The sequence below is a fragment of the Excalfactoria chinensis genome, chromosome 5 (genome assembly GCF_039878825.1).
Source record: "Excalfactoria chinensis isolate bCotChi1 chromosome 5, bCotChi1.hap2, whole genome shotgun sequence".
Taxonomy (NCBI): Eukaryota; Metazoa; Chordata; class Aves; order Galliformes; family Phasianidae; genus Excalfactoria; species Excalfactoria chinensis.
In genome coordinates, this window is record NC_092829.1 from 37,268,968 (window position 1) to 37,413,146 (window position 144,179).

Consider the following 144,179-nt stretch of genomic DNA (forward strand, 5'->3'; position numbering starts at 1 on the left):
CTGATACTACTTTTTTCTTTTTCTGGTTTTGGAATACTGATACCCTGGGGTTGCTTCATAGTGGCCAAATATTTTTGGTAAGCTAATGGCCTGAAGCTTAGAATTTCAGGCCTGGAAACTTAGGTCTGACTTTGGATGGGATCTGTTATACCCATTTTGTTTTTGTAAATGTGAAGTAACTTACCAGAGAATAACTGAATGTGAATGGTACATTTACATTTATACCTTTCTATGTGTTATTTCTCATGATTTTATATATATTTTTTAAGAGGAGGAGCTAGTTGTTGGTTGTTTTCTTTTGTTAGTTTTCTCCTGGAGTGAATCTTAGAAACTGAATTTTTGTCCTACATACCAATTCCATGTGGAAACATAAGTGGAATGGCATGGCCTTAGCCTCCTTTCTATTTTTGCAAGGATGAGGAAAAGAAGCTGTGTATGTATATATTAGGAATATTGTATGACTAATAATCCCTTTCTTCCTTTTTCATCGTTGGGCTCATCCCTGCTGCTCATCCAGACTGCATGCCTGGCCTCAGCATTAGTGTAAGACCTTCAGCTTTCAGATGTTCCTTCTCTCACTGTATTTGATTTATTAGCTGCAATTCTAATTATATTGTATTATGTTGTATTATAGTGTTGTCTTGCATTCTGGTATCTTATTTTGTAAATTAGTTTGTTTCTCCTCAGATCATTGACACTGTTTTGTTTTGGGGCCCATCTCTGCCCTTTTTGTCCCCTTTGTCTCCTCTTCTGGAGGTGCAGACCCACAGGCCCCTCTGCCCCACTAGTCACAGAACTGGGCCCAATCAGCCTGTAAACTGTTGTCAATTATGAACACTTAATTCTTCACCAAATAAGTTGTTTGATTTCCGTTTTTGTTGTTTGCTAATTTGAATAATTTCATTTCTGTTCTAAAAGTTCTGTTAATTTATCTGTTGCTGTCAATATCAGACTTGCTGAGAAATACAAGTACCTAAGGAGGTGATGAATTTGTGACCGACTTTTGTAAAGACTCAGTCCTTCTGATTTTCTGTCAGGCATGATTTTGGCAGTGCTCACTACTGAATAGCACACTGAAAAAGCAGACTAACATGTCTGTTTCAATTTGTATGTGTTACAGGGTTATCTAGATCAATCTATGTCCTGGACAGGAGGACAGCAGGCCTGTGGTTCCCTCAGCCCCCAGAAATGAGAAGGGAAAAGGGGCAGGGGGATGGGAGCTGGGTTCAAGGAAACAGAGCAGTGGCAATGATCTAAGGAGGAAAATTTATTTTACTATGACATCAGAATGCAAGATAACACAATATAATACTATTTAATTGAAATCAAGGCTAATAAATCAAGTAAAATAAGAGTTTTCTGATTGCAGTGGCAATAGCTGCTCAATGGTGGTTGCAGCTATGTAAGTCACATCGCAGTGATGAGAGTTCAGTTGAATATTGTGGGAGTGGAAGACTTCTATCCCTTGTGAGATACCGCTAGTAGTTTATGAATGTGTGTATTCCTTCTCTTCAGACTCTCTCCCTATCCCCTCCTTGAAATAAAAAATAATTGTATTTTGCTTTTTGCTAATCAAATCTATTATTGAAAGCAAACTCAGCTCTAATAATAGTAAGAAACTGGTCTTCTCCTTAACAGAATAGATACTACTTGCAGTTGCAACTGCATCACTCTTGTGATGCCTGCTTTTTTTATATTATCTCCCTTCTGATAATGATACGGATGATGGCATCAAGTGCACTCTCAGCAAGTTTGCATGTGACACCAAGTTGAGTGGTGCAGTCAATATATTGGAAGGAAGGGAAGCCATCCAGAAGGGTCCTGGACAGGCTGGAGAAGTGGGCCCATGAAAACCTAATGAGGTTAGATAAGGCCAAGTGCAGGGTGCTGTGTTTGGGTCTGGGCAATCCCAGCTATTTATACAAACTGGGATTTTGGGAGCAGCCCTGTGGAGAAGGACTTTGGACGTCCTGGTAGACGAGAAGCTGAACATGAGCCAGCAGTGTGCGCTTGCAGCCCAGAAGACCAACTCTGTTCTGGGTGGCACTAAAAAAGGGGTGGCCTTTCCTATAATCAAATTTTTGCATCCTGATAACAAAATGCAGGGATCATTTTTTACTTTGTGCATTAATGTCACTTTGAGGTCTGTTTAAGAGTGCTGTAAACTGTGACCACAATCATTAGATTCTTGTTGCAGAGTCACTTCTCATTTCTGTTTCAGAGGAACTGACTGCTGAAGTCTCCAAATGTCAACAAAAGGCCTTAACTGTTCCTTTTATACCATCTAAATGTAGTGAACTGAGAAGTTCTGTGCTATTGAACTCACATTTCATAGTTTGATTTAGTAGAGATTTGGCTTCCAAAATGGCATTAGATGTGCAGTTGCAGAATTGTGGAAGCCAAGGCTTTTATTAATAGTAGGATGTTAATGCTTCAAGTAGTTTTCCTGTCACAGTGAACTTAAGCCATTTTTCCTTTATACGTCAAAATGCTAAACTCACTAATAAGTGTAGTGAAATCCACTGAACTGTGCACATGTTTAACATGTATGATGACCAAACAGTAAAGCGCTTTTTTTTTTTTTTTTTTAAAATCTCAGAAACATAGTGCTGTGAGAGACAGTTAAAAGGACAACTGAAATTAAAAACCCAGTTACAGCTCAGAGACATGACAACTTAGCTGTGTGTAGCGTGTAGCAGATTTTGGAGCATCACTTCCCAAATGAGTAAGTCTGGCCTATCAAGTGGGATGGTAAAGAGGTGGATGCTAGATGTAGTCATTTTAATTACCTGGATTTGTTCCACTGAAATGTGGTTGCCAGGATATTGTTGCCTGAGTTGTATATAAGGCAAATGCAGATGCATGTTCTCACTGGTACAGAGAATAAGGACGACAACATTTTTGAAAAGTTTTGCTGTTTGAGTGCTTCTCATGTTGTTCTGGATAAATATATATATATATTATTTTTTTTTTTTTTGATGGTCATATCTTCTATATTTGATTTGTTGCATTATCTCTATGTGTGAGGAATCCATCTTAGATGAAAGAAAGAGACTTCAGCAAGGTAAGAGGGAAAAACTTGGGATGGATGTTTTCCTTTAGGCTCAAATCTGATTTTATACTTACATTAGTCAGTTTATTTAGATTATTAATTGAACATACTGCTCCATCAAATCTGACACATATATAGACTAATGCAGGATTGCACAGGGGTTGAATTAGGATAATTACTTCTGCTTCAGACTACTTGTCTTGCAAAAATTTATGAAAGATGTAGTCTCTGTGCACTTCACACTAACACAAATAATGGGTACCTAGGTAGCAGAAATAAGCTACCCCACATACTAGTTGAGAAATGGTAGCACAAATGTAATTGTTTTTGTAATCCACAGGCTGTGCTCATTATCTTGAAGTTAACTATATTTGTCTTAGGATGCTTAGAACTGAACAGAAGAGTTGTTTCAATTCAATAATATTGAATTTGGTGATGGCCGGTAGAAGTGGAATAAAATTATTCCCACAGGACAAACACCAGCATTCTGCTGTTGATAAGAAGTCTAGTAGCTATAAAGAAGATCTCTATACATAATGTATTTAAATTTGGGGTGTAGGAATTTCCTTAATAATCCCTGAATTGTTTGGAAATGGCTAAAAACAAAATGTCTTTGGGTTTGAAAAGTTGAACCATCTTTCTGGGTTTTTTTTTGTTTTTTTTGTTTGTTTGTTTGTTTTTTAAGGGTTGCAAGTTAGCATCTGACTTCAGTGATTCTAATTTTTCTCTTTCCACTTCTGGTTAATACTGAAGATCTTCTTGTTGTTTTTTGTTTGTTTGTTTTCAAATGCTTAATCAGTAAAACATTCCATGATCCTGTTTTATTAAGTATGTAACTTGTTGTCTGTCTTTAGATTTATGTTTACCTTCATTCTCCTGTGCATATGTGAACACCCTTTGGTCTCTACACCTTGTTCTTGTTCTTTGCAAGAGCTGAAGTCTTTTAACAGTAAAAAGCATTGTCATGACTTGTCTAAGAGATTACATATTAGTGTGAGGCTTTATCATGGTCAAGTTAAAGCTGAAGAAAATTTTATGCAATGCTTTCCTCTTCAGCTACACCATTTCTTTGTTTTAAGTTACTTTTATACTTGCATAGATATTTTTAGATTTTTTACTTACTTTTTTACTTACTTTACTTAACTAGATCCTTTACTTACTTTTCTTTTTAAGCATGTCTGTCTGTATAATGTAATCATGCAAACTGATGTCTGTAGCTACTTAAAGATTTTAATGACAAGAATTTAAAGAAAGACAAACAAAAAAACCAAGCAGATAAATCAAGAAAGTGTCATTGTATTGGAAAAGGAATTTTAAAAGTACTGCAATGCAGAAGCTTTCAGTTTGCAGCAGACCAACAATCTGGCATAGCTGTTTCTGGAATGAAAGAGCATCATGCACATTCTGAGGATGCGGGCAGGAATTGGGCTTATTTTGGGTATTTATATTGAGGAATTAATGAAGACAAAGTATTTTTCTTGAACAGTTTGGGCAAATTCCCTGAAAGCTGCTCTGTGCAAGTAAAACTGTTTAAAAGTAGTGCATGCTTCAGTGGAGGAACAGGGATGAAAACTGGCAAGTATGTTATTTTCCTTGAGGAAATAACTTCTGTTGGTTTTTTGTTTTCTTAAAATTGCTATTGCTTCAGTAGACAAATATAATCTCATGTTTTTTTCCCCCTCAATTGTTAAGTCAAGTGAGATAACTTCTAACATTTGCATTAGCTTGAAGCAACAGCTTGCAGACAGGTGAATTATATTCAAATCTCAGGCTGCCTGGAGTGCTGTAAATCTATAGCTACATAATTTGGCTTTCTCAGTGTCATACAACTCAGCACTTGTGCTGCGGATTTGGACACTTCACTGCTGATACCTATCCCTGTTTTATTTCTCTGCCTGCAGCTGCCTTTTATTCTCCAGCTCTTCCCACAAAGAACATCTAATTGGATTACCTTGTACGGTAGCCAGACTTCAGAGGGAAGAGAAGCCAGAACTGCTTAGCAGCTCCCAGTCAGGGATGGGGGGGGAAAGTCATAAACTTAGATCAACAAGCTGCTTTTGAGAATGATGCAGGCACCTAAGGAAAGTGTATCTCTTTTCACATGGCAGACAGCACCTCAAACACTTTGCAAAGCCATGTGATTAACACAAGTGAAACAGCAGGTTTCTGGGAAAGAGAAATACTGATAATAAGTTTTTCTAACTGAAGCAATCTGCTGCAAGCACAATTAAGCTGTCAGTAAAGAGAGAATAATGATGAAGCAATGCTGAATAGATTTCTTCTGCCCCCTGGTAAAAACTGTGCAATTTTTGTCCTTGGAAAGATATTCATCTGTTGAAGCCAGTGCTATCTTCATCACTGTGGGATGGATTGGAGGATGTTTTTATTTTTGCTGCTTTTGCCTTCCCTTGAATATAGTGCTTTGTTAAGGGGATTTGAGCTCATGTTTGTGTTAGAACACCCTTCAGAGTGGAATAAAGGGGATTTCATCTGCCAAGTTGCTGTCAGTTATCATCTTTCTGGCAAAAGCCCACATCTTCTTGAGAACATCTGTGGGGTATCTGGTTGAAAGTAGAATGCTTTTCAACATGTCCCGTTTCACTGCTTCTGTATCATAAAAACACGGAGTCTGTGTCTAATCTGTTTCAGCACCACTGGAGGAATAAGATAGGAAGAGATCAAAAAGTCGTGTACTTGAAAGAGTGATGTTTCACCCCTAAGTGTTAATACCTTCTACTTCAAAATGAATTGTTGTAGTGTAGTACTAACACAATCCCAGATACACTATACCTGTCTTTTAATTCATTTCCATAAGTACACTCATCAATGCAGTTAAAATATTTATTTCATTGTAAACGTCATGTTTTTGTGTCAGATATTTGTGCTTGTTTTCTTATTAAAGTGACAGCATCAGAATATAAGACAGGAGCATAGTTTTACTGTCAAACTCTCTATTCCAGTGTTATCATTGCTTGTCAAAGTTACTTCATTCCTAAATATCCACTATTATTTCCATGTCCTCTTTCTACGAGTCGGTAGCTCTAAGTTGTTGTCATCGTTTTGGTTTTGACTTGGTTTGGGGTGTTTTGGTTTGGTTTGTTTTTTGTTGTTTTGTTGTTGTTTTTTTTTTTTGTTATGTATTAGTAGTTGGAAGATCTGAGACAGCTGTGTGTTGAGACTGTAGGTTATTTAAAAAGTGGTATCAAACAAAATGCCAAAAATCATTTCTTAAAATACAACACTGAAGATTTCTTTAACCTACTAAAGTATAGCATGAAATAACTCAGCATATACATTTATTAGTGAAAGTATGTCAGTATTTCAAAGTCCAGCATATTGTGACAGTTTTAAATAAGGTTTATGAAATTTTTGTGTTGATTTCTTTTACACAAGACTCCTGTTAAAGACTTAGAATTTATTGTGAATTAACAAAAATGTGGAGGTTTTAGGTGATATGAGGAGATAAAGGTGCCATCTAGATCAGAGGAAGGAAGGGTAAATAGGGGCTAGAAAGAAGCAGACAAAAGAAATATTAGTTTCGTACCAGTCTGTCTTTGCAGCCAATATTTTAATTTCCTTTTCCTTGGATTAAATTATCACATCAAGTCCAAGCTTCTTCCTTAATCCAGTATTTATACTGTAGTGTGACTATAATATTTTTGATCTAGATTAGAATTCAGTGTATTAGTAATCTTCATGTGCATCTTGGAATACAACAGTATACATATATATATATATATATATAGATAGATAGATAGATAGATATGCATGTTTATGTGGAAAGAGAAGCCTGTCATCCTGTGCATTCTTTTCTTCTCCCTCATAGTACTTCATTTCTGCTGAACTTTTCACAGACAAGGTGAGATGGATCTTACAGTGAATATTAACCTCTTAAGATTTTTCTCTAATTACTTCCAGGTCTTTTCTTGGTTGATAATTATTCAGAGGCCATGATTGTGTCAGTATTCTAGAATGTTTCCTGTGACTGGAAAAGTTCACTGTTTGAAATATATACATATCAAAAATATGAGTGGAACTGTTTTCTTCATTTGGATCATCTTCCAAAATCTTTTCCATAGGATATAAGATGATTGCTGAAGAATGTAAGAAATACAACATATGTGTACATGCTAAGGTTTCAGTTATTTTAAGTGGGAAAAGAAGTTTAACCACAGAACAATTCATGTTAAGGCTATGGAAACATAACTAACTTGACTGCAAAGACTTAAAATTCTGATACTCCTTTGTCTTTTATTTTTCCTGTAAACTATTAAAAACATTGTAATATGGGACTTACTAGGAATCTCACTTCTAAACAGGTGCCTTTTAAGAGGAAGGGGGAGGAAGACTGAACTGTGTGAAATGGAAATATAGAGGCTTCTATGACTGCTCTGTTTTTGTCCAGGAAAACCTGGCCAATTAAATTGTTTGACACTTTGGATCATGTTTTATTATCTGGCAATGAATGGTAGCAACCAAATAGATATGTTGTTTTTTGGACTCTCTCATATATAGATAGCTGACTATTTGAAGGCTGAGAAAAATGTTAGCTTTTTATTTAAAAAGACTATCTGGTTTAATTGGTAGGACTTTTGCAAGTACTTGAGTATTTCTCTCCATTTCAAATATTCCCACATATCTGAGTCTAGTTTATGTGATTATCTATATGACCTCAAAGAAAACTTTACTTGCTTTCATGTATAAAAATGTCAGTATAAAATTTTCTTGTAAAATGGATGGGCTATAACATGTCTCCTTATTGTGTTCTGAAGGCCACAAATCTGTGGGTGAAAAATCTGCAAAAGCTTATGTTAGATACAAGAATATACAGTTTCAGGAGCTGAATATTGATGAAAGCTGTGTTTTCCTCATCACTACCTCCAAGACCTTCTGTGTGTATCTTCTGCACATATACAATAGTCTGAACAGCAGGAGTTATGCTTGTGTGGTGCAAATAGATGGGCAAAAAAATGAGAACTATGACTCAGTCGCTCTAGGTTTATCCCATAGTAAGCTGTTGGCTTCATGAGGTTTCTGGGAGTTTGAATGTATTTTGAGATTTGTTACTCAGCAGATTTTGGCTAAATTTGGTTAGTGGTAGTATAGGATGCCAAATGATCAATAAAAGTAATCAGCTTCCTTTCCAAGCAATAAATAACTTGATCTTGCTACTATGTATGCAGAATTAAATATACAACTTTTGTTGCAGCCAAATGAAGCATTTTACATTTGCAGCTTAGAAACTCTGAACAAATTAAGCTGAAAAATGATAAATTACAGATCCTAGCAAGAGACTTCTGGATTTTCAAAGAAATAAGTGAGAGACTGTAAGCATGCTGGGCAAGATCTTACATTTGTGAGTATTAAAATAGTAATCCAAGAATATGAGAGATGAGTTAAAATGTGTGTGGAGGGGGCAGTGAGTAATGCAAATGGCATCAAGACCTGAAATGTTTTTTTTTGAAATGCCTACTTGCTCTCACCACCTTGGAAGTGTTTAAAACTGTTGAAATGAATGAAACTGTCGAAAGTTTCTCAAAACGTTTTTTCCTATGTTGTTGTTTAGGAGCAAAGAATGACTTGAGTGTAGAATGCTGTACTTCCTGATACAAGTTCAAGACTCATATGACATAAAATTGGTTGCCTAGTCTTTTTATTTCTCTTTATTTCCCAGATAGAATGGTAGTGATATGTTGGAATCAGCTCATTTTTGAACATATCTACTACAAGCATCCTCATGTTTCCATCCATCACTCCTACATGGAACATGTTTTGCAGGACAACTGAATCTTTTTTTTTTTTCCTGATCTCTTTTCTACTTTGCTTTTATTCATTTCTATTTCATAATGGCTGATAACTAAGTATCATAATTTACTCTATTGTCCTAGAGCAGCCAAGTGTGTTCCTTCTGAAACCCACTATGTAGTCACTTCATACACATTCATGTTCTGGTTTGTGACATTTCCCCTTCATAGCTCTAATGTCCCCACTTGAACTGCAGAAGTTTTTTTGGAGAGGATTTAGTTTTCTTATAATTAATGACTTAACACTCAGTAACTGGAAAATAAAAAAAGGAAAAGGAGAAAAAAAAAAAAAAAAAAAGAAAAAGGAAAAGAAAAAAAAAACATCTTAATTAACTAAAGGGCTGGAATAAGATCTGTATCTGTTTCTGAGCTGGGAGCTGTCAACATTCATGTCATTTTCCTGCAGATATCCAAATATATTTTAGTAAATGCTTTGCCTTCTTGTCCTTGTCTTCCTGCCCCATTTGTAGCTAGAATCTCTCATGGGATGTAAGCAACTTCAATGAATTTCAATAGGAATTATACTTTGCAACTGGAGAGCAGAGCCCATGGCTGGACTGAAGCCAATGTTCTTTAAAGTTCACATGCCTTGTATTGACTCACTAATTCAGGCTCCTTCTGAACAAGGAGAGAAAACTGGAGAGGAAAAAAAAAAAAAAGCAACTGAATAGTAATAGTGGTTTCATTTGGTTTCATTTAAAGATGGGGGGGGGGAAGAAATTGCTACCAACAACAACAAAAAAGAACTCATGAGAAATGAGTAAGCAGAGCCATATATGCTGCAAATTTTAAGAATGTTAATGGGATGCCTGCATTGCATTGTACTTAAGAGTACTTACACCAGGATAGGAAAGCCTTTTATTCTGTAATTCCTTGAGGAAAGGAAAAGGCTTTCTAAAGAGTTACTTTAATTTTAAACTCTCATTCTAATGTTAGACAGCCTGTTGGATCTCTGAGTTAAAAATTGCTTCAGCTTTACTTACTAGAGCCAGATGTAACATTGACCTTAAATGGTAAAAGCTCCCGAGAGTGAAAGAGAGGCTGGCCTGAGGGGAAAAAGGGGAATAACTGAAGTTTTAGGTAAGTAATCTCTGTAACCAAGAATAAGCTCTTTTTCAGCTGTGGAATAGAATACAACTGTATTTCCTCCTTAAAGGTACAGTACCTTGCTGTTATGATACTGAGTGGTTTGTTTATTCTTTCTTTCTGCTTCTTCCCCTCCCAAGTTTCCCTCACCCCCCTGTCAAATTCTGTCCCTTCTAGAGGTCTTAATTGCTTAAGAAGTGGATGATATTCATCCACTTCTTCTTCTTGCGTACTTTTTGGGAATATAAAAGAATGAAAAAGGAAAAGCTGTAATCAGTAAGTAATTCAAGGCAACTTGTTTACAGATAACGTTATCTATATTGCGCTAATCATTAGAGTGTATTAGCAGCAGTACATGTTACAAGGAAACAGATATTTAACAGATTATTTTTTGTTTTACTTTATTTTATTATATGATTTTTCTTCTTACATGCTTGGTTTAAACAGTGCCAAAGTTGTTCTTTTTGATGGATTACCTACTTGTGTCTGGAACCTGTCTTTTAAAAGGACATTTCCGGAGCCATTCCTTTATACTTGGTGTTTGGTTTTAATCCCATTAGAGGTAAATTAACACTATAGAGTTGTCTAATTGCTGTGCTGCGCGGGGATGACAAGGAAATCAAACAAGAACAAGCGTACTTTAATATGAAAAGTCACAATATTTACTATTCCTGGTGTTTCAGTCTTCTGCTTTATCTGTGTTGTTTAGTTGCCACTCTGCAGTGAAGTGTTATTTTTCTCAGTTAATTAAAATGTGTGTTGTTTTTTTTTTTTTGTCTTACTGATATGTTTATAAGGCTTCTTTTCAGTAGAGAAATACCATGTAGGAATTATGTTAGTACAAGGAAGTGCTTGTTGAGCCTCCAGACAGGTTTCTGTTACTAACATACTAGCAACAACTCATGTAAGTGTGTAGATTTTCAAATTGCATGTAGCATGGTTCCATCTGGTGAACGAATTCTTTGCAATCATCAGAATTGCCTTTTGTGGAGTGATTATGCAATGAAATTGGTTCGTGTAATGCAGAAACTGGGAAATTTAAAGTTTTGAAAATAGAGTTTCCTCTGCAAGTAGTAAGTTTCTACACTTAAACTCAGTATGATAGTTGGTTAGAACTAGCCGTGGAAATTTAGAATGTCTGATATGTTAAATGCTTAATAACTAGGAAGTTTTCATTCTTTAAATATTCCTGTATTTTCAAGGCCCCAAAAATGCCTGTTCTGTTTTGTTAGTCTCACGTGAGTTAATTAACTGGTGATGATTTAGGCACTTCTCAAACTCAATTTAAATAGAATAAGGAAGGCGCATCGATTTTTAGTAAATTGTTGTTTTTAACTCTGTATACAGACTAGAATAACTAATGTGTCTAAGACCTAAGTATGAACTGTGTATTTCTTATACAATACTTTGTAGTATTTCAGCAACTTATGTTTATGTGTAATTTGATACAAATAGCATGGTTTGTTCATTTGTGCATAGTGAAAACTGAGTTTACATAAGCACTGTGCTAAAGGTCCTAGGATTATCCTTGTATTTAACTTTCATGAAGCCATGTGCTTTGTATCCATCTGGATTATGTTTACAAGTTGGCTATAGACATAAAACCTGTATGTCTCCTTTCCTTCCATCTTTTTATACATCTGAATTAGTTTTAATAGTGGTGTCATCCTCAACTATATTTCTAGCTGTGACAAAAGCAGCCAAAATTAAGAATTCATCAACTGAAAGATGAATATCTTTACTTTGAGAGCACTTTAAGAAGGTGTCCAGTGGGAGTCTCCTTCTCCAGGGATATTCAAAACATGCCTGGACACATCTTTATGTAACCTACTGTAGGGAACCTGCTTTAGCAGGGCATTGATCTGGATATTCTCCAGAATTCCTTTCCAAGCCGTACACTTCTGTGATTCTGTGAGAGGAGGATGGGAAAACTGATGGTAAAGACTGGAACTATCTGCTCTCTGTCAGCCTTTAATTCTAGTTTGGTAACAAATCACTTTTTGAAAAGTTGGGAAGAGTGATTGTGGCAACTGAGATTTAAGGAGTTGGTACTGTGAAGGGACATCTGTAAGCTTCTTACTTCGAGGATCATGCATGTATGTTTGTCACACATTATGGAGTTGTCTTGCCTTATCTAGTTGATCTTGGAGAACTGTAGAATTCTTGCTTGTGAACACATGTAGTGGTAGGTTAAGGAGAATGAAAACTGTGACCGTTGTGAAGAAGAAAATTGAATTAATAAATGAGTTTCTCTCACTGGAAAGTAAGTCCTAAAAGCTCTAAAAAAACAGATGATTTGATATTTAGAGCAAATGGGCTAGTATAGTCAGGTTTTGTTGGAGTTTTTGAGCTGTGTCAGCATCCTCTGTAATTTCTTTTTCATTATGTGGATGACAGGCTTTTTCTTTGCTTTTCTTTCTTTCAGTGGGCTTATTCTTTAACTTCACAATCTGGAAAATCATTTGAGATATTTAATTTCAAATAAAAATAACTAACTATGTGAAGCATCTGAAAGATTTGATAACAAACTGAAAAAACACCCATGACTAATAGCTGAAATAAAAACTACCCTGCTAGAAGTGTTGCCTACCTTTGAATATAAAACACCTCAAGTCTTTACATATTCTAAGTCAACAGGGGCAATCAGTCATTTATGGGTTTGGATGAGTAAGGCTTGTAGAAAATGTTTTTTTATGGTCATGCAGGCTGCTTGGAGAAAGGGTGAAAAAAGAAGAGGGGGAGAAAAACACAGACATGACAGGCAATATCTGTCAAGTATGTGTGTAACCCTGAAAGTTTCTTTCCTTGACTGCTTGTAAAGCATCTTCTGTTGTGTCCTGTCATTACACAAAACAACGTTTCATAAACATGTCCTTTCCCCTGATATGTATGCAAATATATTTGTTGTGGTAACTGTCCAAACAGAGCCACTGAAAAGAACAGAGCTGTTGAAAAGTTAATAAACATAATTAATATAATTCAATTTAAGTAAGAATTGTACTGTGTCCCTATCTTCTGTGCTGCTGGGTCAAGCACAGCAATTTATCTGGGCTGGGGGCTTCACTTCAGAGTAAAAATATTAGTGTTTATTTAATTTTGCAGAATGTTTTATTATGCTGAAGCTGTATGTGGGGAATTTGGCTCTGAGCCACTGCTTTTGGAATCTTCTGCAAAGTTTCCAGTGACTTCAGTGGTGTAGAGATCATGTTTCTAATGAAGACCACAAAGGTAAACCATATAGTAGTAGGAAATGAGTCTGGAATCTAGAGGAATTTGAATAGGTGTAGTGAGTCTATTTTCACCTGTCTTGCTTTGAACTCAGAGGGATGCACCAGCAAATGGTAGGATCTGTCAAACAACATATAGTTCTGAAATTTTGGAGGAAAAAAAAAATAAAAATCCAGGATCTGATTTTTATATGTTTTTCTGGTTCCTCTGAAACATCTCTGAAGTGACCTTTCTAGAAAGGTCTGTGCACACATGCATGTAGTAAAACATAATTAAGCAAATATATAGATTAAAATTTGCTGTTGAATCTCGCTTTGTTGTGCTGAACTGTGCCCTAGCTGCTGAACAGTGAAATTATAAATGAAGTGTCTGACCGTAAGCCAAAGGAGAACTTGTGGAGAGGAAAGGAAATCAACCCCACTGCTATGAAACTAGATGGTCATTATGGTTTTTCTCAACCCAAGCCATTCTATGATTCTATGATTTAACAGTGTATATAAGTACACGTGCTTTATGATTTCAATACCTGAATTTCCTGTGTTTTTCTTTTACATAGTGAATGAATGTGGCTGGCCTCTCTGGGGTTGTGAAAATAGCTCAGTGTTATTAATGGCTTAGCTGCAGTGGAGGACGGTGTTTGCCTTAGGAGGAAGTGCTGGGTCAAGTTGATGTTCTGTATATATGACATCTCAGGCTGGAAAATTTTGAGAGCAGTTCTAAATATTTCTAGTTCTCAATGCAAGCGTAGTTGTGCTTATCATAATATCCCCAAGGTTTGCGGCAGTTAAACTTATCATTCTTCTTTGATATGTATATTATCATTAGGATTGCTCTAAAAGCTGGTTTTGTAAAGTGCAGTAGTCATTGGAGCAGGCTGTAGAAAAACAAGGGGATGTGTCGAAATTCCCATGTATTTTACTTATTTTAAAGCAAGGAGGGGAGTCTTTAAAACTGCTTTACTAACTGAAACAAGTGAAATTATCTGAAGCTGGGAGAAGGAGGTTATGGATATATTCTAAAGTCTCCATATGCAAGACTGAGTTTTCTGTACATGCTGACCATTTGGGGCTTGTTACAAGTGTCTCCTGCATAAAACACAGGATGCAAATGTCCTTTCCAAAATACATATATTGTACGCTAAAGGAGGAGTCTCCCTGGACTATTAACAACTTTGTACCCTTATAAGAAACTCTTCAGCTCTTCACATTTCCTTCTGGTTTTTTTGTGTTTTTTTGTTTGTTTGTTTTTTGTTTGTTTGTTTTGTTGTTGTTGTTGTTTTTTGTTTTTTTGTTTTTTCCCTACATTTCCTGTTTAACAGATTTCAAATGTTTTTGTTGGTGAGATAGCAAATATCAACCATCCCACTCTATACAAAGCTGACCTATAACCATAACAGAAAGGTGAATAATAATACCTAAAAGTTCCTTAGGAGATCTGTACTGTTGCTGCCTGGTATTTCTGTCTAGGAAAGTGTTAAGAAATGAGAGTAAATTAAAACGAGCAGCCTTTTTCACTGATCACTTGTCAAAGTGATACAGAAATGAACTACCGCCCCCACAAACACTATACCAGAGAAAAGTAGCTGTTTGGTTTTTTTAACTATGACAACTGTGAGTTGTACTTAAATTGCATGGCAGGTTCTCATAAATCACTGTTTCTGCATTTGGAATGTGCAGAGCTTTGTCTGTGTACGTGTTGTGTGCTAGTGGTATGTCTCAGCAGATTTCGATACCTCCCAAGAAGATTTTTCCACTTAATATTAAGAGAGTTCTGCTTTTTCTGTTGCTTAACAGGTAAAGATCAGATTTTATGTAACATTATTCCCATCAGAATAGGGCCTTGTGAATTTCTTGCATGTCTTTTTATTTAAAAGGCACAAATCGACATAAAATTTTTAATCTAACCTTATTTTCAGATGATACAGTGACATGACTCTTTGGAATACTATTACATTCACAACATGCTTTAAGCTTATCTGTCAAATCCAAGGGTTAATACAGTGCTTGATGTTGGAAGGTTTTTTTTTTCCTCCTCCTGATGGTTGATACTGTATAATCATTTTGTGAGAATCTGCTTAGAAAATAAAACAACATGCCACTTTGACATCCAAGAAAGTGCTATAAAAAGTCTGTTGCTATGTTTAAAAGCCTGCATTCAGTTGCTATAGTAATAAAATTCTCAAAAATGATGTACAAATTGCCACAGTTCATCACCAGCCCTTTCTGGGACAGGGAGATTATTGGACTGAGAGTATGACAAAGCTCCCTGGTGTATAAGAGGAGAGAGTTTCCTTAAAGTTCCAGGTGGGATGTGCTGCCACCTGTAAGCAAAATGTGGCCTAAATATAAAACCAAATATCTGTGCCAAAACAGATAATTCGATTCCTACGTGATTCGGTTTCCTCTCTGTGACTTTTGTGATAGAGCTCAGTATTTTGAGCAACTTCACAATTCTCTGCAAGACAAGTTGCTGAAAGTGTTTTATTTTTCTCTCTAAATTCTTCCAGTCCCTTTATTAATGAGTGTGAAAATCAGCATACACAGTGCAGCGGACTGTATAGGCTTTGTGTTTGTAACATTAAAGTTGTCAGTCTGAAATGCCCTTGATACTGAAGCTGCTCTGGCAACTCTGTTCTCAAAAAGAAAATAGATGAAATAATAGCTGATGGAATTCTTAGCATCTTGCAGGAGCTTGAAGCCTTGAACATTCAGTTGCTCTTTGAAGAGATCAGGAAATTCAGTTTCCTATATTAACATAGGCATTGGCATCTCTAAGCTCAGTGTGGGACTGCATTCTTACTTCAGATACTTCCTACATGTTGTTCTCTTCTATGAGCAGTGTGCTGTATGGGAGGAGGGGAAAGATTTTGGGAGGGGGAAAAAATGGGTTTATGGTTGAAAGCAATGCAGCAGTTCTGTTCTCTTTATTTCTAGTTGTTTAAAGAATCTTCAAGGTTCACTTGAGGTTAACTCAAACTATGCAGCATTTTTTTTCTGCACTTTAGTTTGTGTGTTGCCAGTAATGCACAACATTCACATTCATTTCAAGAGTTTTCCTTAGCACATGCTTTGAAGTTGAGAGCTCTAATTTTGAGCATGTATCAGTGGCAGAAATGCCTATTTCTATTTCTGTGCTTCACTTACAGTAATGTAAATTTTACAGTTTTTATATTATTATATGAAGAACCTATTTTAGTAGGGTCTGTGCAGGGGGAGAAGAGGAGGAGGAAATGTGTGAAATTTTAGCTTTTATATTGTTCAAAACTGGTAAGCACCTGACATACAGAAAACTGATTTTCAACAGAGCTGCAACCAATGCCTATAGTATCCTCACTCTAGTTGGGATAGCAGGTTCCTAGGCAAACTGTTCTAGCTGTGGATGTCTCTGTTCATTGCAGGGGAGTTGGACTAAATGGCCATCAGAGGGCCCTTCTGACTCTAAGGATTCTATGATCCTAAGAACATCAGTTTGTTGTATACTTTAAAGCCATTCTGTATAGTCACAGAGCATTTAAAGTGATCTACCTCCAATTTGCATCTGCTCTGAAAACACAAACTTCACCATGCCTGCTATGCCAGGGTCAGCTGTATTGGAAACTGCTCGCCAGCTTCAAAAATTACTGCAGGAAGATGCAGACTACAACATGCAATGTGGCTATATAAGCTTTTTTCTATGGAAAAAAGAATTGAAGTGAAAAGCCTGATGGCTATGTGCTAAAAACACATTTCTCTTTTTACGTATTGACCACTAACCTTTTATAAGCGTTAGCTATGCATTTATTCTTTCCATAATCTATTTTAGGCTTTGTTTTCCCTGGAATAAAGATTGTGCTTGCTGTTATTCTGATTGTCAACCAGCTATTCTTCCCCTTCTTCCCTACCCTCTCTTCATTCCTTTCCAGTAGCCTTTGATCTCATCCAAATTGTTGAGTTTGGCCAGAGAGGATCTTGAAAGTATTAAGTTCCTACAGATTTAGTGGAAATAGGTACTGTGGTAAGAGGAGAGGCCTGGAGTAGTGCTGTTGAAGGGGAAGGGCTGAAATTGTCGCTGATTCCATTTGATTTGATAGCTGGCTTTGTGGCATATATGAAGCTCAAAAGTCGGCACAGCAAGTACAGTCTCTCATTCTCCCAGAATGGCAGGAGACCAGACAAACAAGTGGGATTATTTTTGGTGTGAGAAGATACAAAATCACTGAAATAACAAAACCTGTTTTTTGGCTGTTTGAGTTCAGCTACTTGAAAAACTTGTTTCCAGATTTGGAGAGGTGTAGGTTACTGTCCACTTGTGCATTGATATCTAAACTATTTTAGAAAACTGTTACAAATATAAATGAAAGCCTGTGCTGTTGATTCTCCTATGATTTTTGCACCCACTTCTAATAGTTGGTGGAAGCTCGTATTTCAGTCTTCTTCCTAAAGCAGTGCAGAGCACTGTTAGGTTGTAGAACAGACACCTGTTTTGCATATTATTCCATCAAGGTTGCAAGGTACAAAGGGAAAAGTGCTTAGGTTTCTGTAGTCTTTGGGAACAGCATATAGGCTACTTGTTCTGTTCTTCAGTCAGGCTCATGGGAATGTTGTTAGTGGAAAGGTTCTTCCCATGGCAAATAAATGTCAGTTTTCTGGGTAGAGGCAGCCGTTTCCTTATGTAACAGATGTTTTGAAGCATAGCCAAGAAGAAAGTATTATCCAGAGAGAGCAGCCCTCATCTGCTTTCTGGTCATTTGGAAAAGGCATTTGGGTAAAAATCAGATGCATGGAAATTTTCAGGGAACACAAATAATTTCTCCACTGATGATGACCCTTTACTTTGTTTATATTTACAGTCAGCGTGCAAGCTCTGAGATTGAAGAAACTCATTGAATTCTATGCCACAGATACTGCTCCTTTGTACCTGTTCCCTTATGTGCCCTTCTAAACACCCTGTCTTAGGTTTAGCATTTCCTTTATAACACGCTCAAAGTACTAGTCTCTTTCCCTGAAGACTACTCAGTGTGTAAATATTGTTTCTGTTGGTTAGATAATGTGTATGTCATTTTCTTTTTTCCTTCTGCTTTCATGGGTTAAGTAACATCAGGTAAACCAGCAGCAGTAAACAGATGCTCAAAAAATAAAGGGGAGATAGTGATCCTGTTTAAAAACAAAACAAAAAAACCACCACACAACAACAAAACCCCAAAAAGACAAACACAGCAAAAAGCCCTTCCACTCTGGCTTTATTCATCTTACTGTAGAAATGTCTATGGCCCATTATATTGAAGTAAACTCAAAAAATGACCAAGATCTTATTCCTTCTTAAGTGAAGAGTCTACATACTTTACACTTGTTAGGGACTGATAAATTGTTCTGTGATTAGTTGAAAGAAATTAACCTGTGGTAACATCCTGTTTTCTTTCTTGGCTTTATCATTTGTTTGGGCGTAGTTTATTTTGCTTAGAAATAAGCAAACAAAGCCCTTAGTCTATATAATACTAAATTTGTTTCTGTTTTAAACAGGAAGCTCTGTGTTACAACTTTCTAACCAGCATCTTGTTGAATGTTTGGTATCATTCTTCAGCGGTGCTACTGGGCACTATGTTGATCATGACAATTCCTGAACTTAAAATCAACTTATAAGAAATATCTATTTTTCCTCCTGCATTATTTATTTGAAGCTGTTGCTGTAATTTCTCATATGTGGTTGCTTTCAGATAAGTCAATAGGACTCTTGTACATATAAGAGATGCATGACAGCTCATTGATATTCTGATACTTTAAAAAAAAAAGTATTCTACAGCAATTTTTTTGTTAAATAGTATGTTGTGCATTCAGTAGTTCTTGAAGTGAGTGCTGCTCCATAAAGCAATTTTAAATAAGTTGTTAATTAAAGAAGAAAAAGGTATCAGTTACAGATTGCCATACATGGAACAAAAAGAAAACAGGTAACACCAGGTTCCTGTCTTTGTTCACTCTTTTATGGAGGCAGATGTTAGCTTAGTGTCTGTGAAAGTGTTCATAATTTTCTGTCAAGATCTGAAACTTAACGAACTGGAAAACAAAAAAACATTTCTGCATTTGCCTAATGAGCAATTGAAACTGTGTTTTAGTTTATAGCCACGAAACATAATTCCCCTCGAGTTCAGTGCTCCTTGCAGATGAATGTTCAGGGATGAAAGCTACTTTGTAAAATTCAATATTGGACTATGCATTCAGTACAACTAAAAAGTATGCTAACTTTTGAGTGTCTTAAATCAGATTTACTTCAGATGTGCGGAAGACTGAATGTTTGCTAACAATGAATTTAACATCTTAATGATTAGAACCTGTACTGAAGTTGCATTATGGGTTACCCATGTTTGATAAACTGTATTGGTGAATTTCACTTAACTGCTTTGTGGAGTCATCATTTCTCCTTTGCAGTCATGAATCAATTCTTAACCTTCTTCAAATAAACTTTTACTAACGTAGATATGTTGCTAGTATTTTGAATGCTTTAACATTGCTAAAATATTTGAAAAATACAGTGAAGGATATACAAGAACATGTACAGTGAATAATCAGATCTTTCAAATAGTTTAGAGTTGATCTACTGCATCCCAAGCCTTCTTAAACACACAGTTCTAATATTCTGTTACATTTCTGATATGAAATAATTATTTAAATTGGTGAAATTTCTAATATAAAGATTGATAATATACCACACCCATTTAAAGCATCCTTAGTGTGTCTTCAATATATAAGCCTCCTTAAGGAATATTAACATATCAGCTGTGCAGCTTTATGGAAGACAATGCAACAAATCAGTTCTACATGTCTTTAATTACCTCGATAAGGTACGTAGCTTACTTATGCTTGATTTTGGCTTGCTGTTGTTACAGATGATGACCAAGTATGAACCTGGTGAGTGAGATAACTGAAATGCCATTGCTGTACCTTGCTGCAAAAATGAAGAAAATGTAACTTGATGCTAAAAGCACATTTCTGTGGCTCTGCAGTATATTGTTCGATTAAGGTACTATTTGCAACTAAAAGTGTGTTTTTACATAAAAATTGCTTTTTCCTTCAACTTAGCTCAAAAGCATGCTTACATGCATTTAGAATTTAAGTGTCTTGTTGTTTGTTTCATGTGTCAGAAAAATAAAACATGGTACCATTTCCCTAAGGGTGGGAAATGAATTGGAAAGTATTGTAGTTCTCCTGTTTGTTTATTCTCTAGATCCTGCTGTTGTTTCCTCTGGAAATCATTCCTGAGTTAAGTGACTAATGAGAAGTTTGGAGGGGGAAAAAAGAAAGGGGAAAATAAATAAATAAATAAATCCTAATTTCCTTTAAGTGAAACACAAAAAATGGCATGCTTAGTTTTTAAATTTATCCTCTTCTTAATAAAATGAAAAATAAAAATTTTCTCTGCAAGAGGCTTAAAAACAGAAAACACTTGGAGAGATTGTTTAGAGAATGAATTTACTGGTTTGCCATTAAGCACCATGGAAATTAAAATAAACGTTGTTCTAACGAAGAAACATTAACAACAAAAAAAGTTTGTGTTGGAAAAAAGATTTTTACATGGTTTAGAAATGCATTCAACACAATTTAACATAATTTTATTTTTACTGATCTAAGAGTGCAAAATTATTTATTTCACTTTATTGCTTATTTAAAAGCTAGTCATTTTAGTTCCATCTTTCTCGTTTCTTAAAATACGTGAGCCGAAACTGTTGGGAAGATGGTTTCCTTATGATCTGAGCCTGGGATGTAGACAATAGAGAAGACTAGCAAAGAGCACTAAGGTTTTAGAAGTTAGTCGTCCGTCCTTGAAGAAATTGCCATCATAATGATAGAATGAACAGGTTATATATTCTTCCTAATTTGTGGCAGATAGTTGTGGATATCATTTAAATAAGGTTATTGGACGCAGTAATTTTAAACAAAAGAAAATATGTAAAATATGATGTTTGAATCACAGAAACACTGAAATTGAAATAGCTGTGTGATAAAGATGTTGAAAAGCATTTCATAACCATTAATTCCCGTGCCAAAGGCAAGAACTGGAATTAAATACTTTAAATAAGAAAAGGCATGCCTGTATATGTGATCATAGAAACAACTGTGCATGGCAGATTAAATTTACTTATATTCTACTTATACTAGATCTATTACTTTATTTATTACAAAATTAGAACATTCTGTGCTTTAATTAAAGAAAAAGAAAAAAAAAAAAAAAAGGAATTCCTCTAGACAGCCAAAACAAACAAACAAACAAAAAAACGTGAAAATTCTATAATAGATGCAAATAATTTTATATTACTTATGTGGCCATCTTCTTTCCTTAGATGTTTCCTTGCAATTTCCGTTTTGAGAGTGCACGTGCAAAAAAGGTCAGCAAGCCTGATCCTGGATCACTTATTAGTATTATGTTAAGTTTGCTGATCCTTTGTGGGACAGATTTTCACTACCTAGAAATTCATAGTTTGTATGCCATAGAGGTATAATTCAATCTGTGTTTAACCCACCTCAAATGAAGAAGGCAATGAATTGGAGGAGGAGTATATTACTGTCCAAATCAGTTCTTCAGGGCGTTTTAAATGACATTTGTTAGTTTTTATTTTTTCTTTCCTCTTCCAAGATAAACTGCAGAACTCTAGCCACCAGGATTTCTAACTTTATGTTGGTTACTTTCTCAAATCAAAACTTGATTACTTGGTTCCATGAGCAGTTTCAGTTGCAGCTACCAGTATGCATTTTAATATGAATCTGGAGAAGATGCAGGATAGCAATGACAATACTGGATGACAGAACTGAAGTTTGTGGTAGAAGTCTAGATAACTATACACAGTTCTAGAAAAACATGATGTTTCCTTTAAAATTATTAGGCTAAAGAGATGACAGGATTGCAGCTCCTTAGTAGTTTGTAATCAATGGATGTAATTTTTAATATTTTTTTCCAAAATTTTCATATTGGCTAAATCCTGAGTAGCTCGTGTGATGTCAGTGGGTAAGGATTTTGCCTTTTTTTGTTTTAGAATTGAGTTACTCTATGTATGAATATTTTGCTAATGTTAAGACAATTCACAAAGAATGATGCTTGCTGTAACTATCTTTTGGGTGGAGGTGATCATGAAATAGGTATTCAGAGACCATGAAATGAGCTTTTAGGTATTTAAAAAAGAGAACAGTTCGCTGCTTATATTCATGTTTCTTTGATTGCACTTCCAAGATTTGATGTTAGTGAATGCTGATTACTTAGTGTGTCTTGCAGACTTTACAATAGAAGGACAGTGTGTGAGCCCTAAGTCTAAGGGCTTTTCATTGGTGGAAAACAAAGTAGGCTGCTTACCGAGTTTGATAGTCAAAAACTAAATACAGTTTGGCTGCTCTGACCTTGGGCATAGATTCTTGTCTATGTACAGTTAACTTATGATGTGGAGCACAGAAGTAGTGCATGAAAAGCTTTAACATGTATTATCTATTTGTCATTAAAGCAATCACATTGTTGAATTTCTCTTATAGATTTGGCTTACTAAGAATGCCAGGGAAACGCTACTTATAGAAGTAGCTATAAAAGTACTATAAAATAACTTTTGGAGTTGTAGAATCATGTGACTGTTACTCTGTTTTTCCAAAGTTTGAATATCCTAGGAGGGGAAAACCCTCCAATATATGTCAGACCAACCATATATTTAAGTTTATTTTTATTTTACATTTCAGTTCCTACCGAGACCTAATTTATACTGGCAAGCAAATAATAGTTAGAGAAACTGTGCTGTGTTGGACTGGTATGTTATTCTTTAGGAGAAAAACACTGGGAGCTATAAGAACAACTTAAAATATTCCCCCAACTTGTACAGATGGTCTGAGATTACTTTCATGTTTTTTCTGATTCAGCCACATGTATCACACTGGGAGCAGAAGTGTAAGCAGCACTGTGCAAATAACTATATCTGATAGGTAAGGTAGTGTCAAAGTGAAAAATAGACAAACTCTGGCAGATAATAAGGAGGAAAGACAACTGTAAAAATACCTTGTGTAAAGGCTGTGAGGGGTGTGTAAACTTTCTTACCAGTCTCAGTTTCTTGATCCTCTGGGAAGAGAAGGATGAGAAGAGTCTACTGATTCTCCCCTGTATTTTCTATTAAATAGTATTGCAGTCAAATGGAATTTTCTTTATATGAGTGTAAAGATAAGAACATAGTTTACTGTGTGAGCACGTGTATGTACACGTGCTTAATTTGAAAAGTGCTGAAATTGTCTTTTCTCCTGGACAGTTCAATATTTCTGATATGGTTAACCTTCTATTTTTCTAATAAAACTGAAAACACATTCAGTGACCTGCCACCCAAATAGCTTCCTAAAAACATTTGAGGTTTTTTCATATTTAAGAACATAAAATATGACAAAGCAGGGAGACGCCTGGCATTCTTCTGACTGAGGTATGTTTATTTCTTCAAGAAGGTTACTTTGGAATCTAGCAAAATACTATCCTATAGCAACAGCATTTTAGTCTTGGCAGTACTTTTAGCATGTACATGTAGTGGAAGCAAGTCTTTTCTTCCTTCTTTCTGCTTTAATATCTATCCATTCCTTCTGCAATGCTAATTACTCATAATTGGCATAAAGACAGTTGTCCTCTGTTGTTCTCTTTGTTCACATTCTTAATTGCTTTCATTTTAAAAACGAAATCCTCTTCAGTGGCAAACATTAGAACTGGATGTTAAGGTCACAGAAATGATTTGCCTAGTTCAAGACAGGAACTAACCATCTACATGTTAGAGCTTCCTTGGCCAGAGACTTTATAACTAACACTTACAATTTCTTTTAAATTTCACTTCTGTTTCTACCCAAAAATGTCCCTTTTTCAAACTGAAGAGGTACCTTTTTCAGATTGCTTTTTTTTTTTTTTTTTTTTTTTTTTAGAAATCTGCAATTTCTTGATTCTGTGTACCCTTTGTATTTATTTTTCATTATTTTTGAGATGTGACTAGAACTGCTGAAGAGTTGGGCATGGAATGCTTACACTCTATCTTGTTCTCAATTCTTTCCTACTGATTCTTAGCATTTTTTGCATTTTTGGCTTTTGCTGAATGCTCTTCTCAGTGAAGTATCCAAAATGACTCAGAGCTTTTTCTTGACGGGTAAAACATAATGATGAGTTCTGCTTTAGCTAAGTATATTTAAGGTTATTTTTCTGATATGCATTAATTTACGCTTTTCAGCAGTGAATTTTATCTGCCACTTTATCATTTAGTTCCTCATATCTTGTAACTCACCTTGGCTGGCTGTAGGCCTGGTTTCATCTTACCTTCCATTGTCTGTTTTTATATACGTGCCCTCTTTTCCAGATCCTTCATGCGAAAAATCCTTTGTGTAAAGTGTTGGGGGTGTGTGTAAACCTATCATTCTGTTTCTTAATCCTCCAGGAAGAGAAGGATGAGAAGATCATACAGGTTCTCACCTGTATTTTCTATTAAATAATACTGTGGTCAAGTAGAATTTCCTTCGTATGACAGTAAAAGTCACAACAGTACTGAACATGGCAGCCCCCACGGAAGTGTAATCTCTGCAGCAGAAACACAGACCTATAACTTCTACCCTTATAATCTTCCTTAATCTGTAGGACAACTTTCCCTCTTGTTCTGGTATGGAATTCTAGCATAGCTGATAAAGTGCTAAGAAAGACAGTCTCTTTTAGATTTAGCTTAATGTCAAAATGTGAACATTTCTTAACCCCCACATTATCACCTTGAGCCTCTGCCAGAAGTTACCAAACTTCTAAAAGCTACAATAGAATGGGAGATGTCATACAACCCTAGTCATTAAGAGTTTGAACTAAACTGTTGTTTGAAAACTGGGATGACTGAGTGGCAAGCATATGCCCTATTCACTTATTGTTTCTGTAGAGAGCACAGTCTGGATGAGGCACACAGAACAGCTGGAGTGAGATGTTATATTTCAGTGGCAAATCTTGGCACAGGATATGCCCTGCTTTCTTTTAAAGTCTCTTCCATAAATAACTCTGCTCCTTTTATCAATTCCTCACCTCCCCCACTTTTCATTTTATGTAATGAAGCCAAAGTCTTAAAAATGTAAGCCCAAAGTTCTGTAACTCTTCCTACAGAAGTAATTCTCTGGTTTAAGTGCACCTTTTCAGTAGAGACTTCTTGTGCTCAGTACTGATAAAAATGTAATAAAAATGTGAGGTTTACTTAGATGTTGATGAGATTGTGTGTAAAGCTGTTTTTGGATCAGCTCCTGGATGTAATCAGTGAAGGAATGGTGTTGACTGAACAATTTTATCACGGAAATATTTTGACAAATCAGACATTAATAATTTGCTGCATTTGGTTTATGCTATTCCAGAAAAGCAGAGCTGTTGTTTGTCTCAAAACTTTGTTCTAAACTGTCTAACTACCCATAAAATACATCTTTTTGGCATGGTGCATGCCAGTCAATCCATAAAAATTCCTTTCTTGTTCTGATAGCTTTGATCTTTATTATTAGCTTTCCTGCATTTATTTTTGGAGAACAATCTTAGAAAACCTCAAGAATAAGGTTAGGTTAGCAAACCATCTGTTATTAAAGACTTAATACTTTTATATTCAGTAACTTTCTAAGGAAAACATAGTTGTATTTTTCTTACCATACTTTCTAGTATAAACAAGCCAATCAAGATATTTTCCAAATCAGTGCAAATTATAAAGCTCCTGACTCTAGAACTTAAGTCAATAACCAAAATGAACCTCATTTTCTTTCGTATGAAAGACTTGTAAGATCTGCAGAGATGGATTTAAATGTAAGAGGAATTATATAATGTATTCATTAACATCTGGTTTTGGAGTGTGACTTTGTGGTTTAACATTTGAAATACTGACTTCTCCGTAGTCCATATTTTATGCACTTTTGTTTCCTCAAAATGAGTAAACCAGCAGTGGGAGGTTAAATTCTTCTTTGCATCCTTAAGGTTAATATCCTGAAAGTTAAGCAGAATAGAAAGTTTGAGATGCTATTGGAGTGGACAGTCTACGCAAGCTCTTTCTTCCTGAGGGCACCTGCAAAATAAAGCCTTTAATATGCGGGGCTTTTTTGTTGTTGTTTTTGTTTTTTTTTTTACATTACAGTGTTAACCTGATCCTGGGATTCTATAGATAAGGACTAGATATGATGAACTCAGAGAAAAGTCAGGTTTGGAATCTATTGTTTGTGTATTAGCAGCAATCTATCTTCACTCATGTTGGATTCTGATGAAAACTTAGAGAAGGGCTTTGAAAACACAGGAAATGAGGGCTTGCTTTCCTTTCTCATAAGCAGCTGTTTGCGCTTATTTTTCTCACTATCCTTACAGCAAGTCAGGAAATCCATGTTCTTTCTGAACTGATAACCAGCATGCTTGTTCTTCTTTTCCCTGTACTAAAATAGTGTTTAGGCGATGAAGGGTTTTTTCTTCCTTTTTTTTTTTTTTTTTTTTTTTTTTTTCCTCCTCTGCAGCTATCTCATTTGCATGTCAAATAACGATGAAACAAGTGTAATGATTTTTTCTGTGATTTTGGCTATGGCTGATAATCTGTACCCGCTGAGAAGTGCACCTTGACTGGACCGGAGAGATTAATGTGGTGCTTAAGAGCAGGAAAGAATTAGAACAATTTGCTTCTCAAGACAAAAGGAAGACCAGAATTGAGCTGAGAAAGCCTTGCAAGTACTACCTGAGATGGATGAGGCCTCCTTCCAGGATATTTTCAAAGTGGGGACAGTAGACAGAAGCTTGCTTTTTTAAGTAGTCAGTTGAAGTACCTGTGTAGTTAGTTGTCATAATGCCAGTGTGATATTAAGAACTTAATAGAGTGAAAATGTTGCTGTATAACTACATCTGGAAGGTACTTTTCAGTTTGTTTTTAATATGTTCCCAGAATCATACTTTCAGTAGCAATAACACAAGCCACAGAAAACTGTAGATGATTGAGAATTATAGACAGAAGGCTTTCTACAAGTATGTTTGCAAAACCTTGTATTGCGAATGTATAGATCCTTTGAATAAGGACAAGGCTTTTGGCTGCAGTTTTGCATTGATTTGTTTTCCTCTTTGGATAACATTAAAATCAACAATCATCCATTGTCTAACTAATGGTGATAATTTTATTTGCTTTTTGTGCGGTTGTTTTTTTGTTCACTATGGTTTGTTTCTGAACTTAATACAGAAAATTATTATAGCTGCTAGCTTTCAAACTGTTGCTATTCCTTACAAGTGCACCTAAAAGTTTGCATTAGAAAATTTCAGTGTTATTGTTTATTCAGATTTTCAGATCATTTGTTAGCAGGACAGAAAGGATATATTTATTGATTATTCTGTTTCTTCACAGACAGCTAGGCTCGCAAAGTTAGTGTATAATCTATGGATAAGACTGTTCTATACATATAAAAATTGTCAGTATTTGATGATCTATAGCATTTCTGTCTCCAATGTGAAACGCTCAAATATGAAAATACTGCTGGATGAGTGGAAAAAGTGACTGAAACATGGGATTCAAGTAATGTTGTTAGTAGTTAATATTCTACCTGGTGCTAAAAGTGAAGCTATTTGAGAGTCTGTCCTGGCTGTTAGATGTGGAAGAAGTGCAGGAATACATTCTCGCCCAATTTGTTTTACCTCATCTGGCTTTGAGCCCCCAGAATACTGATAAACTTGAATAAATCAAGGAAAGGCCAGTGAAGTAGAAAGTACACATTCTGTGAGGGGTGTCTTCAGGAACCACCTGTTATTGCTTAGCCTGAAGATGAGACTACTCAGGGGGATCTAGTAGCAATCCTGCAATATGAACGATGTTACTGAGAAGGACTCAGAAATTTTATAAAGTGCCTAGCAAGATGATGAGAAACTATGGTAATGAAGTACAAATGAAATTCTGACTGTATATATAAGGAGAGAGAGGAAATACTGTGGAGATAAGTAAACACTGGATCAAGTTTGAGAAATTCTGCAGTTTGTCCTTAGAAAATGTTAACATCCAGCTGGGCAAAATGCAAAGCAACTTAGTCTAGTTGCTTCAGTGTCTATGCTGCTTCAAGAAGAATGTTTGTCCAGGTGAACTTCTGATTTGAATTATTGATTCTGGGAATTAGTCATCCAGTATGACAATCATTCAGTAACATATAGGAGTGATCAAGTAACACCCAACACTCAGACTGTGAAATAGCAAATTATTTGAGTAAGATAATACTGCAGCTATTCCTTTCCTTGTGTAAAGCAATGTTTAAAAACTCAGCAGAACTGAACTTATGATTCTTTTTCAAAACCAAGAAAATGGGACACATTTGCACTCTTTTGGGTGTGCTGATTTTTACAATTGCAGATATCTGTGCATATCACTGAAGTCACTGTTTATTATGATTTATCATTTTTAGAATTAAAAACCTCTTATGCTGCTTTACCATTTATCTATGCAAGATGAAGACCTTAGTGTATTCATCTTGCTCAAAGACAGAAGACTGTAATTGCACTTTAGGATACTGAATAAATCTATTTATTGTTGTTTTGTTCAACAAAGTATGCTGTCCAGGATTATGCTTTCTAATTATGGAAGGAAGAGTTTTCAATTTCTTCATTTGGAAAATGTTTTGCTTGCTATAGCAATAAGAATTGCAAGTCACTAGGCAATAGTGTTCTGCCCTAATTCCTTTCTTGCTTTCAGCTTTTTTTTTTTCTTTCCCCCCCCCCCCCCCCCCCCGTGTTGGGCCTTTGGTAGTAACTTTTTCCAAATTATATGCAGTAGATATCCTGCTGCCCTGGAATAGTTTGTAAAATGGCTATACGTAAAAATTGAATTTGAAAATATTAAAATATTACTTCACAACATTTTTAAAGAGGTGGGGGGAGCTGGGGGAGGATGGAGGAAGAAAGGAATAAGGGCAGCAAATAACATGAAGTTCATTCTTTCCTGAACTTGCCTTCTGTTCCCCAAACAAATTTGTTCTCTTTTTACATTAACTAAGGATGTTGTCAAATGCCAGTTTAAGAGAATCTTGGCTCAAGTTCCCAACTCAACCTACATCGCTGATGAAAATAAATATGTAACTAGGATGTGATGTATAATACATATAGTCCAGACATTGGAGGTGTTTCTAGGTTTCTCCAAATATATGAGAAGGAACAGAAGAAGGAGGAAAAAAAAAAATCCAAATGACTGTTACTGACTACAGGATACTCATTTAGGTTAAAGTATGTTTGTCTGTGTTATTATCTACAGATATTACTGAAATTGTCGTGACCAGTTTCTGTTGGGTACTTAATCAGTATATGGTTCTTGCACCAGAGAGCTTTTGTCAGGACCATAAGACAAAGGCCAATGCTTCTTCCTAAACTAGTATATTTTTGCAGGTAGAAAATTATCTAGGAGGAAAAGAAATAACACCTTTTTACTCACATTTAGCTTTCAGCTCTCTGATTTTTATTTATTTATTTATTTATTTTTATGGTTGCTGTCTTGGTCATAAGATCAGGGGTTTTTCTTCCAGAGGTTTCCTAGCTCTACATTCTTTATGAAATCATGCTGATATTTCTTTTAATGTATAAGAGAAAAGCCTAAAGCTGAGACCAAAATGAAGTTTAAGTATAGAATTCCTAGAAAATGTTGTATGTTACTCTGTTGGAGTTACTGAGTTTCTTGATACTCTTTAATAAAAGTTTTAGGTACATGATGAAACCAAATGAATTGTTATAGGAGTCAGTTTTATTTATAGTGTACCAGAATCACCTCTCATCACCTATTTATTTATTTATTATTTCTATTCTTAGCAGAGATTTGAATCATAACCAGACATACACAGGGTTATGCCTCTGGATGCTCCCAAACAGATTAGTAGGAACATGCATCAAAAGAACATTTTATTCTCCTCTGATGTAGTTTTCATTTCTCCCCTTCAAGCAAATTGCTAAAGCCATCAAGTTTTATCTGTAGAGGTATGAGGAAAATGGGAAACAGAAAAAGATTTTTTTTTTCCTGTTGTGCCTCTTCATAAAGCAAGTCTTAAGTGATAGTTTCTGGACTTGAGAAAGATTTGTACCCATTGAGTTTGAGACAAAAAGTTTGCTAGAATCTGAGGAGGCAAATATTTGCTACATTCTTCTTACTCTTCAATTGGTTTCCTTCTTTGATGTATTATAGAATCATGAGATAGTTTGGGTTGAAAGAGACCTCCAAGACCATCTAGTTCCACAGGCAGGGATAGCACCCACTAGACCAGATTGCTCAAAGCTTCATTCAACTTGGTCTTGAATACTTGCAGGGATGGGGCATCCTGTAATACGTTATCTAAATCAGCCCTATTTTTGTTTTAAGTTATTGCCCCTTGTCCTGTTGCTACAGCCTCTGATAGAGTCTCTCTCCAGCTTTCTTTTAAGCTCCTTTAGCTATGGTCAAGCTGCAGTGAGGTCTTCCTGGCCTGCCAAACCCTTCAATTCTCCAGGCGGCAAAACCTCAGCTGTCTCAGCCTGTCTTCATAGAAGAGATGCTCTACACCTCTGACTATTCTCATGGCCCTCCTCTGAACACAATTCAACAGGTCTGTGTTCTTCTTGACCTGGGGCACCAGTGCTGAACACAGAACTTCAGGTGAGATCTCACAGGGGCAGAGTTGAGGGAGAGAATCACCTCCTTCAACCTGCTGGTCATGCTTCTTTTGATGCGTGGATTTGCCTTAGCCCCCATGAAGGACCTTGCACTTGGCACTGTTGAACTTTGAGGTCGTTATTGTGGCAGAGTTATTCACGTTTATCCTTTTGCTCTTAGTTTGCAACCTGAAATTGTTTTAATTGCTTAGTCATATTAAGTTATTTGGGATTTAATCTCCATATTTCTCAAAGTGAAAATAGAAGCTTTCATGTAACAGTTGCATACCCTTTGCGTGCCCCAGAGGTAGTGTTCTGTGTCTTTAAATAGAAACATTTTCTCTGTCTTCCAGGTTTTACCCTGCATAATTATATGGATAGTAATGTGAACAGAACTTAAGAATGTAAACAGGTCAATTTCAGTTGTGGTTTAAGTTATACAGAAATTCTGAAGCACCAATGCAAAATATTGAAGAAATTCTACTAAGACATCCTGAATGTGTGTTTATATCGTTGTTTTTGTTCTTCAGATGCTGGAATTGCTTATTTATACCAGTGAACTGTTTGCGTATGTTAAATGCTTTGTACTTGAGAAGGTTATGGCACAAACATGTGAAGAATACACTAGTTTGCTCACATTTGGTTTGAATATAAAAATTTTAGCATTTCTTAGATAATTCAAAATTGCAAAACATAATTCAAAGTACTCTACAAATTTCATATACTTTTACAGCTGTATAAAAGGAATGCAGAAAGGTACCTTTCTAATATTGTAATGTTTTGCAACTACTGTAAAGGACAACAAAGGAAAACACTGCAAAAAGCATTGCATAGTTGTGCCGCTCAGCTGCATTCATGAGTACGTAACCATTGTTGACATTGTTACGTACCATTGTTGACAAATGAGAGTTCCTTGACTTGAACAGAGGCAGTATGAGGTCAAAAAATATTAATATAATGCTTTCTTAATTGTTTATTTCAGAGAATTTGAGGTCAGTTGCTATGCTATCAGTGGAGATGGATTAAAGCACCTTTAAGCTTTTGCTAACACTGTACTCAGCTGTGACTCAGAAAGGGTAAGTTAACTGATTGTACTTAGTTTTATCTACTGTGGTAAAATGAGTTACAGAGGGAACATACTGAAAGCCAAGGGCCTCTAAATACTTTTCCCTTTTATGGAATAGAGCTCCCAGATCACCATTTCCTGGAGATTGTACTCCAAGCCTACACAGTGGTAAAAGTAAGTTCTCTGCATTCACTGATCTATATCTGACACCACATTTAAGCTTGGGATCTTTTTCTTTTTTTTCTTTTTTTTTTTCCTGACTATTTTAAGCAGTAAGTTTACAGTAACAGACAAACATTAAGAAGCACTCCATCCTCTGTGGCTTTTTTTCCTTTTGTTTCGTTCTCTATACTGTCTGATGAAAAGCATAAGTGGTTTGTTTGTTTTAACTCATTTTATAGGTGCAAAAGGCTCATGCAGGCTAACATTCTAGAGGTTCACTCACATCTGTTCTTCCTGTGATATGTGAGTGAAGAATGTCTACAAGTATCTAATTTTGAATTTTTAAAGATTATTTTTAAGCTTTTGCAATTTCTAGAGTTGTTTGGGGAATCATTCTGATATAAGATAATACATTAATTTCTCGACAGACTTTGAGAAGACAGATCTAGGCCAGACAGAGCTTATTCAACACTTAATAGCAAGATTCTCTCATTTATTTTATTGTCATAGTGACTAGGATGTTAAAATATGTTCACTTGGAACATTTTTAAGGTGTGGATGTATTTTGTTACCTATTCTTTTAGTATCTTAAGGGGGAATAATTCTGTGTGGTTTTTACTGCATAGATTAATGTATGATTTTTCTTTTTGATTGACATATATTTATGCTTGGGGAAAGGATATGAAGCTTGCAAAGTTAATGGTAGTATGATTCCAAAGACTGGCACAGGACCGTGCTTAGTATCAAGGTATTATGCACTCTTTCTACTACTCAGAACTGAGTAAGTTTTTAAGCTGCTTTTTAGGTAGATATACTGATGATATACTGCTGCAGATTCTAAGCCTATATTCCTTTCTAATATTCTAATGAAAAGCAAAATGTATCTTTCTGATAAATAAATTTTACAAGAACACTTCTTTCTTTCCTAACTATATCTCTGAGGTACAGATAAGCTCCTCAAGTTCTTGTTCAAGTGTTCTGATGAACTGCTTTTCTGTTTTTTGACTCTCACTGGCATTTACTAATTTTCATTGTCTGACAAAATAGGCAGTGATGGAAGAACATTGCTTCAATAGTATCTTGTTTCCAGCATTTCTAAACCTTTTCCCACTACTATCAGTAGGCAGCAGTTGATGCAGAAAATGGCAAGACTCTTGGCATGAAGACTGCTTTATTTCTTAAACCCAGTTGCATTTACAAAATGCAATATTTTGTGCTGTTTTCCATCATAGTTGGAACTTTATAGATGATTTTTTATTTTATTTATTTATTTATTTATTTTTTGGAATGCACAGAAATATTTTTCTAGTCTTTTAGTCTAGTAAAAGTGTAGGTCCTAGCTGCTTCTGTAGGTTAAAGCTTTCACACATTTTGTAGGTTTTTCTAGTTCTGTGAAAGGTGAGGTGAGGAATTAGTAAGTACTGAGCCTGCTTTGGTTATTTCCTACGACTGTTTTTCTCTCTTGTTGATGTTTTTTGTTTTTTAAGTGTATTTTGACAATTTTAATTGCCAGCCTCAGTAAACAAGTATGTTCTTTAGTAATCTTCCCTTCCCTGAGATGGATGAGAAAACTAGAAAATTGATCTTAGGTTGTAAAATAGCTTGAATTTATATGAGATTATCTCACCATTATGATTTTTTTTTATTTATTTATTTTTACTCCATCGTAATCTCCAAAGCAGTAAAAGAATAATGATGAATTTAGTTACACAGGTTTGGGAGAAGACAATTTTTTTGGACACAACCTCTACTTGATGAGTATGTTCAACTTCTTGGCCCTCTCTTTAAGTTGTTGCAACATTAGAGTTTGAGTGCATAACACAATACTATATACAGCTGCAAACTAACTGTCAAGGGAATATAGTTTACTTGTCTAGTCAGTCACTGTGTACATCGTTTTTGTTAACCACCTAATCTGTTGTCTGTAGGCACCATCAAGAAGTCAAATGATTTATTTGTGAGAACTGTTCCTTAATTGTCCGGTAGGTGTCAGAGTAAGTCTTGTAATACTTCTACTGTAGCTGTAAGGATTGATGAATGTGAAGGCAGTAGCTCAAGTTGATACGAGGAACAATAATTTTTTCAGCTAATAGGCAGTGATTTTTTATTTTTTTTTTCCCATTCAAGCACTGCTACTATTTTGCTTTGAAAGTGTCTTGCACATTGTTGTTGTCTACACAGCACGTGTTTATAGTGTTTGCCCAACTCACCTAGGCCTTTGAAGTGCCTCAGCACATGCCCAAAGAAAGTGTCGTGGTTTGACTGACCAGTTTTCCTTCTAAAGGTTTTCCTTTCTTTGCAATCTAAGATCATATTCTGTACTATTAGGACTTTCTTGACTACTGAAAGGAATGTTACAGTTATCCAGGATACTGTTTTCTTCTTGGAAGATCTATAGAGAGGGTAGTTTAATTACAGCCAACACAGTCACAGGAGGCAAAAATAAAAAATAAAATCTGTGACATGAAGAGGAGTGGGAATAGCAGCAAGGAAGGGAACATTTACACAGTTATACTTGACCTTGAAACTTTTAGTTTAATAAAACACAAGTTTATATTTTTAATTTTAAACTTTAATACTGTTTGTTATTGTAAAGTGATCTCTATGTTAGAGCATAGTTTTTTTAAAATTAATTTGATATGAATTTTTGGCATCTAGCATATCTAGTGGATCACAAGGCCTTGCAGCAGTTATACCTTCAAGCTAACTTGGAACAGTCTCATTCTCAGCGGTGTATGGTTGTGCTAGTCAACACTGCAGATCAACGTGCTCCATTCTGTCCACCATGCCAACCCTACCTGAAGAAAGTGAACAATCAAAAGAGGCACAACACAACAGTTCTTCTCCAGCCAAAGTAAGCACTCTTACAAATTTTTTCTGATACTTATTTTGGGCTTGAAACTGTTTTTGTACATTTAGGAGTCTGCAAAATAACATATTGTCTTTAGCTACATATTGGTGTACTCTGATAAACTGACAAGGCTATGAATGATCTGTCAGCTGACTTTCTTAAAGTTTTTCAAGTATTTCTTAGATTAAGGAATGAAAACTGATGTTTTCCCATAAAAATTTAACTTCTGAGAAAACAACTTAGATTTATGCCTCACAGTACTCTGGAAATACCTGGTGTCGCTCTTACAGATTTATAGAAGGTGCTTTCCAATTAGTATGTGTGTAAAAGATGGAAATCTGCTTTTTGGTGTGTATTCTTTTTCTTTATTTGTGATAGTAATAGATGTCTATGTTCAGAAACTATACTGAATGTGTGCGAGAGCCACCCATATGCATTCAGCACTTCAACTGTGTATATGTTTTAAAGTTTTATTTGCATATAAAATGAAAAAAATCATTAAGTAATGACAGTTTTTGCCATTTGAGTAATTTATACTACTGATAAAAAGTAGTTTTATATTCAAACAATTTGGTTTTGTTATTGGTTTTTTTTAATAAATTATCATCTTAGCTGAATTAAAGGATTATGAAATCATAGGTTATCCAGGTCATTCTTTTTCATGCAAACTGCTGTACAGGAGGACAGAATTTATAATTTGGCATATCTTCAGTTAGAGTATATCATTGTCCTTGGATTTGAGGACATTGTATTCTATATTTTGGGTGAAAACATCCGCTACTTCAGCATCATTGGAAAATATTGTCAGCAGCAAGCCCTACATTGATTTGTCATACATTCCATTTAAATAGCACACTGTGCTGAGTGTTAGTTTCCTGGCTTAAGATAAACACCCTAAATGGATGCAAGTTTATCAGACGGTTAGCTGAGATCATATATTAGATAAAGAAGATAGTTTGTGAGTTTGTTCTGCTGTGGGTTTTTTTCCCCTTTGTTTTTAATGCCCCCGCACTCCCTGTGAAAACTACTGAAAGACACCCTCAAAGAGTGAAAAAAGAAAAGGAGCTAGCAGACATCAATAACTATTCTAGGGCTGGCTTGTGAAATGTCAGAAATGAAGCACTCCAACCAACTATTCTTCCGAAATAAAATACTGGCCTGTTAAAAGTAGGTTCAAAATGAACTGAAGCAATGAAATAGCTCATGAGTCAGACAATTAACAGAAACTTTTTGTTTCAGATCCTTTATGCCTAAAATAACAATTTAACAGGTGAAGGATTTTAATCAATACATTGCTTATTAGCCTACTAGAATTATTAAGCGTTGAAACTAGCCAGTGTTCTGACAGTCTGATCTTGTTCATACCTATTATCACTCTTGGGTCTTCCTGCAGAGTGGGTTCTACAGCATAACTCTGTAATTGGTGAGATACCTCAATGTTGCATAATAGAACTTGCAAACAAGGAGAGGGCATCAAAAAGAAATATCAGCTGGGAGACCGGTTACCAGGGTATGCCCTTCACTGCCATTGAACAAAACTTTTCAAGACTGAAATCTCCTCTTAAATTTTAAGTGCTGTCTAGTGTCCAACAGTGTCCTTATTCTGTACCAGGAGATGTTCTCCTACCTTTTCCTTACGTACAAATTCATATATATTAACAAAACAATTCGGAAAAAAAATAAAATGAACCTTACATAACATGTAGCTTATTGTGTACTTCAGGTATCTTTTACATGATGGAAATGTAGGGTTGTATTTCTCAAATTCATTTTGAAAAATCTGGTCTGGTTTTCCATTTCAGTTTTTCTTACATAAGCTTCCAACTCTAAACAACATTTCTCAGAATATTCATTAGATCTGGGTTTTCTGATGGGAAGCTCCCATTAATGTCATTTTGAGAACAGTTAGCCCTATTCAAAGCACTTAAGCCCTTTGTTTGGAATGTGTCTGAATTATGAGTGTGCAGTTCAACTCTTAGTTTTGTGTTAATCTGGAAGTACTGGATATTTAGATGTGTTTGATACAGAATAATTTCTTCCAGTGAAGTTCATAAAACATTTAAATGTCATGTTTAGTCACTTCTGTATTTTTGTTTAATTAGTAATTTCACATAAAATTAGTATGTTTTTGTTGACATCCTTAATAACTGATGTATTGTAGTGTTAGAAAATATAAGTAAAATAAATCCTTACCAATTAGGTTAAAAGATGTATGATGTCTCATTTTTTACCCTATGCTTCTAGGGTTGGCTGTGGGCTAATATCCTCACCTCTCCTTCAATAAAAAACAATTTTGTCTTTTTCCAGCTCTTTGTATTCTGAACACACTATCTTGTCCACTCAGATTTGAGGAAAAAAAAGACATTTCACATGTTCATAATGTCTTTGTTACAATGATTATTCCATCATTCACATTTCTACGTTTGATACTTCTTCTTCCTGTTTAAATTTGTGCACCTCTTATCAAATCACTGTGTACTACTTGTTTTACTTTGTTCTGACTATGTCCTGTACCTGCTTTGCCTTTTCTCCTGTTGTCTTTTTCAACTAAATGTTGTTACAACTTGAGATGCATTGCCTTACTTGCAAAATTTTCACCTCGACATTTCACTTAAGTATATAAATTTAAGCTGGTTTAGAACTTTGTCTATCTCAAAAGACTACTTTGAGATGCATTATTCTTCTAAGGAGTTTCACGTGATTGTCTGTTTCAGGACAAATAAATTCAGCCAAGATCCTTCATTGTTTTACAATGTGACAGAGGACTTTTTTTTTTTTTTTAAAAATTTAGGTGGTATCCAGGAAAGCTTTATCATCTGACTTTTCTGGCCCTGTATCCCTTTTAGCAGAGATGCATTTTTTTCCATTACTTTTCAAATCCATCCAAATTTGGCTGGATTTTAAAACTTTAAAAACCATGTTCTGTTAGGGAGGTTTTGGTAGAGCTTAACACCGTTGTTTCTGCAGAACCTGTCTGCCCTGAGCATCTTTGAGCCTCTTCAGTCTTCTGTTATGGCCAAAATTGCATTTATCACGGAATTGAAACTAGATGATCATTATGGTCCTTTTCAACCCAGGCCATTCTTTGATTGTATGATAATATCTTTATGTATGTGTATAATTTTATTTCAGTTTATACTATTGCCACTTGCTTGTTGTAACAAACCTTAGGAGTAACCTAACTTCTCCATCAAACATTAGATGAGTGAAAGAAAATTATAACTTGATGACCTTGGATTATAATAATCAATATGATTGAAATCTCTATGCTCTAAAACATTGATGTGTTAAGCTAAATAATCATGAGTAATTATTCAAATGCACAAATTATTTTTTACAACAGCTCTTTATTTTCTGTATTAACAAGTATTACTAAAATAATTATTTTTTATTCTGAATTAATTATGCTTTTGTTAGCCTTTAATAGGTAAATATTCTTAAAGAAGTAAGCACAATTGAGAGCAAATGGTATTTGCAAAATATTATTTGTAGCAGTTGAACATAAGTGGCTTTGTGCCAGGGTTAGTAAGCACGTTCTTCTTCAAGATTCATAAATGTCACACAGTCATGGAATGTTGGGTTGAAAGTGATCTTTAAAAAGTCATGTAGTTCTGGTTTCCCTGATGTGAGCAGGGACATAAATGCCAACTGTCGATTGAAGTCAAAATTTCTTATGGAACTTTGGGATGTTGTTTCAAGGAAAATTTAGAATAAAATTGACAAAATAAAATAGCATTCTTGTTTTACATACTACTGCCTAGCAGAAGCAATTAGAATTGGTGTAAATAAAGATTTGTAGCTCAAATATGTCTTACCAAATAAAAGCTAATTCTCAGATCAGTCATTTGTAAGTTAAATAGAGAAATCCACATTATTTTTCTCACCGACTGATATTCAGTATTTTGAATTTCTGCTTAACTTTATTTTTATCTTTGTTACAAATCATCCAGGACACTGGTGCTGAAGGAACTACAAGCAGTACACCTTCTATTGTTCTTCCAGAGAATGCTGGTATGCCTGATGTAGAAATTGATAAAAATCTGGTTAACAGGTACTACATAATATGTTACCAATCTATGCATAATTTGTACAGTCATTCTGGGAGTGGTTTCTAAGAATTTGCTTTGAAATGTGTGTCATATTAAAATATTATGGATGTGTCCTTGTACATAGGTTGTTCCAAAAATAATGCCTCCTATATTCCAATGGAAAATACAACAGATACAGAGAACACAATAACACTATTTATTAGAGCAAATTCTCAGCTACAAAATACTGATTTTCAGCATAGACACCACCATAAGCTGTGCATTTTCACCACCGATTCTCCACCAATCTGTACCAGCAGGGGTGACTTGCTGTCAGCACTGTTGAAATGCATCACCCACCACCACGCTATGCTCATATCCACAGTTTGGTTGTCACAAACATTCAGCAAACATTGATGACTGTCAGTGAGTGCCACTTTTTCCATGTGAGCAAATTCAGTGACACTCTTTTGCTTCATCCATGCTTCCATATCAGACGCCTTTTTGTCAGACTGCCCCTCTGTTGCCATCTGTTTCATGGAAACAAAATGTAATAGAATATATTGGTGGGCAGGTTCAAGTTCTAGTGCCATACCACCAATATCCACCTGACCTTGTGAGCCAATGTAGTAAATTAGGAGACATTATTTTAGGAGCAGCCCTTGTTGTAAATAAATTATATTGTCTTTCCTTTTGGGTGCAGGGAATTCTGGTGTTGGAAATACAGTTGATATAAAAGAGCAGTTTTGATGTCACTAATTCTACAAACCTAAATTGGTGTCCTTTAAAATTAGTGTTTATTTTCTAATCTTTCAGAATAGAGTAATTAAAACAAAAATCTAAATTAAAGTTGTGCGTGTTTCAACTGACAGCTACAACTTTTGAAATCTATCCTTCTGACAGAAAGTCTTCAGTTTCTATAAGTCTTTAACCTCCCTTTTAATATGGAACAGAACTCAATCATTAAACACAAGATTTTCTGGGAAGAGTGAAAGCAAAATGGAGATACTTTTAGCTTATATTTCATGCTTTCTTAATATATTTATATATTTTTTTAAAATGTATTACTTAATGTTTTCTCTTTCAATGTAGAGCTTTCTTTTTTTTTTTTTTTTTTTTTTTTTTTTTTGTGACATATTCCCATATTTTTTCATTCATTTTTCTCTGTAGATCTCGTAGTCCTCATAGAAGGCATTCTAACCGTGCCAGTAGGAATTCAACAAGTTCATTGACTTCTGTTGGTAAGAAATGATTATTCATTTAAGCTAGGATGTTTCTCTGAAAATGTGATGTGCAATAAAGACATAGGTATAATGCCTGCACTGTGAATATCGCTACCATAGTGATCAAGAGTTCATGATCATAAATGGCTTGCATGTGAACAGAGAAATATGTCTATGGTTAGTTACAAAAAATTGTTAGATTGGTATTTCTAGAAGGCCGGAGATGCACAAGCTTAAAATCCCTGCTATGTTCAAAATACTGTTCAGTAATACTGATTTTGGTTACTTTTAAAACACTGGAAGTTTTGCTGTCAAGGGGCACTTAAGTCTCACATTGTCCAGCCTGGCTATCATATCACAACAAACTTTAAATGAAAACAAGCAGGCTGTCCTAAGGAAGATATTCTTCATTTCCTAAGAGTTCATGCAAGCATTATTTCCACTGTTGTACTGGGATTAACTTCTCAGCCAAGCAGTGAAAAGATGCTCACTGTTCATAACAGTATATTCTTAGGCTTTAGATCTTAAAATTTTGCATGTGTTTCTGCTAGATGTAGCCTTATTGTTGCTTCCGCATTTGTGGAAATACCTTATCTATATGAAATACAATCATTTTAATTCTGAACTCTGTACTTTTTTCTATAGAAAAATTAATGGAATCACCTATGTGATAAAACTAGTGCTAGTGAATCTATGCCAGATTCATGGAACCTTAGCCTTTAAAAACTGGAAACACAAAACTCATAGAGAAAATGAGTTTACAGCAGAAATGCCATGACTACTAGTTAAGATGGATCTGAAGCCAATTCTGCTGTGACAAACTAGAATCTCAGAATGTTATCAGTGTTTTTGATGACTTGACCTAAAATTGAGAATATAAAAGAATTAGAAGATGAGTGTGCATGAATTTTTAATTAACAGAAATCAAAGCTTAAAGATATTTTTCATACTGGCTACTCCAAATTGCAGCTTGGATACACGAGGTACTGTTCTAATTCTGCCCTTTTCAACCTAGATAACAATGGGCATGTGATTGATCTGGTAAATGATCAGCTACCAGATGTCAACATATCAGAAGAAGACAAAAAGAAGAACCTTGAATTACTAGAAGAAGCAAAGAAAGTGAGCGAAAGATTTCTAATGCGCAGAGGCAGAAAGTCAAGAAGCAGCCTCCCTGAGTCACCCACAGGTAGGTATAGATTTTAGGACACAATTTTAGATTGTACTTTGGAAATCTGCAAAAGCACAAATAAGTACAAATAAGTATCTAGGTCAGAATCCCTCAGCTTCTCTTCATTTTTCAGTACAAAATCGAAAAGATCAATCTCAATATTTAGATTTAAAAGTGGAAGACAGTGTTTCTAGGTTTCTGAACTGTACACTGCAGTGTAACATGAAAGGAGGAAGAGTTTCAGTCAGAATCTTAAACATACAAACAAAAAATCAGAAATTTCTCAAGATTTTCTGCCTCAAGTTCCTACTGTAGATAAAATGAAACTTTGACAAAATGTTCATACTACAGGAAACCATACCAACCAGGTATAACTATACTTTTATTCTGGATATAGTCATTAACTAAGCTAAGTGAATCAGATCTTCATTAAAAAAGAAATAGAATAAATTTTTCTGTTCTGGAGTGTCATTAGAAATAGTTTATCTTGTATGAAGTGTTTGAGGGCCAGGACAGAATGTCATTTTGTCAATAAACAGAACTATAAATTACCTCTGAAATACCAAATCAAAATAAATCAGGTTGGCACTTTCTGTAAGGAGATAAAATTTATACATTTTTAAATTAAAATTTCCTTTTTTTTTTTTTCTTTTTTTTTTTTTCTTTTTTTTTTCCTAAATCTCTTATGAGTCCTTCTCTTGTGTCTACTTCTCTGACGGACTCTAACAAAACTGAGGGAAATGAAAATTCTGTTATATAAAAAAACTTATTAGTTTGCGCTAAGTACATGAGCCTATTCTAAGATCCTAATAGTCAAGTATAACTTGGAAATTAAAATGGCTGCACAGGCTTTGGAGAAATGTGGCTATTTGATAACTGCGAGACTAATGTTTTAATTTTACCTGAATTTTCAAACTTCAGAAGAAATAAGCTTCGAGAGTAAAATTACTTTCTATTTTTTTCTTTATTTTTTTTTCTTTGTTTTAATGAAGCGGTTTCGCCTACCCTTAGCCCAAAAGTTTCACCTGTAACATCTCGGAGCAACTCTCTCACTCTTCCTGTTCCATCAGGTAAAAAAGAAAATGTTTATCATTTCCTCTGGAGAATAAATTAATCTACAGATTAAAGCATCTACTTGTGAACGTGACAAGGCTCATTAAGGCTTATATATTTACTTATATATCTTTCAGTGTTATACTTTACTCTTGTAGTGCTGCTTCCAGGCTACAGATTACTTTAAACTTTTTAATAATAGAATTTTGTTACATTTTGAAGATCTTTCACTTCTTATACTTCAGGTTTTATGTTTCTTTTTAAATAATATTTTATTATATTTTGTTCTTAGTGTGCTATATGTAAGTTTGTGTGTATGGATTTGCTAATGTGTGTTATTCAAATTTTTTGAGCAAAACCATCAGGATTTAATCATACTTAAATCACATGTGTCTTCCTAGTGTCCGATGTATGTCCAGCCACTAGTGTTGAGTCAGTATCTCCGGTTCAGGTAAGAAAGAGCTGAGTATTCTGTATAGTAACCAGATTATTAAAGTACTGCATCTGTCCTATTTACCCTGAGGAGAGTGAGTGTTTTCAGTACCTTCTTCTATGCTAACGTGAGATTATTGGCATGTTTTTCCACCAATTCAGGAATTAATAAATGTTAATTCTGAAGTCTTAAATCCAAGATGTAATAAGCACTGAAGGATCATACAGAATTGTTAAGTATATTATATGGAAAAAGATGTAATATAATCCTAATCTATGGAAAAAAATAATTCCTAAAATTACTTCATAAATAAATGGGCCAATGTAAAATATAGATATATTAAAATTGTATATTAAAGATAATCCCTTAATGTCTGTATTCAACATTTGCAGCATAGATGTGAAAGCAAATCTTGTAAGACAAACAGTTTTTTTCCTTACTTTTTTTTTTTTTTTTTTTTTTTTTTTTTTTTTTTTTTTTTTGCTAGAATAACAGAACTTTTAAAGAGGATGACAGGCAAACTGCAGAGGTAAGTGTTTCATATGGTGTTCCATTAAATCTGTTTTTTTCCAAGCACGTATGCAAGTTATTTTTGTGACTAAATAAACTAAGAACTGTTTGCTAAATGAACAGAAAAGCAATACTCAACAAAGGAAAAAAAGTGTACTTAACTAAGAAACTGCGAAGCACCAGCAAATGTACTGGACAGAAACAGGCTACAGCTGTGCTCTGCATTCTACCATTCACACATTTTTATTCATGCTATATCTTAATTCAAATCAATATGCTGAGCAACTTTAGTTCTAAAGTTAAAATACCCACTTCAGCTACTTCAGTGTATGCTTCTATTTCAGATGCATGAACGTTTCTAGACCTATTTAGCTGAGTGTTACCATACTTAGTATTGGATACTGCTGATAGGATGTTACAACTTAACACTGCTATTTGTTGAGCAGTTTATGTGAGTGCTTTTTAATTTGCTTCAGGTAGCATCACATGGCACTTTGAAAAGATTTTGTCATGAGTGGATTAGGCAATGCTTTAAATACATAACAAAATTTTGGAGCAGTAGCTACAAAGGGGAAGAGTAGCAATGCACTCGGGCCAGACCCCCAAAATGGAGTGTGTTTGTTGCCTTAAATTACTGACAAAATCTGCAGAAGTGCAGATTATATACTACAGTAGAGAAGGAATAAGCAGTTGTTCTGTCAGTTCTAATAGAGACTGCAACCAAATTATAACCTGTGGTGATATATGTAGAGTAAGATTCTTTATAGTTTGCATGCACATATTCTATACATCTGCCTTAGTTGTCTCTGTATCTTACTGTATCACAGTGAGAATAGAATGACTAACACACCTTAACCATATTTCCATAATCCTAAAACCTCTAATAGCCTTATATTTGGCTGGTAGGACTTTTGCTGTTAAAGCTGGATGATAATGAAGTTCTGTGCACAAAGTAAAATGGTGCAAATTATTTATCTAAGGTAGCAATAGAATAGAAGAAAGATAAGGTATGGATTGGTGAGCAGAGTGATCAAGTAGACTTTAATGAGATGTTTCAGCAGTATTATATAGAATCAAACAAACCATTAGAAATGGAAGTAGACAGGAGCGTGGAGATGTAGCAATATAAGGAGAAATTATACTATGTGCTTTATGTTTGTGTACAAGCCTGTTCTTTTTCTTTTGGGAGATGAGGAACAATCAAAAGTGTTTGTTTTTTTGTTTTGTTTGTTTTTTTTTTTGAAATCTAGAAATTCTATAACATCTGAGGTGAGAGGAATATACTCACGCAAACCTTATGTTAGGATGATCAGCTTACATTAAGGTGATGGGAATCCTGGTTATATGAGGATTTCTGGAATGGGAAGGGTATTATCTTAAAGATTCAGAGAAGAGATTCCCAATTCATCTTTTTTCAAGTGCACTTAAAAATAATTCTGTTGTTGACAGGACATGTTTAAAAGCAAACATCAGTGTGAAGAAAATCAGATTTGTTTCTCTGTTTTATTTGTATCCCTCTACTTTCAGAGTGTTTCCAAAGGATTAATGGATCGGAGGCTGAATGATCAAAGAAAGATTTCTCAGGGAAGGCTGGTTCCTCGTTCTGCTGGTTTTGAAAACCCCAAAGAAAAACTCTCTGAACAAAAAGAAAACTTTGATCCACGTAAGCATGTAGATACTTTACCTAAGTGCTCCTCTTCAGGTAGTGATGGTGGCAGAATGTCTCTTAACACTTGCTTGAATGTCTGTGAAAATGAACTCGGAAAATCCTTCCTCAAGAAAGCAAAAGAAAATGATGTTCCTTTAAGAACCTACCTATCGGGACCAGGAATAGGAAATATAGACTCAAAGCTAAAAAGTCCTGTTCCAGAAATGAGGGATCACAAAGTTTCTTTCAAACCAGAATTTAAACTGTGTGGGCTGCGTCCTCCTCTACTAAGAGCTGTATCATGGGATAGTTTAGAGCCTGGTCAGAAAGATAAAACACCCATGAAGATACCATCTGAGGAAGATAAAGGCTTTGTTGTTGGTAATAAATCCAGTAATCAAACGAAAGCATTCAAAGACCTCCAAATCCAAGTTCAACCTGTTCGGATGCAGAAACTGACAAAACTCAGAGAGGTGAGTCCTGATTGTATCCTGCTTTAAACTTATTTTTGTATCTTACTGAACTTTCAACTTTCTTAGCCTTATTTTTATCATTTCAAGAAATATAATGGGTTTTAGCAAAATCAACATAATATTGTATTATTTGTCTTTTGCAACTTCAGTAAACTGTAATCTATAGCTAAATGCCATGGAATTACTTTGCTTCCTAGTTCACTCGCAATATGCATCAGCTGTGCAGTTGTCTCTTCAATATGCATGTGTGTTCTTGCACATGCATGTTTTTGCCCTCAGAAATAATTACAATACTAGTGTCAAGCAAACTAATTGCTTTCATTATGACAAAAAGGTGAGTATAAATCACAGTTCCTCTATTTTGCACAGTTTACATGAACTATAAACAGGAAGCAGTTGATTAACAATCATGTCATTTCTAAAACATACTTACAAGTAAAATGATCTCTTCTGGTTTCTAAGAAGAATTTTAGTTCTGAAAAATGTTTCCTTCCTGAGGATATAATAACATGCTCTTTAAAAGAGTCACTTAGGCTGTTTCACTTCCTTTCTTTCACTGCACTGTGCTTTTTCTGCTCCTTCAGAATTTTCCTCAGGACCAGACTCTTAAAAAATGCTAACAGGCTGATTTCCGTGAAAGGAGTGAGACCTGTATATAAGCTGAATGTTTCACTTAAGTTTAGAAATGGTTACTATAATTTTCTTTATGGGCTTAAAACCTCTTGCAACTCAAACTCTTTGTAAGTGTTTTTTGTTTTAAAAATTGCTTCTACCTTGTTCAGTTGGGTGTTTTTTGAATCCTGTTTACCTTTTGGCAGTCTCCCTTTTAAGGGCAGTAGTTGTATCATTCAGGAATACTGAACTTTGCAATAATATTGTATTTAAAATACCTCAGGGGACAGGAAGTTGGTCTGGTATGGTTTTTTTTACTACTTGAATACCCTTAGAGAAAGTCTTATAGTATCCAGAATTTTAGACCTGAACCCTAAGAATTAGCCATTATATTGGGGAGAAAAAAAAAAAAAAAAAAAAAAAAAGTTACATGGAAAAAATAAACCACTAACGTAAAGCGGCCAACTTGTATACACATGCTGTAAACAAAACAGGACATTTCCCTTCCTCCCCTTTATAAGTTGTAGTTCCTTTCCTTAAGACCATCATAATAATGGTAAGGAGAGCCTCAAATTCTGCACTTTGGTCATTGTATTTTTTGGGAATGTCTGCTTGGTTATTCATCTTTTCCTGTTTATATAACATATATACACTTACTACATATGTACTAGAAATGTTTGTTATAAAGACACTTGAGCCAAATATTTTTGAGCATCTTACTGGCTGTTAAACACAATTAGTAGTTATAACCAAACAATTAACACAACATGAAATGTAATTCCAGTTATGAAGGATTTGTGCTCTGACTCTAATGAGAATTATTTTATAAACGAAAGAAGACATTTATGAATTTTAAATGAGTTTGAAAATATGAAAGTAGAAAATGCGGTAATAATAGAAAGAATATTGATGAAGTTTAATCCTTTAGTGTACATTCTTTTTACCTGCAGGGAGTAGTGATAGAGTACAGTAGCAATGAAGCTTTGATGTAAGCAAATCCTACTGAATAAAGTGTCAATTTAATGTATCTTATATTCTGATTTTCTCATTTTGTTTATGGATACTTGCTTAGTACTATGGCTATATCTAACAGTGCTTTTTACATGCTCATTGATTAAAATTCCATTCTTCAACTAGAGCAGGGGGAAACATGTTGCAAATTTTTATTCACGTGACCAGGAATTTTGCAAAATAATGCAAGCATGGAATTTGAAGTATGCAATATCAATATTGTAGTAACTATAACTTTATATAAATATTTATGTTTATTAAATAAAGTGAATGTTATACTTAGCATTCATATGTCAGAGCTCTTTACTTTGAGACTTTTAATTAAGTTACTTGGAAATGTTATTGTTTTTCTTGACAGGAGCATATTTTGATGAGGAACCAAAATTTAGTTGGACTTAAACTTCCTGAACTTAGTGAAGCAGCTGAGCAGGAAAAAGGTGCTGTATCATAAAAGTTTGAAGGGATGTGTGTTTGTCATACACTGATTTTTTTATTTTATTTTTTTTTATAATTAATCAGTACAGAAAAATTTTTGTTTCTTATTCTTCAATTACAAAAGTAATTTCAATGGAACAGTAATGGTGGAGGTTAGTAAGTGAAGATTGTGAGACAAGTAACATACCCTTTGCCCTTCTGGGAAGCAGGAATAGAAGAATGCAGTGTGAAAGGTGCTATTCTTTGTGCACTCTGAGACTGTTTCATAAGACATTAAAGCTTCTGTTACATGGGATTGGCTGAGATATTACATTTCATGTTATCTCTGGAAACAGTCTTATCTTCATTCTGAATGAAGCAAAATGAAGACGCTTACTGTCTAGTTGATAGTATTATTCCTATCACTCTGTTAGTATATTTCCCAGAAATTGTTTTATGCACTTTGTCTGAAAGTGTGAAATAGGTGATGTTTTACCAGTCTTTTAAACACTTAGATCTGAAACTTCTGGGGAAAACATTATGATAATCTACCCATTATTTGATCCAGCTTGCCAACAAAAATCTCAAAAGTGTCACTAATATTTTAAGTCTAGTACACATCTAAATGATAGCCAGCACATTAAGGGTCAGATTTTCTCCTGGATGGATAAAGCAATTGAGAGGACAAATCCTTAGCTCATTTGTTAGATAGACTTTTAATTCCTTACATTGCCATAAAAGCCACTTTGTTCTTCTTAACTAGAGTTATAATTTTGCATGAATAATAGGAAGTAGCCAGCTACTTCAGTATTGCTGTTGTGAATCAAATATATTGGCTCCAACAAATTTTGTAGTTGATACCAAGTTATTGTGATTGACTTAAAAATGATGTTGCATCTATAGATGTTTGGAAAGCTGGACTATATTAGGTTGGAGACATTTTGGTGTTGGGCCATGTTTTTTTGAGGTCATACACAATGGTTCTTAAATAATGAGATTTTTAAATATAAAAGAATAGCACAGAAATAAAATGTAGCTAAAAAGAATCTAGCTTTCACAATTGTGTTTTCTGCAATTAAAAAAATCTGAGCTTTTCCACATTGTTTTGAAAGTCTAAGAATCTGTTATGCTAAATGAACAGGAAGACTGTGCTAAGATATCTTCCTAGGTCTTGGATTAAAACTGGGGAACCTGACTTTCCTACAGGAGAGTCCTCCTTTAAATTTTGTCAAGGTAAGAGGAGACAATAAAGCAATTATTATTAAAAAATAAATAAATAAAATTAAAACTAAGTAACATAACTTTTAAAAAATGGTATTTGAACCATATCTTAGTCCTTATGAAAGTGAAAATTTGCTTCTTTCGTGATCTGTTTCAATGCAAATGCAGTGTGAACAACACATGCTGTAGTGATAATCCACCATAAAAGTGAACAAAATCTGTAGTAGTATGATAGTATCCATAGTATAGTATAGGAGTAATCATTTTGTGAGTTGGCATTTAAAGCCTAGGAAATGACAGTACTATATTATAAAATATAAGCTAAACTATTGAAGACATGAGAGAGCTATCCTGGTAAGGCCCACGTGCAAAATGTCAGATATTCTGGTAAAGAATTTGGATTCAATTTGAATTTTAGAGAAAAATACAAGAAGAATTTTTCAGTGCATTAGAGACTGTCAGAGTACCAATTACTTCAATTTTTCTGTGTTAAGAATGACATTTGCAGCAGTGGTTACCCTTATTGCACCTGCTCAGAAAGAAGACAGAAGAGATGAGTGATGCATCGCTGTATGTAATCGAAGAAGGAATGTGCTTTGCTAATAGGTGGACAACCTTTTCTTATTGCCCTGCTTTTTTAATGAGTAGAGATGGAGTAGAATCCTCATTAAATTTAAATAAGTAAATAAATAAATAAAATAAAAAAGTCACGGTTAGGTTTAAAAAGTACTATTTGACTGTGAGATGCTGACTTGGTAACCTCTCAAATAACACCTAAAAGGTTTTTATCTAAAAATGTCTTTAGGTCCTTCGCCTCTCCCCTCCCCCACTGAAGAGGAAGAGACAAAGAATAGCTCTGATGTTATGCCTGGCATTCCTGACATATTGCTGCGAAAGCTACGTGTGCACAAGTCTCTTCCAGGAAGGTAAAAGCTCTTTGAAAGTAGCAATAAATCATTTAAGGCAAGGCATACTAACAGTTTTCAGTGAACTCCCTTTCTGGGGTTCCACTTACTGGGGATTCATGTATGTAGAGAATTTGCTGCAACTAAAAATGTGCAACACAGATTTTCTGAATAGTTTGGGGAGCACACCAACTTTCAATGATTGACTAATTCTCCGATTAGTTTCTAAGTTCTACATAAAAAGTAGAAAACAACTTACACACTACAAGCATGCTTTTATATAGAACTTCTACTAATCTGTCCATTCCTGTTTTTTGGAATTGCTGCTGTAGATATTAAATCATGTTGGAAGCGCTAGTATCTCTTCAAGCCAGAAGTTTTTCAGTGGAAAAATTTGGATGTGGTAAAATTTGCAGTTTTTCTGCATGTGATGATTTCTCTGTGAAAAGAATATTGTTATTCTGCAAACTCAGTTGAACTTGCAAGTTCCATGTCCTTGTATACAGGTAGGCAGTTATCAGCAGATTGCTTAACATCTGCTATGGCTCAAGGGTTTCCTTCCTTATTTATCTTAGAAGCAAGAAGTCTGCTGGAGCATGACAGGACATGTTCCAATGGCGAAAACATTTCTTGGCAAACTGTTTGAGAGGGCTTTAAAGTAGGAGCAGTATGGGAGTGGAATGCCACTAGGAACATGGATGTTAAACCAAGGGATGGTACAGTACTGTGTGAGAGTGGCAAGGCTAATAGGAGCATCAGTGCTGATTGGAGCATCGAGGAGTACTGCAGGTTCAGGAGCATATCTGAAGTGTTTACACATGTCAGCACATGCAACATGAGGGACAAGTGGGGATGAACTGGAGGCTTTGGTCCTTTCTCAGAGCTATGATATCATTGGTACTACTGAGACTTGGTGGGGCAAGTCCTATAGTTGAAGTGTTGGGATGGAGGGCTATTAGTTGTTCAGAAGGGACTGGCAGGGCAGTCAGGGTGGAGGTGCTGTGCATAAGGGAGACATTAGTCTGTACAGCCTTTGTCACTGGGGCAGAGAGACTGGATGAGGATTAAAGGGACAGATAGCAGTGCAGATGTTGTGGGTGTCTACTACACACCACACACCCAGGACACTGGCATGAGCTATTTATTCTATATGCAATTAGGGAAAACCTCAGGATTGGTTACCTTTGTCCTTATGGGAAATTTTGAATTCTGAGACATAATTTGGAATATCATGCTGCCACAATAAGTCTGGGAAATTGCAAAACCATGCTGAAAATATCTTACTGAGTGAGCCATGTAGGAAAGGTGCTGTCCTTGATCTGTTTGAGAGTAGGGAAGGCCTTGTGGGTGGCTGTCTTGACCGTGGTGATCATGAATTAGTTGAGCTCAAAGCTTTTAGTGTAAAGAAAAAAAAGTGGATGGTTGTTGCCCCAAGCCCTGAATGCCATCTGTGATTATAATAATCACAAGATTTCAGCTGTCAACACAAATAAAATATGTAAAGATAATAGTTACAAGTGTAGTCTATTTGTTGACCTGCAATTCTAAAAGGATATTTTCTGGCTTGCTCTTCTATTTGAAATTTATAACAACGTAGTACAGATATTCATAACAGTATTTGCAAACTGCTAGAAACTTTGGTTTATTTCTGCTAATACTCATATGATACTTAAAATGAGCAAACTAACAAATAAATAATAGTGGTTTGAAAAAAAGGAATGGTACGATATTTAAGGGAAAGACATTCATTGTTATTACCAATTAAATATTTCAATTTCTTTGTTTTTAAGAGACAAAACTAAAAAACTGAGTTGTTTTGCTTTTATTTCTAGCTCCCCTCCACTTACTGAAAAAGAAGTTGAGGTAAGCCTGTTCTTAAACTGACAAATTTAGACAGCAAAGTGAGCATTGCTCTATGTTCATTGCTATAGCTTCTGAATATCACAAGCTCTAATTCTTGATTAAAGAAAAATATTCTGGATTTACTTAACATTTTTCAGTTATGTGAAGTGCATTTTGTCTTAATAAATGTATTCTATATTTAAATTATTTATAATCTTGGATATGCTCCTGAATTATTTGTACCTTTTATTTCATGTTCCTCAATTTTAAGCAACAACCTTTAAAAGCAGGGTTTGAGAGAATGTTAAGCACTTGATCTTTTGCTTTTGGTGGTAGATGTTTATCCCTTAGGTAAAACAATGCTAATGGTGAGCTCATCCCTGGATTTCCTCTGCACAGACTGTCTGTTTAAAAACCTTGGGGACCCTTGGAGGAAGTCCAGTTAGAAAACAAATTCATTGTGATTCTAATGCTTCTGGTAGGCTACTTCCGTCATTGTGTCTCTGCTCTACTGATCTCCCAGAGAAACATTCATGAAAACATTCACATTATTAGAGGAAGTAATGCGGTCTGATATTTGAAACAATTTTTAAATGATATTTTCAATTTTCTTTTTAAGTCTTTAATATCTTAGTATATTTAATATTTTAAGCATCGAAGCTTCTTAAATATATACTGTATTCATAACTCGTTACTGCAAACTACATTACAGTGGCACTGATATTAAAAATGTCTTCTTTTAAATCCAAACAGAATGTATTTGTACAACTTTCCTTGGCCTTTAGAAATGATAGTTATACCTTGGAATCAAGAATTAACCAAGCAGAGAGAGAGAGAAATCTTACTGAAGAGAATGCTGAAAAGGAACTGGAAAACTTTAAAACAGCCATTACGGTAAGAAAACAGCAATATTTTCCTGAACTACACTTGTACAGATGCAAGTGCACACATCTTTGAAATGTATATCTGTGCTTGCTTACATTTATCCTAAATTCTATCCCAAAACTTCATTTTCTACTTCTTGAGCTCATTATGTAACTCCCTGCAGAGGAGAGAGCATTTCCTGCCAGAGTGGGCCACTGTTTCTGAAAATGTGTAGAGGATGTTGCTCTACATCTAACAGTTTTCAGTTATAAATCATTCATATCTGAAGTTCAGTTCTTAGAATAAGCCTCTGACAAAGTTAAGAGCATATAGAACTGCAGTTTGAACACTGATCCATGCTCTCCTGGACAAGACTGTTTTTAGCAGTGAATTTGCAGTATCTAGTTAGGTGAGATACTGAAATTATCTTAATCCTGAGTTCAAGAGTTTGTAACCTAAGGTCAGTGAACTGCAGATAATAGAACACTGCACTGGTAAGGGAACAGTGAGGGTTATGTGAGGGGATACATACATGTGGTATTAGGAAGAGGTTATAGACTTGAATACTTTCCCATTCTAGCTGCCCTTCATGTTCCTTTGTCAGCAGTAATTTTCAGTTCTTCTCACCAGCTTTCTTTGGATTTTCTAACTGAAATGACAAATATATCTCTGAGCTGTGTTATCTTATGTGCTGTGCACAGTTCTGTGCCAAACAAAAAGAACAACAACAAAAAAAAAAAGGTGCATAGATACCATGCTGCTAACTGAAATAGCACCTTCCAAGAAGGTGTTGCTATAGATCTGAGAAATTGCTAAGAAAACATAAAATTATCTTATTTGTCAAGAACATTATGTGATAAAGGGTGTAATTAATAAAAACAATGATATTTACATCTTTTTATGTGGAATTTCAAATCTGCACGTACAGGTTGCTACTGGGAAAAAAGTGTGGAAAACGTTTTGCAGATCTTGTCTCTGTTTAAAGAGCAAGCAGAAACAGCCTGTAAAATCTCAGGCTTTAATAATCATAATATTTTACATACTGTTTCTTCCCAATTAGTGTAAAAGGGCTTTTTCAGCTGCAAAAATCTAGTTTGTTACATTTGACGTGCCAAATTATCCCTAATTAGGCACCAACAACCATGTTGCCAGTATTGGACAGCTGCAATCAGCTTTCACAGAGTCAGATTGGTTAAGGTTAGCAAAGACCTCTGGTCCAACCACCTGCTTCAGTATGGGCATGCAAAGCAAGTTGCTCAGGACTGTGTCCAAGCGGTTATTAATAATCTCCAAGCAGGGAAACAATGCCTCTGGGAAACGTAGACCACTGCAACATTTAAATTGCTTGCAATATTCATCTCTATTATTGTCTTACTTTTGGAATTCTTGAGACCTTAACATCAGATTAATTTTCTGATTTAATTTGACTGAAATATCTTGGAACTAGTGGAACATAAAATGCCTTCTTAACACCTTGAGCCAAGCAAGTAAACATGTTATGTGTTTCAGGAATCATTTGTTAGCTACATGTAAAATAAGCTCAGTATTTGTAGGTAAGTGTGTTGGTAGGAAGTCTTGATTCATAACTGATTTCAAAGGAAAAAGAATTGCAAGTGTACTCAGTCCTTCTTAAACTCTTGAAAAGCATGCCTACAATATGCAGTAATGCACCATTCTGTGTCACGGTTTCAGCACTTATTTGGTAGTTGAGTGCTGTTCCTCTAGGGTGAATTCATCAATACACAGTTCTGCCTGGATGTGTCTTATACTTGTTCTGTTACTCAGGCTAACTGATCTGAACTAAGAGTTAGAAGACATAATAGTAAGGCTTATATATTTTCTCTTCAGTCTTCAGCTCACTTGTGGCATCACTATGAACACAGAGAAGCTTACCAGAAACTGCTGGAGGATATTGCTGTTCTGCGGCGTTTAGCTGCTAGACTATCTAGTCGTGCTGAAATGGTTGGAGCCGTTCGCCAGGTAAGAACATCACAGAATAGCCCAGGTTGGGAGGGACCTCAAGGATCATGAAGCTCCAACCTCATCCCCCCCCTTCCCCACCACAGGCATCCTTATGTCTAGCAAATATATCCTGGCTGCACATGATTATTTCTTGGTTGCTGTTTTGATTTTTAGTTGTTGGGGTTTGTTTTGTTTTGTTTTTACCAGCCATAGCTGTAGATTGTTATCTCTTTGAATTTTGTCATTTTGAGAGATTAAAGACATTTATTAGAATGTCAAAGATGACATTCCTTTTAGTCTGAAGCGAAACTCAAACAGAATTGCATATTATGTAGAAGTTATGTAACATCTGTAAAATGGGCATATATATTATTTAGAACTATAGCTGCATCACAAAAAACACTTAAAATTAGGGCAGCATTTTTGAGTCAAAAAAGCTCATCTAGATTGTCAATCTGCCCTTGCAATAGGTGAAGACAGACAACTTGGAACAGCAAGTTTAAATGAGAATACTGCAACATATTCTCAGGCTCAACACTGTTATCTTTGCCAAATGAAGTAACTAGGCTGAGGCCAGTGACCAAGAGCTTGGATGATAAATGCACATACACCACATAACAAATAATGTTAACAATCATATAAAATTATTGATTATAATTATTTATATATTGTAGACGCAAAGACAGTGTATAAATTGACATAATATGACAAACTAATGATGATTTTCTTTGGGCATATGTGAATGCATTCATGTTTGTGTTCTAATTGACTTAGGAATTCTTAATCTTCAAGATATCAATATTTTTAATGAACAACTATTCCCTGACAGGGAACACGCACATGGAACAGTATGTATGAGAAATGTAGATGTAACTCAGTAATCCTCCTTTCTTCCTCAGGAGAAGCGTATGTCAAAGGCAACGGAAGTAATGATGCAGTATGTGGAAAATCTGAAAAGAACTTATGAAAAAGATCATGCTGAACTAATGGAGTTTAAGAAACTTGCTAATCAGAATTCTAGCAGAAACTATGGTGCATCTGGTAAAAACAAACAAAAAAATCCTCTAGTGCTTGTCTTTCCTGTGTACAGAGAGGTATCTAGTGCTATTAATGATAAGAGGTGTAACATGAAACGTGTTCTATAGAAATAGATTTTAAATATATATGCATATAACACCTAAGTTATTGCAAATAAACCACGCTTAATGTTATATCACAGTAACTCAAAATCACTGTCACTTACTGTATTATGATTAGATCTGATGAAATCTGTAGTGAACTCTTACATGCGCTGCTTGCACAGTTTTAATGCATCTGCTTCTGAAATGACAGTTGGTAGCAAAGCCTAATTACTTAAAAATACATCTTTTTTGCCAACTTTTCCTTCTTGCTTTCAGGACAGAAATTCAAATATGAGTATTTTCTTTAAAAAAAAAAAAAAAACAAACAAAAAAACAAAAAACTAGTATGAAGAGGTAATTATTGGGCTTTTTTATGATGTCAGTATGAATAGTAATGGGATTTTTTGTGTGTATGTTGTCTTTTGTTATTTCATATTTCTGCTACAGATGTAAATAGGGCCAGAACTATATGACAGATAAACAGGCAGTCATAATAGGCATTGTGCAAATATAGCATGTCTGAGTTTAAAATGCTGACAAGGACTATATTAATTCTATTTATAGATACTTATGTATCTAAGACTGTTTCTTCTGTACTGTTTTTAAGCAGAAGATGGAGTACCTCGTTCATCTAGATCCATGTCTCTTACTGTTGGAAAGGTATTTTTGCAATATCTATGTACATTCAAACTTAATAGTCTGTATTCAAAAATTACCATAGTACCACAGAGTTTACCACAGTAAATTCTCAATATTGTTCATCTATTCTAGTGGAAATGTATCCATGCTTTTTAATTTTAGATGCCTGATTAGGAATGACTTTATGCTTCTATGCGATAACACTAATGCTCGCTGTGAATCATAAAGAGACCTATTTATTTATGAATAGTAATATTTCAGGCCAACTATGTGTGCTGTAGGTAATGACATAGGTCCAATGGGTAGTTCAGTGAGAAACCTGAACTTTGGAACAAAGCTTTCTATTTAATGAGGGAGTCCAGGATTATATCATTTTGACTGTCTTAAGAATTGCAATCGTGTTTAGAAGACAGATGTGTAAATAGTAATTTGAAGTAGTTTTAAGTTACCATCAAAATATCTCATTTGGCTTGACAACGTACTGAAATAGGGAGATTGCCTCAGATTGTTGTGTACCTTAACATTGTTTTACACATTTTTTAATTTTTTTAAATTTTTTCTGGTTCAGTACTTCCAAGAGTATTGGAGTCCAAGTTTATTTAAAATCTCCTAAATTGACCAGCAATTTGGGAGACCTGAGTCCCAGTTTGACTGCTCTGAAATCTGGTGAAGAGAAGCATTATTGAGTCTAGTATTTCTATTCATATTTTTACTCTTCTCTTGGCTGTAGTTCTTCAGGTTTTGTTATTCCTATCACTTCTAAGTGCTGAGTAAGAAGAATTCACTCTCCTGTGAAGTTTTTCAGGAACACATTATGTGGACCTCTGTCATTAATTAATAGGTATAGTTGGTTTTGTCTAGAACCAGGATCATGGAGTAGTTGATCCCACATGTATATTCAGTAAACCTTTATTTAACTCCTTTTCTGTAAAGTCGTATAGAGCAGAATCTTAGAAAAGTATGTATATACACTAAGATGAAGCCCGTAGATGCTATAGGTACTTGGTTGGGTTTTTTTTTTTACTCCTTGGGATGCATAGATTTCACCAATTGCCTATCATATGGTAAGGTACTTGGCTTTTTAACTAATGACAGCAAAAGCTTAAATTATCTTAAATGTACTTGAGTTATGTGCTGTGTAGGGCTAGCATATGTATATTGATTTTGAGGCTTTTGGAAATGTAATCAATGCCTCATAGCCTCTAATGAGAATTGAAGACACCAATTCAGAACATCCCTCTTATGTCACTTCACCTATTGAACTTTCAGAGTGGAGGGGAAAATGAACAGCATCCTTGTGCAAAGCCTCATCCTTCTCCAAGCACTTGCCATACCACAGTACTATATGAAGTTCTGGGGAAGACCACAGCCCTAGCAGTAGCATAATTTTGCTGCCAAATCTTTCTTCCCCCCAGGGTTTGGTGCGGGCATTAAGATACATTTTTGCCGCACATATTAACTTGCAGAACTTTTCTTCAACCTATTTTATTGTATGATAGATAAAATGTTCTTTACCACAGAATATGCCTCGGAGGCGAGTCAGCGTTGCTGTTGTTCCTAAATTTAACTCCTTAAACATTCCTGGTCAGTCACCAACAGCTTCACCTATCCCTTCAATGCCATCCCTGGTAAGTAAAACTCACAATTTAAAGACAGACTTTTTTGTTTAAAATACTTTTGCATAGACCAAGCCATAGTTATTAAAAATGTAAGCTTTTTCATTGGTTAAATTTGACTCCATCCTAATGAAAGGATGGAGAAAAGCAATCCTCCTGTGTTAAGGGACTATTTTATTGTTTAGTGATCAATAGATGAAGAAGAATTAGAGAGGATACTATCTGGGGTGGGGGGAAGCATTGTTGAGGTTCAATATCATTAGTTTTGAAGTCCATTGTTTACTGTGGTTAAAAGGAGTAATTTGTGGGCTCTTTGATAAAGATACTCTGCTAGTGGATGAGAGGAGGAAACCTAAGTAGCATACTGATTTTGTTGTTTTAGGTTTATTCATGGATGTAGCATTTATTGTTGTTTTTCAATTTACAGTCTGAATCACCTAGCAATGGAAAAAGCAATCTAACATCTAGTCCTGTTCTGCCAGCTGTTTTAGAGAAGTGAGTTTTCACTACCTATTGAATGCTAGTATGAAATGAAAATGTTGCTGGTATACAGCTTCAGTGTTTTGTGACAGAAAATATACCAATGCATAAGGTATTGAAATAGTGTCACAATACTGACCCAAACTGATTCAAGACCTGTTAACTGTATTTAAGTCTATCACCATTATATTGGGTTTTTTTTGTGTGTCCAAAGAATATACAAGCAGTATCTGTGAACTAAGTTTTGCTTGCTACAATCCATCAGCCACTGCTATTCAATAAATATAAAATGCAGCAGAAGATTGTACAACTGAGTATGCATACCTTTGGAACTCAGTAAAACTAAGAGTATCACATGTAATGCAAGTGGATTTTCTTTTAATATATTTATTACAAAGCATTCATGCTGATTGGCCATGATCTACTTTTGGTATGTATATTCTTAAGCTTAACTATTCTAGTAATCAAAGTTTGTGCCTTGTCTGTGTGTTACAAGCTGATAAGAATCACACAGTGAAATGTCTGATATTCAGGATCATGTAGGTTTCAAAATTTGTGTTTAAAATATATGAAATTAAAAAGTATAATTTATCATAATACTAGATAATTAGAATTCTGTATATGTCAATACAATGGCTGTTTTTTCTTTTCTTTTCTTCTTTTTCTTTTTTTTTCTTTTTTTTTTTTTTTTTTTAAGAGCAAAGTGAATTGAACACTTAGATAAAGTAAAGCATTCAGTTTGAGATTTTATTTTTAACAACTGTATGGCCTGAGAAGAAGTTTGTATTTTAAAACAGTACTTGAATCTCTATCTCATATGAATGAGGGGATTGTTTTTCAGGCCAGTACCTCAACACCTACATTTTTCTAAAACCTATAAATTGAAAGATTTCTTAAATTAAAATATGTGCCCTTTTGACAGTTGTGTTACTACCATTAGTGCAGACACACTGTCATCATGTAGTTATATGAGTTGTTCCATGGGTTTAAGTAGTTCCAGTTTGACATCAAAATAGTAGTTACGTCAACAAGAAAGGCAGAGGATTTCAGTGCTGGAAAGCCACTGGTTGTCACAATTCAACAGAATTCTGCAAGGTTTGGGCCGTCTTTTGAAACTGCACAGAAATTCTTAAATTAAAAAAGCTCTGAGCCCAAATGAAAATAAGGATGTGTCAATATGAAAAATTAAAAATGATGATATGAAAATGATATGAAAATCCAATGCTCTCAGATGACATCAATCAACATTAATTTATCTGTCAAATAGCCAGATTCATAAAACTGGAATGGGATCTGCTGCTGAGCTTATTAAAGCTCATCTTTGCTAAATTTGCTCAGTTCTAACTGTATCACATAAACTTTCTGACCCAGTCATAATAAAATGAGGGCACATGAGCAGTGCATAAAGAGAGCAATATTCAATAGCTTATCTTTAGGTTAAACACAGTGTTTACTTAGGAAAAATTTTATTGACAGAAGGTATGTGTGTGTTTATATTTGTTTTTACTTGTGTGTAAGATGAGTATAAATTTCAGTTTACTATAAAGTCAGTAAAGTACTTAAGAGGCATATAAGAGAAATGTTTTATTAAAATAATATTTGCAATTATTTCTACTCTTTTTTCCTCTGCTGTAGCAGAGACAATTTTTAGAAAGTCAAAAGAGGAAATATGTTTGTTTTTTTTTAATTTTTTTTTTATAATGAAAAATAAATGCCATAGACACACCATGAAACAATTTTTTTTTTTTAAAGGAAATAAACATAATAATTACTAGTTCTAAGTTATTTATGAAACTAAAATTTTGCCAAGTATTTACTACTTCTTTTGCAAAACATTTATCCAACATACATTAAAGTGAAAAATTGCAGATTTTCCTTCAAAGATAGGTTTGGGATAATTGTTAATGGATCAGGAGTTATACAAGCTGATCTTTTTCTTGGTGGTATACTCCAAATACAAAGATTTCAGCAGCTCTGGTTTTGCTTTCATTTTCTCTTTTGTCTTAGCAGTGGAAAGACAAATGGAGAGCCTGACTGTGAAACCTCTACTTCTGCACTGACACAGAGCGGGCTGGAAGAGATCAATCCTGAAACTAAAGCCAAGATAGAAGAGGAAGCATATAACAAAGGGTGGGAATATCTTATGAGAATAAAATTTTAAATATGTGCCACTGGACGTATTTTTGTAGTGTAATTCTAAATGAAAAATGAGCGATGTTACTGATATGACTCCTAGAAGACTGTCCCAACTAAAGCAATATGGGAAACAACATGAGTTAACGTAACTTTTGACTTCATTGCAGTTGTTTGCTTTCATATTTTATTTATGTTAGCCTGTCTGGGAGAGAGACAATTATAATCAGAGATTCTGAGTTGGATGGTTGTTCATGTGTTGATAGCGTTCACCTTCATGATGGGATATCCCAAATTTTCTAAAATTTTCTAAAATTCATATTCTGAAAGGTGTTCACGAAAGTGATTAACATGATCTTAAATTTTGCATGGAAGTCATATTGTTTGTGTGGCAAAGTGCTTTACAAAACATGCACTGTAGCAGTTAATAGCTTCAGCATCTGTCTGTTTCTGAGTGCCAAGCTTAGAAATATTTGAAGGAAAAAGCTGTGAACCCACTCTGCAGGATCCAACAAATCATTTACCTTCAGTCTAAATTTGTCTGTTTTCCAGAATTTGAATCTGTTTTCCAGAATATAATAACTAATAGCTGTTTAGAATGAGTAAGAAGAACAGTTAACAAAAATACAAAGCAATTTCTTTACAATAGACAGACATTCTACTCTGCAGAGGATTATAATCATTTTTTTCCTTTTTCATGATAAATTTGCTAATAGAGCTAATGTAATCATCTATTAAGTGAGGATGGCTATGTGGTATAGTCATAGCTCATCTTTTGTCCTGTTCCAGTTCTACAAAAACGGAGTTATTTGTGTTTTATCGCATGTAGCAAAATATAAAGCCAGTTTTTCATCACATAGGAATGCGCTTATACAGCATACTAGACTAAGAAAAATCATTTGTTTTAAAGCTATCAGGAAGGCTTGAAAAAAAACAAGGAACTACAGGACCTGAAGGAAGAAGATGAGGAGACGCCAAAAGAAAGTCATGATGAACATGAAGAAAGTGAAAATGACAGTGAGATAAAAAGCCTGAAAAGCAGGTGAGACACTGGTATAACATGACCATATGGCAGGAGATGCTCTGTATTTGTGGTACCAATCAAATGTGCCTTATGCTATTATTTTAGTGTGTTTTCTTCCAGTCTAGGGAAGGATATTTGCACTAACTAGTTTCACAAATTTATTTATTCCACGTAAGTACAACTGCAAAATGCAAAATTTTTGTTTTTAAAATTTTGGTTAAATTTTTTTGTTCATGTTTGCATGTCAAAATGCTTCATCTTGATGGGGGCATGTTTTGAGGTAAAAATATTCCACAGATGTTCTTTAGATGATAAATGAATCACTCTGTAGCATGTCATCTCAAGAAAGTTGTACTTCAGGAATCTGATGCCTTTCTTTGTGCATGTGTCATTTCCAAAATATCATAATCAGTCTATCCACACCAGAGTGCATTCAGTAGGTGTGTTCACAAGGGGAATGTAGGTTAACATGAACTCTTCAGCTATGTTGGACTCCCTGTGATTTGGACAGGCAGATGCTCGCTCCCTCTAGAACCTCTATAAACACTTCAGAACAGCACTATGATGGAAAGCTTTCAGCAGAGGGACACATTTATTACATTCATCGGTACTCAATGCTCTTTGAGTACAGCCTGAATTTTGTATACTCTGCTTTATCATACCTGAAGCATTTGTGCTTAACTGAAAATCTTTTCTACATTCTCAGCTTTTTTTTTTTTTTTTTCTTTGGAGTTGATTGAGTTTTCTATATGGTTCTATCAACCTTGTTTAATATCCTTCCATTTCCTATGTTTTAAAAAAAGACTTATGCATTACAGAGGAATTCAATGTTGGACAAAGCAAATAAAATATCCAATCCCAATCTAAGGGAGGGAGCTTTACCTGATCCCAGAGGACTGTTTCCAAGATTATTATGATTATAAATGTCTATTAATTTGAAATTCCAGCCATGTTCAGAAGGATAGCCATCTCATTAGTCGTGAAAATCTTAGGAGGAAATGATTAGGACAAATTATGATGTTCGTAGCTTGCTCAGTTAAGCTAAACAAGGCAGAATTTTTAATTGTGTCAAGTTCAGAGATTTGCCAGTTGGCAGGTAGGAGAAAGAGAAGCCAGTGTTATTGTTTGGTAACTGAATACAGTCATCTTGCAGATATCGCCCATATTTGTATGTGCAACAGCTCTTGAAAGAGCAACTGTGTTCTTTCCTATGTTTTTCTTTGGAAGAAAAGTAACACACGATAGATCTATGAAACTCCTCAAATTTACAAGCTTAAGGTAAATGATTTGCATATTATTAACATATAATGGTATCCTTTTCATTTTACAGCAGACTTGAAGTCATCATTAATTATTTATATATACTGTACCCCAAACTCTGTAAACACTGGAATGTGGTATGGCTTGTAGTGGCTGCGATAATCATTTTTGCCGTGGTGTTGGGAGTCTACCATTCGTACAGCTCCTGTGATGAAGTATCAGAGAAACCTGAAGGGAAAGCCAGCTGTTCTGCTGCCCATCAATATTCCTGGTGGAACTCAGGATTTCAACACGAGCAACGCACTGAATAACAAAGCAACACCATGTACTTATGGTACCTGAGAGAGCACAGTATTAGAACACTGTTGTTAAAGGTAGTGCTTAGTCATCTTTACAGTTGTCACCTGTTACATCTGTTACACAAGTGAGTTACTCCACCCCATCAAAATAATAATCTGATAAATAATTATTTTTATCCTCTTAATGTAAATGACTGATTCAAATAATACTGAATCATGATAGGGTTTTGGCAGTAAGCAGCAACCAGCAGGCAATTAAGAGAAAAATTTGCACAAGATGTTAACATTTCTCCTATGATTTCGAAGGCTATGACTAAAACTATATTTGCAGTTACTGTTTCACTTTGCAATTCCTGAATTCATTGTGTTGTTGTTGACGTATTAATGACATTTTTGTCCTTGAATTTTAAAAGAGTAATTATTATTTTTTTTGTTGTTCATGAGTTTTGTGTAGAAATAAGGCCAATGGAAGGCTAAAGTTATTTTGTCAGACAAAATGTCTTGCGGATTCCTTAGTTTCATGAAGGGAATTATCTGTATGCAAGTACATTCATATGTGTGTTTTATGATATACTTTAAAACTAGGACCGTCTCTGTTTTTTTAATGGGATATACAACAAAACCTAAAATGAGGTCTAGGTGGCACTGTTGGTATCATCCAATAGATTCAGGATCTACTGATGTTAGTGTGGGCTCGTCTTCTTTTGGTGTAAAGTCTGAAGCTCAAGCTAACTATCAAAGAAAAAAGATTTCTAGCAGACAGAAATTTAGTTTGCATATTTATTTCTAATAACAAATGTCCTGCTGGTGAACTGTTTGTTGCATCTTTAGCTAAATCTTTCTTACAAGAAAATTACATGGAGGAATGAGGAGGAAAAAAAAAAAAGTTAGCTCACTGCAAGCTTTGGGGGAAATCCATCTATATGCAGTTGGGAGGTTTTTATTGCATATATAGTACTTGGGTTTTTTTGGATGAATATAGAGTGTTTAAGGAAGTTCTAAAAGGATAATGGGAAAGTGTCATTTGGTCTAAAATTGTAATTGCTAAATAAGACAGAAGAGAGTTTCTTGCTAATTACTTGCTGTATATTTGATTCAGTTAAAATACCTGACAATGAAGAATCACTGTGACATTTCCCATACTGCTACTATGTAAAGGAACTTACAGGTGACTCTTTCAATATTCATTTATTAGAACCAGCTTCTTCAACTTAAAAGTATTCAGAAGTAACATTGATAACATCATAATGCAATAAAAGGCAAATAGTCCTGAAGGTTCAGAATCCATTATGTCAAACATTGTGATACATACTTTATGTGAATACAGACATTTTGGAGCATACTGAGGAAAAATAGATGTCTGTAATTGAATTAATTTGTTCTTATTCACCTTTGCACTGATGTTGATCCAACACCTTATTTTAGTACTTTCAGAATGTTATTGATCTCAATAAGACTCTTCAACTGCTTAATGTTGAGTGTGTGCAAAGGTTTTGTTGGCCAGAGTGTGGACAGGGTCTTCATCCTCTTTTGGAACTCAGCACAATGAATTTTCATGGACTTGGTCCACAAGGCAAAGTAGTTGTATTAATTAGAGCTGAGCTACTTGCAATGTTTGAGGCGAATATAATTTAACCAAAAAGGTGTTATGGGGAGTGGATTGAGAGGAGCAAGGGATTTCTATAAGGATTAAATGATGAGAATGAAGTTGATGAAAATATGTATAGTCTTAATTAATGCACCTACTGTGAGAAAACTGTCTAGCAAAAATAATGAACCACGGTGACTAACAGCACATTAAATACTTTTGTTTTTCAGTTAATTAGTGAAGACACGTTTTTGGATAGAAAACTAGGTTGTGGACAAAACCTATTCTAAATATAGCTGCTTTCCATTGAATATTAGTTTTCTTTATCTGCTTAAAAAAAGAAAAAGAAAACACAGACACGCACACAATCTCTTCTGAGTTCAGAGATCACAAGAAGAAATAGATCTACTATTTATGCCTTTAACACTGAAATAGATTTCTTGAGGTGCAATATTTATTTTTTGCTTAAACAAGACACGTTTATTGTTTCTCCTGCACAGCACAAATGTTTCTAGTCAAAGGAATTTTAAAAGGGCACTGTTTTTGTGTATCATATTTAAATCTGTAACGTTGTAAGATTTTGCACCAGTGTGCTGGTATTGTACTGTATAGTATCACATACTTGAGTTTTGAAATAAAAGTACAGTTTCAAAGTCCTCACTGTTGCTACCTTAAAGATTTATCTTTCACATGCACTCTGTATGCATATTAATGCAAATGTTCTTCTGAAATGCCATTGCCTTTTCTACGCTGCATAATGTAGTGTCACATTATACATACAAAAGTTCTTGTTCTTAGTCTTTCAGTTATTCAGAAAAATTATGTAGAAGAGCAAGCAACTCCCTTTTCTATAGAGAAGATGTTTGTTGCTAAGCAGGGTCAACCTCATCATATCCTAAAAATGAGAGAGGATGCTGAAATATCCTGGAGAGAGTTTAACTCCTGCTTCAGAGAGTGGCTGTTTGTCTTTGAGGAGATAGAGGACTGCAGAGGAGATAAAGGAGACTAAGTGAAAGGTTAGGATTCTTTATTTGAGTTGTGTTCTTGTTGTCTTGGAAAGTCTGGGAAGCAAGGGCTTTGTGGATAGATGAACTGCCAGATCAGTGGGAAGGTCTCGAGCACAAATTTCACTGCTGAATTTCTGGTGGTCTGCTTCAGGGAGATAAAATCTGGGACAAAGATGATCTTGAAAGAAATTGTTGCTACCAATTAAAGAGACCCTGATATTTGTATTTGCCACATATACATCTTTTTCCACTTCATTTGTTTCTGTTCCTATTTTTCAGGCCTCAGGTATCTTTTAGAAATGATTGCAGAGAATAGATAAGATTGTTCTCCCCAGACCAAAAGTTTTCTGTATAACAGTCTTTCTATCATCATTCTATTTTTAGTTCATTTCATAATCTTTATTCTTAAAAACCATGTTGAAGGAGCTTATATTTTTGTTTAGCTTAACCAAGTTGTTTATGTCATTTTTTTTCCAGCTAAAAATCCAATTAAACATCAATAACAAGGACGGAGTTTGACAAAGGAACTTTGCCACAGTGAGAACAATAGGCATAAGGCAGTAAACTTTGAAAAGACAATTAGCATGCAGTTTTAAAATACCTCTCTTCAGAAATCCAACTTTTGAAATAAGTTTTCATAGCAGGAAATATTTAGCAGTTCAAGGCTATGGAGATGGTAAGGTTTTGTTTAATATTATTTTACAGTTGCAAACCACTAATCCATGAGAACAGCAGAATAACTGGTAGTTTCTCCCACATCATGAATGCAAGTGAATCCACTTAGAGCTTTGTTGAAAGTCTGACTGCAGTACTGCAGATTGCCATCATTATGTGTAGATGCATGTAAGTATAGTAAAGCAGAGATATAATTAGAAATTAGTTTGTCTTAAGATCTCAAAGAGATTTACTCACATTCAGTTATAAATCACAGCTGAAACACAACTAGATTTTCACAACTAGATTCTATGTTGTAATCTACATAACCATCAGCTCCCATCCTGTCAGTATGCAATCTAAATAAAAATCCCATTTATGGTAGCATATCTTCAAATCTGTTCAAAAGCAAGTATCAAACTACCTATTACAGAACCTATTTTTGCACTGGAACTGGAAGGCAAAGGATGGAGGTAAAAGCACTACATCAAGGCAAACAGAACAGTGGGGAATGGATGCCCTTCTAAATCAAAATAAAAACACCAATTTTGTTCTTCTGCATGACTGCCTGCCTTGCTGTGATTTAATAGACAGTTATTTTTATTTACCAGATGAACAGACAATATGAGTATTGTGTTGTCAATCAGCAAAACAGGAGAAAACAGCAAAAGAAAAAAAAATTCAGAGTGTTTACTGACTTAGCAGTTTAACAGCCTTATCTCCCTTCCTCAGCTGTGTTTTCTGAGTCAGCAGTAGTTAAATTTTCCAGCAAGCCCTTCATGAAAGAAAGTGTAAAGGGTGATTACAGATTTCCAGTCAGTGACCTCGCCTTTGAGTGAGACGGTCAACACGTTTGCGCTTTCTACGAAGCAGTGCAGTGACAGCTGAAGTTGCTTTCAAAAAGTCATCTGAAAGGCAATCTCAGACGTGGTCTGACGTTATCCAGTATCTTAATTCTTCTCAGCACAGAAGACAAACCACCTCAAATTTCTCAATTTTCTGAGTTCATGACAATGACAACTTATTTTGGAGTTACCTCAGCAGTGTTATCAGTCTGGGTTATGACATTCATGGCTCAAACTTACTTCATAACAGGTATGTAAAGTTTCACTTTTTAAAACATCGTAGTTGAATGGAAAAGTACTTGGGAAAAAAAAAAAAAAAAAAAAAAAAGAGAGAGATTTGCAAGCAAAATGTGGGGAAAGAGGGTATGTGTAAACAGGTTTGCTAGCATAGGAAACAACAGGCTTTTTATAGAACAGTACAATGAAAAATAGCATAGGAAAAGTCTTTCATTGTTTGTCTAATTATTTGATAAGCCTGGGTGATGTGTGAATGCTACAGAATTGCTTGTTTCAAAATTATAATAATCCATTTAGAATGAAGTTTAGAACTATTGAAATGTGACTTTGTATTTATAATAGACCATTTAATATACCATAGCAGATAGTTTTGTGCAATCCTCAGAGAGCGAAATCCGTATGAAATTGGTTCTTAGTTTCTGTGATAAAATGCTATCATTAACACAGTTATTTGCTCTGATTTGGCAATATCTTGAAAATCTCCTTGTTTACAAAACTGAAGGATCAAGGATCTTGTGGCTGATCTCCAGGACAGGAACATCTGTCTCTGGTTAATATAAAGCAAATTTCCTATTTTATATGAATTTATCTTTTTGAAAAATTAGTGTAGGGAATTGCCAACTTCAACTGTATCCTACAGTTCTTAGATAACCAACTTCCCTCAAATGTTATTATATGTCCCTGCTTGTAGAATCCGTCGTATAATACCCTTTTCTTCTGTATTTCTTCTGTAAGTTAGTGAAACTTGGAGGCCTCCCACATTAGACTGTCTGAAGATAGAAAATGTTTCCAGATGCTTCACTACAGTCTGCAAGGAGTAAATGCTTGCTCTACCTATGTAAAAGAACATCATGCCATTGTTGCAGAAAACTGATTTTCTTATTTACTGAAAGGCTTCTCTAGGAAACCTGGACTTGGATGAATCAGATACTCAGCTCAAGTCCTGCTGAAATTCCATGGTTGACAACAGTAAATTCTTCTACAGATTCCAACTACTGAATATTTTTTGCTGAGGAAATACTCTTTGTCAGCCACAGGATGCCACAGGTCTGTCACAGTGTGGCCCTGCTTGAGTGCTGTGGGACTGTGCCCTGGCTGTGGGACACTGTCATGCCTGTGCTGCAGTCACCCTCTGCTCCCTGCTTACCTTTTAATGTGGAGCAGCTTCACTCTTGCTGCTCCCTGATGTCAGCAGCCCAAGTAAACTCTTTCTAACAAATCAGAGTGGGAAGGCAAAGAGAGAGAAACAGCTTCATCAGAAAGTAAGAAGAGAATTAAGGCACAATAAGCTCACACTCTACGCAAATTATTTTCTGCCTGTCCTGTGACAAGTTTGTCCTATTGTCAAATTCTTCTGTCTAGTTTTTCCCATCTCAGTAAATCAGATTTCTTATAAAAGACTCAAACACTGAGGAAATGTTCAGTTATTAGTAGATTAACTAAATAGACCAAAGCTTAAACAATAACGATGGGCAACTTGTAAACCCAGTGCTTTTAAAGGATTAGTCTGTCAAACTGAGGTTTTTTTTAGTGCAGAAGTCAGAGGTGATTTAAGAAGTGATGTGAAGAATTGAAGAGGTTACCTTTCTCTTTATAGATTTTATTTTCATGATGTAGAACCAACTGAGATCTAGATCTAAATCCAAACTGGAACCAATAATTTTTCCAAAACATTCCTTTTACTTTTTTGTTTTTAAATGCTTAGCAAATTCTAAGGTAAAACTTCGACCCACGTCATTAACTTGTGTTAATGCTTATGACTCAGCTTTCTGGTACTGAATTAATATATTTATTATGCTTTATATCTCTTAAGCAATTCTCATGTTATAATCTTGTAATTGTGTGACTGAAGACTATAGCAGTTTACAACTACGCAGACAACTTTCTAAGGGAAATAGTTGACTGCGCTAACAGAGTGACATCTGAGCATAAAAGATAGTAAGGGAGGAAAAGACTGGGAATAAATCATAGAGAAGGAATGGGAGCTTGAAAATGGGATGTGCATCCAGCAGCTGAGAAAGAGGGGAAATATAAAAGTTCTCAAGAAGGTGAAAGAAGCTCCTTGCTAGTGAAAGGAAATCTAGGAAACTTAATGCTGGAGCACCTGTCTGATACCAAGAACGACCAAGATGAAGGCATACTAGAGGACACTCATGAACACAACACTGACTGTACAGGAAGATATTTGACACCATGAATCATCATCTTGCTGGGATTCCTTGAACAGAACTGAGGTCCTTGGTACCTAACACACACCTCTTCACTGAGCAATGGTGAATCTCTGGGTCTTAGAGCTCTGAATTCTCATGCACTGTATTTGGCCAGGATTGGATGATGGGCTATGATTTGGCTACAGGGACTTCTCAAGCATTCACTGATTCATCAGCTGTCTGACTGGGTCTGTGCTATACCAGGAAGTGCTTATGGGAGGCCACAACTCTGCAGATGCTGAGAGAAAGCCATCAAGTTCAATGATTGCTCTGTGCAATTTTTAAATCCCATTAAACTAAACAAAGACAGCAGAGATGCATCTTTAACCAGAACACAGAACTCAGTGGAAGCTAGAGTGGAAAGCCTGCCTTTGTTTATGGCTTCCACACAAGTTTAGACATTTTCTTAACCTCTTCTTATAGTGCTAGTTCTGTCATTCCATTCAAAAAATTCAATTGAACCTCAGTTGCTAAGAAATTATAATGATGGATAAGCTGCTGTTGTTTCATTTTTAATTTGACTGTAGACTGCCTATTGACTGATGCGCTGATTTTTATTAAGTTTTCACTTCAGTATACATACCTGGTGGACATACAGAGCCTGTAAAGAATGTCCAGCAAGGAAGTAAAACCTGTGGGAGCTGATTATCTGGAGTGTTTGCAATGAAATCTTGAAATTATTGCAAGCTTAAACAAATACCAAGGAAAAAAAAACAAGTGTGTCCAGAGTGACCAGTTTATCTAGTTGCATTTTATTGTGTTTTCTGTTGATTTTATTTTGACAAGGTGTGGAAATTTTCTTCTTTAGAGATTTGTAGCTGTTTTGAAATTACTTTTCACAAGGTATTCCTTTTCATTTAATATGGCAATTACTTTATGCAACTCAGAGGGGGAAAATAGATAGATAGATAGATAGATAGATAGATAGATAGATAGATAGATAGATAGATAGATTTTTTTTTCTGATATATGCTTTTGGGAAGTACCTGGGTAGAAGAGCACATTTCCCTACTAACTGTGTAGAATCCTGAGGTCTGTCCTGCATCCTTAACTCAGGCTAAAAAAGTAGGGCAGATGTAGCCAGACCTAAACTATGTCTTCCCTGAGGTAGCTACCATGGATAACGTGCCAGATGTAGCTTTCTAAAAACGCTGGTTAAACCGCCTGTTGTTGGTGAATTTGGGAAAAGTGTCATAAATTCACCTATCTTCTTTCTTCCTACCACCTGTTTCCTGCCTCATACTCAGCAAATTCAATAGTTGACAGTACCTGGAGGAAAACAAAAAAAGAAATCAGGCCAAACAACATAAAAAGTAATGCCTACCATTGCTCTGAAAGTAATGCCTACCATTTATTTCCATGGAAACTACAACACATACAAAGAATACAGTAACACTATTTGATAGAGAAAATTCTCAGCTACAAAACACCCTTTTTCAATGTAGTTGCCAACATCAGTTGTGCATTTTCACCAGTGATGAACGAGAGCATGCATGTTGTGCTCATAAAAATCTGCACCAGCAGCTGTGACTTGCTGTTGCCACTGCTGAAATGCAACACCTGTCACATCACTGTGCTCACATGCACTGTTTGTCCCCCATTAACGTTTGGCAAGCACTGATGAATGTCAGTGGGTGCATTTTTTTTTCTTATGGTAGAATTTGGTGACACGCCCATTGCTTCATCCACACGTCCATGTCAAACACCATTTTGTCAGACTGTCCCTCTGCTGCCATCTGTCACATGGCAACAACATGTAACAGAATACTAGTGCAAAGGTTCAGCTTCTACTTCCATACAACTAACATCTGTCTCTGACGTTGTGGGCAACACAGCAAAATGAGGCATTTCTTTCAGAGCAGCCCTCATAGGAAAGGTAAATTTAAGAGAACTGAGAAACTATTATAAAATCTTTCTATTAAGAAGAGTGCTCTGACAGAATCCAGTCCAGTGCTTTAGTGCAAGTGTGTTACTTTTATCTTTTTCATTGTTAAAAAAAGGAGAAAAAAAAACCCTGAAACTGATCAGGTGACAACTCCAATGCCAGCTGTACTTACATTGCATTTAACGACTGTCAAAACTGTTGAAATTCTAGACTATTATGTTGAGGCAGTGTTTTATTGTAAAGTAGTTATTTTTAAAGGAATCGGTTTTCTGCCATCCTCAAGTTAGAAATTTAGAAGAAAAGGCAATTTGTCTGAATGTGACCTTCAACGTGATCTTAAATTTTTACATGAAGGATAATGGTTAGTAATAACGTATAATATTAACTTTGAATATCTATGTCTAAACTACAGGTTCCACGCTCTCACCTTGCAGGATCACAGGTGTAGGACTTTATCTTGATGAAAAAGTAAATTTTTCAGAAGCAAGTAATGTGTGCAATCGACTGAATCTACAACTGGCAAGTAAAGATCAGGTTGAGAAGGCTTTGAAACATGACTTTGAAACATGCAGGTATACAACGTCCATTAGTTTCTCTTTACTTTCAATAAGCCCCTTTACCTAATGTGAAGCTGAGGACAAATCTACTATTAATAAGACTTATGCTTTTATTGTAGTTTTGGATGGATAAATGATGGATTGGTTGTCATTCCTCGTATAACATCTAACCAGAAATGTGGTCAGGGCAAAGTTGGACTAGTGAAATGGTATGCTAATCGAGCTTCTAAGTTTACAGTTTACTGCTTCAATTCTTCAGGTATGTAAGTATGACAACTACATTTCTTGTGTTTGGTTTGATTTCTCTTTTGCATTAAACTCATAACAAGTAAGTTCTTATCGTTTGATGACTCTTTCAGGCAGTCTTAAATGTTGTCAAGCTTTATTTAGTTCTGCAAGGTTAAAGAAAAACAAAAAAACAAAAAAACACCCTTTCATGCAACACAGAAATTCCATTCCATTAGTGCAAAATAGTAAGTTGGTGTTGCTATGGAAGATCTTATTAGAAAAGTTGCTTTTGCCATGTCAACACAATATATTTTGTGGGTCTTGACTATTTAGGCATGTTGATTTGAAAGATGGTAAACTGAACCTGCACCCAGGGGACCTGTGTGCACATACACACTTTTTTGTCAAAGACCAAGAGAGGGTTTCTTCAGGAAAGGCTGATTCTTTTCTGAAAAAAAGGAAATGTGTCCATTAAATTAAATGGAGGGTCACTTAAGGGACCATAAAATCAAAACAATTTCCAATCTGTGATCAGTAAAATAAAACAGCTTCTTTTGTAGGACATAATTTGAATCATCCTGTTTGAGAAAAGATCTGTGCTTCCTCTCCTGCTTGAATATCTGTTCCTAGATCAAAGATACAGAAGTAGAACTCAGGTCTTGGTGTAAATTACATCTTCACTGCAGAACAGATTTTTCTTAATTACTTCTACCTTATCTACTGAAAATAATTATTTAACTGGAGGTATTTTGTTCTTGCTAGTGTTCCATATTCATGATTATAATGTAACTATCCCAGTAAATCACTGACTGTATACAGTCAAATTATTTCTAATTGGTGACTTAAACTTGCCAGTAAGTTTTATTTAAAACTCTTCTCTGCCCTCGTGGAGTACAATGTCTGGCCTGGGGCCCTCAGTACAAGAAATACATGGAGCTGTTGGAGTGGGTACAGGGACAGCTATGAAGATGATCAGAGTGCTGGAGCACCTCTCCTGTGAAGAAAGGTTGAGGGTCTCTCCCTAGAGAGACCTCATTGCAGCTTTTCAGTTTTTAAAGGGGGCTTATAAACAAGATGGAGCAATAGAAAAAGGAGGAACAGTTTTAAACTGTTACAAAGAATCTGTCTGCTGATAAGAAAGCACTGTAGAGAGAAAGCATAATCAAAAATGGTCTTATCGTCTAAACTGCCAATTTAAAAATAACTTAATTGGGCTAACACAGTTGTTCTCTGCAGTTCACAGCAATTATTGATGAGTGTGTAGGTGATCTCGTACTCTGGCAACATGCTTTAAAAGAAGCTGCTCCTATTGATACTATCGCTTCTGATCCTGTGCAATATGTTACTTCACTGAATGAAATACATGTCATTTCACACCAGAAATCTTGGGTAGGCAAGTAACATTAAGGAGGTAGCAAGTAATTCCAAAAAAACAACTTGACTGAGTAGTTAGAAAATATGTTGTTGGTTTTTTTTTTAATTAACATTGTGATGATTCTGCATTTCTCCATCTTAATAGCCAAAACGCCACCTGCTTGAGATGTTTCTTAGCTAAAACATTTGCGGCTGTAACACCAAAACTCATTTGAAAACAGTAGTGGAGAAAAAGTAAAAAACCTCTGTTATTTAGCTTTTTATTCTGCGAATGTAACTGCGTCATCAGACTTCTCGTGGGGATTCATTTGGAGAACAGTACATACGTCATTTCCCCTGTAATTTCTGTTGTAATCTGCTTGTTTGGTGAAATTTTTATAGCTTTTCAGGATATGGACCTTCTATTTCACCTAGAAAAGGTGAATTTTCACGCTTTCACACAAGCCCGTTCAGTAGTCAGATTTTGCATTTATGGAAGTCCACTTGTACCCACATTTTTATATAGACAGCATTTATGTCATTTAAATGACTTAATCTCAGAATGGCAGGTGTTTGTTTCTCTGTAGACACCAGCAAAATTAACTCATTTTTCATCTTGCGCTGTTGCCTGATTTACCTGAAAGTTTCATGGGCTTCTTTTCCTCCTAGAAAATCAAATTACTGTCAAAAGTGTCAACAGCGCATGTGTATGTTTTGAACACATAAATAATAGCATTTATTTTGCAGGATGTTATATAATGGGAATACTTTGAAGCCTGGATCTGTAGTTAAGCTTTCTGCTCTGCAGGAGGCCAGGTTATTTCTTTATTTTTAATATGGATTATTACTGTAAGTACTCTTCAGAAGGAATCATCATTGGTATCATTGGTATGCAGTTATAAAATGTGTGTCACACTGAAAGTGTGTGACTATATCAGTATTGGTTAAAAGTGTACAATAATGGTTTTAGCTACTTGTTTGAAAAAAAAGCTTGCCTGATCTGGATAATGCTTTTCTGAATAAGCAGAGAATAACTGGACAACAATTTCTATAAATGTGCATGACTCTTATGTATTTCCTTTCCCTACTATAGATGTTCAAATTAATTCCTGTAAACCGGATCCAACGACAACCGTAATACCATCATCAAGTGTACCAACAGACTTAACTGCGTATTCAAGTTCAGATTTGACTGAGAACACCACAGCAGTGCCCACTGCAACTGAACCAGAACAAACCCTGAAAAACGTGAAATTTCGGGTAATATGCATAACTGAAACTATATTACCAACAGAGGGGACTACTACAACAATGCCAGAGGAATACTACACTTACCCTCCTGCATTTAGGAATGATGGTGTTATCTTTGGAGGTAAGGGCAGTGTTCCTCAACCAGAACAGCTCGTTAGTTTGATAGCTGTTAGTAGTAAAACTGCTTACCACTGGTTTTGTTTGCTGCTCCAGCATTCCTTTTAATATAGCTGAACCTTGAAGTAGAATAAAATGTGGCAAAGGCAAAGCTTATAAAAAAGGGATTTTTAAAACACAATTCTTAAAATCTTAAGATTTTATTCTTTTTAGTAATGCTTATGTATGAAGTTGTGGAAATTCATATTGGTTAATGTGATTTGGGGTTTCTGAGAAAGTCCTAGCATAGCACCATGTGCTCTGAATAATTGAAAACTCAGTCAGATCATAAAAACAGAAGAAGTGAAGAAAGTTGTAAGTAGAACAGTGATTTGTGTGTGTGAAAAAGGTGTGAAAAACTACTCCTAGCAAACAGAAACTGGAAAATATACTAAGTATATGAGAAAAAAAAAATATTAAATAGAAGGATAGGTTGCTAAAACAATATCTGATGAGCAGACTAGATGAATATGACCAACATCTGTTAAGGAGTGCCGAATACTATCAGTCTTTCCAAATAATGAGCAGGAGTAACCAAGGTTTTGAGATTCCTAATAGTTCTATTCTTCTGTGAGTCTATGTGTACATACATACCTCTTACACTAGGCTGGTTTTAGAAGAACCTAGATTAACGTTCAGAAGATGTCAGGAAGTCCTAATTAAAGATATATAAAAACATTATGCTTACCTCCCTTTTATTTCAAGGTATCCCCACTGCACTCCTTGTACTGGCAGTCATCTTCTTCATAATTTCAGTTCTTCTAGCAGTCTGCTACGTCAAAAAGTAAGGTTTTTCTATCTTTTCTGTTAGAGTGAGTTAACTCCTAACGTACAGACAGTGAGGATTTCATATATATATAGCTAAAGAGCAGATCTGTAATGATAATGACATAACTGTAACACAAAGAATTGAATTTTCAGATCTGTTGTTCTGCAGCTAATTTTTGTTGTTGTCACTATTCCCCTTTTTAGAAAAGAAATCAGACCAATATTACCCTTTTTGATTAATTAGTCACACATAGTGTGGAGCGTTGCTGTCTACCAAAACAGTAATACATTTATTGCTGTGTAATTGTTTAGATAAAGGCCTATTTATGCAGAAGCCTTTTGTTAATTTCAATGTCAGACTCAAGGGAATAACATTTATCCTTCAGAAAAAAAAAAATCTGTTTACCTTCTTTGAGCCATTTACACAGATCTTCAACATAGAGGATCATTACAGATCAAAAAGTTGAGCGCATTTCTAACATTCTTGCCCAGAATTATCACTGATATTATAATTGACATTATCATTATCAAAGCCTGAACGTACAGAGTCCGTATGAAGCAAAAACAAAGCAAAAAAGTATTTCTTTAAAAGCCACATTGCTTTTAAAAGTACAGTGACCCCACTTGCTGCTATTCTCTGTGGGACTTTTGCCTTAAATATAGTAGAGAAAGCAAATGCTAGATATTTGGTAGTACCACTCAACAAACAGAATGCTAAACTAACGCCAGTGTTTCTGCTTTAATATCCTTTCTTTTTATTTTAAGGTACAAGAAATCCTTCCCATTTTCTAACAAGAATCAGAAAAAAGAAGTGACTGAAACGATGCCTCTCAAAGAGGCTGCATCAAATGACAAAACACCTGAAAAGGAAACAAAGAATAATGGAAAAAAAGTAGAAGAGGCCAAAGCCAAGCCTGAAACCACAGTAAAATGTCTAGAAGCGGAAGTTTAAGGTCAGCAGAAGTTTAAGAGGAGAAACATACAGTTCTTTTTAGAAATATATAAAACAAACAAAGCACATAACTTAGCAATGCTTTTAAATGCGGGTGACTGTAAATACTCATGAATGAGTTTTTTCTCATCTTAACAAATTAAAACTTTTTGTTTTTAATAATTACATCTTCATCTATAAATGCTCTTGCAAAAGAATATGATATCTTACTTGCTTGAAATAAATGAAACATCCATATTACAGTTCACTTCTTACTAAAGAAGTTGCTGTTAATGACATGCAGTGTGTGAATATTTGCATGCAATTCAGATCGATATGTAATGAAAAATTCCTTTCTATCTGTATGGATGATCTCTGCTAACTTAATGTCTAAAATAAAACAATACTGTAGCTCTTAATCATGTAGGTTAATTTATTTCCATTAAGAAGTTACACACTGTTTGTAGAAAGTCTATTTACAAACATAATAAGTCTGTTTACAAGTAAAAAACCAAGATTGGCACACTGTCATTCCAATACCAAAAGAAGGGTACAAAGATGCTGATCTTCATCAGCATCCTTGAACAACTTTCTTAGGTATCTTCATCATATAATTTACTGCTTTATTAAAACCCGTGTCATTCTTTTGCATCAGATATTTGACAGGGGTAAAGAACCTTGAACTGTATTACAACAATTATATTTAAGGTCTTTGTGTATATTGAAGTGCAGGCTTCCAAACGAAGGCTTCAAGTGGTATAAGGCATATAAAGTACTTCATAAAACAAGAGAGTTTGGTAGAAATGTTTATCTAGACCATTTATTCTCATGAAAACTGTCTTATAGGAGAAAAAATTCATATAACCTCATTACAGAAGTAATTTCTTGATATGAATGGAATGAAAAAAAAAACACCAGCAATTTACCAAATATTTTACTGAATAAAATAGTTATAGATCACTTACTTTTATATTTGAAATTATCATGGCAAAAAAAAGGTTTCTTTTTAGATCAAGTAGCTTGAAAAAGTCTTTAAATAGAGTAACTATAGAACTTCTCATATACACATACATGCTGTTTTCTACAGTGTAGAATGTCTGGCTATGTTTTTGATCCACAGAGATCTAACATTCGCCCAGTTCTATATTCCAGTAGGCAGAGAGTTGTAGGGTATTGATAACAGCCTACTTACAGAAGTCACCTGATATTTGTTTTTTGTTTTTGATAGCAGAGACGTTTTATGGCTCCAGGAGTCTGGAGAAGTCCTTCTGCAGAAGGACTGTGATTCCATATAGCTCCACAAACTGCTAATTTAAAATGCCCATGCACAGAACTTCAGCAGAGAAAATGTGCAACAGAGAATAGAGGAAAGCACTGGATACAACCCCCCTTGATCAGTTAAGGAGTTCTTCTCTTTGCAAAGTGCTGCAGGAATGCAATGCATCGCTGCCTGCACATATAATGAAAGCACGCTATCCCATGTAAGCAGTGGATAGCGAGCAGGAATAATGCCATAAGGAAAAACCACAGCCATTGCTTGTCAGGAGGATGTCACAGGAGTATATGGGCTTAAGCACATAGGCAATGCTAGTGCATGCAAGAATTCTGGACTTTTTTGTGACATATTACAGTTTCCTCATAGCAGCTGTTTTTTCCAGTTTTTAGGGATTAGAAATTACCTGCTTCTCTTTTCCTCATCAGCAAGTGGTAATTATTGATTTTTGCTGTTATCATTTTTATTTTAAGTCTACTTTGGCAACAGAATAAGACATTGTCATACTGTGTAAGCATCTCTTTAACCTCCAAAGCTCGGACAGCTTTCATCCTGACCCACACACTGCTGCCTGGCCACGTGCAAAAAGGGCTGCTTCATCTCCCAGGTACTGGTTTACAGCCCCCCTGGAGCACTCACTGCCGTGCACACACCCTGCCCTGGCGCCTAATCAGAGCAGCGAGGAACCTGCTTATGTTTATTACCAATAAGCAAGGGTTTAACTTATGATATCACAAAAACTAGTATGAAGATGTAACGCTGTCCCATCAGCAATAAGAGCCAGGTACAAATATCAGGCGGTAAGTACTTTATTTAATATTGTCTGTACAGAATGAGCGCGGCTCCATTACATCTGAGTATGCAATGTTCCTGCTCACGGTTTAGCGGCACTGCACTGTACGTACCACCACAAAGCGAACAGAAAACGTTTACTGTACTTCCAGTCGGGCTGTCAGGTAGCCCAACCCTACACCGGTACCACCAGGAACCTGGCACAAGTTCTTCCCGACAATGTTTCGGCCTCTTGTCGCGTCTCTTGCCGTTTTAACCGCTCCCAGCGTCGCACGCCGGAGCAGCTCTTTGTGTTCCCACGCAGGTGATTCCCGGCGCTCCGTCCGCTGGCGGCGGCCCCGTCCCGCTTCCCGCACGCGGCACAGCTGCTCGCTGACCTCCACCCGCAGGAAGCGCCGCGGGTTCCCGGCCCGGAGCAGGGGCTGCCGCGGCGTGGGAAGCGCCTCGAGTGGGCAGGAAGGGGAAGCACCGCTCCTTTTCTGCTTTGAATTACAGACAGAACGCGGCTTCTGGAATCGCAACTCGAAGCATCGGGTTGCAGGTGACCTCTAGGGGCCGTTCTGCAACTTCCGCCCATAAGCGCCTTATGACGCCCGTCTCCGTTCTTCTCGCTCGCAGGGTCAGGAGCTCCCGCCGCCCGCAGCCCCCTCTCTCACGCCCTCCGCGCGGCGCTAACCCGCCCGGCCTCGCGCCCCCTTCCGCCCAACGGCAGCGCCGCGCCCCGCCATCAGCGCGGCGTCACCGCGGCGCGCCGGGAGCCGTTGCGCCTGCGCTGAGTGTCGGGCGCGGGGTGCGGCCCCGCCGGGGTGCCGTCGGGAGGCAGCGAGCAGGATGCGGGGCTGCTGGGGTGAGGCCGCCGTCCGTGACCCGAGGAACGGGGGGGGCGGGGCGGGACCGGGAAGCCGTCGGGGTGGGCGCCGCGAGCGGCTGGGCCCCGCCGCCTGTGGAGAGCGGCTGGAGACGGCCCCGCCTCCAGGGACGGAGCGACGCGGGCCTGGCGCGAGCGCGGCCGTTTCCCTGAGGGGCGCCTTGTGCGGCCGTAGGAAGGCCGGGTGCGGGTCTGTCCCTCTGTAACAGTGCTCCTGTGGGCTCTGCAGCACGGCCCTCGTCCGGTTATTCGGGTCTTAAGGTTGATGTTATTCTGCAGTCAGTTGCCACTGTAGGCCTCTGTCCGTAGCAGTTCTCTGAAGACGTGAAACTAATGGCTTGCATCGCGAGCACCAAACCCCGCAGACAGTGTGAAGTGGATGCCTTTCCCCCTTCAAAGATGAGAAGCAAAGAGAAATCGTAATGTTAGCCCCACTTAACATTTAGCGAGAGGGAACGAGCAGCAGAAGCGGATAAGTCTTAGAGAACCAGAAGGGGTAGGGAGCCTTGTGAAAAATGCTGGGGAAAAAGACTTGAGTGTAAAGGGAGAGTGAAACGCAGCCTAAAGTGGTGTCGCTTTCACCAGCACTTCTTTTTTTTAGTAGTGAAGACAAAAATTGCTGTCATAATTTTGAGATATTCGTTTCATGCATTTATACGTGTTTTTATTTTGAATCTACTTTTCAGCGTTGCAGTCACTGAAAAGTCTGTGTGCAAAGTGATGTCTGCTGAATACAAGGAATGCTTTATGAGAAGGAATATATATTTCATGAGTTGTGAAGCCACACTCCAGTCTGTCCTGTTGGGCTCTGTTTCTGATTTGGTTGAACTGTGCTACCCTGGAATAGTCTAGCTAGCCAGTGGTTAAACTCCTACACAAAAAGAAATGCGAGCAGCTAGCCATAGAGCACTCAAATGTAACCCTCTGCAATCTTTTTAGCAGATACTCTGCAAGTGAATGAGAACTTTCCATGGAACTGAGTTGAAGAACTTCACTATGGGTCAACAGATTTCAAGCCAGACACAAACTGTAATGAACAAGTTGCCAGAAAAAGTAGCAAAGCATGCTTCATTGGTTCAAGAAAGTGGTTTTCTAACCTATGAAGAGTTTCTAGGAAGAGTAGCTGAACTTAATGACGTGTAAGTGTTAATTTGTTTTCTTTTTTCCGTGTTTTGCCAAAAAACTTCCATACATTGCATTCCTCTAAGCCAGAAATAGCCAACTGGTTTTCAGGTATTTATTTTGGATCTTAAAGTTTTTATAAAGGTTGTAGTTGCGTTTAGACCAAATCATTTCTTCTCCTTAAAGTCACTTTTCTTCCAACTGGTGTTGCTTCACTCTTAGAAGATCCCAAGAGATAAACCTTTAACCTGTCTTTTAGTTCAAGTCACCTATCGCCCTTGTGCCCCCGTCCTCTGTCAACTAACGATGCCATACTGCTTCCTTTCTTCCTATCATTTGTAGTAGAAAATAGCAATATGAGCCCTGTAAAGAGCCAGTACAGCAACATTGGGAAGGTAGAACCGGAGGCAGAACTGGACATGTAGTGCTGTTTCTCTTAAAAGATGTGTCTTACGCTGTTTGAAACCAGCGACACAAATAGTCCGGGAAAAAAAAAGGCTGCATAAGTAACATTAGTTTTTGTAGCATGCATTTTGTTTCACTATTATGTTGCCAGTAAAAAGAAAAGAATAGAAAAGCAGAGCTTTTGTTTTTGCTCACTCTGTATTTATGATATAAAAGAGCTGAGTTGAAGAAGTATGTACTGAAAGGGGTTTTGTAGCTTGTGGGTTTTTTGTAGAATTTGCTGTTCAGCGTAATGTGAGTTTGTATTTAGTTTAGAAATCGTTTTATACAGTGTCGTGCTTTTTCAAATGACTTTGGCACCTTGAAGAACAGATAGCTGTTTTCTAGGTAGATCAATCTTGAGGAATGTTTCCTTATGTTTCATAAGAAAATTTAAGTGTATTTCAGTGTAACTAACTCCAAAATACTGTTCTTATTTGAGATTTTATTTCTTGGCAGTGTTTACTTCGGCCTGAAAGTACTATAAAGTACTATAGTTTGTTCTCATTCTTGTGGGATAGACCACTGTGTCTGTGTTTGTTAAAAACAAGTCAGGGGCACCTGAATTTTACTACTTCCTTATTCATATATGATAGCAAAAGTATGTCTTGTCTGCATGTGATGGTAATTGCATACTTGTTTTACGTAAATGATAGAAGTAGTTTTTTTTAGATTGGAAAAGACTGTGATTGCTATAATAAACTATTAAAGTATATTTGAATTACCAGGTCTGCCAAGGATGCTTGTGTTTTATGAGAGTTACTGTACAATTTAAAGCAAGATGAATGATGTGCTTCATGTTGAATGACATGCTAAGGTGGTTATTACTCTTAAATTTCACATCTCTGGGCAATATTAATAAAATGCCTTCAAGGACAGAAAAAGCACATAGATAAGCAGTAGATGATACTATAGTAACTGAGTTTGCTGATCTTTGCAGGTAGAGCACATGACATTAGACCGATGTTTCTTTATTTCAGTACTGCAAAATTAGCTTCTGGGCAAGAGAAACATCTGTTATTTGAAGTGCAGCCTGGTTCTGATTCTTCTGCTTTCTGGAAGGTGGTCGTTCGGATAATCTGTACTAAAGTAAGATTACTGACCATTTTATTTTGGTTGTGGGGGTTGTATGTAGGTGTCTGAGGACTGGTAAAATCCAACACCTGTTACATTTCTTTTAATATACTTGAGACAGGCAATGTATTCAAGGATATTGTTTGTGACAGATAGAGCCTAAAATCTACATTTCCATGAAAAGCAAGTTAACAAAAACATTTTCATGACTAAGTTTAAAGGAGTGTTACCCTTCTGCGGTGCACTTAGAGCCTGATTTATGAGTTGTGAAGTGAGTCCAGTGGTGATGGATTAGGTGGTCTTTAAAGATTATCTCCTAACTCAAACCAGTCTATGATACATGGAAATCAAATAGCACAGCAGACTACAAATTTGGGTCCATAATGGGTGAAGTTAACCAGCAACTTCAAGCAGTATTGGTTTAGCTAGCATAAGTGTATATATCTCCACTCCTTACAAAACTGAATTATAGTTTATAGTATTTATTTTTATATATTTATATATGTAACTATTATTTTGAAGACCGTGACAAAACTTATTAAAGTTGCTCTTTCTAATAAGGAGATTTTTCCCCTCTGTATCCTATCGGGTAACATCCTTAGACAATCCTGAAGCCACTGAGCACCGTTAACATGCAGTTAGAGCCAAGCCAACTCTCAAACTTTGTTTGAAACTTAGAATTTGCAAGTTTGTTTGCTTTTAATTTTCATTAAGGCAGCCACCGTTGCAGGCTATTTTAAGCTGAAATGTGAAATGACTGATAATTCTGTTCATGCTCTAAGGTTAACGTATTTTTTAGGCATCAGGTCACTTCTTGCTTACAACGTAATCTGTTTGAGCAGTGAACATAATTATCTTCTCCTAGAAATGTAGTCCTGACTGCGATGTTTTTCATGAGAAAACAGAAGAGTTGTGTTTACAGTTGTTAATTCTTATCAAAGTAGACTGCAGTTTAGGTGGCTACTGTCATTAGAACTGCAGTGCGTAAAGATTTTTGAGCAGTTTCCAATAAAAATAAATGATTCTTGTTTCTTAAGATAAATAAAACAAGCGGCATTGTGGAAGCTTCAAGAATCTTGAACTTGTATCAGTTTGTTCAGCTTTATAAAGACATCACCAGTCAAGCAGCAGGGGTTCTTGCGCAAACTGGTACTTCTGAAGAAGCTGCTGAGAGTTTGACGTCTGTGTCATCATCCCAGGCCAGCTTATGGATGGGAAGGTACGTTGATATACTTCTGACCGCAGTTGCAGCATAAATACCATGAAAGTTGTGTGTAAAATCTGAAGTAGAAACCTCAGTGATCAAAACAGTGTGTTTGGCAGTTGCAGACTGTCTCACCAACATTAGTAGCACATCTCTTCTACCAAGAGAACTGCAGTGTATTCTGTTGAAATTCTGCTGGCACTACTATACCTCAGCTTTCAGAGTAATCATTCTAGTGGTAAGTTTTAATAACAAGCATGGTATATGTTGAACCTCCTGAATAAGGAAACAGAAGGAAATGGAATCAGCTGTGGCTACAAATCTAAAGGTTTTGACAGTGTTTGTTTAAACAGATTTTGTTATTGTTCCACTTAAACTTTCTCTTCCTCTTCTACATTTTGGCATGTGAAAGTTCCCATCTGTTGCCACTAGAAACTCATCAGTTGTAGTAATAATTTAACTTCCAAGACTGGAAAAACGTGAACTGTCTCACACATGTTGACATCCTGCTTTGTTAGCTAGAGGAAGAGTAAAAGACTGAGGTCAACACCTGCAATAAGTTCAGCTCAAATTGAATTGAACAGCAAGAAGCTTCTCACCCTTTCCCTAGGTGGAACTGTTGCAACTGCAGTGCCTTTTAACTTTGAGTTGGTTCAGCATTCTAACTCATTCCTAAGTAAGGTGGAGTTGCTAACACTCCTTAAGAGTGTTACGTGACAGCTGTTAGATTGAGAAGAGTCAGCATTGTTCTTATTAAATATGTAGAGCCCACTGTTGTTTTTTTTCAGGCAGGGGACTGCAGAATCTGCTATTTTTGTTTAGTTTCCTGTGTCTCTTGTATGGGAACATATAATCTTTAATTATTAGCTATTCTGAGGTAATAAAATGCTAGAATAAGGTAGGGTATTTGGGGCATGTTGAGGAAAGTGTATTTTTCTGCTCTTTCTCAAATATGAATGGTTTTGGTTTATGTGTATATCTAGAAATAGCCTTTCACTTAAAACAAACCATAACAACAACCCAGATGGTTATGTAGAACAAATTCTGTTTTAATTAAGTCAGTGAATATAAGGTTTCCTGGGTTAGTTTCATTTTCAGACTTGGAGATGGAGATGTTTGTAAACTTCATTTTTTTTGAGGTAGTAATACTGAAAAATTGAACGTGCTTTTCTAATACAATAACAATATGCTGGAATTTAGTGAGCTGGTATTTTCCAATTGTATTTTATCCAGCTTTTCAAGTCTTTCAGAAAAATACAGGCTAAAACACCAAGTATGTTACACCTAGGATGTCTGTTTGTTTGTCTGTGATATCCTCCAGTTTGCCTAAACTCTGCTAATCCTCAGATGTTCTTCAGCACTACGAGAACTGGCTGTCACTGACCAAATATAGCAAATATTATCTGTTTCATTCTTCTTCTTATCTGAACTTCTTCCACTGGAATAATACCTCTTTTCTGTGGAACATCTACTTCGTATTCCAAAATATCCTTAACTGCTTTTTTCTGCCTTCTGATAATGGAGAGACGAGCATTTCCTTGCTTTGTCACTCTCAAATGTTTTGCTCGGAAACTAATGCCTCTTATTTATTTCCTTAGAAACTACAAAGCACAGTAACTCTTTTTGACAGAGCAAATTCTCAGCTACAAAACAATTTTCTACACAGTCACCAGCATTAGTAGATTTGCACTGAAAAGCAGAGTGAGAATCTTTTATTTTTGTGGTATGACAGCTGTGCACGGCCATCTGGAATTTGGCTCGTCTTTTACATCACTGTCACCACTTCTGAAACACACTACCCACCACATCACTGTGCTCACATCCATTGTTTGGTCCACATAAATGTTTAGCAAGCGTTGATGAATGTCAGTGGGTGTCATTTGTTCCATCTGGAGGAATTCAGTGCCACACCTTCGCTTCATCTGCATTTCCATGTCAGACACCATTTTGTCAGAGTTCCCCTGTGCTGCCATCTGTCAGACTTGATTGTAAATGCATAAATACTCAGGTGTCCAGGTCAGTGGAAGCTGAGGATTTGGTGTACCTTCTCACACTTGAGAAGTCTTGTGCAAATATTTAAAGTACTAGTGTTATGAACTTGAGATACAGGTATCTGTTACTTGGAAAAGCTGCAGATGGATAACATGTAAACGTCTATCCCAGTGAGGGATTTAAGTTTTGAACTCCCCTCTGTCCCAGCAACACCTGGAAACCAGCTTGGGTGAGAATCTTAATTTGAAGGAACAATCACGGGGAGTGTATTGCAAGCTAAAACTAACCTTTTGTATCCAATGAATAGTTATTCTCTTGGCATTTTGATGGCTTGTGAAATTAGTGAGCACGCATTATAGTGGTGAGTTCTGTTAAGATGCGTACTTTTGTCACATTTTCTAGGATATGAGCCAGTCAGACTTGTTGGTTCTGAAATACTACAGCTTCACAGTCTGTGAGAGGAAGGCAGATTCTTGTCCTGTCCTGCCTTTAGTGTAAACAGTGTTCCTGTTCTTTGGCTCAGTCCTGTGCTTTGTCATAGCTACAACTTACAGTTTCTTTGTTGGAATGGAAAATAATTTGTTTAACCCTTTGCAACACCAAAAGATGACCAAAAAAATAAATGCGTATGCTAACTTAATCTAGTTCAGTTGCCGCTGTTTACTAGTAGCTTGAGGCTACGTCTGCTGACATGGGCTGGGATGACATAACTGCTCCATCCAAAGAATTACATCATCATTGAGGATAAGTACAGGCATTTTAGCCTGTCCGTCAGTAATTTTGATGAAAGATGTACTGACTAGTATTGTTACAAGGGCACAAACACAAAACTCACCTGTTGTCTGATAGAAAACAATGCCTTCTCTTCTGCAGGCTTAAACAGCCGACAGATGAAGATGAATGTTGCATTTGCATGGACGGACGTGTTGATTTGATCTTGCCGTGCGCTCACAGTTTCTGCCAGAAGTGCATTGATAAATGGTAATACATGTTAAAGGTTACTTATCATTTAATGGTGTGCATTGTCTATCAGACTTGTTTCATTCTGGTCTGATAGATTCCTTAGTTGGCGTACAATTTAAAATTTAATTACAGATCATTGTAATTTTGCTTGGAAAGTAAAGGAAACATGCCAATACTGGCCTGTTCTGCTTCACAACGTCTCAAAAAGCTGCTTTTTGGAGGAAAAAATCAGTAGTTAGCATGCAGATATGAAGACAGGTTGGACTATCTTATTAATGGGGAATACCTATCAAAGGGATATTCCCATATGTTCTGCTTTTATTTGAAGCAGCTACACAGTTTGCTGACTTAAATGTATCAGAGTTTCTCTAGGAAAATATTTCTTCTTAATAGCAACACCTTGAAATTTATAACATCTTTTACAATACATGCTGAGCTTCATTCTTCAACCAAACAGCTTTTCAGCTTCTGCCTATGTCTGACACATCAGTCGGGAAACACAATATGCTTTCTGTAGGAGAGCAGCTCTCTCCACTGGCCACACAGAAGACCTACAAGGGTTTTGTAGTGTTCTGGAAGTTTAGCGTTAAATATGAGTTTTCTTGGTTAGGCGTTTTTTATTACTTAGTGCAGATGAAATTACATTTAAGTCATATAACACATAGGAGTTTTGTTTAGTGGCTTTCTAAGAGGCTTATCAAGTAAGTTACTTTTATAATGTCATGCTTGCATAAGAAAAACAGCAAAAATGAGTGGATCTGTGTATAGTCACTCATCTGTCTTTTCTAGGAAAATGCTTTAAATATCTATCAGCATTGCAAAGCTTAGCTTAACTACCTTGATTGAGAGTAGTTTATATTCTACCGTGGCTGATGCATCAGCTGAACTAAGTTCCAGTTATACCATTCCTTTCTAGTATGCAATCTCTGAAGTTTGTCTCTTTTGACTTGGGCAAGTAACAGAGTCTGCCAGTTTAGAAGCATAATTACTTTGGACACCTGAGTTAGTGGGGAGAGGTGATGGGTCTCTGAACTTTGGTGGGCTGACTGACCCAGGAAAAGGGTTCTTCTTTCTCTCTGTAGAGGAAACTTATGGGGACTGGTTTCTGAAGCACCTCAGCTGAATATCTAAAGATAGGAAGAGTTTGGAATTTAGTCCATAGTTTTCAATATAAACCTTCTGGCAGGTGACTAGATATACTCTGTTTAATATGAGCACGCTTGTTCCTGAGTAACTGAAGAACATGACAACAGATTTATTACTCAAAAACTAGAGCTGCATTCAGATTTGTTGGCCAGTCTCCCTCATAAAAAAGATTTGAAACAAAAAAGGGATTCCAGAGGTCTCATCCAATCAACGTGCTGGTTGAAGTTCTCACTGGGTTGGTTGGTTCTGTATGAGATTTGTTGTTGGTGTTCATTTAAGTGGGGGCTTTTTTTGGCCAGAAAGAGATCACAAATGAAAAAATGCTCATTTCTCTGGCTTTCTGACAGGAGTGATCGTCACAGGAGCTGTCCTGTCTGCCGTCGCCAAGTAACTGGGGCAGGTGATTCTTGGGTGGTTTCAGATGCGCCTACAGAGGATGATATCGCAACTTACATCCTTAACATGGTAGATGAGGTGGGCCAGCCTCTCAGGCCCTGACACTGACCAACAAGCTGACAAGAGTAGAAGCACTTGAAGCTTTTGTTGTCACCACCGTCTGCTTTTACCTCTTGTCATTCATCCGTAGTCTCTCTTAAGTCTTCTTGGCTGCTGTGAATCTGTGTTACACTTGTAAGACACATGGTATGTGAGCCAGTATATGTGTGTGCAGTCTTAACGTGTACTTTCAGTGAAACCTTTAAACATTTACAGAGGTTATTTTAACAGTAACTTTCGATCTTAACATTTTGACTACTAGATGAAGCTATTTTACAATAGTGCAGCTACAACTGCTACCTGCTGTTTGAACATCACAGTGTACTGCTGCAAGAGGTGTGCACCACACCAGGTGGATTGACCTCAGCAGACTTATCTTTAACAGCGGTCCATTTTAGATTCATGACAAACATGAATGAAGATGAGTTAAGCTAGTTATTACTTGTTTGAAATTTTACTGCTGAAACTTGAAAGGACTGCCTGTTCTTCAGTTTGCCAATTACTGCATCGTTTAGTGTTTACAGATGATGATTTCAGTTCAATCTGCTACAAGTTTTAGTATTAATAATTTAAATCTGTTTTGGAGGCCGTAGACATCTGCGTAAATGTACTTGTGCATTTTCCTCTACTTTAACTAGGTAATCTCTTTTTCAGTTTGATGTTTAGCTTGGTCTCATTAGCTTGAAACCATTAAACAGTTTCACAGACAATCCTAAAAAGTAAATCTCTTCCTATAGTTTTTGATCAGGAACAGCCGGAATTATTGTTAAGCATCCAGCATACCTGAAGGTGTCTTTATTCAGATTAGCAGTTCAGTTGTAGTTTAGCCTGGTGCTGTGGTTTTATTTGCTTCCTGGGAGGTTTCAAAGCAGTGAAGTGAGAAATACTAAGGAAAGCAAGGTGATAATCTGACGTGCTGTGCTGTATCTCTACAAGTGCAATATGCTGTTATATAGCAGAGAGAAACCTCTGCTTGGATAACAGTTGTTACATTACTTGACTTCGTCGAGTTAGACATGTGAAAAGGGACATCGAACCAGAGCACAGCAGTGTATTCATCTAGCAGAGCTGAGTCTTGGAAGAGCTGAGTTGAGGTAGTCTAAAACAAGTAGTCTAGTCATTGTTAGTATTTAGAAGCCTTTTGGCTTCCGTAACATTGTGGAAACCGGCTGCTATTGTAAAGAATGAATATATATATTTTTGATATTAACAGAGACTACTCTTTTTATCTTGAGGCTGTTGAGTGAGAAATATTCCAGTGTATCATTTTAGGGCATATCGGCATCAATGTTGCTTACTTTAAGACTGGATCTTTAGTTGCAATACCTGTTTAAATTTGATGAAGCTATAAGACTTAGGCCTTTTGTTAGGGAATAATTCTCACCTAAAAGGCTCGTGCACACATGGATATGCATGTTTAGGTTATTTGTTTTAATTGGCTGCTACAGAATGACTTAATCACATCAGTGACCAAATCTTGGGAATTTCTCTATTTTATTTCTTGTTAACAGCATATGGCACTCATTTGAGCTTGCCTTGTGACACAGTTGTCAAATTGATCATATGACATTAAGACAGATAAGCAAAGTACTCTTATTGTATCATCTAAAAGCCAAGATAGCAAAATGTGTAAATCTCTGTTTAATGGTTTAAAAATTACTTTATGAATGTATATAGTTGAGAGCTATTTTTTTTTTTTCCTTTGTTAATCTTTTGACGTCAGTGAGATATTCAGATGTACGGGCTGCTTGGTTGGGCTGAAAACCAGCAGTGGTCAATAAACCAGTAATGGTCAGGGATTTTCCACTAGAATATTTGCAAATACTCTTAATCACACACCAGTTTTGTTCCACTTTGCTTTCTGAGCTTGTATTAATCCGTATTCAGAACACTGGAATTTCTAAGGTGTTTTTTATATTCCTGGAACAGAAAAAGCATCTAAATATGTTTCAAGCTAACTTTATTTTTCAAGTCTTTTGAAAATTGTACTTCGGAGCTTTTATAAGTTGACTTTCTGCTGAGAACTTACATGAACTTACTGGTAAAATGTAATTTTGTAATTAACGCAAACAGATGAATTGTAGCATAATGACACTTGCAAATACAATATAAAACAATGCAAAAATTAATTAAATAGTTGAAAAGTAAACTTTGTATTCTGTACAGCTTTTTTAATTAAGTTGCTTATAAGTCACGTGGTTGTGATGTAGATAATGTGTGCCTTGTAAAATGTACTGTATGTTATATGGGACAGTGGATACTGTAACACTGAAAAGCCAGTAATTTGGTCCAGGCGGTGTTTCCTAGTCTGAAATATTATGTTTTGCAAACAGCTTCAGGAAGGGAATCCCAGCAGAAGGGGCATGGCAGTGGGTTCCAGGAGCTAGACCTTAAAATGGGGATCACTGTGAATAACTTCTGGTGGGGGAGCATTAAAACTGATGTTTCTTGTACTAAAGTGGAGATTTCTTACAGACTTAAAGTGAAATTGTAATTTAAGCATTGCGGATTGTATTAATAGCTAAGGACATTTCGGTATACTAAAATTTATGTGTGAATTGTGCAATAAAGTTACTTTGAAAGAAATATGGTAGTCTTTCACAAGCTTGAGGACCCTCTCAGCCTTAATGCCACAGTTGTCTGTAAGTATAATCTCAGTGCAGTTCTATCGTGCAGATGGTATGGTTAAATGTCTCTGTGAGTCTGAAGCTCTTCAACTTAGAGGTGTGGTATTAGGAAGGCAACTTCAATGTATCTCAGCATAAAGACACACTCTTATTGTTCTTTTCTTTTTCTCAATACAGTTTTTTTTCTCTAAATAAACAAATTGGAGCAGCGATGGGCACAAGGAAACCTGTGTGTCTCAAAAGGCCAACGCTGTGCACTTCTGGGGGGATTTTTGTTAGTTTGTTTTTTAGGGCACGGTCATTTCCTTTTTATACAAGTTATTCCATTGTGTTTCTGATATTTTTAAAACTTAAAAATGCCATTGTTGGAAAATTCTGCTGTATTTTCCCTGCTTGTTGTTTGTTTTGTTTTTCTGCAAGAGTTGAAGTGTCATTAATGGAATTGTTTCCTCTGCCTAGTTACTAGGTTTGTCATCCTTGGATGTCAGATGAGAAATCCAGTAACAGATGAGGAAACTGAAAGTGTCAGAACTTACCACGTGACAGAGGCACCAAGAGGTAGGTGTGCTTGAGGAATTAACAAACATTACTGTGCTTTAAGATGAGACACCAAATCAGTATAACATGCACAGTTACTTCTGTAGTGGTAAGTGGCATATTTAATTTGTGTATCTTTCTGAAGATCATTCTGTAAAGGATTTTACACTCACTTTGGAAACAGCAGGCAGGATCTGGGATGTCTGTGCTGTAGGTATGAAACATTTTGCGTCCCACCGAATCCTGGCACAGAAACATCCACAGTGCGTCTTAAAAATGTTAGATATACTTGGGAACCGTCTGTTAAACTGGCTGGCCTCAACTCTTGATACCGCACATACGTTCAATTCTAAGTCCTCTAAATACACATGCTGAGTAGTAGAAGTAACTGTACTGTGACTAATACTGCAGTAATGCATTTCCTGTTGTTTTCTTTAAACGCAGAGACTTCAGAGCAGCTACAGTTTTATTGAGAGGCATCCACACACAAAAATTGTATTACATTCTTTATCATTTATTTGTGTAATATTTTATGCTTCTACAAGAGCCAAAGATAAACATAATTTAACCTAGGCACAGAAGGAAAAAGCATTTATTACAGACACCCCTCTCCACCTTTTTTCAGGTTGTTATGTTAACTAGGCAACTAGAATAGAAAGGTTTAGCCACAAGTGAAGAACAGTGCCATACATGAGAAGGTAAGACAAGTCTGGTGTGAGGAACAATCTGTGTTACCCAGTAGCAGATTTAAGTGCTTTAAGTTTGCTACAGTACTGTAGGAGAATGGCTCAAATTGATGTTTTAAACATCTAGAAGCATAATTAACCATTTCAGGTAAAAGTGTAAAATGCTCTGAACTACTAGGTTTAAGGAAGTCTTGAATAACATTTGAATATTGACACTGGTGCATGATGAAATAGGATGCTCTGCCATTCTGAAGCATTGCTCCCAGCCACCACTGAATCACCACCTTCAGCGATGCTCTTCTAGCCCCCTTCTTTTTCTATGTAAGCAAAACAAACTGTGGTATAACCCAGTCAGATCTTAGCATGGTCTGGGAATATAAGAACAGCAATTTGCCCAAACCTGCACTTGAGAAAACATGCACGACGGTTGATTCAGATGACAGTAACATGTCCAACACTGGATCTGTCCTTACGTACATATCTTAAGACTGCAAGGTTGTTTGAAACAGCCGTTAGAACAAAACTGCAACTTAAAAAAGCTCAGTTCCAGGACTGACCCTGAGAATCAGTAACATTTGTGTAATTAAAAGATGAGCAAAAAAGAGATGTAGCAATGGAAGCTTGGAAGGATATGGCTCTGCTTCCCTAAATATAATGCTTAGCTCTATGTGTCGTTAAAAGCAGCAACAAGGGATGCGCTGAAAAGAGAATTTGTGTTAATGGTCACTTGTCTGGTAGTGTTATTATTGTTAAAACCCAGATTACTCTCTTCTAATAACAGAGATTTAAATTGTTCTGTTTGGTTAATTTTGGTTTTGCTTTATTGTTTGTTTTTGGGGTGTTGGGGTTTTTTTGGTTGCTTCTGTTTTTTGAGAGAGCTACCAACATGTTAGAACTTGATGTTCTTATGGTAAAGGAAGGGGAAAAGGTATTAAACATTCTGAAGTTCGGTATACTGTCAAAAAGAACTAGGAAATATAAATGACAAACAAGAGACATGCTAATGGCAATCCACAGGTGAAACAAGTAAAGCAATGGTTATGAGATCAAAAATACTCAGAAGTAAAATTCTCAAAAGCACATTACTTACTCAGACTGGATAGAGGCGCTGAGGTAAATTACACTGTTTGTAGAAACTTACTAGGAAGCTGCACTAATGAAGAGAACACTTCTCCATTTTATGTAGTCAAAAGGTGGGAACCACTCTTTCCAAGCCATTGGAAGAAAATTATTCTCTCAGATCCTGATAATGCATCATGTGAACTTCTAAAATCTGTAACAGTGAAGCCAATAGATGTTGTTGCCTATGACCCTAGAACAACTTTATGTTACAGTTGAGCAGTATAGCACTGGTTCACAGGATTTCTAGCTGCACTAGGAATGTCAAAAATGGCACTAGTTGAACACTGCAGACATTAAGCTAGATGGCTGAAGAGCTGACAGCAGGTCTCCCACCATATCTCTGCAACCTTGTTTAGTGTCAGAATTCCTCTCCTAGCCTTGTGAGCACTGCAGCTTCCTGGATGGCCAGCAGTCTGTTCCTGTGCTACAGGGCTCCCTGGAGAAGCTGTACTTCCAGGCTATTTCCTAAAGTCTTTTTTCAGGTTAATTTCTTATGGGGCTCTTCAATGGCTGCACAGCTGTAGGTGATAATAGAGAATTCTTCCTTCATGCAGACACCGTTCAGGACAGCAGGTACGTTAGAAATAATTGTCCCTGCAGGTACTGCTCTCAACTCCTACCTGAACTAGTAAATGTGGAAGTTTGGTGGCCCTGCCAGGAAGGGGGGTTGGAACTTCATGATCCTTGAGGTCCCTTCCAACCCAGGTCATTCTGTGTGATTCTGTGATCCTACAGCCTGAAGAGAGTGTTTCTCTTCAATTAATACGTACGTTTATGCCATTACTGGGGTGTCTAGTACTGGTGATATCACCAGTGCTCCTTCATTCTGCATTTACAAGGGGAAGTGAGACCTGGTCAACTTCTGAAAAGATGGATGTAGGTATCCAGGACAGGAGCCTGACCTAAGAAACCTAAGTGGCATGAAATTTAATTGGCTAGCATTTGTTATTTGTTTTTTTATACTTTAATTCTGCATTTATTCTGTTCTGAGACTCATAACCTCTCTGCAGTTGGCTCAGCATCTAATCTTAGGCCTTCATGGAGGCCTTCAGGTTAATGACTTCCATTTTGGACTTATAAGCATTGGTACTCTCTGCTTGTTTTTAGGTTTTCAAGTTGTCTTTTTTTTTTTTTTGCATGAAGCTACCTACAGTTTCTACAATCTGAAGATACTCTCATATGATTTTTATTACCTTTACTCCTTTCTGAGTGAAGTAATAGTTTGTCTTAAGAAGGGTTTTCAGATTTGGGGGGAAAAAAAAAAAAAAGTACAGTGCAAACTAGTACAGTAGCTCTATTTTACTATCTGCTCCATCATAAATAAAAAGTTTTAACATAAAATGACTAAAAATTACCTATTTCAAATGGGCAAGTTTCAGTATAAATAGACCGTGTGTGACTTCTCATTCTTCTCTGTAATTGACTAAAATACAAAGTAACGCAAATTTGTAAAAAGACATCAGAAGTAGGAGCAGATCCCAGGCCTGGAGTTCCTACCACTGATTCATAAGAACACTTCCTTTGTTCAAGTACAAAATTTCTCTTTACATGCAACCAGAATTATCTGCGTAAGTTTCCAAATAACTATGAATTAAATATGTGAACTGACATACTGTGATTCAAAAGCAATAAAAAACGTGTTCTTCACCTACAGTGCAGAGCTTTCATCATGTAATTAGGCTTGTTATTACAGTGTACAATAGTGATGATTTTGACACCATGTTTTCTAGATATTAAAATTAAAAACCTTTAGTCTGCTGTTACTTGCAGCCATCCTACAACAGGAAGTAAATAAACAGTCATTAAATGTGACTACTATATTTTGAGTTTTCTTGTTTTCCAGTTTAACTGCTGAAATGTTAAGATAAAAATCCCATCAGGACACCTTTCAGAATGCGAGGGCAGCCTCAAAATTACACACCCTGTACCAGCTGCTAGTGAATAAAGGGTTAAACATCCAAGTGGTAAATGCCACGATTGCTACGAGACTAGCAGGACAAAAACAGGTGTGTATTCTTTCAGTTTCTGCAGTATCCTAAAATGCATCAAACAGATGCATTATGAATTATCTCCATATATTTTTGCAAGCTACAATATAGGGCACATTAAAGACAATATGAAACAAATAACACATGATTCTGAGTTTCGCATATAATATTTACAGCGGTCTTACAAAGCCTACTGTTTGTAGAAACTGACATTTTTGCAATGAGAATAATGCAGCAAAGACAACAGCAAATGCTGTTTACCTCTCATAGATACTCTATTTTTCTCCATAATGTTCAGTTATTTCTTTGTAGCGTCAGCAACAGATGATTTGATGCTAATTAGCATCTCATTCTGCTTGGGAGTGAAACACCATGGTTTGAGTTTGTTACTACTTGGACAACGTAGAAATCTCATCTGTTCTCATAGCATCAGACAGGAAACTCAGTTCATTGCACAGTGTCTCGTACCTGAAGGCCATCCGGATCTGTGCAACATTTGTCTTACGAATGTCATTTCCCTCTGGCCCTTCTTTGCAGTAGTTAACCCCTAAGAATTTCTGTTTTTCCTGTGAACAGGATTAAACATAAAGGAAGAAGTCAGTTCAGATGCTTTCATTTATTATATAATTGAATACATAGTTGAATGAGTCCATTGCAAATGAACAGAGCAACTTTAACCAGCTGGCCATTGACCTTTACATCAGGGTCTTAATTGCCTCTGGAGATTTTAAGGTCAATATAAATCCTTGTGCTATCATTCCATCTTCAGTACTACAGCTTTCAAAGGAGAGGTCAAAAAAGAGACTTAAGTTTCTTTTGTTAGTTAGAAGTTTACTTGAGGAAAATCAGCAGTTGTCTCTAGAGAATACTGCAAGAAACAGAACAATGTACACGAAAAGCCCCTTCGTGTTTCTTGAATGTTTGAAAGGGACTCAGAAGAGAAGGTGCTCTAAAACAGATCTTAGATCGCATGCTGTGCAAGTGTAGGGAAAAAAAAATATGAAATATGACTACATATCTAAATGTAACACTTCTTGTAGTAGTTCTTGCTGATTAAAAGCATGTCTTGCTTAATGACAGGCAGATTGTTTTTACTTATTGCAGGACATAAAATTACTGGCAGAGGGAAACCTTCCAGAGGATTAAAGATTTGGTAGTGGGGGGATAAAAAGGCACCTGGTCTCTGCACATGTGGGGAATTCCAAATTAAAGCTAACAAGGAAAATGTAACTACTACTTTTCTAATGTGAGGCATAGCAGGTCTTTTGCAAGCGTTCAGGGAACAGAAGATAGGGATGCGCACAAGTATGTCACAGAAAGACCTCCTTTCCAGTATCCAGACTGCTGGCTTCTCTCTTTCTACTCGCCCTAACATTCACCACAAAGGAAAGCTTTTCAGCCCCACTCACCTTATCAGACAAACCACTCTGTAGCACGCTGTTTCTTGCTATTTCACATAAGTCACAGGTACTTAGTTTCCACACCTGGGCTGCAATAGCATATTCCTCCATGAGTGCTTCCTGTATCACCAAAATATGTTTAGTATCAAACTATATATAAGTAAGGTGTAAATGTGGACATGTACTCATTACTAATTAAGGAATTTATACATGCTCTTTAGATAGCTGTGAAAACTTAGAGGCTTAAGACTTAACATTGCTGTTACTAATGAAAAGGGCTGTTCGCTTTTAGTTTCTGAAGGGTGCCGTAAATAATTGATAGATACTGGGTATCCAGTTATCTCAGCCTAGAAGATTGCAGCCTGCATTCTATATCCTCAGAGGCATTTATTGTGCAATTACAAATGAGATCTCAGGTTTATAGACACCTTGGAAAACCTTGTCTTGTATCTTTAATGGACACGTTACGTAGACAGACAGCAGGGCAATTTCTCACTTCTGACCTCCCCTACAAGAAGGCTGTTGGGTATGACTCCAGAGGGCTGTCACAGCTGAGGTTGTCCATGCTAAGTGTAATTCAGCTGCCCTTCCATGGAGAAAGCCCCCACCAGAGCTCTTGTCTTTTCTAGCAAAGGCACATCACGGACAAGCCTGGGCAAAGCACAGCAGAGCTTGGCTCGTGATCAGAACACAGACATCTGAGCAAGGGATGGGCTGCTGTGCATGTCTTATGTCAGTGCTGATCACAAAATCAAGGCGCTGTTGCAAGCAGTGGCCAGGTATTTCTGTCCTGCCAGGCTACCCAAGGGCAGAAGTCAATTTCAGTTCACCGAGCAAACAGCTTATGTGATCTTCAGGGACTCCACGTGGTATTTTTGTAATGTACTTCCCCACATTTATTAGTAAGGAAATGGCTTTCCTGGAGGAAGATCTGGAGGACTGTTTGTTTATGAAGGCTGAAACCTCCCTCCAGCCTCATTCTTTGCTCTATACTACAACAGCCAACACTGGAGAGGCAAGAGTACAAAAGAAACATGATTAGGAAATCCGATATTTCCTGATGAAACTTCATAGTGAGTAGCAGACTGAGAATGAGGAAGCATAATGAATGCAGTGACTCAAGGACACAAAACTTTACATCCTAAGCAATAGTATAAAACAGATTTCAGGTCGTCCTGGGCCTACACAGTCCTGTTGCCAATTTCAAAAGACAAATGATTTTTGCAATTCTTACCTTTGTGTAATGAAATTGCATAGGATCATCTGTAGAGAGAGAGACATGAAGTCCCTTGTGTAGAAATTCCCGTAGTGGATTTTTTGAGTACTCCAGGAATAGGCTGTTATTACTAAGCGGAGACATGGCAATGGGTATTTGTGCAAGGTAATAAAGATACTGCAGGACAGGACTCTGCAAAATAAAACACGATCAGCAGTTCATGTTACCATGGGATAGTGGGAAGAAGAAAAAAAGATTTCCCTTGGAGAAAGGGGAATAACATGACAGAGGGAAGACGAAGACCAAAACATGTTACACTGATGCTGAATTTTTTCACGTTTAAGAGTCTAAATTGTAAATTGTTGATGATCTTTGCAGAAATAATTTATGTTCTTAGGAACTATCTGCAGTCTGGTCTTTAGAAATGTGCTGACTTTACAGTATATGACTAGTAAGAGTGCTGCGTTTCATACTAGCAGTGTATCTCCCCAAAAGCTGGAAGTCACAGATGATAACAGACGTGTCAGAACTACTAAGCAATTTCTTGTTTTCAAAACTGCAGTCCAATCTGAAGGGCTTAATTTAAATTATGCATAGTCACCTCATCTTTACTCATTACTCTCTTTGGCCTAACCAACCAACTGCCCGCTATGCCATGCTATCCCACCAGGCTAAGTGAGAGTAAGACAATACTCTGGATCAGGCACTGCCTTATTTACTTAATGTCTGTCTCATTTTGGGAATCAGTGGTTCAGAGCATGACATCACACATGACTTCAGGCAAAGCTTGGGAGAACTTTTTGGTGATCAAGTTTCTCTAGATACAGGTAATCACAAACTTAACGAACTGCTCCATGAACAGGGCTGCCAATTGGAAATTTTAAAGAAGCAGGAAGCTCTCCTGAGCTCACTCCTCTCTAATCAAAGTGAAGAGTTCTTGTGCCATGCTAAGAAAGTCAACGTGGGGCTGTCTAGATAAAGGTAATTTGGTGAGTGCTATAAGCAGACAGCGATCACTTTAGATGAGCACGCAAGCAGTACCTTCTTCAAGAGCAGTCCATGAGAAATGTTGTCTGCTGTTAGAAAGGCTGACACAAGATGTGTGATAGACCCAGCTTCTCCACAGTGAGGTCGAAACAGGAAAGTACACATGCCTCTTTCCCTGGGGAAATGCAAAGCAAGTTCCACTTAAATGAAATTTATTGTACTTCACCTGATATGCAGATAATTATCATTAATATAAGAATTTAAACAAAGTAAAACTATACACTACAGTATATCATGATATCTTATCGTGCCTAGATACCAGCCTAACAAGCTGCTGTCTTATACAGCAAGTCCCTCTACCTGAACCTCTTCCATCACCTGACGTATTCGTGTGTTTCTTCTTTACTATCCCATTTATATCTCTCTTAGCCACGTGTTAACTATCAGGTGAACACCTACTGAACTGACTGCAGTCCAGGGACTGCTGGATTATAAAGCAAATTGAGGAGGTATGCTCACTAATGTTTCACCTAAAAGGACTGGAGGATGTAATCCATCCTTGCTGATGTTGTTCACGTTAGCAAAAGTGGAAACCAGTCCTCCAGTGGATCGGCTGAAATGGCTCAAAAACGTAGCACGTTCAACAGGGTGAACGGTTCTGCTGACTTCAGTTATATAAAAAAATGCTTCGGGTAGCAATGGGAGAGGAGAAATAAAAATTGTTTGGAAAACTTGAATATGGCAAAATTCTGACAATTTCTGCACCTCATTTGAGGAAATGCAGAACTTGTTATAAATACAAATGAACCAAATCCTTGCAAAGTAAGGGAAGTGTCAACTGAGTGAACAAAACTTCCTGTGCCTCGATTTGAGTCAGTTCTGAGATCACTCGGCAAGTCAGCTGTAAAGTCAGGAACATAAGCTCAGGTTGAATTTCAGGCTTCACTGATCCAATGCCAAAATTCATTTCACAGTCATGATTTCATATTCGGTACGATACACCTCCACATCACTTGCCTAAACATCGGTATCAGAAGTGGTAAAACCAAATGAGACGGCAAACATTACTTAAAGTGTGCTTTGTCATGATGGCTTCCTTTGTCTATCTGTGGTAACAGCAGCAGCCCTTAAACTTGCAGTCAATGTTATCAGAATAAATCACGTACTTCTCTTGGACTCTTCAAAACCCTTAAAGGTAACCCTGGCTTGCAAAGGTGTACAAGTGAGTTGCAAATTTGCATCCAGACCAAGATTACTAATTGATTTTTCTTCCTGGAAATGCATAACAAAGAAAAATGGCTACTTACTTCCTAAGGTTGTTTAGCAACATGATGTTGACATACATGTAATACAAATAATAGCTATATGGGGGATTCTTCTCGCTGGTCCAGAGGTCAGGGTTAAGGCTTTTGTCAGAGAACATATGGCCACTATGTTTGGATTCATCATCAACGCTGTCAAAGCCAGTCACCTGGTGGGAGAAGATTCACAGGAACTGGTGCTGTCAAGAAGTCAAGTCTGATGTTTCTGCACAAAGCAGAGTCCTCTGTATTTCCCTCATCAGTCCTCCTGTTCTGCCCTCCTACCATATCATGCAGACAGTGGGAATCGTATTTTCTCTGTGGCATCACCCAAAGAGCAACACTTGCATCAGAAACTTGTCTTAGGATGAATCAGGGTATGTAGAAGTTCAGGCTCACAACAAGTGTGAACGTGGCACATTCTGCCTGTTCTGCAGGAAAATGAGCAAACAGCAAAAAACAAAAAAGTCCCACCACTGAGGCTGCAGTGTTCTGAAGGGCTCCAGTGTTAAAAGAAAAGAACAGTTTGTTGGAGGGAGGGAGCAAAGAGAAAGAAATTCCTAAAGAATCTTCTGAAACAGAGAAGAAGCCCTGAAGGGCAAAAAAGCCTTTAAGAAGGCCTTTCAAATTCACATAGATGCACATTATAATTCTTCAGACTCATCTGCTCTGTTATTTGAAAAGCAGCAGAAGGCCAGAAGCTCCCAAGAAATCTTAAGTTCTGGTCTGGGATGCATTCAGAAATGTCTCTCTTAATGAAGTCCCAGCAGCTGACTCCCCACATCTCTGCTGTCAGGATCTACGGCCATTGCTTTTCAGTTACTTCATTTGTGGAGGTCAGTCCTAGAGACGAGCTGAAGGTACACATCCTAGGTTAGGATGTTCCCTCTACACAAAAGCATGCAAATGCTTTAGTCATTCTGGGAGGACAAATAAATAGCTGTTGAGTTGTTTTATAACAGCAATAGGTGTACTGTCAAGAAGAAAGGTTCTTTCACTGTGGCAACAGCTGTGTTGAGTAGCACAGGACCTTAGACAGAAAATGCAAGCATACTTACATATTTGAGGAAAAGGTGTAATTCTTTGTGGTCTTTGGGATTGATTGTTGCTTCAAACAAAGGCACAAAGATGTTCTCCAACATCTTTCCAAAACTAGGCAGAATATTCTTTGACCTAAATATGTCACTGAAGGGAAAAAAATACACACAGTTGTGACTATTCTTGCATTGGCTTCTATTTTTCCTCAGTTTTCACATTTCCTTTTATTTCTGTTTACAAGCTAATGCTTCAGTTCTGCCAGGACTGAGAAATCTATAATTTATGGCAGGGCAGGAACTGTCTCTGTGCTCTGTTCCCTGCACTGCCTTAAGCTCTGCTGAAGCTCCTGAGTGCTCCAAAAATAGAGACAGTATGCAGTGGTAGGTGCCATCTCAAGAAGAATGGCATCTTCTCGTACAGCTATCCAAGTACTACAGGAGGAGACAAAGAATCACCCCTCACGAGGGTCTATTTTCCAAAGATGTAACAACTCTAAATGAAAGTAAAACATTTTGTTTTAGTGAGGCTTTTACAAATGAGAGGCAGTACTTCAGTATGTCATTAAGTGCATGACTTTATGCATAGGAAATTGCTATGAACAAAGTTTTCCCACTAATGTGAAATACACTCAGAGATTTCTGCAACCGTGACAGCTCTTTCTCTACTTATATTCCAGCTGTGCATTTTCAAAACATGAAGTTCAGCCATTAAGCCTGGCAAAATTATCAGGGGAGACTATATTAGCTATAATATACAGTGTTAGAAACATAAGCCTTTTTATAAAGGACCTAAAGTCCCAAAGGGTGCTTAAAAACTATTAAGTACTGCTATCAGTTACAGCTTGCAAATCCTAACAGTCCAGGTTGGGTTTCTACGTTCACTGTCATTTAGACACTGATCTGAAGAAATCTGGATGATGAGGATTTTGCAGAGCATTTTCTACTTCCTTGTGGAACTCGAGACTTGAGCTGCATTTTACCTTCCCTTTGAAAGCAGCTCAGTTTCATCCAGTTGTGATTTTTTTGTTTTCATATCTTCAAATTTCAAAGAACTCCACAGCTGAATAAAAAGCACATTTAAACTCCTGCTCCTCCTCCACCCCCAGACTGGCAGAACTGCTGCAGTGGTCAACAATAAATTTCTCAGGCTGCTGCTTATAAATAGATCTATGGGACAGCTTATTCACCATCTAAAATCAGAAATAGCTGATCTGATGTCAGAAATTAAAACCACATAATTTGGATGATTTAAAACTCTCACGCTTACTGCAAGGTTCTGATTACTTACTAGATTCTGGGAACCTGAATTATCCAGCGCATGTTAGGGGAATAGACTTTATGTTTAATGAACCATTTTGCCAAGTTCAGCCATTCATCTGGAGACCGTCCATAGATGGATAATCGGGGTTCTGTATACTGGTACTTACTTTCTTCTAGTTCACGGGCTACCTCCTATTGAACAATACATATATTTGTCTTAGCACGGATGCAGAAAATCGTTATCAGCCAGTTGTATATTTACCATATTTTCCTTACACCAGGCAAAACTCTATACTGTCGTCCCTTAAAGACAGGGGATTAAATGCTCATCTGTCTTTTTTTATTATTATTACTTTGGAGGGGGGGGTGTAGGAGGGAGTACTTAAATATTCTGCCAGAATGCTATTTAATAACTAACTGTACCACTTCCAGTTAGAGGACAATATTATTGTGCTATTAATACTAATACCTTAAGACCTATGTTTAAAATTGACAAATCAGAATGACAAATCAGTACTTTATACTGTAGTGAACAACTGCATAAAATATGCAGAACAATGGAGAATCTGACCCAGAATACATGTCAGTAACTAACTCTAAGGCTGTTGATTCTAGACAGTCACTTTTGTCCATCTATAAGCAGTTGATATCTGGTTCAGGAATGCTAATACAACTAACTCGTTAGGAATTTATGTCAAGGCACTTTCCTAGGTCCTCCTTCCCTAACAACTAATACCAGGCAACCACATCCTCACAAAACATTAAGACAGTGATGTAAGCCTTGGCTGCTTTCCCTTAGCTGGAAAGCACATGCTTTGCTTTGAAGTTATGCACAGGTTAGAGTGCAGACAGTTGCTCTGGAAGCAGCAGTGGCTGACTTGGCAGAGGTGTTTTTCTGATGCACTGCTAGAACACAATACTTGGGCATCACTTAAGCACAGTTCTGACCCTAGGTACAATTATAGTATCAGAAACCTTCTAGAAAACTTCACTTCTGTGCAGCTGGGAAAACCAGATAATGATTTACCTTGACCATACGAGCAAAATATTCACCACCAATGTAGTTCTCAGTTTTCAAATACAAGTCCCTCAGCTCACTGGCACCAACTGGGTTGTACTTGGAATTGAATTTGTCAAATCGATGAAATGTTTGACGACCCTACAGGAGAAAAAAAAACCCCTATAATAATTACAGAAATTAAATATACAGATAGTTTATACATAAAATTACCTCGCAGTAAAATGCACAAAGAAGCAGCAGCCTGTGCTGTCACTTCAAATGTGTGAAGTAATGCACACGTTCAAATTGTGAAAAAACTGTAGAAACCAGCATTTCACATGTAGAAATCATAGATTTTTCTTTTTGTGTCTTACTTACTGCATGGACATCTAAAGAGTCTACAGTGAGGTCATATGGATCCATGTGAAGGCTTTCAAAGACTTGCTTTAAGGTCATCTTCCTGCCTTTTTTCTCTGCAACAATCCTGTCTGGCTCCGTTTGATATGTGTGCTTAATGAACCTCAGTAAGTGTTTCTGGTTCATGCAAGCAGCAGCATGGATATGAGTATCAACCTGAAATCAAAGGAAAGTTAATTGTACTCCTTGTCCATGCACACGAACAAACTTTGCTAATTTGTTGGTGTCAGAGGCAATGATGAGTACTCAGCACTTCTTTAGCTATCCTTCATCGCTGAATCAGTGGTGCCCGTCTAGTTACAGGCTGTCATTGTCAGTGTTCTCTGAGACTGAAAGCACTTGCAAGTCTCAGCCACTTCCAAAAGCATAAGTCATGTTGGTATTTCAACCACATGAAACATCTCAGATCACTTCAAGTATAACAGAACGTAATATATATACTATATAACACATTCATGAGAGATTCTGGCACTATTTTTTCCAAGTTTAACCATACTACAGCAACTTATAATTCTGACAGATTTTTCTGTTCCTTCAGATATGTTTACACACTGAGGGAAGTGCAAGCTTCACAGAAGGGCCAGAAGCACTCTTTCAGGTCCTTTTTCTTTTCCTGGAATTCTTTTATTAGAAAAATTTAATAGCTTTCACAGATCTCTGTTTCTTTAGTGTAAAAGCTTGCACTGCAGTTTTGTATTTTGTGTCTTCGTCCTCTCGTGCCTGTTACAGACCATCAAGTAAAGAATCAAAAGCGTCACCTAAATGGTAGATAATGGTAGATCTTGCAAGCTGAACTGATGTTTCATGTTACCATCGGTGCCTGGTTTAATAAATAAGTTTGCAAAATTCCGAGAAAAGCTGCTGGCAGCCGAAATAGTCCCTAGAGCAGAACAGAGCCCCGTGCAGGAGCTTGTCTAATTCATGCTTGTGCCATCTGGTACAACCTAAAAGCCAGGAGACAAGGGAGATGTGAATCCCTGGGTCTACAGCTTCACTTTTGGCTGTACTCTGTAAAATGCACAGAATAGCGTTCATATTCGTGTGAATAGAGAAACAAATTGCTATGGAGAAGGGAGTAAGTAGAATGCTGTTTTGCCAATTAACATGTATAGGGAGCCAGTACATCTATTGCTAACACTGCAGCAGAGCCACTCAGTCAGGACCCATAAGGGTGTCCCAAAAACAGATGTTTAATGAGCTTCTCCAGGCAGGCATTCAATTTGCAAAAACTGATCATCAGCCCAACCATGTTCTCCTTCAGATGGATGAACAAAAGTTTCAAAATTACCCTAGAAAACTGAGGGTGGATGGTTACGACTGAGGAACCCAGTGATGGTATCTGAACATCTGTACAGATAGCTGGGCTGTGTACCAGGGGCTTACTCTTTGGATTGCACAGTGGGCTACCCAGGAATTGACTATCCACACCCGACCAATCTGGGGTAAAGACATGTGGTTAGACATGGAATACAGTTAAACACAGGACTGTATGTGTCTACCATGTCTCTGGTCACCAACCCCTACAGTCACCAGGAAATGATGAACCCGACACACTGGCCCGAATTCGAACACTGCCTGTTGGTTACACCAGAAACTACGGCATGCTGGACAAAAGATAATGTGAGCAGCTGCTCAAGCATGGGAGCTGCCTGTACAGCTATCTGACATCACCCAGGCATGTCGAGATTGCGATGCTTGCTCAAAGATGAGACTGAGATCACTGCCCAAAACAACATCCCACATTGCTAGAGGACACAGTCCTCTCCAATGATGGCAGGTTGATTACATCGGGCCCCTCCCTCAGTCTGAGGGGGAAAGATATGCCCTGACCTGTGTCAACACTGTGAATGGGCTACTGCAGGCTTATCCGGTACCAAAGGCAAATCAGGCATACACAATTAAGGCACTCACTAAATTGATGTCTGCCTATGGGACACCTCAAGTGATAGAGAGCGACTAAGGGACTCATTTCACTGGTGCAACAATACAGCGCTGGGCAGAAGAGAACAACATTGAATGGCGATTCCACCTACCATATAATCCAGCTGGGGCAGGCCTCATTGAACGTTATAATGGTATCCTCAAGGCTGCCCTGAAGACAGACTCCCAGTCCCTGCAGGGGTGGACAAAGAGACCATATGAAACCCTGCGGGACCTGAATGAAAGACCTCAAGATGGCAGACCCAGTGCCCTAAAAATGCTACAAACAATATGGGCCTCCCTGCTTAGGATCCAAATTACAGGCTCTGATAATCAGGTAAGACCCCAGATTGGTAATGAAAATAATCTTCTGCTCCCTGCCCCGGAGAATTTAGAACCAGGAGTCCATAAGATAAAGTGGCCCTGGAAGGTGCAGGTAGGACTCAAGTGGTGTGGCCTACTTGCACCTTGGGGGAGATTGTTGGAGGTGGGAGGTTCAGTAGCCCCCTAGGTGATAGGTACATGGCCTACTGACATTGTGGTCAGTACTCCGATCTTTATTGCCAAAGGAACGCCCATCACGTCCCTATGGCAAATCAAGATGCCTCCTTTGGTGCCAGATATAGTTATGCAACCACAGATATCTGGCCAAAGGGTACAGTATTGGTGACCAGGGCATGATCCAGTACAGGCTGAAGTATTGACCCAAGATAAGAATACGGCCTGTATCTTGCCCTGGAGGACGGACCTTCTCCTCCTAGTGCCTTTGAAACATCTGTATTACTCTCCCTGAGTCTTTGAGCTTCTAGGACCACTGGGAGATGATCCACATGGGACTGATGAAACACTAATAGAATCGCACCTCATGACTGCTTGTCTCCAGTAACACCTATCAAGCACTGGCCCACGGAAGATCGTGAACTTTCATCAGTCATCACTCAAATTATGTCAACATATATTGTGATAGGAAATTGTATAAGCATCGCATTGGATCTCTGTAATAAGGAAAAGCTCACCTAATCATTGGTTCACACTGTAAAGGGGTGGAGTGTCTGGGAAACTGGTAATCACAGCCTGAACCTCTGATTAAACCATTTGAAGCAAGTATCGGGTCAGCTGTGGGAGCACAGGTGAAGGTAAAAGCTGTGCTCCTGGAAGGGGTGGAGCTTGACTCCACCTCTCCTAGATTTCATTTAAGGGCTGACCACCACCAAGGCAGCATTTCTTTCTGGAGATTGTTCCTCTGTGGAGTTCTGCTGGCAAGATTCAACATTTTCCATCATGACTGAAGGCCTCAGAGTTGGTGAGTTTTTCCCATAGATAACCTCTGACTATCTATTTACAGCTATTCTTGTGTATTATTCTAATTGTAGTTTTCCTGCATTATTCCAACTGTACACCTATTTGCTGTAACTTTTAGCTTGTATGTTGAAATAGACTATCATGACCAAAGTCAGAAAGTAGTTATTGAAAACAAACAAAAAAGCAATCCATGAATGAATCAAGGTTCAGGCAAGTTATGATATAGGTTGTCTGTTCACTCACCAGGCTTTTAATTGTATGTCTAAAAGGCAGGCATCTGTTAATCCTGCTTTGTAGATTCATTTCCACTACACAAGGGCTAACAATCAGTTCTGAGTTGGTGTGCTGTGGAGCTAAACTCACTACTTCATTTTACCCTCAGTGCAGGTGACTCAAGAGTTCTGTGGCAAGTCAGTGTGGCTGCACTTTGCTATGCATCAGCTGCACAGTGTAGGAGGGCCTTGCTAATAGCCAGCTCCAGAGTTTTCTCTAAAGTTAGCCTACTCCTGCACAGCCGGTTGTCCGCCTCTGGAGAGCCAAGTGGAGCCAGCCACTGTCCTACCAACTGTGGACTCCTGTCTGGGTACAGAAATATTTGTTTGGTTATTAAAGGGTAATTTTCCAGTTCCAGCTTGATCAGTGGAAAACATCTCTCTGGTTGCAATCTGATCAAATCCAGATGTATGCATGCACTTCACTTACTTAAACTGAACTTTATCTCGGAATTTATGAACTTGCTGAGCTCAATGGAAGAGAATTCTCATTAAACCAGGAAAAAAAAAAAAAAGGGTTGATGGCACATTGGCAATGGTCAAGGGAATATAACAGTGCATTCAAACTGTCAGCAAATAATGCTGGCCAGCTCCCTAAATACTGTGATATCTGTTCACTGATTGACTTCGCCACTATATTCATGTCTGTTTTAATTTTGGCACTTTCCATTAGACACTTTAGCTTTGTTATATATGCAAAAAGATCGCACCAGCATTTCCACACTAGTGCCTGAGGGATGTGATAGACAACTTCAGCTCTTTTGGGAGGTGAATATCATCTCTTGCTTTCTTTATGGGTATTCATTGCATAGGACTGACTAAAAGAGAGAGATCCTGAAAATACTGGCCCAGCAGTGTCTTTCACACTGTAAGATCCATTACTTGATATTGTTACTGTTGAAGAAGCACTTCCAGTGAGCTACACATCCACAGAATCAACTCTGGTTAGCAAGACATTAGGAAAATGAGTTTATTTTGGAGTTTATAGAAACTCTGCCTACATTGCAGTTTACTTGCCATAGAAATTGCTTTGTAATGACTTAAGGGATTAAGCAAGATTAACTCTGCAGCAAGAATTTTATAAGCAGTAATTAGCAGGACAGCTCTCTGTCACAGGAGAACGAATCTGTTCCTCCTTTCTTGAATTAGGATATTGCCAAAGAGGAAGCGGTATACATTTTGTGCTTTTGAACACCATTAATTCATTTGTAAACTGCCTTACTCACTAGTAGGTAAATGGAAAGCAATTATATGCCCGGAGACATTGAGCAATTTTTTTTTTTTAAACTGAACTGAGCAAGTGCAGTCCTGTTAAGTCCAGCTGTGGTGTGACTGTCTAGGCTGTTATCTGATCCACACTTGTCCATCATACTCAGTCACAATGATTTTTATTATTAACACCTCAATCAGCTAGACAAGCGTGTTATCTGAGTGCAGCACAGATACCTATCTTGGCCAGGGTTATACAAGAAACCTGCTGTCAAATTCAGAATTGAATCTTGGCTTCTTGAGAACCATTTGAATGAATTAGCTAGCTAATAAATCCTTCCATCCATATGATTAACAGGTAAAAGTACAAAATTCACTCAAAGTTATCTAACAACCCATCTGCTTTGAGCTTTGTGAGGGACAAACAGGTTTGCTTTGCTGTGTTTGATAGTTATTGCTACAACAGTAGCAAACATTGAGCAGCCAGAATGCTACTGGGAAAGGCCAAGCTGACTTTCTGATGCACTAGGAAATCAAAACGTAGCAAGATAGAAGTGTCATTAACCCAAACTCCACAGTTACAAACCAAGCACATCATCTTTGCACAAAGATGCAATGCAAAATAGACCTGAAACAATTAGAAACACCAGCAAAAAATTACTGCCTTGTGAAGAAATCTCAAGTATGGAAATGTTTTTCTCTAGTAGCTTCCTTTTGAAACAAAGAAAGGGAAGCAAACTAAGCAGCATAACAGTGCTGTGCTCTTGAGGGAATGAAGCTCCCTTGGTTGTGTCTCAAGAAATGAAACTACCTCCTTGATTCCCCTACCTGCCTATTAATTACATTCTAGTGCATCTCAGGTGCAGCTCAGAATGGAACAAAATCAGCTTTTCTTTTTTGCACTTATTGATTAAACCAGTTCAGTTTGCAAGATTTTTGTTGTTGAATGGGTATTTAAACACATCTGTATTTTCAATTCTAAGATAAATTTCTATTCAAAATAGAAGCAGTTGTTCCACCTGCAGTCTATTTCTGTGCATGAAAGCAACAAAATGCACTTGAGCCATCTGTAAATGAACTGATCCAACTGAATTAAGACTCCACATGGATGTTTTTATTCACAATCCACATGAGCATAATTTGATCAATAGTTTCACTCCTAAGAATGATCTGTGTACAGTTAAGCCCTTGTGATTCAGAAAAAGTAAACCAAAGAGTTTAGCACAACTAATTTAACCCACTTCTATTCAGGCAACTTTCCCCGTGTTCCCAGGCAGTAAAAATACTGTCATTCAATCCAGTGGCATACACACACAACTCTGTGCATCTCTTCTATGCCTCATGCACAAAAAAGCCAAACGGTTGGCATTCCTGCTGGAAACAATGCCACACCTCCAGTCCTTTCCACACCTACCTTTCTCACGTTATAGAAGTCTCGATGGGGATTACTCTTCAGTTCTTTAAACTCAGACATTTCGTTTAACATCTCATGCAGACTAAATTTAGACTCTAAAAAGTTCAGCCGGCGATGGCAGTATGTCTTTCTGCAGAAGAAAATACAACAGTTATTGGGACTTGGAACTACTTTGTGTATCAAGTTCAGATGGAACTTGGAAGTTTTTGAGTAAAAACAGATCATATTCTTCTATGAAATCTAAGACAAATGATTGCTTCTTTTCCTACTAGTTAACAAATACTTCAATTAATATCCAGTCTTATTTAAGACCAAAGTTGTTAGGAAAACCTCTAATGAAACAGAACCAGGTGCTGAGCACCTGACCTAGCTGTGGGTGTCCCTGCTCACTGTAGGGGAGTTGGACTAGATGGCCTTTAGGAGTCCCTTCCAATTCCAACAATTCTGTAACTACTTAACCATGCTGTTATGTACTTTAAGTTGTCCAGTTAGCAGGGGGTTGAAACTAGATGATCATAAATGTCCCTTTCAACCCATACCATTCTCTGGTTCTATGATTCTACATCCAATAGAGCAGGTCACCTTGTATATAATGGAAACACTCTGTATACACGTCACTATCAAAATAAGACTTTTATTTCCAAGTTTCTGTTTGCTTTTCAGTGTGAATATAAGAAGCCAAGTGAAATCTAATATCATTTCATTTCTGGTGCTTTAGAAACACATCTGTTATGTAGTTATATTGCTTTTTCCTTTTTCCCCCCTAATACTTTCAAGTGCTCTTCTAAAAAAAAAAAAAACTGCTTTTTTTATTCCTGCTTGCCTACTCCTCCTACTCTTCCAGCTTCTCTTTCATCTCGTGTTACGTTTTTCATTCTCTATCTAACAAACACTGTGTTTTTTTCTCTTCACCATCTGTCAACTCTTATCAAATCTACATCATTTTGATAGTGCTATTAATGTAATAACCTTCTTTTCTCTGCTTCATTATTGGTAGTCCCTCCCCAGCAGAATACAAATCCCATAATGTGTCAGAAAGTCCAATTCATAGCATTTGTGGGTTATACTATTATTCAAAAGAACTGGAAATCCGAGAAGCAAGGGGTGAGATTTTACTACTTTAAGCACAGCGAAGGTTAAAGAACAATCAATTCTTGATCTCCAAGCAGGTCCATGTTGGACAGACAAAAATGACAGCAAACAAGGAAATTATATAGACTATGAAAAGCTTATGCAACAGGAAAGACTTTCATTATCTTTTGTATATACTTATCTGAGAGAGTGAATCAGCATGCAACCACTTAATCGGAAGAAGCAAAAGGAGCAAAAGATTGCTCCTGCATTCACAGTGCTGCTGAGCTTTCTAACATGTTCTACCAAAGTTGTCCTTTCTTTTGGCTTCCTTATAAATACTGTAAACAAATGCTGCAGAAATAAGAGTTTTCAGTAAGTCTGAGTTTTTCCTCCTTGACCTTTAGTTTTCCTTCCCTCTTGGAATACAGTACACTGAATTTAGTAATGCATTTACCTATTGCAGACTGTAAAGAATTATGCTCAAGCTAGCAGGATAATAATGGCAAGAGCACAGGCTTTTCCTCTTTACTAAGTGCCTGAGGAATGGGACAGTTCTGTTCAAATCAGCTGCTTTGCCAGCAGAAGGCAGGTAGATTACTCTGTGTGTGTCAGACAAAACCTGCAATGGGGGAAAAAAGTTTCAATATGGCCAAGCGTCCGGTCCTGCATTTTGGTCACAACAACCCCAGGCAACCCTACAGGCTTGGAGAGAAGTGACTGAAAAGCTGCCTGACGGAAAAGGACCTTGGTGTGCTGATGAACAGTCAGCTGAATATGAGACAGCAGTGTGCCCAGGTGGCCAAGAAGGCCAATGGCATCCTGGCTTTTATCAGGAATGGTGTGCTGAGCAGGACTAGGGAAGTCATCCTACCCCCATACTCAGCATTGGTGAGTGAGTACTGTGTTCAGTTTTGGGCACTTCAGTACAGAAAGGACACTGAGATGCGGGAGCAGGGCAACAAGGCTTGTGAAGGGCTTGAAGAATATGCCCTACAAGGAGTGACTGAAGGAACGGGGGCTGTTAAGAATGGGGAAAGAGGAGGCTGAGGGGAGACATTATTGCTCTCTGCCAATATCTGAAAGGTACTCAAAGCAAGAGCAGGGTTGGTCTGCTCTTGCTGGTGACAGGATGAGGAAATGGCCTCAAGTTCAGCCAGGTGAGGTTTAGGTTGGATAGCAGGAAAACCTTTACAGAAGGGGTGGTTAAGCAGTGGAATAGGGTCCCCAGGAAGGTGGTTGAGTCATCATCCCTGAATGTGTTTAAAAACTGTTTTAATGTGGTGCTTAGAGACATGACTTAGTAGATGGTTGTTAGAATTAGGGTAGTATGATTAGGCTGGGTTGGACTTAATGATCATTAAAGTCTTTTCCAACCTAAGCAAATCTATGATTCTGTGACAGAAATTAAAAGTATTAAACTGAAGGGAACCAGCAGCCCGAAGGGGCAGAGAAGAAATAAAACAGAAAACGTACGTTGGACCATCTGCAATTAGAGCAAGAACGTGGCTCAAGTCAAGGGTATAGGTCTCCAGGTCAGGGTAGGGCAGACTCCGAGGCTCATTGACTTCCATCATTTCTTTGTTATCATAAACATATGGAATGCCACCTCTTATCTTGACAACATAATTCAAGTTGTCTGGAGCATCATCAAGATTGTAAGGATCTTCATTTTCTTCTGGGGGTGAATGAAAATCTGGAAATACATTTACATGATATTTACGATTAACTTACACAAAAGGCTGAATAATTGGGAAGAGGACTTTCTGCTTTTATGTTTCATTTTTAGCAGATCTTAATACGTGCATTAAGATCGTATTTTTGGTCAGTATAGAAGGTTTGTTGTTACAGTTCTGTTCTGACTGGCTCATATTGAATTGCTGTCTCTAAGCTACTGAAGTGATAACCTTTATTCAGATGTTTTATTTCTATTATTAGAGTTCTCCAAACCAATACAGAAATAGATTTAATAGTATTCTTTATTAATATAGGGTGATATAAGTTTCAAATTAAGTTTCCAGAAGTGTTTCCGTGGGGACAGTTGAAAGTGTAGTTGAGATTTTTTGACCAGTCTAACAGCTGTTGACTTCACACCCACATACATTGTTTGTTTTGTTTGTTTTTACATTCTGACTCACCATAGTAATTTTGGAAGTTTATATTTAAGCGCACAGTAATTCAGCTGTTCTCATATTGAAACATTAGCCTGAGAAGAACAGACTGCCCTTCTCTTAACCCAGTGATATAGACTAGTGCATACATAGCATGGTCACCTTCTCTTTCTCACAATCATTAATGAATATACTTCACTCAGTGGAAAGCCAGAAATAATTTAAGAGTGAGAGGACTTCTCACTCTGATCATGGCGTTTTTGTTTATTTCAAACAGAATGCCTTACTTTTATGTACAATAGGTTTTGCACAGAACCAAAAAGACAAAAAAAGAGACAGTACAACACAACTGTAGTTTTCTCCTTGGCCTTCTGATATGTAGAATCAGAAAGTAGCAGAAGCTGTCAGGATTTTCTCAGTACAGTTTTGTAATCCCTTATTCTATAAGTAAAATAAATCTCAGCTATGTATTTATGTCAACTCAACTATATCCCTGGGTTCAATCCTTTTACCTGTTCAAATAAATCAAGACCAAAAAGTAATTATCCACTTTTATCCACCCAGAGCACATGAATGCCTGATATAAACTGATACTGTACAAATATATTCCAAACTATCCAGCTCTAACTTGTGCAAATTAAGACACTGTGAGAAGAAGTTCTATTAGTAATATTCTGAGTTTAAAATCATAACTGTAAAGAACTTTTTAACCTAATAATAGCTTGGAAATATTTCCCCATAGCAGCTGTTCCAGGATATCTTTTTTGTCTTGAATATACAGTGTACTGTCCCTAACATTCTTTTTGTATGATGCATGTTTGAAAGTATTTTTATTCCCTCTTCTTCCAACCACTGAATTACAGGGTAATTGATTTTTATATGATTTAAAATATCACTTCATGGCTGAGAATACATGATCAGTAGCATGGATGTGCCTATAGTGGCAAATATGTAAGGACAAGGGTTGCTCTACACAGGCTAACCCAAAAATGCACACTGCTTAATGTACAAGCAAAGCTTTCCTGACTCACCCCACCAAAGTGACAAATATTATTTGTGACTTAAATAGTGGTGCGTATGTCCAACCTAGTAGGCCCTATTAAGAGATCACAGTTTATTAACCCAGGCAGACTGCCCCATAAATGTGACGATACAGCTTCCAAACTTGACTTGGCAAGTGTGCCACATATGTGAAATTACTGACTCAGGGCTTGCTAACTGGCCTGTCTGTATCATGCTTTAATTTCCAATGTGGATGAGCTCATCATCCATTTTATTTGAGTACGCCAAGATCAAAAGGAATGGCTTTTCACTTGAAGCCCCATCCACGCATCTTCTTTTCTGGAGGAACACATGTGCACTACATACCATCTCCTTTACTGGAAAAAAGTCAACGATTGTCCAGTAAGGTTTTAGCAGTTTCAAGCTTGCAGATTAAATACAGGCTTTATAGCTCAAGTCCATCAGTTATTCTCCACCACTAACAGAATAAATTCCAAAGGCAAATATACTCAGAAGCGATCATCACAAAAACACAACTCACCTTTGATTACAGCAGTATGTGGGTTTAATTCTCTATTCTTTGAAAAGAACAAAGATACTCACGTGGACACACTTCATCTTCAACCTTCCACTTTTCCTGTTGCATGCTACACAAATACTGGGATGTCGTTCTTGGGAAGCGATGGTAGGCAAGGCGGGAATACTTTTCTCGAATGAGAAGAGCTTTCACCAGACTCTTGGCAGCTTGCTCATAATCATCAACTGTAACCTGGAAAAAAAATAAAAATAAAAAAAAGCTAGATTAATACTGACCAATAAAATGGTGGTCTTGGTCACAAACTAGACCCATGCCAGTAGCAAGGAGACTGGATTTCCAGCAGCACTGATGTATGTGGCCTGATCTTACCTGTTTCAGGAAGCCACTGACAGAGGCAGAATCCAAAGACAAAATGAAAAACATATGTGGTAGGAGAGAAATTCTGTGCGTGCATTGCCTACGTATTCAATGCCTGATTGTGCTTGGATCTATTTACCAATTCAGCTTTTGTGGAAAAACGTATAAGCAATGTGAAACAACAACGCCTTCAAGTGTTCTACAAAACAATCTGCTCACAGAGCATTTCTCAGCTTGCTCAGAGAACCCTGATGGTGCTGTCATTTTACAATGGAAATACTTTTGTCAGTTGTGGTTTGGGATTCTTTGCCTGAGTTACAGTAGAGAAAAAACAAAAAAAACAGTTTCTTACCCCTGCACAGTAGTCACCACTAATTGAAACTCTCTGAAACTCCGGTACATCGTATGGCAGCTGGACTGGCAGGAAAGCACTTTGAAGAACTGGTGTTGTAGGAGACAGAGTAGGAACAGCTGATGGTGCTTTCCAATCCTGAGACGGAATTTGTAATGACAAAGACTGAGATCGAATCATCTTGAAACTTTTCTTCCTAGGAATTTGTGGTATAAAGCGTTAAATGAGCCACAGTATAAAGCAGTAAGTACTTTGGAGAACAGATTACAGGAGAGAAAACAGCTCCTAAAAACATTTACAAGATGAAATCTCTTACACCATGAGGAAAATGCTGGCCACAAAATATTTATGCTTTTGACATTTTGCGCTATATTTTCTATGTACAATTGTAGTACAAATACAATATGCCATAGTTAATTTACTTAGAAAACCACTGGGATTTGTTTTGTTTCACTTCTTACAAATTCAGTATCAGCAAGTCACTGTGTAGAAAGGAAGCAAGGCTGCTTTACTTACAGTAAAAACAGAATTTGAATTAGAAGAGAAAAAAAACTAAGTCAGTGTGACATTGGGTAAGTTATAAGTTATCATGCTATTACACCAAGTTTTTATTCATCCCAAAACATTCAGGATTTAAAATCTCATCTATCTGTCCAACAACAGTATGCACCAACATTTCAGATATACTCATTCAGTTAAACATTTAAGAAAAAAAAAAGGATACAGTTATTCCATGGGCAGTGTTTGAGGACCTTCAAGCAGAAGTCTAACACTGCTTACCAGTGTAATAACATAGAATGGCTTTGATATGCAAGTCCATTCCTCCTCTTGAGGTGGTAAATGCATAACCCCCCCCAGATTCAAAAGCTTTTGCTCTCTCTCAGCCAAATTACAACAAATATATACCTTAGACAAAAAAGCTGAAGAAGAATGCTGCTTCTTATTTTCAGTGAAGTAACTTGGTCTGAATTATTTCTGAAGATTTAATTAATTTTCCATTCTCAGTTTAAATACTCATATAACAAATTGATAAGATAAACTGTCCATGATATCACTTTCTTTTTCTGTGCGTTAGCTCTGTGACATTCCATGTACACTGGTGGTATGAACACCACCCTATGACCAAATTCCATCCTCACAAGTACTTGCAGCCATCTCTGAAATCTGTATTAAATTCTTGAAAGGTAACATTGATTCAACTGCAACTGAAAGCAACAGAATCTTTCCTCGTGTAACTGTCTAAGTACACTCCAGTCCAGCAGGACAGGGACAAACACTTATTCTGTTCTCACACATAAGCAACACATTTCCCACAGTTAGGTTTGTATAGAACTTCAGGCACAGAAACAGAGTTTGATGAAACCTATTTCTGTAAAGCAATTTCTGCATATTAAAAGTGAAATTTATTATTTCAGGAAGAAAAATATACCAGAGAGGTGTCTGAATAACATCTAGATTTGGGAACCCCACTTGCACAACTCAAAACCTAGAGTCTAAGCCAACACTGTCTGTGTATCATACCTTAATTCAACTAAACTAGCTCTTCTCCCTTCTCTTCCAGAAGGATGATGCCAAGTGCTGCCCAACTGATGGTCTGGAGCTAACAGGGTACATTTTTAGCTATCAGTTTCAAAGCCCTCCTTGTTTGCGTGCTGTCTGATGAGTCTGTACACACCCAAGCCATTTGGTGTCAGACTGCTGCTGAGCTCATGCGACTCTTAACAATTAAGTCCAACTAGTCCACTAAAGACTGAAGACACTGGGACAGCCTGACGCCAGGTACGGCTCACTCTCTCTCTGAAGAAAATCATAAACCAAATCAAGCTTGGTTTACCCATTAATCTAATCAAGCCAATGGTATGCTGAACTAGGGAAATAAAGGTAGCAAACTCGAAATAGGCACTTTTATGCCTGATAAGGGCTAGGCTTTATCTCTGGGAGTTAAGGACACCTATGAATAACCTCATTATGCCACTCTTGGTTTTCACTTTCTCCCTTGATGTTTAATACCAAAACTTTACTTTCATCTGTTTTTACAGAGACAAAAAGAAGAACCATACCACTGTCGCTGCCTGTTGGTTAAAGTTTTCCATTTTTCTGAATGAAACTTTTGTGTTTGAGGAAAATGTTTTGTGGGTTGTTTTGTGTTTTTTTTAAATGTTGTGACTCTTTCTCATGTTAAAGAATGAGTAAGTTTTGTTCACTTCCACCCAGCTAAGCTGCCTGTCAAGCTCTGATGAGCACCATCTATGCTGTTGCTGGAAACACAGCGGAGGAGATGACCCCACCAGTCCGAGCTCCCTGGGACCCATCCCCACACCACCTGCATAGCACAGGATAGCACACAGGTACCCCTGGTACCTTTTCACCCTTCTCCTGAGGTAACAACAGACAGAACGTTGTTTGCCACCTCTTTCAAAATTAACTCCAACTCATTTAAAAGCTGTTTCCCTCTAAGAAAGCTACTGAACAAACCTTTTTGCTGTTTCCACAGACTGTTGTTCTGCCAGTTCCTTCTGAAGTTCCCTTTCCTTGGCCTCTTTCTGCCCAATAGGGCAGTCTTCAGGCACAGTGAATAGTGACAAGGCATCTTTGCTGTCTTCTTCTCGGAGGACTTTAGCAAATACCTTCTCTGCTAGAAGTCGCACTTGCTCATCAACTTCGGATATGTTCAGTTTTGGGAACTGTCTGGGCATCTCAGCTAATAAGGAAGACAAAGTGATATTTTTAAGTAACTTATAAGTAGAAAGAAGAAGTGCGAGAAACTTTTTTTTTTTTTTTTTTTTTTTTTTTTTTGTAGCGTGCCAATTGAAATTAAAGGCTAGCTGCAAAAAAATGACAGTCATCAGATGGGTTGGGTTGAAAGGGACCTTACAGATCATCTAGTTGCAGCCCTCGGCTGCAGGCTGGTTGCCCCCACCCAGACTGGGCATTCCAGGGCTGCATCAAGCCCCACCTTCAGTACCTCCAGGAATGGGGCACCCACAGCTTTTTACTTAATCCCTAACCTAAACCTACCCTCTTTTAGATTAGAACTCTGACATTCTTCTCCTGTCACTTCTCTCCCTGATAAGAGTCCCTCCTCATCTACCTTTGTAGAGCCACTGGAAGTACTGGAAGGCCACTAATAGATCTTCTGGAAGCCTTCTCTTCATAAGTTAGGTCCAAAACTGGCACTGCAGAATCCTTTTTGGTCACAAAAACACAGACATGCTTTATAAGGCGGTATTCATTTAACTGACAAGACACATGCTAAATATCCATAGAGGCATGGCTGTTGTTAACCACTCAAGGCACAACTCAGCAGGCCCACTGCAGTATTTCCAAAGGCATGCCACAAGTTTCATCTGTTGATACGTGATCCTTTTGACATGTGATCCTGTTGTGTTCAGCCTGAAAGATTCCAGTTCATGTCCACCTGTTCTCACAGTTGCCTTTCAAGCACTTTCCCTTTTATTTCAAAAACAAACATGGTATTAAGAGGTGCTGAGAGAAGCGCTGGACAGTAACTCAGCAATTTAGTGATCACCTACATTATTTTCTACTCCAATTTATTTTATTTTTAAACAAACTTTGAGCCCAGTGGGAAAACTTCAGACTTGAAAGAACTGTGGATCTGACTCAATACAGTCTTTCTTCTTGCCACGTATTTGTTTGGAAATTAGTATTGAGACTTCCTAAATTACGTACTGCTACGTAACAAACAAAAATTCTTGCTCAGCTGAATAATTTGATGACAATGCACCAAAATGTCTTGAAGCATCCAAACTCAAATTCAGTTTCTCTGCTTCAAACCTCAAAAAAAGCCATAGGAGTCTTTCCACTGACCTCAACAAGCACAGCTGTCAGCAGCAGTGACTGACATCCAGCTGCCAGCAACGGAGACTTTTTGGCCCTCTTCAGCCAAAGTACAACCAGTATTTTCATTGAGTAATTCAACCACAGTATGCACGTTAAGGGTCTGAGTCAAGACTGGAAAGTGTCTGCTGCGAAATCAGCAATTACTGTATTTTCAGTACGAGCTGGGACAGGAAAAATCCCATTCCTAAGGGTTTATCATTGGCTGAGCAACTATATCCCAGCATAAATTAACTTCTTCTTGAAAAACTGTCATCAGAAACAAAAATGCAGCATTAAGTGCATTGCAAGAGGAACCCTCTCTTAGGTCACGACAGTAACATGAGCACAGTCTTCTGTGGAGGCCAGTGCTGGGTTTTTGTTGGGTTTGTGTTTTCCTTTCCTCTGCTGTTCTTCATTCAAGCAAAGGAAAGTCCAAGGCACAGAGCGCTCAGGAAGGAGATGTCAACCTCATTACTGCCGGGTCATGGCATGGTTTGGCCATAGAAGGTGTTTATCAGACCCAGAACAGTTGTGTGGCACCTCATGCAAACCACACCATCCCAAATGGGAACAAATTAGGGCTCCTACATGCAGCGTCCCACTGCCAAAGCGCAGTTCTTTGCCCAAGGTGAGCATCGGGGAATGGCACCTTATTGTGCCCGTGCTGCGGGATGGGTGCGGATGGCACCGAGTGAGCAGCAGCGCTGTGCTGTCCTACAGCCCTCCCTCAGACAGGAAACACGGGCCGCTCCTCAGCTCACTGTAGAAGAAGAGGAAGCTATTTCCCCTAAAACGCGTTGCATCAAACACGATGGAATAGTTATTTAAAAATGCAATTACTGATGAGGAGTTTAACGGACAAGAATCCGTAACGAACGCAGGCCATTAGCACAGCGCCGAGCCCCGGCCTCCCGCCCGGCGGAGCAGTACCGCACCGGGCGCAGCCACCGCACGAGCCCTCCGCACGGCCAAGGTCACCGGCACGGCGCTCCGCCCCGCCGCGGCACTTACCCAGCTCCCCGGGGAACTCCATGCCAGGCACGGCCCCGGCCGGGGAAGCTCGCTCAGGAGCCGGCGGCGACGGGGAGCAGAGGGAGGAGCCGCTCCCGCCCGACGCTGCAGCCGCAGCCACCGCTCCCCTGTGTCGCATTTGGCCGCCCGCTACCGCAGTACCACCTGCCCCCACCGCCCCGCCCCGGCCCTATATGACAGCCGCACCCCCAGATCCCGCGGCACCCCGCCAGGGCGCCCCGCTGCCTTCTGGATGGCAGCATCGCGGCGGGGCGGCTCCGCAGCAGGTGGGGCCGCGGGCGGAAGGAGCGCGCCGAGCAGCGCAACGGGGCGTTGAGGCGCCGTGCCAGGCCTAAGGAGCCGCCCTGGGCCGGGCCGGGCCACCGAGGGGCGCCGGGCGCGGGAAGCCGGTAACGGTCGCCTTGCGCAACTTGTCCGTACCTCAGGAGGAGCTCGCGCCCGGCGCGGCTCTGTCAGGGGCACGAAGGTGGTCGCCGCTCCGTCCGGCGTCACTCGTCCCGCGGCTGGACCTGAGGAGACGGGAGGTGCCGGGGCGATCCCTGCCCGCCCTGTCGCGACCTCAGAGAGCGGAGGAAAATTTCCGCGCCGCCGCTTCCCTCGTCTGGCTTCAAGGCAGAAGTCACGCCGTCACATGGCTTCCCGCAGCCGGGGGAGGGAGCTCCCGGGGCGGCCCACCTCAGCTCTCCTCCGCCGTACCCCGTGCCGGCCGCCTCCCCACGTGCTTCTTTCCTACCGCTTCCAAAAGCGCTTTCACGGGGAAAAGTTGGGGTCGAGAGAAGGCGGCCCGCCCTCCATAAGTACGTCTGCTGCCCGCATACACCCGTCGGAAACGCTTCCACAGCACCCGTCCTTCAGGGCACAGGCGAGGTTCAAGTGCCGTGTACATTATGAGGTAATTAAAAAATAGGCTTAATGAGCCCAAGACAAATAACCGAGGGTCAGAAAAAACATGAGTCGGCAGGAACAAGGACTTCAATGTGTAAAATAATTTGTCCCTGATTCATGTGATACTAAGTCCCAGAGCTGAGTGGTGCGGGGATGTTTATGATACATTTGGATTACAGCGTGTGGGCATTTAAATAAAGAAGTATCTTTCCAGCGCTGGCAAGCAGTGGCAATAGAGGAACTGGGGAGCGAGATTCTCAGGGTGAGGTGCCAAGCAGGGGAAGTCAGGTGCCCCAACACCTCAGGGATCAGGCAGTTCTGTGGCTGCCCCCGCCCTGTGCTCCCAGCCTGGCAAACAAGGAAATGCCCTGTCTGTGAACCTCACGCTCCTGAGATATTCGTCACCTCACACAGCTGGGGAAAAAATGGAAGGAAAATGAGTGTGCAAAGTTTGAGCTGCAAACACCGGGTCTTCTGAGTCTTATACCAGCATCAACAGGTGTCAGCGTGATTGTACCCACCTGTCAACAGACTTGCAAATGAAACAAAACAGGCTTCGAGGCTACAAATAACGCCCACGTATGAAACATAGAGGTATCAATCCTGTGCAGTTGCAAGCGAGTCAGCCATCCAAAAGGATAAGACAGATTTCAAGTTAATGATACTGAAAACTGTTGTCTCTTGGAAAAAGGCTTATGCTGCGTGTGAATGTTTCTCCAGCAATAACTGGATGTCTTCATTAGCTGCTGCCAGGCTACAGCCAGACAAGCCATCTGCCGCCCAGGAAACTACATACTGTAAGTTTCTGTGCCTCTGACTCATGGTTGTCCTGCCCATGTGATGTATGAATAACAGACACCTGTTGTTGTTGGTCATTCTGTACACCCCTTGATTGCTGGTGCGTTTGTCCTGTTTCCTTCCTCCGGTTGCCCTCCTCTCTCTCCTAGTCACTTGCCTTCATTTGCCCAGACTGAGCTGCTCCCCATCTCAGGGCAGCCTGGCAGTCCTTAGGGACCCTCTAATCGTAATGGTGCCCTCCCTGCCTGCTGGCCTTAGATATCTCATGGCTTCTTGGATTCCTCTTCTCAGCTTGGCAAGTGGGTCCTGCCTGCACTCTTGATTTTGTTCCTGCTCTAAGGGATATGAGAGCTTTGATAATTCCCTCTTGTGCTATTGCTTGCTTTCTACCAACCACAATGAAAGAACAGTACACTCAAAGATAAACAAGTTTCTACAGTTTTCTTTCATGGAAACAGGCAGCACAGTGTGCCCCATGGTGTAAGGAAACATTGCAGTATGGGCTCATGTTACAATGACCAGAGACTTCACACTGAAGGGAGACGTTAAAAATGACTTAGCAAAGAGAACCGTGTTCAGAACATACATTTGACTAGCAGGTCCAGCTGCTTTCCTGTCCTATCCCTGCTCTTGTAATGGACAATTTGCACTTATAATCAGGAATTGGAATTAACACTAAGGTGGCAACTGCAAAGTAGTGTACTTTCAACAGCAGGAGCTCTTGGGCACTTCCATTAGCTCCTGCAGCACATAAAGCATTAGGTTTTGCATGTAGACTCAGAACACCCTGCAGTGTCATTTAACACCTTATTAAGCACTTAGAATCTGACCCATAAAGGAGTCTGTCAGCCCAGTATGTGGGTTGATTATACTTCTACGCAACATGTTAAAGCAGTGTAAGTCTGCGGAGTAATTTTAAGTGTTCTGACCCGATATAAAATGTTAGTGTTTTTCTGGAACCACCTGGACTTTGGTTCACTTCTTTCAGATACAGTTCCCTCAGGTAAGTTTTGCACTGTGTATAAATACTTCATTTTTTTTACAGTTTAAATCTTACCACAGAAGAATTTACCTCTTCCAGAAGTTACTATGCTTCTTTATATTATTCATTCCATTCTGTATTTCATTGATCTGCTTTAAGCCCTGCTTTAGAGCTAATTCTGTTAGTAGTGGAAAGGCATGGTCATTCCAACTTATGTGGTATTTAGACTGCTCCTTCACACTCAGTCTGACACTGTAACAAAAAGACGTTCAGCAGAAATTTTAAAGATTTGTTTGCATGTCAGCCCCTGAGGAAAGGGCAAAAAGAAAGCACTGATTCCGTATTTATATTAATATGTATTTTTAGAAGCAGGCAAATGTTGTCTGGGAGATGATTGCAGTTGGGGTGCGCAGTCATCAAAATTAGCAAATGGTCTCTCATTCTCACTTGAAATCGTTTCAGTTGTAAACATACTGCTTTCATGTCACCACTGCCTTAAAAGCAAATGGATTTTGAATTCTTTTTTTTTTTCCTAGTAGATTCGTATTATCGACTGTGGTATTCAGAATAACAGAACAACCAATGCATCAAATATTTTATTCTAAAATGGACCCAATTAGTGGCATTTAGAGGATGGCTTGAGAGCAGCCCTGAGGAGAAGGATTTGGGGATGTCAGTTGATGAGAGATGTAACATGAGCTGGCAGTGTGCGCTTGCTGCCCTGAAGGCCATCTGTATCCTGGATTGCACCAAGAGAAATGTGACCAGCAGGGAAATGGAGGTGATTCTGGCCCTCCATTCAGTTCTTGTGAGACTCCCACCTGGAGTACTCTGTCCAGTTGTGGGGCCCCCAACACAAGAAGGACACGGAGCTGTTGGAGCAGGTCTAGAGGAGGGCCACAGAGGTGATCAGTGGGCTGAAGCCTCATATGTCTCCTATGGAGACAGTCTGAAAGAGATGGGGCTTTTCAGCCTGGAGAAGAGAGGGTTGCAGGAGAACCTTACAGCTGCCTTCCAGTGCCTGAAGGGAGGCTACAGGAAAGCTGGGGAGGGTCTTTACATCATGGAATCACACAGTCACAGAATGGCCTGGGTCAAAAAGGACCACAATGATCATCCAGTTTCAACCCCCCTGCTATGTGCAGAGTCACCAAACACCAGACCAGGCTTCCCAGAGCCACATCCAGTTCTTGGGGACAGTGGTCCTAATAACTTCAGTCTGAAATAACATCACAGAAGTTTTCCATCAATGGAATGTACTGTGACATTTTATTGCACAAGGTTTTATGAGGAGGGTGGGGCACTTGGGTGTACTTATATTGTAAGCTGGAATCACAAGCTACACTGGCAAATTGTTTGCTGGCATTCTGCTAACTGCCATGCTTTGTCACAGCAGCCATGGAAAAATGTCACTTGGGGACTTAAACTTACTGAGCTTGGACTTCATGGGTACTTACTCGTGGTGGAAGACCACTTTGCTCTGAAGTTACACATAAATTGTCTGAAATGTTACATCTGTTCTAAGAAAGGGATATCACTATATTAGAGATAAACCTGTATGTGGAGCTGAAAGATCCTTAATCTGATTTATAAAGAGGAGGATTTTCTGAAAGTTGCTTTTCACATCTGTTACATAATGTCCAAATGAAATCCTTTTTAACTACCACTGATGTACGGAGCCATTTTACACGGCTCTGTTTCAGGAGGATTTTTATTTGCTCAGTATGCACATGAAATATTTAGCAAATGACACTAATAAATTAGACTCTGCTGGTGCAAGATAAATAATGAAACACTAAAATTTTTGCCCACAGATGGGAACTCTGCAGTGTGGTTTGGAACTTCTCTAAAATGTAGAATATTCTGTACTATTTGGTTTCCTCAAAAAATCAGCAGTGACGCCCAGACTGTATGTTTAAAATTGGTTTTCATATTATGTTTGCAGTGAAAATTCACATCATTTTGTTAATTGACAGTAAGTTCTGTATTGGCATTGCTTTTACGTTGGGGTTTTGGTGATGATCTGTGAGTAGGGCTGGCATCTGGATTATTTGGCCTTCAAGTCCAAAGCTTCTTCCCAACTGACAGGTATCTGTGTGTTGCAGATGGAGCGTGGAACTGTGCCCAGAAACTGGGAAATGGGAGATATGGTTTAGGCATAAACCAACATGGACTTCATAGAACTTTATGTGTGCTGGGGTTACACATCAGTCTGCTGCAGCGTCCCCAGACCGTCCCCACTCCCATAGCTAGGGCTGCGCCTAATCATATATGCAAAATTTCTGTGGCAAGCCCTGTGTTCTTTCCGTAAAGCTGAAACAGTAGCTACAGGCAGCTTGTGGCATTTTCCATCGTTCCTGTCCTTCTGTAAATGTGCTTAATGTGCTTTGCCAGGGGGCACTGCAAGCCTGCTGCTACCTGAGAGCAGGAGGTGCCGTCCTAGCTGCATCACTCAGCCAGATGTGGGTGCTGGTGCAGCGCTGACTGCCCGGGCTGTGGCACCACCTGCTGCTGCCTGAGGTTGCTGCTCTCCTTGCAGCTGCTGACCTTGCTGCTGTTATGTAAACAGCAGTTATGCAAGGAATGCAGATTTCATCTTATATAACCGCTCACTCCCATTCCGCATTATTTAGACTGTTGGTTCATAGAAAGTAGAAGGGGAAGAGTGGTGTTTGTGTTATTAGAGATGTTTATCTCTGGATCCAAAATTATGTGTTTGCCTGTTTGTTGCCGTGGTGTTTCTCACTTGATTTCACAGAACTCCAATCTCTTCCTTTACCTGGAGGAAATTCCTTTATGTTCAAAGCAATCAGCATGCATGTCATATTTGTATCCTTTTGTGAGGGTCTGAGAAAACTTCACTGAATCATAGTTCCTGCAAAAAAGGAACTTAATTCTGTATGGATGCAGGGAAGGAAATTATCGAGTTTTCAGCTGCCGTCACAACCAGAGGTGCAAAGGTAGATTTCCATGTCATTTAAGAACATACAAGGTCAACATATGAAGAAGAGCCCAGTGCTTGAGCAGGCATCAGGAGAGCTCCCAGATGTGGCGATGTTTCTGTTGCTTTGTTCTCTCACATGCAGGCAGAGCATCGTTGGATGCTGTCCACCTCGGATGCTTTCACACTTGCATACATCATCAGAACTTCTGCACGTAGTGCCTCACTCAATTCCTCCTATACTCATATAGATCCTGCAGCTCTCACATGCCTTTCCTTTTTGATTTAGTGCCACTGATCAGTTGCTTCTTTCTTATTGTTCTTTTTCTCCATGTGAGTGCTTTGGATTCCACAGATACCTTGAAGGATTGGTGGATAAAGGTGTTCTGCTCATCGTTTTGCTCTGGTTCTTGATGGTATCTTTGACCATACCCCCTCAAGCCATTTGTTGTTAATGCCCAGCCAGCCCTAAAAGGAAGATCCATTGTGAGAAGGAGTATGGATAGATAGGTAGGTGGTGCCAGAGACAAAGTGATTCTTTCCCTGTTGTGCCTTACCTGTAATGCTTTGTAATTTTTATGAGCTGAATCTGGACTGTCCTGGGTGATTGTCATCAGTCAGTGGATGTCTTCCAAGAATGAGTCCTGTTCTATTTCTAACCCTGTCTGTTTTGGTGTTCCCAGTGTCCTGCAGTTGTGAGCTTGTTCTACACATCATTGTGCACTGTGAGCCAGGGGAACGTGAGCCAGCTTTGATCCAAATATTGTATGACCAGATATAGCTCAGCTCTTTGAACTGTTAGCTCTTGCTAAGACTACAGGCAGTGTAAGCTCATGTCTGCCACCGGTACACTGCAAAGATGTCTGCTAACTGGCACACAGACAGGTCAAAGCAATGCATTATTGAGCTAAAGGAATGGGTCTTAGATTGCGGCACTCAGGCATACAGTGTTACCACAGAAGGGCAAAGGGTCTCTCAGGACGGTCTCTGTACGTAATAAAGCTGTTTGCTACATTATGCTGCTGAAAAGGAGTCATTTCCACAGAGAGCAGCTCAAACATAGAGAAATCTTTCTGAGATTCGTGTAGCTAATAGAGACTGGAGCAGGTGAAAGAAAGTATAAAATGAAAGATGCCCTGATTGATTAGTCAAGTGTTTGAATATACAGCATACAGGCTTATACCTGTCCTCTCCTACATGATCCAGTGGGCGTAAGCAGGGAGTAAGGGATCCAGACAAAACTGGAGGAAAAAAAGAGCTGTTAGACTCATTGTCTGGCTTCCTTAATTAACTGCTTTCTGAACTTGGACTACCTTTCATTTTACAAATAAATATCAGAAGAAACTAGAACTTCATAAATACCAGAGAAAAAGAGAATATTGCATTGATGTTTCTTCAACACTGATAATTCAATTAAATTCAGTCTTTCTTCAAAACTCAGATTGGAGTGTTATTTCATATAAATGACACATAGATTTTAAACTATTACATATATGCTACTCCAGGACCATTGGAAAACATTAACTTCTTGCAAGCAAACATGTATTTAGGTAGTAGTTGAGTGCTGACTTTGGGTATTTAGGAAAGCAGCAAGAGTAAACTTCATCCATTATATCTCTTTGCATAAATAAATGCTCTAACAGTACATAAGACACCAAACCTGGTCATATTAGATATATCTACTGCTAATTGTCAAAATAATATGCAAAGAGTACACCAATGAAAATTTTAGTCATCAATTTTCCTTCTTGATAATATGGAGCCACTTTTACCCCAAAGTAAAGTTGATTTTGGTCTCCTGTTCTGAAGAGGTGTTATCTGACCAGCAGTTAGCTCAGCCATCACTTGTAAGGAATTCAGAGTTAATGCCTCAGGGCAATTTTTCAGCAGCATGGCAAGGAAAGGTTTTTTATGCGCCTTAGGGATCTGCAGGTGCTTGAGGGATGCCTTGAGTTGCTCATAACCAGCTCAAGGTGAAAAGGACAGTTTTCTTCACGTGTGCTCATTGGACAGACCAGTGCGAAACATGGTTTTGCAGCTCAAGAACTGAAGGACCAGCTTAAAACTACTTTTGCCAGCTTTCTCCATGGATGGGAGCAGGACTCACAGCTTTCCTTTCCCCCCTTCCTAGACACCACACTGCCATCCTGTGAAAGTTCTGTAAAATGCAAGAGAGAAACTGAAAATGCTCCTTGTGGTACAGTTCCAATTTGATCACAGGCAATGAAGGCAATATTCTTTATATTTTCTTTGTTTATTTTAATAGCTTGTAGTCCATAATGACTGTAAACGGAGCACAACCTTATGAATTGTGTCTGCTTCTCAGAATTTGTGTGAGCTGGGAAATACTGCATTAAAAAGCCAAGAGAGCCACCTAGTGTTTTAAATTACAAATGCGGTGTTGCATGTGATCTGGACTTCTATGGGCAAGAGACCACAGTTGGCAAAGGAAAACGTCTCAATATTTCACACCAATCTCTGACATTTTTTGTTTCTTACAAGCTTTACAATTATTGGTACTTGAATTAACAGTGTTAAAATTGTGGAGATTTCCATTGCTTCACTAGAGACGCTGCACCAAGACTAGTCAAAAAGCTTTCTCTGACACTTGGCCTCAGCCATTTCTATATTATTATTTTTAGTTCTACATTCTGATTTTTTTCTTGACGTTTACAATCCTTATACACCTGTGCACCTTCATTGCCGTCTGTTTAGGGTGTGTGTGCTTAACCAGTTATTTTCAGTAGTGTACTCTTCTCTGAACTCTCTTTTTGGCAGCATGACAGACCAAACATCACGCAGTGCTCTTAGCTTAGTCACAAACTGCGAAGAATTCACATCACAAATTTCTTACTTTTCTCATCAAAAGGCTGCAACAAGCTTTAAAGGCTGTTTCTTCCCTTCCCTGTAACCAGAATTTGTACATGAGCATCCAACAGATATTCAGGAAAAAATACTGATTTTACTCTTCATTTCTCAGTATGAGCTCTTAGGCATTTTCTGAACATTTGTCACCTGGAACTGTTTTCCTTACTGTAAATTCACACTGTAATTTTCTGCTTCTGTGGGTAACTTCTACTGAAAACGAAAGACGATTTTTATAGTTACAGGCTACGTAGCTGTAATATAACCTAAGCAGGTGATTGCAGATCAGCTAATGGCTACACAGCAAACAGGCCAAACAGCATTGCACTGTCCTGGGGTCAGAGAAGAGCTAGGGCCACAACTGAGCCAACCAAACAGCTTCTGCTGCCAGAAGTATAGGACAGAGGGTAAACGTGATCAAACTGGGAGCAGCCACTGATATTTCTAAGACCACCTTCTCCTTGATCTGTGACAGAAGTCATTCTGCCACATATTCCACTGTCTCTCAGTAGAAGTTGGCAGTCTGGCTCTTTAACATACTGCAAAGGCCCAGAAAGTGCTTAAGTGTTGTCTGTTGTGTTGCCCTCAGCTGTCTACTACTTGGATGGGCTTTTTTTGCCTATACCTAGATCTGGTCCTTAGTTAACTCATTTTAACCTCAGTCAACCCAGAGAAGATGTGTTTTGTCTTAAACCCTGCTGCAAAAATAGGGGTTGTTCTCACAGTGCAAGCTCTGGAGTTTCCTTAAAATGGCTCCTGTGTCAGTCAAGCAACAATTTCCATGCAGACTGCTATTCACACTGAATACCACACCTCAGATGTGTATAATCTTGCACCAGTCACTCATTTGCCCATAGGCCAGTTTTCTTATCAGTAAACTAAATTCATTATGTAGTTATCTTTTCAGAGATAAAGAGGCAAAACCACTGTTTGTAAACTACACTAACATGTCGTCTTGCAAAGTGCTGCAGAAAGGATAGGAGCTGTTTATCATTTCACTATCCTCACACTTTTGTAATGATGCTGCTTAGTATCATTGGCAAATTCTAGTGATATATTTCTTCATCTTGTACATATTTGTTAAAGATGTTCACTGAGAATCTGTTCCTACAAATTCAAAAGTAGTTGACTTTATGTGCCTGACTACTCTCACAAAGTGAATATTAAACAAAACGAAGTCAGTTGGACTAACTGAGCAGGGATTCATAGAAGTAGAGCCTGACATCAAGAAGTAAAAGTCTACCAGTGCTCTGAATGATACCATTCACAGTATTCCCCTTTTTCTTTTTTTCCTTTTTCTTTCTGTCCAAGTCTGATGTAATACTACAAATTTTCAAGGCAGCATGTTGTGATTTATTTGATTTCTAATGTTCAACATTAAATCTAGCATATGTGTAATTCAAAGGTAGGACAAACCACAAGGGTTTGGGAACTTGTCTAGCTGTAGCTGTTTTAAAGGTAATTCTCTAAATCTAAGCTGTGTTCCAGCCTTCTTTGTAGTCCATGAGGAGAAGCAAACGAACACTGCCAAAATTGGTTTGGATCTCCAGACAGTCGCCCAAAAATGCTGGAGTGAGTAACACTCAGGTGTTGAATCCCCTGTGACTGACAGTGACTACTGAAATCACTGGCTTACCAGCAATCTCAGACTCAGGCAGAGTTGTATTAGTTGTTTTGGAAGCTACTTCTGGATGGCAATCTTAGACAGGAGGGGCCATATAGTAAGAACACCATTCAGAGGGGACCACTTAACAGCTGCACTCCTTTTTAGTAATCTCCCACTGTGCTCCAGAAAGGAAACTGAATGAGCCTTGTTTTGTTTGTTACTGCTGGTTCTTCTATCCGCTAGATCTTTAAAGTTTTTAAAAACATGTAGGGTTTTTCAGTGATTAAATTGCCAACAGTCAAAATTAAGGTTCTGATAACATCATGGTGCATTACTGCTGCATGACCAAATCCCTTTAAAGGGACTATCATATTATCACTCTGACCTCCAAAAAATGTTAGTCCTGTTTAATCATTAAAACAAAGGCCAGAAAGGTCATAATACAACAATTAAGGACAGAGAAGAGACTTTAATGTGGTTCATGGAAAACAGAGACAAGAAAAGACCTAACTAAGTCTATGGAGTCATTTCATTTTCCTAGCTGATATGCTGTACAAGTCCATGATACATCCAGTTTCTCCAAAATGTAAGCTTGCATTAAAGTAGACCACGTGCCAAGACATCCTGTTTACAAAAGTTCTTGCCTACACAAGGAAATTGACTGATAGAACTCTCATGCAGCTATTTCTGTGCTATTCTAAAAGCTTCAAGGAGTTTTTTAGGAGCAACTGTTGTGGAATAGTTTATGCTACAGTGGTTACACCCATCACATTCCCCAGAGAGGAGAAGATCCATTATAATATTCTAAACATGAACTCATTGTATGCTTCTGCAGCATTTTCTCCACGACTCTACAGACAGTTTGAAATAATATTCTCAGTCATGTTACTTTTCTGTCTTTGAACAATTAAAACCTAGTGACATGACATGGCATGACTTAGAGTGCTTAGCAGACCTTTTTGATTGGAGGCAATTGGAGTTAAACATGAGAAAAAATAGAAATTATTACAGGGAGAAGAACTTTGAGGAAAGGGAAGAAAAGACAGAGATGAGGACAGAAGGGGAACAGCAGCACAAGGAAAACGGAAAGGAAGCAAACTGAAGCACAAATAACAGGGGCATTCAAGATGGGAATTTTACCCCAACTGAGAAACAGTCACAATAGTAAGCCTGAGACTGTTACCACAGTTCAAAAGGATAGGTTATTCCCTTGATCTTAGTTCCAGTTCCCACTGATAGCATTGTGTATCTTGCTGTAGATTAAGTGTATCATATAGTCCTAAATTTAGACAAGCAGTCATTAAGTCTGGAATTTGGCCTTCTCTGCAAAACGACTTTGCACATCCCTTGTGTAGGTCCCAATGCTAGGACAATATTTCCTCCATTGCATACCCAGGTCAGTTCTGCCAGGCTTTTCACTATTTTCTTTGTTCACTCACAGTATGTCATAGCTCCGGTCTGTGACATTTCAACCTGAGTATCTTTAAAAATAACTGTTTTGTTTTGTCTGTTTTGAACAGCCATAATTATGGCTGATGCTTCTGTCATTCTAGAAGAAGTCAATATTGTGGTAGCTTGAAGGAAAACTGTGTTGTTTGCACACTTAGATTTGTCATGAGCTGGAGAGCCAGTGAAATGACAAGGATTCATAGTGTACAACAAAGGCCAGCAAGGACACAACAGGGAAGCAAAGCTGTATCTATCAGATGTCCCCTGAGAGAGTGTCTGGGATGGCAGGCCTCTGATCTGTCAGCTTCCCACATAGCTCATAGATGGGTTTTGCACATACTAGCAGGATCAGGAGCTAAGTGTTTTCACAGAAGCATTGCTTGTTTTATTTTCATAATTTGGAAGCTGATAAAAGATTACATCAATCAAAAATATAATTCATTGTAGTCATGGTAATCAACGAGATGTTGTCTATGTAATGAAAACTTCGACTCTTTGTCACATTTTTAATGCTGGCATATGAATATGTATGCATTTTTTCTACCAAAGCCTTTGTATCTGACCTTAGGAATAAAGGGGAATCCTTTGTTTTATATCTTATAGTTTGACTAAGCAATCAATATGTTAAGGAAGTTAGATGAACCTTTTATCCCAAATGTTTCAGCAGAGGAATGAGACTTCAACAAGAGACAAGACAAACCAAGGAATGATGTAAATGAGTAGATGAAATGGAAAAGGCTCAAGGAACTTAAGGTACTTGAGAAAGAAATGGAAGGATTTTATAGAGAATGAGACTGAAATCACAGGACAAGATCTCAGCTGCAGAGTCAGCAGAGATCTGAGAAAGTGAGCTGGACAGGAGAGACTCCATGGCTACAGGTCTAAGAGAAGTGTTCTAGGTAACTCCAGATGATATGGCATCTGCTTGTAAAAGTGATTTAAGATAGTGAAGAAGCTCTTTATAGTAAATGTACATTGTAATTCTCAGGTTATCCAAATTAAGAGCAGTTATGTTTTTAAAATGCACGTGATGTGTGCTATAGTGAGTAAGCTTCTCAGGCACTTCAGAAAGTGAAAAATGTAATAACAACTACAGTTTTGCAGAAAGTGCCTCAGGGTTCTGAAAAGCAGGGGCAGATCAGCTGTATCTGGAAAAGGGGAGCAGAGAACACCTGTGTCCAGGAAGACGTGTACCAGGGGAAGTGATAGAAGAGGTGGTGCTGCAGCCTACTGAGTAAACCTCAATGCTAGTGACACAGTGGAATGTAACACAATATCTATTGGAGCAGTTTGGACAAATCTACCAGGAAGTCAGTATAGTTAATGTAAAACTGGATGTTTCAGATAGGTCCAATTTCAAATTTGATCAAATATACATAACTGTTGAGATGTGGTAGAATAAAATCATTTTGGTATCTTTGAAGTTTAAGAAAAATGACATTATTTGAAATTAATGGAGTTTGTGTAAGGTATCTGAAGAACGATCAAGATGGTAGGTCCCAGAAAACAGGGAGATCATTAGCAAAGAGAATCTGTTGGGAAGCACTCCAGAGCAACCAATGATAGACCCGGTGTTACTGGTAGCTTTCATCAGTGACCTGAAAGAAGAAACATTGAGTCAAATTTCATGTGATTTGGCATTAATGTGTTAAAGTCATTGTTGAAAATGTGAAGAAGATTCAGAATAGACACATAAACTCTGTTTCACAGCTAGAGGAAACGGGCTTGCAGTTGGGTTCTTATGGCATAGCTAGACAGTACAGCTGAATTCTTCTGTCTCCTCGTCTCTGCCCTTGGGCTAATCCTGCTCATGGCCTTGTCCTTTTCACCTGCCTCACTGTAGAATAAGCTTATTCATATCAGTAAACCTAGGGAAGGATATTCCCTTTTCCGGAGGAGGTGCATTAACTGTTTTTCCTCTAGTAGGGAGTGTTCACTTATCTCTTTGTAGAGTGAGACAAGCAACGAACCTGGTCCAAGGGAAGCAGTAAGAATATGTGGCCAGGCGTAAGAGGAGGGGAAGGAGACACAGCCAACTGCTTTGGGGCATTCAGTGGGGCATCATGGCAGCACAGGTATCTCATGTAACTGCAAATGTTAACCACACAGTGTGTTCACTTTGTACAAATATAGATTGCATGACTAGGTGAGCTCATAAAATCTTCTCTGTGTTATCTGGGACATAAAAGCTCTTTAATGTCGTAGAAAGAGTGGAAAATAAGAAGCAGGTGCTATAAGCCAGCAAATTCAAATGAGAAGCTACACATGCTTTTATCAGTGCATATCAGTGCCTGGGGAAGTGGTTGATTTTCTACCTCATGACTTTGAAACAGTGTGCTTTTCTGGAAGACAAAAATAGTTGCAGTTCTAAATATGGTAATAAAAGGATAAAACTTAGTAGCTGTGACAAACAATAAATAGATCAGGTCCAACCAATAGATCTGTTGGCTCATTCTGGTCTTAAAGTCTCCAAAGCTATGAAATTTTGTAGACAGCTTTGCCTTTCTCATCTTAAGTTTGTGCTGCTGCTGTCGGCATATGTTTTAAATGCATGTCTGAAAGCCAGAGGCTTTTTTCTTTTTCTTTTTTTTCTCTCTTGGTTTAAACACTAACTGGAGACTGAAAACATCTCTGTTTGTCCAAGCCTGGAAAAATGCGGAAAGATTATATTACCAAAGGGAGAGAGAGGGGGGGAAAAGAGAAGAAGGAATACTGTGTACCCAACAAAACAGGGGCAAGAATGCAGGAATGTAAATGCGTTACAGGCTGTTATTAGGATTTTGGACAGAAAAATAAGAATGAAAAGACTGAAAAGTTGGAAAGGCATAATAAGATACAGTCTGTTTAAGCTGGAAATTGTCTTCCCTAGATTGCTAAGGTGACAGAGATTATGAAATGTAAGTAGTCATATTTGTTCGAAATCTGGAAGTTTCCACTAAAACGCCTGTCTCTCTATCATAGTTGGGTTTTGTTGGCTGTTTTTTTGTTTGTTTGTTTGTTCATTTGTTTCTTGTTTTTTGTTTTTTAAGAGAGTGCTCTGGGGAATTATAGAAAAATGAGCTTTATTAAGTGTTCATGGCCATCTGAACTACCCACCCATCCAGTATAAACGTGTTCTGGCAAAACAAGTGTTTGTGTTGCCATGGCCTTTCCCGTGATGTTATTTTCTTAAGCAAAAGCATTTTTCTAGCTGAGATCTTAACAAGGACACCGGCAAAGCGCCATGATTCCGTCCTTGAAGAGAAAAATAATTATTTGGAGGGAATGGTGAAGGAAAGAGGCAGTCTCAGAGGGGAAAGAAAGCAGAAGACTTACATGTCTGGTGGTGACTCTCATCCAACAGCAGCAGCAATGCCTTCCTCTGATTGCTCCACTTCCATGGGAGGGTCATACCGTCTCCACCAGCCTTACAGAAACACTGATGGGCATCCTAAGCATAGGGAAAATGTTGGGTTTTTTTAATTAATAAACCATGTGCCTTAGTCACAGCCTTACTCTGATCAAGTCAGAGGGCTCTGCCCTGTACACAAGAACAGGGAACAGGGACTACACAGAAATATTTCCCCAAGGTCTATGTGAATCCACGTGGATTGTTTTCAAGATAGGAATTGATTTATATATTGGACTTGTTTCTTTGCCTCAGGGAAGATCCTGCCCAAGGATTTCATATGGTTTTCTCTCCTCTGGCAAGAGAAAATGATTATAAAGTTTAAACTGCCTAAGGATTTCTATTCTGGTTTTAGATGAGCAACAAAGTGTTTTATCCTAAGAACGAGCGAGCTGGTTACATGAACATTGAACGTTATTACATACTTAGTTTAAGTCACAGCAACTAAAGCAAAACCCAACAGGTGATTACACAGAAAGCATAAGAACAAGTCAGGTATTGATGGACCCTTTTGCTACATTTCTTCCCAGATTTCAGTAATCATCAGTTTGTGAGCTCGAAGACATATCTGCATCCTTTTGTATTGGTCAAAGAGCTATTAATTCCATTCTGAAGGAATAAAACACAAAACAGAACAGCAGGACCAAAGGCTGGGGCTTTGCTCTCATAGGATTTCAGTGGGACTCAGGCATTTTCCTTCCCTCTCAAACTGCCTTCAAACCCAGCTATCTCCAGGATTGACAGAACAGTGATGTCACCAGAGGGAGTAAAAGGGGTAAGATCCATGTAGGAGAGAACCCATGACCAAAAAAAATGAGAACAAAAAATAAAAACAAAATGGTGCTCTTGGGTCATCTTATCCCAAAAGACCTTAATTTTCCTCCTAATACAAGTTGCATTGTGAGTTGGTGACCAGTACTACTTCTGTTCAAAGCAACTCAGTCCATATCTTGCTGATACCTGAATGTAACACCATTTTGGTGCAGATCAAGTAGAGAACTATGGCAAAACAAACCAATCAATGTGGAAAACTTTTTTTTTAATGTTTAACTAAAATTGGTTGCCTGGTGTATGGGAACTGTTGAGTCACAGCTTGAACCACTAATGGATCTAATTGAGGCAAGGACTGAGTCAGCCCTGGGAGCACAGGTGAGAACAATTCCTAGACCCCATTTAAGGGTTGACTGCCACCAGGGAAGGATCTCTTTCTGGAGATTTTTCCTCTGTGGTGTCTTTCTTGTGAACCCAGATCTTTGACTACAGGTGAGCATTCCTTCCCTGTTTGCTTCTTTTCCCATTGTCATAATGATAATCTTTCCAGCTGTAACCCCAACTGTATCTCCTGGAAAGTGAGAAGCAAACAGCACTTGATAGAAGTAACAGAATGTACTGTTATCTTTACCCCAAAGATGTGTGATGTATTCCCTTAATGGCTGGGATTCATTCACTCTTAAGCTCCAGTACTGAGGTTGCTTTTATAGATCCCAGGAGCAGACCTCTCCTCAGTCCTCTGGGAACCAATTCCTCAGCCTTCCACTTCACAGTAAGAAGTTATTTCTGTTTGGTCTAAAGTTTACTTTCTATCTCACTGATCTTGTTATTTTTAACGACTCTTATTTGTTTTTTATATTTGCACACATGAGTAAACTAAGTATGTAAGTCAAAGCTGAAGAACTGCAGAAAGTAGAATTTGAGCTTTTATAGCAGGCTTGAATTAAGACTACTTATTGAAAAGAAGCAAACACAATAACACTAGTTATTATTATATATAATTTTTTTAATAACCTTTTCAAAATTAGATTAGAAAGGGAATTCAAAATTCAGAATGGATCAATTAAGTGTCTTTCTCTTAACAGTTTAGGAGAAATTTGTCTGATGCTTGAAGCAATACTGGAACTGCGTGCTGTGGGATGTTGGGTTCGTGGTCCTTAGTGGAGTTAGTTGTCCCTGTGATGGAAGGTTACAATCTACACACAGTGAGAAATTGGTTAACATGGGAAAAAGACTGCAGAACAGAGGCAGAGGGAACAGACTACAGGGAATTACAAGTCTTGCAGGGGAACAGCAAGAATAATTCAGAGCATAATCCTTCCTCCTTCCTGCATTTGTAAATCGTGTAGTCCTGGTGACAGGACTATAATTGGAGTAACAGTAGTTCCTCAGATTGCCTGTAAAAGTTCTTGAGCAAGATTGCTCATTCTCATTCATTTGCTCCCTCGGAGTTTAAAGCACTTAGAGCAAAAAGGTCTCAATGAACTACCCCGCTCTACAGATGGCTGTATTAGCGGAAGCTTCTACTATTTTTATATTTTTAAAGGATTAGTCTTTGATCTAATGCTGCTGAAGTGGGAATGTGTTTGATTCAGCTGTTACTACAGCTGAAGCCATAAGTCCTATTGCTGGGCTGGGCCAAATGATCTCCTTCTGCAAATGTGAGTAAGCCTCCTTAGAATCTGACTGTGTAAGACTAATTCTAATGACTTAAACATCTGAATGGATAAAAATAAAGACTTTTGTGTGATGGTGGGGTTTAGCTAAATTAACCTCATGAAAAATGAAAGCTTATAAAATAGTCTACCTTTAAGAAAATGCTTACCAACATAATGTGGTTACAATTAAATTGCAAATAGATACTTTTTTATATTTAGGAAAATTAATAGCATACTTAGGTAATATGGAATTACTGGCAATTACATACTCTACTGAGTTCCTGAACATCAGAGATAAGTTTTGTGGTTCCTATGGTAAAAACTCAAAGCTGGCTAACATATGAAGTATTTAGGATTGTCCCAGTTTCTTTAGTAGAAGACCTTTTATTTTGTTAGATACTTTTAAAGTGTTCTTATAGGGAACTTGTGGGGAGCCTTTTCTAAGTTGGGGGTACTAATCAATCAGACCAGTTGCTTTGTCTTAAAACCAAAGAAAATGAGCAAGTATTTTACAGTATATTATGTACTGTAGTCATTTTGAAGTGTGTTGTGTACTTCCCCATATGCACATAGGATCAATCGGTCTTCCAGTTCTCGTCAGCATTTCAGTTAATATTTAAATGAGCAGTAAGATAATTCTTGTTCAGGTCTTGAAAATAGCAGTGGAAGATCACAGAATCATAGAGTATCCTGACTAGGACGGGGCCTACAAGGATCTTCGTGCCCAGTCCTTGGCCCAACGAAATTCCTATGTGTGAGATAACTGAACGCTTCCTGAACTCCAGCAAGCCTGGTACTGGGCCCACTTCGCTAGGTTCTGTTCCCAACCTGTCTTCTTTACCACGGATAAACTGTTAAAAACCAGCCATTTATTTGATGTCTCCTCGAGTTCTGTCAATTCATGAGCCGTCCTTGAAGACCTGCTATCAGGAGCTCTGCATGGAGATGCAAATGAGCCTCTATCACTAAATTAGCTGAGGCTTAACGCAATACAAAAGCTGTCTAGTCTAGCTTGTACTTGCTTGTTATAGCTTGTCTAGCTTGTTATGCGATTAAAATGCTGTAAATCTTTCTTACAAAACAAACCTAGAATACTTATGACCTATCTTGTGTTTACAGTCAGATGATGATGTAAGCTGAACCACAGTACTGCAGTTTTGTGTGTTTTAGAAGAGAATAATTTGGTATTGTATTTCATTTTGAAGCAACAATTCAGTAACAGAAGTTTAAGTTCAGCATTTGTCTGCTGCTTTTTTAGATCAAAGGACTTCTGCCAATATATATTGTAAATAGCTTAAGAACAAGTGTTACTATTCAGAGAGTTATTATTCATATCCTACCTTAAGCAGGATAAAGTTATCTGTTGAAATTCATAAATAACATGCTGTTAATGTCCTGTATAAAAATGACAGTGGGCAGCACCCAAGAGTAAGTCAGTAGGATGCAGCGCAGTGGAACTCAGCTTGGAATTGGGGGTCTTCCCAATGCCTGGGAGGTCCTTCTGCCAGCAATTGTCACCTCCCCTCTGGGGGCAATTGAAATGCATGCGGAAGTGCTTGCAAATCACCCCATTCTGTAACATAACAAGAACTGGCCGATTTTAAAACGGGCCATTTAAAAACAGCCGGATGGCTTATTCTAGTGTCCCTGATGTGGGTACTGAAGAGTAGTCAGACGGATTGGTGCCTTCAACAACCTTCGGTTAAATTTGTCTGTGTTTGTGAGTCAGTGCCTTCACATGTTAGGGGGACAAGTGCTGAACTTCAAAAAGGAAGTACAAATATCTGTCCTAACACCTGTCAGCCACTTGTCTGCAGCAAATCACAGAAAGTACCCAAAAGCTTGATTTCTAAATGAACGCTGCCTCCAAAATTCTAAAAGGCCAGAGAGCTGGCAAATCTATCAGGCAGATGTGAGTTTAGAAACATTTTTATGGAGTTAGTTTAATACTGGTTGCATTTCTATCCCTGTAGAGATCATGACATAGCCAATATTCACATCCAAATTCTGTGTTTGTCCTTTTTGTCTGAATGGCTTTTGCCAAGCCATTAAGTTTTTGATCTGAACTTGGAAGACCTACCAGAATATGCTGCCCTAATACTTAGGAATTATATCATCTCAATTCTCATTTTAAATAGTGTCACAGTATCTCAATAACTGGGATGATCGGGAAATTAACTGTGAATGAAAGCAGTTAATGCAAGGGGCGTGAACTACCTTAGTGTGCTGTGATTCCTCGTTGATGTTACTCAGTTGACGCCTGTAGCAAGTGTTCTTGTTTTCAAATTCTTAGGGTTGGAGACTGTGCATCAGAAATCTCCAGTGTAGCAGAGAATGGTCGACTGTGCTGATAATGTTTTTTGGGATGAAATCTCAGTTCTGCAGAGGTCAAAGCAAGTTTGCAATTTTTGCTTGATGCTGCTGATGGTGCTATCTGTGTTGGCTTGGTTTGTTTTTGTTGGTGTTTTTGGTGTGTGCTTTTGTTTGTGGTTTTTTTAAGTTAATTTTGTCCTAAACCAGATTAGCCATGAAGGTGTTATCTGTTCTGCAAGCAGTGAAATCTCTTGTTTTCTCTGTGGGATTTCCTGTTATTGCATGAATGAAAAATACAGAATACATGCTCTGTCTCTTGGAGACTTCAGAAAGGGAACTGGGGCCAGGGAAATCACATGCTTTCAGGAGATTTTGATATAGTTACGAGGCTGTAAGATTGGTTTGAGCACGCCAAATTATCTGAGACAGCAATTATAAAATTAAGCCACTTGGGGTCACAGCAGCCACACTTCTTGGTGCTGGGCCATTGTGCCGAGCCTGCCTTGGGAGGTACACCAGGGATAGCTATGGAGTATGAGGGGAGCACTCGGCCAAGAAAAGTGGGAGAAGTGTTCTGCAGTGGAGGAAGGAATGCTGTTTGTTTTCTGTTTTTCATCTATGGAAATCCAAGAAAGGCAACCAAAAATGAAAAAAGTAGGAGGGCTGAACCTAGGGGATGGGAGTAAAAGTATCTTTTTACATCAAGAACAGCCACAGTAGACCACTGTTTAAACCCTAGAACTTCATTATTCTTTCTTCAGCTGGCAGTCTGTTAGGAGTCCTCCTGAGCCCTGGGTAGCCTGGCAAGTTAGGAGAAATGCAGGTTTTCCAATTTCCACTATTGCCAAAGTAATGGTTTCCTTGCCAGGAATACTGACTAATAGAAAGCTACATGTCTGCAGCTAGAGTAAGGAATTGCTGCTTCAGAAACCCAGAGGGGAGTAACTGGAGTTCTGCTAGACCAAGAAGTCTGTGAGTGTAGGCACTGAAGTCAGTTTGTCATACTCTGTTTGACAATGTGTCACTGCTTGCAGGCAGTAGACATTGCTTTTTGCTGCTTCATTTAAAAAAGTCCATCATGGCAAAATACAGCAAGACAAACTATGATGCTGCTGTAAAGAAAACACTATCAGCCATGGATTTTTTTATTTTTTTATTTTTTTCCCTCCAGTGGTGAGTTATGAAGGGGAGCAGGAATTACAACTCTTGAGGTGGACGTTTTACTTCTTCCCTAATGTAGCTGATGCTCTTCTGTGAGCTTAAGTGTGCCTTGATATTCCAGTGGGACTAAGAAGTCCTTCTTGGTATTATGTTTTCTTTTCAGTGCTTTCTATCATAGTTCATAAGAACAAAAGAGAAACATGACAGAAAAGGCACAGTTCTGCAGGAAAAGCTAAAGACTGGGAGAGGTATACTGAGCTGCAATTATTAATAGTGTTGAATTCAACATAGTAAACCATGAGACTATAATTTCCAAAGTTCTGTTTTCTGTTGTAAAACATACTGGTTTGTAGGAACTGTTACCTCTCTTACCACTTCACCTTTCAAGATGCTTTGAATTTTTAAGTCTTTTGCCTAGATGAAGGCATATCTGCATGACTCAACTAACCTCTGTAATCCCACATACATATATATTTTTGTTTTAGAATTGCACGGAGAGGAGAGATAACCAAAATAATAAAAACCTGGAACTTCAGTTGAATAGATTTGCTGAAGAAAAGCATGACTTCACAAAGACTACAGATTCTTTTGAGAGATCATAGTAAAAAGTTTCCAACTGACTGTATTTCCCACTTCCTTCAACCTCCAACAAGCTTTTTCCAATGCTGAATAGTAACACCTAAACACTGGCATACACATACAGATTTATTTTAGAGTTTTCAAAGGTCAGTTGTGAGCAACTTTGTGCTTTGGAAATCCATTTATTAGGAGCATAGATACTGATCTTTGACAGAAAGCAAATGAAAATGGACATCTATGCCTCTAGCAAGTCCATTCTACTTTACTACTGGCTCCTAGTTTCCACTCCTCAGGTTTGTTTTTTTTTTTACCTTACTTAGTTCTTTTTGCTTTGGATGTCTACATTTTCTCATAGAGACTGAACCCTGAATGTTTTCTTTCTATCCGGACAGTCCTGTTTCTTCCACCATGCCCCAGCTGCTAACACAGACATACAACCACTCTCCATGGCAGCAGAGCAGGTATGAACCATGCAGAACTGCTTGGCTCAGGAACCAGTGTTGTTTCTTGGAGGGCATGACATTGTATATCAAGGTGTAGCCTGCTTGTATCCATTTATTTCCCAGACTCCCCCTAGTATCTTTGTTTGCTATTATTACATTAAAATGATTACTGGTAACTATTTCCTTGCCCAGTAAGTTCCACTACCTTACTGTATAAGTGCCATGTGCACAGAACTATAGGAAGAAGCACAATCGGCCACCCATTCCGTGAGTAAGAGTGCTCTTGGACAATTTAGAAATGCACAAGATTAAGGTATGTCTAAGAGAGAGAAATCCCCCACAAACTCATGGATTGTACAGGTTCAACATTCTAGTCCTGTAATTACTTATGGATGTTTTGTCAAGGACAGCTCTCTTGCAGATTGGGATTGCCATTTTCAGAATTGTCTGTACAGCCAGATTCTTCAAAGGTGGCAATGAGGCAAGAAAGAAATTGTAATTCGGCATTTGGAAAGCTGGCTTATACTTCTGTCAGCTCCCGTTTTTAGCTAAATGCTGTTTCAAAAAGCTTGCACGTTCAACCTGAATGAAAGTAACTGAGACTGGAAGAGTTTGTCAGACAAGGGTCAGTAGAAACAAAAATTCTACTCTATCCCTGCACAGTATAAGCAATATGTAAATATTCATTTCACAGCATAGACATTTTCACAGCAGTTTCAGTTGGAAAAAATATGGACTGAACATAGACTGTAAACTTTCTAATGGCATTTTAAATTTGTTGAACATGTTGACAGTTAGCCAGTTGTCTGACAGTGTTGCAGGAAAGAGATTAGGTCAGAATGACCTAGACATATGCTGTGAAACCATTACCTTCTCAAGGCATTCTGCTTAGAGTAATGATTTTGAGACCAACATAGCAGAAATGAACTTAAGAGGGAACACCTGGTCTAACCAGCTCTACAAATGAGCAGACGTTTTGGTGCTCCCCACTTGGTTGCTACAGAGAAAGAGCTCTGAAGAGCTGAACACTGTTTTTCCACTAAAACTTGACAGTGTGTGTCTGGGAAAGTAATAGCACCTTCTGGCTCAGGATAATGCTGTCAGGCAGTACCATCTCAGTGTACCAGTAGGTGGGCTTTTGGGCTGAGTGGGAAATGTTATGGTTCTAAAGTGCAGTATTGCTTTCAGACTGGGAAGTAGCAGCTGTAAGGGTGATAACTGAGCAGTTATCTGTGCTGAACAGATTAAAACAGCAAGCTCTAACACTATGCCATGGCCTGAGATCTGTTATTTGGCATGGTTCCATCTCAGCTATTTGGAGGACAAGAGCGTTCTGATCTGTCATGGAATCTGTCTGCTTCTCTTTCCTTTCTGTAACACTAAATTTTTGAGAGCAGTCCCAAGAAATGCGGAGCAAAACACTAGAATGTGTCACAGTAAGCAAAAATAATTTTCTCATTCTCTTGGTTCCTAGGCCATGAGCTAAATCATGTTTTCTTTCCTTTGCCTACCACTTCTAACACATAAAGAACTACTTTTCTGTTGCCGTGTATGTAAGTTAATTGAAATCATAACGCTGACAGTAGTTTGTATTTGCTTTGATCAGCTTTAGAGTCATGGTATTTGAAACTGATTTTTCTGCGCATATTGAAAGAAACAAAGTATCTTCAGGCAAGATCACGTTGTTAAGAATCCCAGGAAGACTTTAATAAATCCACATGCACCAGCATGCCTCTCCCTCAGAGCTGTATTCCCTGGGCTCCTGTCCTCTCAGCCTGCATCAATAATTCTGTCGATAGAAGAGAAAGTTTTACTAGGCAAACCAACACATATTGTTGATTGGCTTTCATGTGGTAGCCAAAGGCACTTACCATTATTTTTTTTCTTTTTTCTGAAAAGTTTGCTTTCCTCCACAGCTTCAGTTGAGCACTTTCCTTTAATGCACGAAACCTCCCCAGAAATATGTAAGATGGGAAATGAAAAATTCTGAACTAAGGAAGATAGATTGCAGTTCCTCAGGTGTGGGCTTTAGTCAGGACACTGGAATTTGTACAAACTACCTAATGAACTCTTTAATTGTGACCTGATTTAACGTTATCTTCAGATATCTCCAGCAATCTATTCCTTTGCATTTCAAGTTGGTTCCTTATGAAATCAGCAGGAGTTGCTTGCCCTTCTGAAGTATTAACATACTGCCCATTGTGGTAGTTCTGCTGAGTGCTGTCCATTCAGTAGCTCACTGGCTACTGACATTTGATAAAGTGAAATTGGAGTCAGAGATGTCAGAGCACTGAAATGTCTTTGTCTTATAACTTCTGTATGCTCAACAAAAGCCTCCGTAAAGCCTTAAATGTAATGGAATTCTAGCAAAATAGTTCTAAGAGGCTTGCAGGTTCATAGGATATTACACATTTTCACTTTAAAACCTTGAAATCTGCGCCAAGAAAACTGAAATAGAGGACCTCAAAATCAGATTAAACAGATAACAGTGATTTTTATAGAGTTCTGTTATCTTTCATTTTCCACCTTGTTAA

General features: G+C 37.8%; 4 protein-coding genes across 6 annotated transcripts; 3 read left to right on the forward strand and 1 right to left on the reverse strand.

Moving 5' to 3' along the window:
* The first annotated feature begins 9,964 nt into the window (after positions 1 to 9,964).
* IRAG1 (inositol 1,4,5-triphosphate receptor associated 1) lies at positions 9,965 to 65,001 on the forward strand. The gene is made up of 26 exons (XM_072338945.1): positions 9,965 to 10,012; positions 13,045 to 13,170; positions 20,030 to 20,163; positions 31,727 to 31,820; positions 31,929 to 31,984; positions 33,901 to 33,954; positions 34,631 to 34,826; positions 38,774 to 38,874; positions 40,022 to 40,092; positions 41,090 to 41,263; positions 42,238 to 42,315; positions 42,700 to 42,749; positions 43,219 to 43,260; positions 44,769 to 45,362; positions 47,344 to 47,422; positions 49,426 to 49,546; positions 51,358 to 51,388; positions 52,121 to 52,261; positions 54,080 to 54,211; positions 55,093 to 55,234; positions 55,922 to 55,974; positions 57,474 to 57,581; positions 57,997 to 58,064; positions 60,060 to 60,179; positions 61,093 to 61,224; positions 62,537 to 65,001. Exons 7-26 carry the CDS (start codon positions 34,758 to 34,760, stop codon positions 62,775 to 62,777), a joined length of 2,547 nt encoding a protein of 848 aa, XP_072195046.1. The 5' UTR covers positions 9,965 to 10,012; positions 13,045 to 13,170; positions 20,030 to 20,163; positions 31,727 to 31,820; positions 31,929 to 31,984; positions 33,901 to 33,954; positions 34,631 to 34,757; the 3' UTR covers positions 62,778 to 65,001.
* A 1,848-nt stretch (positions 65,002 to 66,849) lies between these two features.
* LYVE1 (lymphatic vessel endothelial hyaluronan receptor 1) lies at positions 66,850 to 76,807 on the forward strand. Its single transcript, XM_072338812.1, has 6 exons — positions 66,850 to 67,109; positions 71,604 to 71,763; positions 71,868 to 72,007; positions 74,423 to 74,701; positions 75,442 to 75,520; positions 76,270 to 76,807. Exons 1-6 carry the CDS (start codon positions 67,022 to 67,024, stop codon positions 76,454 to 76,456), a joined length of 933 nt encoding a protein of 310 aa, XP_072194913.1. The 5' UTR covers positions 66,850 to 67,021; the 3' UTR covers positions 76,457 to 76,807.
* A 2,401-nt stretch (positions 76,808 to 79,208) lies between these two features.
* On the forward strand, positions 79,209 to 90,387 carry RNF141 (ring finger protein 141). 2 transcript variants are annotated; one of them, XM_072337046.1, is made up of 6 exons: positions 79,209 to 79,347; positions 80,308 to 80,507; positions 81,915 to 82,023; positions 83,046 to 83,227; positions 86,078 to 86,185; positions 87,661 to 90,387. In XM_072337046.1, the coding sequence occupies exons 2-6, from the start codon at positions 80,326 to 80,328 to the stop codon at positions 87,809 to 87,811; spliced, it is 732 nt and encodes a 243-aa protein (XP_072193147.1). In that variant the 5' UTR covers positions 79,209 to 79,347; positions 80,308 to 80,325; the 3' UTR covers positions 87,812 to 90,387. The 2 variants fall into 2 exon arrangements, with proteins under 2 accessions (XP_072193147.1, XP_072193148.1); XM_072337047.1 differs by having other exon boundaries at positions 79,237 to 79,347; positions 80,311 to 80,507.
* A 1,080-nt stretch (positions 90,388 to 91,467) lies between these two features.
* On the reverse strand, positions 91,468 to 120,522 carry AMPD3 (adenosine monophosphate deaminase 3). Of its 2 annotated transcripts, none has more exons than XM_072337045.1 (15): positions 120,227 to 120,522; positions 117,410 to 117,635; positions 114,935 to 115,130; positions 114,291 to 114,456; positions 112,051 to 112,270; positions 109,504 to 109,633; positions 103,348 to 103,542; positions 102,997 to 103,128; positions 101,998 to 102,161; positions 100,731 to 100,857; positions 99,679 to 99,842; positions 98,426 to 98,546; positions 97,403 to 97,576; positions 96,178 to 96,288; positions 91,468 to 95,334 (listed from the first exon to the last, which is right to left on the reverse strand). In XM_072337045.1, exons 2-15 carry the CDS (start codon positions 117,628 to 117,630, stop codon positions 95,158 to 95,160), a joined length of 2,298 nt encoding a protein of 765 aa, XP_072193146.1. In that variant the 5' UTR covers positions 117,631 to 117,635; positions 120,227 to 120,522; the 3' UTR covers positions 91,468 to 95,157. The 2 variants fall into 2 exon arrangements, with proteins under 2 accessions (XP_072193146.1, XP_072193145.1); XM_072337044.1 differs by lacking the exon at positions 120,227 to 120,522 and adding an exon at positions 119,786 to 120,047.
* Between the last annotated feature and the right edge of the window lie 23,657 nt (positions 120,523 to 144,179).

Bases quoted from the DNA above. Each gene is read 5' to 3' on its own strand.
- AMPD3 (XM_072337044.1), bottom strand. From the start codon at position 119,924: ATGCGACACAGGGGAGCGGTGGCTGCGGCTGCAGCGTCGGGCGGGAGC. The intron at 109,634-112,050 runs GTACGTTTTCTG...TTTCTTCTGCAG, and splicing joins CTAATTGCAGATGGTCCAAC to AAAGACATACTGCCATCGCC. The intron at 102,162-102,996 runs GTAAATCATTAT...ATTGTTCAATAG, and splicing joins ATTTTGCTCGTATGGTCAAG to GAGGTAGCCCGTGAACTAGA.
- LYVE1 (XM_072338812.1), top strand. From the start codon at position 67,022: ATGACAATGACAACTTATTTTGGAGTTACCTCAGCAGTGTTATCAGTC. The intron at 67,110-71,603 runs GTATGTAAAGTT...TCTAAACTACAG, and splicing joins TCAAACTTACTTCATAACAG to GTTCCACGCTCTCACCTTGC. The intron at 72,008-74,422 runs GTATGTAAGTAT...TCCCTACTATAG, and splicing joins TTACTGCTTCAATTCTTCAG to ATGTTCAAATTAATTCCTGT.
- RNF141 (XM_072337046.1), top strand. From the start codon at position 80,326: ATGAGAACTTTCCATGGAACTGAGTTGAAGAACTTCACTATGGGTCAA. The intron at 80,508-81,914 runs GTAAGTGTTAAT...TCTTTATTTCAG, and splicing joins GTAGCTGAACTTAATGACGT to TACTGCAAAATTAGCTTCTG. The intron at 86,186-87,660 runs GTAATACATGTT...GCTTTCTGACAG, and splicing joins CAGAAGTGCATTGATAAATG to GAGTGATCGTCACAGGAGCT.
- IRAG1 (XM_072338945.1), top strand. From the start codon at position 34,758: ATGCCAACCCTACCTGAAGAAAGTGAACAATCAAAAGAGGCACAACAC. The intron at 34,827-38,773 runs GTAAGCACTCTT...CAAATCATCCAG, and splicing joins ACAGTTCTTCTCCAGCCAAA to GACACTGGTGCTGAAGGAAC. The intron at 55,235-55,921 runs GTAAAAACAAAC...ACTGTTTTTAAG, and splicing joins CAGAAACTATGGTGCATCTG to CAGAAGATGGAGTACCTCGT.